Below are 121896 nucleotides of genomic sequence, written 5' to 3' on the forward strand. Positions count from 1 at the left end.
TCAGCTATATGATATCGTTTTCTGATTTTAATAAAATTAAAAGCGTAATTCAGATTTGTACAAAAGAAATGCAAAAATATATTTCGATTTTTCAAATGGGAGTTTTATGATATAGTCGTCCTATTTTGATCAAATTTAAACGAGTTTCCATAATAAAAGACCATCACTAAAACTCGAAAAACTATGAAAAAAAATAATAGAAAAACTGCAAAGTTATAAATTTTTTTAATTTTTTTACGATTTTTCCCGTGGTAGCAATATGATATAGTCGTCCGATCCGGCTCGATCCGTTATATACTTCGTGCAATAGATAGAACACTTTTGGGAAAGTTTCACGCAAATATTACATGGCTAGATCGACACTCCTAGTCATGCTGACCAAGAATACATATCCTTTATAGGGTCCGAAAAGCTTGCTTCACTGGGTTGCAAACCGACTGAAAATATAACACCCTCTGAGTGGGTATAACAATTTTATATTATGAAAAATAAAACATTTTAATTCAAGTACAAGATCAAATGATCTGGGATATGGCCAATTTCCATATTCAAAAGCACTTAAGGAGCAAAAACCGAAATCCAAAGCCCTATGTTCGAACAAAAATAACAGCAGCAACGATTGCAACAACAGCAGAAGGGCAATAAAAACACTTGACACGCTGGCAGGAAAGAGCTGGCGAGCAGCCACCCCCCATTTGTATCTGTGTATCTGATGGATACGCTTTCCCTGCCAGTGCTCAGTGCGTGGGCTTTGTTTATGTTTGCTTGGCTTTGCGTTTTGCCGCCTCACCGACTGCGGACTATGGCCCGGAATCAGGGTCCCGCCCCTGTCTTCTCGCCTGCATCTCCACCTCCCCGCCGCCTTCGCAGTTACTTTTATCTGCGTGGCGAATTAGAATGTTGTCAAATTGTTATTCTTTTGTTGCGATGCGGATTCATTCTCATTCATTCGATTCGCCTCAGGCCGTCGCGGTTTTCACTTGCCGTCGTACCCCTTTCCTTTCCCTGCAACCCCTGTTCTCTGCGCCTGCGTCGATTTGCACACGCGGAATGTCGCCGGAGTTCCCCGATTCCGAATTCGATTCCGATTCCGAGTCCCATTTCTCCGGCCCGCTGTGTGTTTTCTGTTTTGTCATGCTCCATTTAGCCGAGTGTGGACCGAACAGATGTTCTATTTAAACGCACATTATTATTATTTCATTTCGACAGGCGATAGACTCCGAGGATGTGTATTTTGCGTCGTGCACCACGCGAAAGTTTCGAATTCCATTTTCCGTTGCTGCAGCTGCCACAGAGTTGAAGGGATTCTGAGTTAGGGGCTAAATGGGTATTAAATGTAACTATTAAAAACTGGATTATTGGACTACTTCGAGATCTTTAAGCCCTAAGATTTTTATGAAAAAAAAACTTCTTCGTACATATATAATTATAAGCCAAGTAGTCATTATATTACAGTCGTTAAATTAAATTATTAAATTATTTGCAAAAATCTCAATTTTTAATTTCTAATTTATTTTTTTAGATAAAAAAGTATCTTTTGAAAGATGGGTAATAAAAGTTTGATAATAGTGGTATGAAAGAAGAAGTTCAATAATAAGTTTTCTATGTTTTTGTTGATTTTGAAGATAAGCGGCCAATCAAACAGTATTAAAATCGGAATCATCTCACTTCGAGATTGAAAATCTTGTCGGGTGGCTGCTCCTGTCCAGGGGCGTGCCAGCGTCAACCCTGAGCGCCGGCGCCGTATCCGCACACGATTAGTATCTGTGTCCGTGGCCATCATCGCTGGCCAAAGATTTCGGGGTGACGATGGCGGATGATGACGCGTTGATGTCAAATGCGGAACGCGGCTCATGAGAGGGGAAGGATTCGTTGATTAGGGTGAATTAATGGTCATGTAAGGTGGATTATGCGATTGAATACGAAAATAATTACATTTGAAATTCGATATGCTGCCAACTGGCACACATACGAGGTCATTCCTGTGTGTGAGGCTGTACAGGTGTATACCCCTTCCCTTTTTGTGGGTGATTGATGATGTGGCAAACGCTTTGCTCAGATTTTACTAAACGATCTTACAAATAGAGGGAAGGTTATGCACCAAAAAGTTTAAATTATTTACAAATTAACGATTGGCAATAAGGTGACAAGCTTCAAAAAACTTCAACTATGGCAAGAGAAAAGCATGATTTCGTCATATTGAATACATATATTATATTAACATTAACTTTTATTTTAAAGAGAGACAATTAAAAGTTTATGCCCATATTCTGAATTTAACAAAACAAAAGCGGAGGTGATCCTTTCAATATATTTTCTTTAAACAGTGTCTGGTTGGAATTTTTGAAATGTCGAATACCTTATTTTTGTCACTTCAAAAACGATTTTGTTTTAAATATACAATTTATTTGATACTAAATAGTATCTCCTTAGCACAAGATATTGGAGATTTTTTCACCTCATTGAGATCTAAATATTTGTTTATTGATAAACATTACATGTGAAATTCTTTCTTTAAAAAAAATTTTAATTAAATGCATTTACAACTGCATTATTTTACAATAGATTTATCCATTTGCGTTTTTGCTTGCCTTCAATTAAAAGTTTTTTTTTAATTTGTACTTTTGTGTTGCAGATGCCTCGCTAGCGTTTAGCATAAGCAGACTGGTAAAGACTGAGCAACTGACGGCGATGGCGGCGGCGGCCGTTGCCCTGAAGCCGCCGACTCCCTTGGAGGACAACAACAACTCACTCTCGATGCTGAGCAAAAACCAGCAGATGCATCAGCAGCACCTCCCACAGCAGCAGCAGCAGCAGCAGCAACATCCGCTGCAGCGCTCCAAGCCGGCCTTCATCAGCGCCAGCGAGAAGCTGCGCCGCCAGTCGCGATCCCGCTCCAGGTCGAGATCCCGCAGTCCCTGCTCCTCGCAAATCGACATGGAGGATGCGGAGTCGCACCACTCGCACCGCTCCCTGCATTCCCGGTCGCGGTCCCGCTCGAGATCCCAATCCCGATCCCGCTCGCACTCGAGCAGCTCGTCCGTGGAACTGGAGGTGGACTCGCCACCCGGCAGTCCGCGTATCAGCTCGCCCAGTGGCGCCTCCGCTTCCGCCTCCGAACTGCTGATCACCGCCAATGGCGGTGGGCGCAGCATAGGGTCCAAGAAGTCGGACCTCTTCTCCGTTTCCGCCCTGCTCCGCCGGGATGAGCCCCCCAGAGACGCACCCCCCGCAGCCCGCCCCTCGGACACCTGACCCCCAGTGCCCTGGCCATGCCCTTCAATCCGCTGGAGGCGATGCGCCAGGGCTATCCGCCCAACTACGAAGCGGCCATGTTCCAGCGGCCACTCTTCTCCCCCGCCCTGCCCTTCTTCGCCGCCGTCGCCTTCCACCAGGGTCAGCAGCAGCAGCAGCAACAGCAACAACAGCAATCCGGCCTGGGAGCAAGGTAAGTTGTGTGGATTCCCTGGACCAGGGAAGCTCAAAACTAAAATGACCCCAAGAATCATGGATAATGACATAGTGACACCCAAAAGTGCATATTGATAGTTTCGAAAATATCAATCGGTCACTACAATAGTTTTAAATAGGGTCACATTGGCACCTAAGTAGGGGCACATTGTAACGATTTTTTTTTTGTTTTATTTTGGATAAGCGATTTTTTTTTTAATTTAATTTGGATAAGTGAATAGACTTTGAACTTATACTTGATCAGATTATTTTAAGAAACAAACAATGAAAAAGTCCAAACTTATTAAAAAAAAAGTGATAATTAAGAACTTTTTTAAAAAGTAAATCAATTAGTCGATAACTCATAATAAAGTAAAACATAAAAACCAACTAAATTTTTGTTTACGTGCTTGAAGTTTGCGCTTTTTCTTTACCGTATTAGCTCCATTTAAGACCCAGAGACTTGCAGCTCGGGACCCATTTTAATTAACTCGCCTCAATTAAATGTGTTTCCGCAGCTACCACCCGGATTCGCAGGAAAATCTCTTCCGACTGCGGAATCTGATGGTGCCACTCCAATCCGCCGGCCAGACCAACTCCTCAGCGGCCGTCGGCGTGGGCGTGGGCGTTGGCGTGGGCGTGCCACCCAGCGGCGGCCACCTGGGACTGCCCCACTCGCCGCATCTGCACCACTTCCACCACATGGCCGCCAAGTGGCCGGGCCTGCACCAATTCAGCGACCTGTACTCGTGCATGAAGTGCGAGAAGATGTTCTCCACGCCCCACGGCCTCGAGGTCCACTCCCGCCGGACGCACCACGGCAAGAAGCCCTACGCCTGCGAGCTGTGCAACAAGACCTTCGGCCACGAGGTCAGCCTCAGCCAGCACAGGTATGTGTAGAATGCCACCGCGGGGGATGTGGGGATCTGTGTTGGCAAATGCATGCCTCCACTTAAAGCTTTCGGGTGAACTATGGTAACAGGCGAAGCCTTAAATAATAATTTAGCCTAAATTTTACTTACTTTGTAAAATATTTTTTACACATTCATATACCTCAATTCGTATGTTATTTGCTAAAAAAAACATATATAGGATTAAAGATATCTGAACACTCTAAGGCCTTGCCCAGTTTTTCGATTTTTACTGCGCCTGTGGCGCTATAATTCCCAACTGATTCTATCTACATACGTATAATGGTAGCCCCTTTGATTTCATCTCTTGTGATCCAGATCGGTAGAACATGGCATTTACTAAGCCGACACTTGGACAACGAATTAGAAAGGTCGCAAAAATAAGCCAATCTGTTAAAATATTGGGCTTATAAGCTTTAGCTATATTTATTTCCCCGAGTGTAATGAGTGGTCTTCCGGGCTGGGACAAGAGCGGACACTTTGCATTACTTAATTTAGCCGAAATGGCTGGATTTCAGCCTGACCAAATGTTTGCCTTTGTGGCTGTAGTTAAAACACGTCCACTTCCGCCTTTGGGGACTTACCGGACCTTAATTACGGCGAACGCCCTTTGCTGGGACCCCACTAATCCTCTCCCCCACCCCCCCTCTTCATTCCAGGGCGGTGCACAACGTGGAGAAGGTGTTCGAGTGCAAGCAGTGCGGCAAGCGCTTCAAGCGCTCCAGCACTCTGTCCACCCACCTGCTCATCCACAGCGACACGCGGCCTTATCCCTGCAACTACTGCGGCAAGCGGTTCCACCAAAAGAGCGACATGAAGAAGCACACCTACATTCACACAGGTAAGCAGTAGTTCGACTGTGCATATTTTTGTAATGTGTGTAGGGGGTGAAAAGCAGTCAGAAAAAAGTTTGTAACAAAAATTAAATAAAAACAAAAACTAAAATATTATTTATGTATCCTGAAGATAAAACAAAAGCTAAAGGCTAACATGAATCACAGACTTTCTGGGGTGGCCATGCCAAATACTAACCCAAAACAAGCAGAACTTTAAAGAATTTCGCCATAACACAAACGCAGTTTATGGGATCATGGGTGTGGAGTGTGGCGTGGGAGGGGGGTTCGGAGGGCAGGAAGCGTCGCCATTAAAGCACTGAACGAACCACCCCGAAAGCCACAGTCGCCAGTTGCAATTACAGTTGCCATCAGCAGAACCAGATATAGCCAAACCAAATCTCGGGGGGGCGGCAAAAAGGGGGGTTCGAAAAAAATGGAGCAGACGACAGCTGAAAGAGCATCCAGCTTGCTCTCTGAAAATTGCAAGGGAGAAAGAGCAAAGAGAGAGAGAGAGCGAATAGTGATAAGAATCTGAAGGAATCTATATACTGGAAGGCCTGCAGGCAGCTCACAGATACTAATCCCAAGCACACGCACACACACTTACAGGAGGTGTGCGAGAGAGTGAGAGCAGCCACGAGAGATAGAGAGAGAGAGAGAGGCGGGCTGAGAAATCACAGCCGACCAATGAAAAATTTAGTCAAGAGATTTTGATTTTCTGTTTTATACGCGCGCACTCACACGAATAACAAATACGAGGCGCACACATCGACACCGTGCAGTGGTATAGGTGCACTGCACACACACCCCCGGAAAACCGAAAACGAAACGGAACTGAAACGCCATTGCGAAACAGTGCGAAAGGAACTGCGAAAGGGGAGAAGGCCGTTGGGTGGGGCCGACCCATTAGCATCGATTTCAAGTTCTTGATGGCTACGTGAAAATTTCGAATCTCAAATACGATTTATTCTAGTTTAAAACGTCACACACAGTGAATCCTTTGCAGTACAGTAAAGGCTCAGAAGAGTGAACTTCGTATCTGTTCCTTAATGTAAACAATTAAACTGCCTACAAGTTAGGAAACCACATATTTACCTTTCTCAAGATAACAAACCTTGTTAAACTTAGCTCCATTAGTTTTCAAATTACCAAAGATCATTTTTGTTTCCGTTGGCTTCAAACCGCCTTAACTTCATTTATCAATTTAAAAAGAACTCGTATTGTTAGATATAAAACTGAAATATTTTATTTATTAAGTTGAAATAAATTTGCAAGGAACAATCTTTATTGAGATGGTAATTTAATTTTCTTAGTCGAATGAAATGTGATTAATTAACTGATTTTGTGCATACCGCCTTTGTATCATTCCCTTTTAAAACCATACCTTAAAACATATACATGCTTATATCATGCTAGGAGTTGCTAGATAATCGAGTGAAAGATATTAACTAGACTGAACCAGACAAGTTAAAATCTGAACTCTGAACAAAAAAAATATAGCGAAACCCCCAGATTTTAAATTTCGTTCCCTTATTTATTGCCACATTGCTGAATCAAATTTCATTACTTTATACACACATTGGATCATTAACCTTAAAAAGCGAAATTCCTGTTCGGCTGGAAATCAGTTTACAAATAGCAAGGATAATAACCTCTAATAAGCAGACTTTCCTCGCTGATGCGTCTGGTGAAATCAGTGAAAGAAAAATCAGCACCCCAGCAAACACACACAGACAGAGAGAGAACGAGAAATATTCCAGACATTTTTATCTTTTGCCGTCTTCGATTTAGGACGTGTGCCCCCTCCAAGGTGCCGAAAAACATCTCCTACTCCCTCAGCCAAAGGCACATGTGGCTATGTAGCCCCAACATTTCAAGATTTCCCATCCAAGTGTTTCTGTTTTTTTCTTGCGTTCTGCTCGGTTCGTTTTGCTTTCCTTACGACTTATCCTTAATTTTCTTCCTTTTGCCGAGACGTGCTCCGTCCCAGACAGCAGATTTTTCCTCTTTCCATCTGATGTGATTTTCCTGAACAATTTCTTCGGTTTTTTCCATTCGGTTTATTTCTGCATTTCCGTATTTACTTTTTGGCGAAATGTTTTATATGCTAAGTCCGTGTTTGTGTTTTTTTTGTGTTTCCTTTTTATTTCTTTGCCTCAGATTTTCGTTTTCGTCAATTTATGCGCTATAAAAAGACGAGAAAAAAACCTTTTTTGGATTTTTTTATTTATTCATCACTTTTGTTTTCCATTCCAATGTGAAATCTTTGTGTGTGTCTGAGGTGCAAAAGGTGTTTTGGGTAAACAAAATCAATAATTTAAGCTAAAGGAAAGCTTTTAAAGTTCCTTTGGTTCTCTCAGGCTTAAATACCTGAAAGTTAAACAAACAATAAGACTAAATTATTTTATTTTGGTAAAGATCTATTTCGATACAAAAAAATGGTAGTTAATTTTTTACAATTTCGTCAAAGAAAAAAATAAAACAGTTTATTTCTCTCACAGTGCTTAGAAGTATTTTCATATGTTCTATTCAGCAAAGAACCCTTTTCAGCCTTCTTTCGACCATCTGCAAGTTTTCATCAAATCATTTCCCAAATCAAACTCAAGCAATTTCCCCGTCCGTATTGCCGTCGCTCCACAGGGCGTATGCGTGATTTGATTCCCAGTGCTTAGCGCAAATTGCCCAGCCACCAAATATGTTGCGGACGTGCTAAATTAGGAAGTGAGTTCAGAGTACGACTCTGGGAGAAAACTAAAGCTTAAAATATTAGAAGACTAAAAGAAAGCCATTCAAAAGGCAGCCAAGATTTAAAAGTATTTCCACAATGTGCTGCAATAAAAATCTTTCGAAAAAAAACGCAAGCAAAGAAACCTGGCCATGGTACATAACTATCGTATACAAGGCTGTAGTTACCCCACTCTTCATTCCGAATCGCCGTCGGCCGACGGGATTTTTCTATTTTCTTATTTTTACTTTTTTTTTGGTCTTGTTAGTGCCGTTGGGTCGTTTTGGCCGTGATAAATAATAAAAGCTGCTCTATAATCTCTGCGACTACGTGACGTTATTTGTGCCGATAGTGCACGAACGTGCCCCGAGCCGTCGACTCAGTACGAGGAACCAAGGAACCCTCCAGATTCTGCATCCAAGCATGCTCGGTGAGGCCATCTGAGAGCCTGCTCTGGCCTGACTGCTCAATTTTACTGTTGCTCGACCTTCCACTTTACCAGCCACCCAGCCACCCAGCCACCCTGCCACCCATTCACCCAGTCCTTCAGCTCAAGGAAAAGGAATCCTCGTGCCCCGGGAACTGAAAGTTGAATCAGAGCACATCCCTACGGTCGAATGTTTCACAATCACGTCGCTGCAATTCCATTATATGCAACGAAGCTGTCTTCCGTTTCGTTTCGCTGGCATCCCTCTCTTTCGCCCACCGCATGGCCGTCTCTTTCACTCCTTTTCTATGTACCCGAGTCTCTGTTTACTTTATATACACTTTCCCAACTCTCGGTAGGGAGCTACAGAGTCTGGTCCTCTCAAGTTAGCATGTTGTCGTCGTTATTTTGTTGCCGTCGCCCCATGTATATGCGTGTGTGTGAGTGTGGGGTGCAAGTGTGCGTGTGTAGTACATAAAATATAGCCCAACAAGTCTATGGCACTATCTCCAAACAACAGAGGGCTACAGATAAGGGCAGCTATACGTATGAGTTTGTTGCCAGTATGGGCACCAGAAAAATATAGCTACGGGAATAAACATAATCACAAGTCAAACAACGAGAACTATGAATTAAAATAATTTTAAAGTTTGTACCATCGGCAATGCAATTACAAATTCGTCTATTTAATAAAACAAAAGACCTAAAATTCATTTTTATATTCACACAAACATAAGACCAAGGTTATCACCGACATCTGTAATTAGAGATTAAATACCGTCTGCTCTAAGCTTTCGAAATTAAAATCGTATTTTCTGCATTTCCATCGACATTTTCTGAGATTTCATTATATCATGCGAAATTTTCATGACGTTTCTGGCTCCAGAAAAATCGTTACGAACGCAGCGTTTCTCTCAAATCTCTAATGAAAAATTCAACAGCATGAAAATGAGCAATAAATGGGGTATAAAGCTCAGAACTGGGGGAAGCCCTGAAACAAGAACAAAAACCCCACAAAATGGCTTTAAAAATGTTATCAGCGCAGAGGAAAATTTCGGCTTTAAGTGCGAGCACAACCACAGAACATCACACTGATGAACCGAAAAGTTTAAATTTAAAAAACTCCACCACTCCTTCTGATGGTGAGTGTGGGCGGTGAATGAGCTCCTGCCTGCGGTCTGCGGAGATGACTTACATGGAGTCTTGGGGTCGAAATTGGACGGTTGGGGAATGCTTCTGTCTGGCGACGACACGCTTTTTTCTGGGGGTTGACGCTCGAGATGCGATGTGTGTGCATCAAGGGGAGGAATATTTTGGCTCATTTTTGTTAAAATGGCGCACACTGGTTGGAAATCCTGATGGACAGCAGTAAATTCAAGCTCAGCTCTGGAAAACCCTAAGGGCTCAAGAAAAGTGGATTAGAAGCTAATGCATAATTCGGAGAATACGAAAATGATGTGTTGTTTTTTAAATGAACGAAAAAGAAAAAGTTAGAAGCAACGAAAATAAATTACTTTCAGAGCACCCAAATAACCAAATAATCTAAGTTTTTATAGACTTATGAATATGATCTTCTAAATCCAGTTCCTTTATTAGTAATTAAAATTAATTCCACTTATAAAAATATAATTTGAACTCTTATTTTATGGCAATTTTAAACTACTTTTAAACGGTTACACTCTGCAGATCTGTCATATCGATCATATCTAAAATGTATCATTACTATTGAATAGGATACATGAATAAGCAGAACATTTTTTTTTTGTGGTAAAACTCAGCTTTTTTAGCCATTCAAAATTACTTTTAACCGATTAAAATAGTTTTAGTTGTCAAAACAGGTTCAAAATATTTTTAAAGATAACTTTATTTTGACTTGTTACTAGAATGTTTTGTTTCACTTATTAAAAGAGGCTAACTCTTGTTTAAACTGATACTTCGAACGCTCATTTTTGTTCTTTGTAAATAAATATCAATAAATATCAAATATTGACTGCTGGTTGACCGAACCCAACTTACACCTTCTACCCATCTATCGTTGCAGGTGAGAAGCCGCACAAGTGCCAGGTGTGCGGCAAGGCCTTCAGCCAGAGCTCCAACCTGATCACGCACTCCCGCAAGCACACCGGCTACAAGCCCTTCTCCTGCAAGCTGTGCCACAAGGCCTTCCAGCGGAAGGTGGACCTGCGGCGGCACAAGGAGACGCAGCACACGGACCTGCGCGTCCACCTGGGCAAGGTGGACTTCATGTCGGCGGCGGCGGCGGCGGCAGCGGTGGCCTCTGCGGAGCTGGGTGCGGCAGTGCCGACCGGAGGAGTGGGGGGAGGGCCTGCGGGGAGCCAGGGGGCCAGTGCGGTCAACCAGGCCCCGAACGGGGGTGCTCCGATGGGCACACTCAACTGCCAGAAGGTGTCCCTGCTGGCATAACATCGGGGCCAGACCGAAATCCAAACCCAAATCAACCGCAACCATTGTGCAATAGACGGAATAGGAAGTGAACAGCTTCGCCAGGCATTTGCCCTGGCTTGAAACCAAACTCCAAAGAGAAAAGATTAAAACAATTTAAATAATTTTAAGCCAGCCAGATAAAGAAATGTTTCCAATGTTGCCAAAAAATAAAATAGCAAAGAAAAGCTAAAATCAATTAAAGCAAGCACTATAGTCAGTCTCAAGTCCTCATTAAAATGTAATCGTGTTGCCATCTTAAGAACATACCAAAGCTATTCCAGATCAAAAAAGGTGTTTACACGTTGCCCCTTTGTAATGTCAGTTTGAATTGCTGTGGCTCGAAAGCCAGTAAAAATCAAAATCAAGTTAAGAAATTCCATCAATATGAACTGTGCGTGTCGTACTCCGTAAAATGTAACAAATTAAATGCAAATGCAAGGAATCCAAAATATAAAACAAAACAAGCGTGAAAGATGTTCCAAGTTTTCGCTTCTAGATAGTTGTGAAATTTTAACTAAATCGCTGTATTATGCAACTATTTTGATATTATATCATTCCAATGAATTTAGTCTAATTAATGAATTTTTTAACTTATTTATACATATTATGTGTATGTATGTAAAAACCGCTAAACAAATATATGAATTTTCATTTTAATGTTTAACAAAATAATGTATGTAATATTAAAATAACAATTACGAAGACAAAAACTAATCTACATTCTAAGTATTTTTATGTTTCCAAAATAAATTGAATTTATTAAGCAAATATGAAAGACCGGTTATTTCTTAGGGGTAAAATAAAAGGTGTATCTCACAAAAAGGAAAATATTTTACATACTGGTTTCAAAGGACTCAATATAATTTGAAAGCCAATAAGGTGCCAATACCCACCCCTTTTTTGGCATTCACAAGACAAATATAAAAGGCAATTGCCTTTCATTCTGTGTTGACTGACATACAGAAATATTAAAAAATCATACTTTCGTCCATGAGAATTATAAACAGGAATATTCAAAGGCATATGATTAAATCATGAGTGGGTGAAGCCCACTTGAATTTGTTTCCTATTCCCCAACGTGTCCAGCCGCAAATATCAAATATCACGTACGAGACAAGGGTAAGCCATCAAGCCACCTTGCTATCATTTTGCAACCAGCTCCAATGCCATTTACCATCTTCATCTTGGAGCTGTGTCTCAGCCAAATTTGACAATAAAAAATATATAAACTTTCGACGGTGGATTGGCGAACACATCCCCATATCTCCGCCTCCTAGAAATGGACTATTCCCAAGTCTGCAATTTGCACAGCGTCAAATTGTCTACTTTGCAAATGGAGTTGAACTGTAGCCAAACCAATTTCATCAATAAGAAATATTTCTGTCTACCTCATATAAAAAAGTATGTTATTTTTCGATGCTCCGGTCTTTTCGCATATGACAATTTCTATTGGGATAAATAAAAAGGTCGAGTACGTGAACATCACGCTGCTTGTGGTTGCGGGGAAATTTAAAATGAAATTGTTCAGAAGATGTGAAGAATAAAAATATTGAAGCATCAACGATAAAATAGAGCCTATTTCGTGATATTTTATTTTATAGAAATTACTCAAAATGTTTTTATTTAAATATACTTACTTAAGTACAGAGGTTTCGAGTTATAGAATACAGTAATGTGTGCTTAAACACTCTTTCGCCAATAAAAATAGCTCGAACTATATAGACTTTTAGTTTTGTTTAGTTTAGTTCGAGCCATGGAAATAATATAATACATAAAAAGTTGCGTTTTTAAATGGCTATAAACAAAAAATTGGTGGTTATTTTTAAAATATTTTTTTTTATTGATTAGCACCAACCTTGCGGATTATTTGTGGAAGACCACTTCACTCACATTCGATCCTTAATGACCTCAATGGCGAGTTTAATCTCGTGGATGGATGGTTGACATTGGATGCATTGGCTTTCCAAGGTTTTCGCAGTGTTAATATTTAACTTTAAAGCGAAACTTTTTCGTGGGCCACCCTGTATAAAATTATTTAATAGGCATTGGTGATGATCCTGATCAAGAATTTATATATAGGGTCGGTAATGCCTCCTTTCCGGGTGTAACATAATTTTCAACATAGACAGGGGTGTAGAAATTCCCACGAATGGTCAAATTCATTTGTAAACATATTTGATGTTGTAACTTTGCACATTTGCAACATTATTGAGCCACAAATAAAAATGAAAATAAAATTGAGTGGGAGAATTTTCCAAACTGAGAAGTCATATGTTAATTTATGCAATGATCGATAACATCCTGCGATTTAATCAACAAACGTTTATGCCGCCCGCAACAAAAGCAAAGCCCCAAGATCAAATGACCCAGGGCATGTCGTCGACCGAGGCGTTGGTGATCATAAACCATTGATCAATCAATCTTAAACGATCTGAAAAAGTCACAAAATCAGCAACTTCCGTCCAGAGGCACGAGTTGAGCGAGTGGATTCGAAGCGAACGCAATGCCATAGAATAGTACGGCGCTGATCTTTGCATTATTGATTGAGCTGGGTTTTTATGATTGCGTAAAACAAAAAGCAAAAGTTATGGAGTCACAATGCGGGTTCTTTGAACGAATTAAACGCAATTAGCTGAAGGTACTTCCACTCCACGATGGGCGGGAAATGGTTCCGTCAGGATCTCTTTTTTTTCAAAAATGTCTGGGTTTTTGAAGTCATTCCACAAGACCAACGCACAACCATCTGCGTTCCAATGAGTTACTCGACTCAAGGCGATCTTAATGCGAATTTATTGCCGCCATCATTATTGCTACTGCGTTGAGACACGAAAATCATTTGGGGCGATGACTAAAGACTTTTCAACAGCTTTGCACCCTTTCGTGTATCTCCGATTCCGAATATGCTGGCCTTTGTTTCGTTGCGGATGAACACTTAAGCGTCGGGTAAGACAATGGATCTTAATTGCTCTTTATTTCTGGATAAAGAACTATTAAATTACTCAAAACGTCTGCTCAAGGTGGGAAAACCTTGGTAATTTTAGAGGAATGAACAAAAAGAAAGGAAGCAAAAAGATTATATACCTTGCAGCTATTGCTAAAATAATATATTCTTTATAAACATTTAACTTTTTCCGATTTGAATAAGACTAAAAGCGCACTTCTGAATTATTAACCCATTACTATATTCAAAATAAAGTAAAAAATGGAGAAATTAACATTTTTTCTATTTTTTTTAATATTTCCTATCTGATATAGTCGTGCAATTTTAATTAAGAACTATAAAAATTAAAATAGCAATGATTTCAATAAAATTAACTGTAAAATTATCTGGATTTCTTTTGTTTTCAACTTTGTATAATCTAATCTAATAAAATAGTCAGTCATGGCAAGTTTTGGACAAAAACAACAACAATTACAAACATTTGAAGATGAGGGGCGACAGCACTACTATTATTTTGGACGCAGATGTATATATAAAAGTACTACTTGAATAAATACTACTGGGTATAGGTTATATACAGTTTAGTATGAATTTATATTGAATTTTTGTATATTATAATAGTATAAATTCTAAACTGAAAATTTTGGGTGTACTACCTGCAACAGAAAGACAATTTTTGGAAATGTTTAATGCAAATAGCTTGCGTAGAACAGACGGACATGGTGATCAAGAATATATATAGTTTATAAGGTCGTAAATGTCTCCTTCTCTGCATTTCAAACTTCTGAATAAAATTACAATACCCTCTGCATGGGTATAACAATGAAGAGAAAAATATCAAAGTCAGTTTAAAATTATTAAAATAAATACATAGGTTCAAAACTAATTGTAAATTATTGTAAATGTTGGTAATTATATTTTCTAGTTTACCCTTTATCTTTTTTTTAAAGAACGCAGCTTTTAACGATAGCATAACAGGAAAATATAAATGAGAACCATTTTAAATTTCATTTGAGATTTATGCCGTGACAAATAAGATTCATTTCACAAATTTATTAAAAACGGACAGCCACTCTGAGGCCCTTACTTTACCAGGTGCTGACTTAACTATTACTTATTGCCTAAAATCAAAATGATTTAACTGCCTTTAGGCCTTCACTTAAGGCCCCAACCTCATGAGTTGACCTCTCATTGAAGTGCCCCTGACAATCCATTTCATTTGCCCCCCAACTGCCTCAGCTGGTCATCTTGGTGGCGAAACATTCCCTTCCCAGCCGGACACTTAATGGCAATTGCATTTTTATTACACAAACAGACGACGAAATGTTTATTAATGGCCCAAACCCGAACACACAGGGCCACCGGAATCATCGCATGACAATCGACAGTCGACTGCCAAATGCCAAATGCAGTTAAATCGATTCCGCCTCCGATTGCCGTAACTGCAGCGCTAACTAAGTGTAACACTATAACTGCAAATGTTGTTACAACGCACAGCAGTGGGCACCTGCTGACAATTTCAAGTGCAGGCGGGCAAAAGAACAACAACAGGCACAACTGGAGTGATTTTCCAGGGGCTGTTGAATGTTGAATGTCGAATGCTCAATCCTTAATCCTCGGTGCTCAATCCTCCCTGTTGATTTCGCTTTAGCGCCAGGCGAGGAAACCGCAATTGTAATTCACGGATGCGCAACATCGGGCAGCTTCCCAAACTAATCGCTCGCTCAGCGGGATCGGGTGGTGGCTGATTCCCCGGGTGGTTGCTTCTGCACTGCGAAAAAAAAGTGGTATTAAGCACTTTACTTTCGGCATTTATAAAAAATAACGCAATCATGTTTATACATAAGGGACATATCATTAAGGCACACAACGACTTCAATTTTAAATCGCATTTAATTATTATATGTTCAACAAATAAGCTTTAAAGTAGCATTTCGTTTATTACATTGTCACTCTACTAAGCTTGGTTTAGCTTGATTTTTTTAATACATCTTTAACAAGAAAAAAATCAAACTTCGGCAAGCCGAACTTTTTATACCCTGCTGTTGCACAAATTAAATATCCGTGAGAACATTGAAAATTCCATTTATACGCATATTTGATTGCAAATATTAAAGCTATGATGATTTTCAGCTGAATTGTTCGATCGTTCCGATGGCTCCGGTTTGAATCAAATTAAAAGTGTTGATCTGAACAATTTAAAATTTTACTATGTCCAAAATAATTATTAAAAGAAATTCAAAAATAGATAAGTTTATTTATTATTTTTATACCCTTGCAGAGGGTATTATAATTTCAGTCAGAAGTTTGCAACGCAGTAAAGGAGACATCTCCGACCCTATAAAGTATATATATTCTTGATCAGCATCACTAGGCGAGTCGATCTAGCCATGTCCGTCTGTCCGTCTGTCCGTCTGTCCGTCTGTCCGTCTGTCCGTCCGTTTATATGCAAACTAGTCTCTCACTTTTAAAGCTATCTGCATGAAACTTTCCCAAAAGTTGTCTTTCTATTGCAGGTAGTATATAAGTCGGAACGAGCCGGATCGGACGACTATAGCATATAGCTCCCATAGGAACAATCGGAAAAATAAATGAAAAAAAATTATAACTTTTCTGTTTTTTAATTTTTTGTTTAGTTCTTCGACATATAGCAATGTTTAATTATTTCAGAATTATGGTTTAAATTTTATCAAAATCGGACGTCTATATCATATAGCTCCCATAGAAATAATAAAAATATATAAAATAACTATCTTATAATTGAGCTGCAAATCATCATAGTTTCAATGTTTTTCAGCATATACTCAAGTAAATCATAATTTAAATATTTTCAAAAGTATTTAATTCATGCAATAGCTGCAAGGGTATATGAACTTCGGCTTGCCGAAGTTTGCTTTCTTTCTTGTTTTTTTAGTTTTCCGAATATTTTTTTTATGGAAGCTATATGAAGCTATATATAGTCGTCCGGATTTTGATAAAATGAAATATTTAATCATTAATACATCTCGAATAATGTAAAAAAAAAGACAAACAGCAAAGTTATAATAGTTTTCATTTATTTTCCAATTGTTCCTATTGGAGCTATAGGCTATAGTCGTTCGATCCGGCTCGTTCCGACTTATGTACTACCTGCAATGGAACACAACTTTTGGGAAAGTCACGAAATCACGAAAAAATTGTATTTGTGTACGCACCAAGATTTCTAAGCACTGCCTTAAAATAAATGTTTTTCAATAATGCTGTGTGTTAAATTTTGGCAGTGTACTGCCCCTGCACGCGGCGTTTGTTGCCAATTGAATGTCTCAATTGCTGCAAGGCTGAGTCTGTCCGCTCCTTCCCGCTGTGTGATTATTCAGCGAAGGGAGGCGTCTTGCCTTGACAAAGCCAAACAAAACGCCCCGACCCGAAGCGGAATCCCACCGGACTAATTCGAGTGTAACCCCGTTGATATCCCTCACGCATTCCTCGCACCCTCGACCAACTGAGGAAGGCGCAAAGGCTGAAAATTGAGCATTTTTGGTGTCATAAGTCGGCATTAGGGGTGTTCGGCCTCGATAGTGCAGGAGTTACAAACGCGGAGGTTGTAAAATTTACTTTAAAACCCAAAACAAACCAGGTGTAGCATTGTTAGAAAAGGGGTTTACTTTAATTTAAAAATGATTATACAGGCCAAACGAAGTTTTTTGCAGGCCCAACCGCAAAGATTATGAAAATTAAAATTTCTTACCTTCCTTACTTTAGCCCATCAGCTTTGGTATTTGCAAAATTTTTCATTAAAGAAAGAAATTTTTATTTTTGTGATTATATCTTTAAGAATGGGCAACAGACATAGTGCGCTTATGGGTTTTCTAAATGGCCGTCCTTCCTAAGTTATTAAATAAGTTTTCAGCAGCAAAATTAAAAATAGCGTTAAAAAATTAAATAAAATAATATTTTCTAAAAAAACCATCTGCTTATAACGTTTCTTAAATCTATTATGGATTTAAAAAAATTTGCAAAAGTTTTTCCCAGTGGCGAATCAACCTTTTATTATTTATGTACATTTTATTATAACACATTTTTGAAGTGTTAGTTGCCTTTGCTTTATACTCAAGTGCATATAGTTATAAACCTGTATATTGCTTTAATAACTTTGCCTTCGTTCATGAACTATATTCAAATACGGAAATGCTTCCTTTCACCTGTTACACACCTTTCAACGCTACTCTACGAGTAACGGGTATAAAAATGAGTATGAATTTTCTTGTACATAACATTTGAAGGCAAACGGTAACGAAGAAGACCAATCAGATTTTTTATATGCTAATATTGGTACACCATTTTTTGTTGCTATGTGTTATGAAGAGTTTTAAGCCAAATACCAAACAATTACTAAGCCGATACTTGACCTAAGAAAGTCTAGAAATAAAATAAAAATTGTAGGAATTCGTTTAAAATTAAGCAAAATATTTCTTAGGACTCAATTTTTGCTCCTTTGTAACTTGTTTTGTGAGGGTGAATTGGCTGAATTTAAACTCTCAACTTAAGGGACAATGTTTTAGCCATAAGCTTGCTACGCCTAGATTAAAATTTCGCTAAGAACAAGGCTAGAAGAGTCTAACAGAGATATTAATAACTGAGTTTAAAATCAACCAAAAGCCCCATAACTCATGACCAACGCTTGAGATTATAATTTTAAACACCCTCAAGTTGCCGTGAATACATCACAGCCCACATTCAAGGCCTTAATTAAAAAAAACTAGAAAAGAAAAGTGAATTAATTTAGTATTCCTGATTTATTTGTCTCATGATTTGCCCTGGCTAAGAGCACGATGAGTTATGGCCGCAAATCACGTAGAAGGTATAAACTCCCAGACAAACTATGAATGAACAAGCGAGGGCGGAAAGTCGAGGACAACTGCGAACCTGTTTATTAGTCCTCTAATGCACAATAATACTTAGTGCCAAGGGTAGGAAATTATTCGGGTCCTCTGGGAATGCTTGCCGAGTTGGCTGCCAAATGCGACCTCTGAGCCCTGACTCCGGCCCAACTGCATCTTCTGCCGGATACACTCCGTTGGACTGAATATTGAATTACGGAACACGTCTCGACTTTCGGGCTGGGAAAGGCCCAACTGCCCAACTCCACGCTGAAGTTAATTTGTGCTCTGCTGCCGGAATTGTTGCTGACGTTTTTACATAAAGCGGAGCATAAATCACATTTAGCCAATGCAGAGAGTACAGACAGACGAATCTGAAGCTGAATCACAATCTGATTCGAAATAGGAATCACTATTACCCCAACTCGCCACTTTATTTCGCAGCGATTGAGGCGAAAGTGGTGCAGCAAACACATTGTGAAATTTGAAGCCCTTTATGCGAATGCGATTAGGTGACGAACTTCGAGCTGTGAGCAGCCAATTCTTCCTATTAGCACAAATGGCCACAATTCGGATTTACTGGGTAGTCTTCGACCAAAAAAGCGTAGAATTACAAATGACATTTGGCCGCAAAGCAGCCAGTTACAGCCTTCGACGAAATGTTGAATCCGATTTGGAAAACCTAAATAGACTTTGATTGATTATTAGAAATGCTGTGTGAGTACCTCAAAAACAGATATAACATTTAAATAAATTTTGCATATCAAGTTAAGTAGTTACAACTTGTTTTCCTTTATTAAAAACGTGTACTTTTTTATCATCAAAAACTACTTATTAAATTATTAGCAAAAAAGCAAATCTAGAACTTAATTAGATTTTAGTAGCTAATTTAATATAAAATTTAACAAAGTATTATTAAACGATAAACATAAATTGTTTTCTAATAACGCTGACCTTTTCTGTATATTGATAGTTTGATAAAAAGTAAAAAACATTATTCTAATTTGTCTTCACTGACTTTTCCTTTGATACAATAAACTTCTTTAACAACAAGTATAACTATTTAAGAAAATTTTAAAGAACAGTGCAATGCACTCTATAAGAAACTGTACAATTTTAATTTTAAATATAGTGCTAGGAGTACAACATTAGTTGAATTAGACTTCAAATAACAATTCCAAATCTGTAAAACTAAAACCCCGAACAGCTTTGATAATTTCCCACACTTTAGGATGACATTGCACTTGCCCTTACACATGTTATCCTTTGGCAAATATTGTTGTAGGACTCGTAGATTCATATCCCGAAGCTGAAATCTCGTAAGTTTCGACGGGTTGAACAAGTGCCTTCCATTAACGGCGCTATGCCGGCCAGAAATCAAACAGAGTCATAAAAATTTGACACTCGCAGGGCTTCCCACAATCCGCACGCGTCAAGTGGACTGGGTCCTCAGCCTAGTCCTTTTCCAGTTTTGTGCAATCCGGAATTCGATATTGGTGGGTTTCACTGAAGAACATGGTGGTGCTGGTGCTGCTGCTGGTGGTGGTGTGGCAAAGCTGGTGGCCCTTACAGTGACAAGTGGTATAAACATTATAGAGGGTTCGGCCAGATGGGGTAGATTGACTTGGCCCTAATCAAAGTGCGTGCGCAGGCACGTGTCGTAAAAATGGAGTAACAGGCGAAAGAAATTCCCATGAAATGATTACCAGCAATCTTTTTTTCTAACTATTATTTTGATTAGTTATTATTTTTGAGCAAGTGCATAACGAAGGGGATTTCGAAAGCTAAATACCGAAGAGGTTTGAGACATACGCATTGGGAATTCTGTTTGATGAGGCGGTGGGCAAGACTTTTATCCATCAAAACTTGGGGCATTTACAAAATTGTGCATTGTATAATCTTTCAGTTATCAAAAGAAATGTTTAAGGCCATCCCACCTTCTTCATTATCATCCAACACATAAAATATAAACTCAAATTGGCAAAAAACATGGCCAACCCGAGAACTAATTGAATTCTCCGTCATAATTTGACAAATTTAATTAAAACTATTTTCACTTTAATTTTACGAACTGACATTTGTGGCGATAGGACTTTGAATGCGCCTGCTGAAGTTCGAGTAGAAACTTTTTACATAATTGCTTTAAATTAGTTGTTAGTTTCCATTTCCCCCCGGTCTCCATTTCCCGCTCATCATCAGGCAACCACAAGCCAAACAAATGGAAAGTGCTCTCAAAAGGCTGCAGCAACCAGACGGAAAGTTGTCAACCGAAAACAAACCATTAAGTGGGTCCAAAACACTTTTCGGTTTCTACTCAAATTAGCAAAGGGGTGTGGCCCATTTAGAACTCTCCTTTGGGCTCATCCTGTTCCATTGTCATATTGTCAAGTGTTTATTTTGCTTCGGCTGTGAATCGGCCATAAAGATAAGTGCTGTGGAGTGAGGGATTAGGGTGACAACCCTCTTGGAAACTCGCAATCTAATGAGCTTTAAGACAAAAACTGATTAGAAGTAAGAAAAGATACAGAGATTGAAGTTAAAAACTCTCTTAAAATATTAAAATGCAAAGCATAATTTCAAAATATTTGGATTAACTATGTATTTGCATCATTAGTCTTACTGTTGAATCTGGAGTTCACTATATTAATAGTAGGATTAAATATTTGCATAAATAAATTTGCTGGATTTAAAACTCCCCCATAAGTATATATTTCATCGCATGTAGAATGCAATATAGAACGATTTGGATCGTATAATTAAGTCATATGAAAAATGTTAAAAAAAAATTATAATAGCTGAACACTAAAATAATCGTTGTTTTATATCATATATAAATACACTGCGAGAACTTGCTTTATTTCATATAAACGCTCAAACAAATAGTTAATTTTTACACTTTAAAATAAAAAGAAAAGTCGACTTAAACTTTATTTACAAATACTAACTAGATGTGTGATTTCAAAAATATTTTTAATTTTTTAGAAAATTGATTTAATTGTTTTAGGAAACATACATACGACATATACAATCATGAAAGCTAAGCAAGATAATTTATTTTTGAATTTTTATCTTTTATGCGGTCAAATGTGTAATTTTAATTGGGCTTAAGAATAAGAACAACCTAAAAACCGATGTATATTAAACACTGTTATCCACTATTTAATATACCACCTTAAGCTATTACTACTGCATACCCCCGAAAACTCTTTACCTAAAATGCTAAATCAATTTTAACACAATTGCCCTCCATTAATGTCGAGGATATCCAAAACGCAACATCTTTCCCCACGAACTCACTGGAATCCTTCTAATACCATTAATGGCTTTTCCATAGCGGATAATTACGGGGGTTGTCTGTCTACAATTAGAGTGCTGGAGTTTGCCGTTGGCTTATTCACGCCTTTAAATTTGCATTTACCCCTCGGTTACCACAGGCGCAGACGTATGGCCCGACTCCCACCCCCCTTTGAAAACATTTTGCAGGCAGCCATGTAAATCATGATGCCAGCCAGTTGACGGCAAACAGCATTTGCCCCCATGTGGGCCAAGTCGAAGAGTTGCTCGCCCAGGAAGATTCGTCAGATTCGCATAATTAATTGCAAAGCTTTCGAATGGGAGCTTCCTCCGAGCCAACAACCTTCGCCTGTGGAATTTTGATTGTGTGTCCAAAGGGGCAGGAGGTGGCTCTGCCCCATTGTTGTAGCGATTTGTGAGCGTAATCGGGGTTGGGCTGAAAGGGTTGGAGGGTGGATCACCCATCACCCCATTCCTCTGGCCAACACAACACCTTTGCGCACAATTCCCTGGCATCTGCCTGGGCACACACAAAATTAATTGCTTTTGTCATTATACGGAATCTTGACGACGCCTCGTTTCTAATTTAATGTAGTTCATGGAACGCCGTGCGCTCCTCCGACCATCTATTCACCTGACAGTCGCCAGGTTGTCGTCCCTGCTGTTGATTTGTGATTTATGAAGATTAATTTATTGCTAAATAGTTGTACAAAACTTATTTAACATTGATTTGAAAGGGATTACTGTGAAAGTTTTCAGGGTATGATATTTAAACTTGGTCTAGGATAGACGCAAAGCAATTCGCCATAATATAGTGAGCAAGCAAATAAAGCGAGATGCCTGAGACTATTAAACACTTTCTTAAGTCTTGAGTTTATTAGAAGGTACCAAAAAAAATTGCTATTTAATATTTAATATTTCTAATTTGCATTATTGTTTCTAACTTAATATTTTCGATCCAACAAAAACATTTTTCACTTGTACCGCTTTTAAAATTTCTGTCGAATGCACTTATCTAATATTGAAAAAATTAAAAAAATACCCAACTTTCTTTTAATTAAAAGGTAATAATAAACAAATAAATGATAAGAAGACGCGGCCATTCCTAACAAATTTATTTAGTTTTATATTAATAACTATGATAGGGATTATAATCAGCACTTAAGCTACAAATGGTTTTAATCTTTATAATTTTAATTGCTGGTAACTAAATATATTCGATCCAACAAAAATCTTTTTACAAATTTACCCTTAATATTCCATATCAAGAAACATTTTCTACAATTAAAACCCTTCCATTTATTAAATAACAAAGTAAAGGGCTTTTGCTCTCTGGGCAGTCTTGTTTACATAAACCATGCGTCCACTACACAATCCAATTATCTGGACCCAAGAAACAAACAAAGATCCCAAAGATGGCTTAAGATGGCTTAACAATCCAATTTACACCAGCTGCGGTCCAGTTGAGGTCTTCGGTAATCGATGGAAGATTGTTTCATCCTTGGAACACTTGAGAGAATGGCCAATAAATGCATTTGTTTTAGATGCTGCTCAACTTCTCCAAGTACCTGTCTGGGCCTTGTCAACGAAAATGCAAATTTGTTTGGGCACCCGAAGAGCTGCCTAAGTAGTCCCAGTAAATTGGAAGCAAAACATTAAGAATAATGCCCAGATGCAGAGGCAGACAGAGTGTTGAGTGCATCAATATCAAGAGGCCATGTGCTGGGCACATCTTACATGGCCTGCAATCGCATTGCCTGCGACTTTCAAATAGATTGTTGTTAGGGCACAGATTTCTAATTGTAAGCACAAACATAAATTGCAGCTGGGAAGTGTGGGGAACGACAGAAAATATGATTCTTGGACTGCTCAAATTGAAATCCCATCAGGGAATGCAAACTATAATTTACCAATAAATTATCAAGCCCTTTAAATTCTGGGGACAGTAAAGAGAATTCCCTTTTCTGCTAAACTTTTAGTTGAAAACTAAGCCTCCTTGAGTTGCGTTCTTTGAAGCTGTCATTTTAATTTGTGTTACACAATTAAGTGAAAGGATTTTGCCAAAAGGCAGAGCCCCTTTAGCCTTAACACTTTCTTAACAATTTCAGATTGGCCCACGTAACATTCCAAGAAAAACTTGGGAAACGTCTTAGGTGGTCTAATTGTCTTGTTTTATGTGACTTGAACTTCTCCCCTAAGGTGCTTTTTCTTTTTTACTTTGGGAAAATGTAAGTATACCTCAAAAAATAAGATGCAATTCCTAACAGATTCCCTTAAGTGATAGCTAGCAATCCCGCAGAATTTCCTTCAGCAACACCCTCTTTAATCAAACGAATTTCTAGTAAGTCCACAAGCCTTAAGTACGATTGAGTACCTTTGTTAATTATAATATCAAAACTTCCATTCTACCAAACAACAGAGGGGACAATCCAAATATTGAGTAAATAAAAACCGAATTCCCGCATTGTTTTTTGTGACGTGTGTCGTTAAGTGTTTTCATTAGTAAATTTATGGAGTATTTACTATTCCAATAATAAAACAGCGGCATTTCGTCTTAATTAAGTGTCTAGATGGCAGCCACTCAAGTAACCCAAGTCACGGCGGTGGAGGCAGACGCAGATATAGACACGTGATCGGGCTCAGACAAAAAACAATGGGAATGCGAATCGAAAATTGGTAAGATAGTGTGACAATCGCTCGGATGTCGCAGGAAAGTCAATAAGGGAAGCACAGGCACCCATCAACCACCATTACCCCCGTCTGCAGGGAGTACCCGAATGGAAACAAACAATGGCAATACAAATATTGTACTGATGACTTAATTGATTGAATGGATAAAAAAGAGGAGAGGTTCCACCACCATAATATTATATCTATGGGAACATTGGCCTGGCCGGGGAGTGTGTGACCCTAAGGAGGTGTTAAGGTGCGATCCTTTGGGGCGTTAATCGGTCCGCCAAGCAAACAATCATCCGATGGGAAACTCAAAGCCGGCAAAATGATGTAACCATCCTCGATTTAGCGATTATGATATCCGGTTACAGGGATCTGCTGGTCGAGGGCCTTTGATAATTAAGTTTAAGTGGTCTAATGCCACGCACTCATATATTTTAAATTATATTTTATATTCTAGTTAACGACTGTTTTTAGGTGGATTCCACTATCCCCTCTTTGGCAAACTAATAACATTTTATATTTAGACTATATTTGAGAACTAATTCATAATTTAGTGTCTGGCAGGAAAGGACGGACAGACGTCTGTCCGTCCGTCTGAACGTATAGGAACAATAGGAAAAAAACAAAAAAAAGTATAACTTTGCTGTTTATCAATTCTTTGCTTCGATATTTAGTGAAATTTTATTATTTTGGAATTATGGTTTAAATTTTATCAAAATCTGACGACTTATTCATATAGTTCCAACAATCGGAATATTACAAAAAAAATATTTTTAATAAAAATGTTAACTTTTCAATTTTTTTTAAATTTTTTGGTCATTGAAATGGTGTAATAATTCATAATTACGCTTTTAATTTTATTAAAATCGGAAAACGATCTCATTTAGCTGGCATAGGAACGATCGAATAATTCAATTAAAAATCATTACAGCTTCCAGTTTGATTAACCATATACGAATATAATTCGAAATTTAGGTGTTATCTGAAGATAAAAACCAATTGGCCTTTCCTGAGTTAAGCAGATTTTAATTTTGGCCTTTTTAAAAAGTTATTATTACTTCATATTTTGCTTAGTGTTATGCACAGGCAATTTCTATAAAGAACAATTCTCGATACCCGCTTTTAAATCTCTTTATCCTCTTTAGGCTACGTAAAAAATGAATTTTTATATTCAAATACAAAATGCAACCACAAAATAAATATTGTGCTAATTGTAAGGGCTTACTGGCAGACAAACTCACGGATGGTAAGTCGACTCAACTGTTAATGCTGATCAAGAAGGTTGTCTGAAATTATGAGACCCTCTTCAAAGGATTAACAAACCAGGAAATACCATTTCAAGTTTGAAAGTTCAATGTACGACTAACATATGTTTTGTTTATATGTGTTCCTATAATTTAATCAACATTAAATATAAAAAACTTAACTTTTCGGTTGGAGAGTCCGAAAACCTCAGAGCCTCACATGATTATTACTATTTAGCCCGCAATTCTCAGTGGGTTCTTATCCAATTAATATTGCCTTTCATCCCATAAGCAAACAGTGTTTATGGAGTCGCATTCAAAGTAGGGCCCGAGTTTTACCAGCAACCACTTCATGGTCCGCAGCATTTGCAGCCACCATAATCAGCGGCGACAACCGAGGGCCATGCATCATCGGTCCGATCCGAGCAACATATGTCCAAATAGAGGCGAGTTTTGGGCAGGACCTCGAGGGCGGAATCACACGCCAAGGGAGGGGTGAGCAAACAACAGTGTGTGATATAGTTTGATCAACCAAATGTGTAAAGGTCACGGAACAAATCGAGGCTCGTTAATAGAGAACAATTAGATTGTCCGTCTTGTTTCACTTTTCACGGGGTTCGGGATCTGTTGGCCAGTTCTAAAGCAGGTGGCGGCGGGGGTGAAGGGGTGAAATGAACTATGTGAGGCACGTTCCGGCTAATATACGAAATGAAAAGTCAAGTTTGAAATCATTTATCTTGTTTTCCATCTGCTAAAGAGAAAAATCGCAAAAAAAAAAAAAAAGACAGAAATTGAGAAAAAATGACAAAGGCACGAGCAGAAATGATGCCGCTAAATGAAATTGGCAAAAGGGCCGCGATGTTTCGAGCATGTTGTGAATGCGAAATGAACCGAGTGACAGTGACACCCCGAAAGTGGTAGGCCACACACAAACACCTCGCTGTCAACCCTTTTTGGCTTGGCTCTTTCGTCATATTATTCAAATTGAAACCTTTTTTCCCTGTACTTTTCGCATTTTTTCCACCGAAACTGAAATAGCTGCCCCATGATTAATTCACACGATTGGGAGTGGGACACTGGGTATCTCTGTTTGGGACCCTTAAACGGCTGACCCATCGCCTTTAACCCTTCTCCACCCTAGACACTTGCTTCTTTGACTAATTGTAGATGCGGAGGTGACAAGAACATGCAACTCGAAATTAAACAATTTCAACAAAAGAAATAAATAAAAAAAAAAAACAAATTAAAAAGGACAAGACAACGGCAAAAAATTTCGATTAAAATAATAGAGTATGCGTATAATGCAATCTGCTAATTGAAAAGAAAAATTAAACCGTTTTAAAATTTGCACATCTGAGTTCTGCCATTTGTCATGTGAAATGCACGTGTACCACTCATAAGGATGGTGGATGGATGGTTTTATTTCGATAGCAAAATCGCAATTGGCAAATCAATCAAATTTTGCAAATTGCCCTTGGATATATTGCAATGTATCAAGTTACTCAAATAGAACAGCTTAATTTTTATTTTTTTAATAAGTTAATAGATTATTGTTGATTGATTGTTTCTACTAAAAAATTGTGTTTTCCAAAATAATCTAATTTTGATAAGTGTATTTTAAGTTGGTTATTGTTTAATCAGCGAAATCTATTTAAAAATTGAAAATATAACACAATTTTCCTCGTAAAACGAAACAATTGGAATAAGAATCGCATTAAATTATGAAATTTTATCCAACAGACTTAACTGCTCCGACTTTTAGCCCACGTCGGGTAATGCGAATACATTAAAATGATAAATGAGTGCGATTATTTCCTTATTACCATCAAATTAATACTGCTCCTCTTGCTCTCTACTTTGGCTTAGTAATCAGTTTGGTTCTTGTTTTCTGTTCGCCGCACCCAGGTAAAAGGGCAGAAAGTACCAACAACCAAACGATTTATTGACTAAAAATGAATTACCACGCAGTGGGCCATCATAAAAACGAACAAACAGTTACCAAAATGTGCTTGAGGTACGGACGTTATAATACCTTGGACACCAATGTGTATGCATTCCTACCTATAAATATAAAAAGAAACACTGTTACTCACTGAAAAGTATTTTCAAGTGAAAAATAAAAATATCTATCTGCTTAGATATAGCTATAAAAATTATGTTTTACATTTAAGTAATTTGTAGAATCTGACCCCAAAAAGTATACAGTTTGTATATTGGGGCAGAGTTTCTGCAATTGTATTGCAGGCGATTTGAGAAAATGTGATAGTTGAGAAAAAGTCTTAGAGCTCATTAAATAGGGGTAACCACTAATGTCTCTTGAAAGATCCATATACCCGGGTAAAGTCCAGGTAGGAAAAATAAAAATATGAAAAACTCACCGCCGAAATCAAACACAATCAACCGAATTGGGTTCCGTTCTAGTCGCAGTTCGGGTTTCCTTGCTTGCACAGCCATTTGAGGTTGTCCGTTTGGTTGGTTAAAAATAATCAGACCGTCTCGTGTTGTCGCAATGACACCCAGCGGCCTCCCACCGCGGTAAACATCGTTTGTCAAATGCTCCGACTGCCAAGGACCCGGCCTGTCCAGCTCCACTTCCATGTCCTCCATCCTAATTCAGCTCCAGTTGCACTTTATCCGGAGGGGTAAGGCTCTCCTTCAGTCAAGGACTTACGTGAGTCGCGGCCGTGCGATAAAATAACCGGTTACAAAATATTTGTTGACATTCCGCGGTAAATTACCATAATTAGTTGATTCGAGCGACCGACCCATGTTTGATCGGGCTGTCAGGGGGCGTTGGACAGCTCGGGGGTTGAGAGGAGTGGGTGTGCGTGCAAGGACACCATGCCAAACAGAGCACTGCCCACTGCTAAAAGGATAATAATTAGAGCATATGTACGGATTGAGTGCAAATATTGACTCGGTCTGCGTTTCCTTGCCCTCCATTTGTCATTATTTCGGCTCGTTGTGGTGCGTAAACTCAAATTAATCAGCCCGATATCAATATCCGTGCAAACATTGTTCCACATAAAACATATGTAGGCATATAAGCGATACATATGTCAAAACCTTATTGACATGGATTTGCTTAAAGGTTTTCCTTTGACGCAACGCATGTGTGCTGTTCACAATATGTTAGGGGTCAAGAAAAGGTAATTGGGGATTTGGATAGGAAATCTTTGAAGAAAGGACAGACAAATAGGTTTACTATCCAAACCTGAAGGGGTTTCATACTTTCATCCTTTTTTTTTAATTTTTTCCTGTGAAAATAATTGCTTTTCATTCTCTAGTTGTAAATTTTTTTCCAAAAAAAAATTGTGGAAGATTATTAATATGCCTTTTATTCATTTAAAAACATAATACAATACATACACAACACATATACTAAACTAGTATATCAACGTTTTCCATGGCACTCCTTGACAAATTTCTTCACCCTTTTGGCCAGCCTACACTAATACTACTTAAAATATTCATCTCAAATAAAATTAATTTAATTGCTTACTATTCTACTTTTTTTAAATTTTATTGTAGTTAAAATTCTTAATTAAGGGGCCTTACCAGTGTAACTATTTTTTTTTTTGCCTAATCGATAGTTTAAAATTGAAATAAACATCCTGTGAAAGCGGCAAGGTTGTGCATAAAATAGTTTTTGAATGGCAGAGTTCTAAAGAGCGACCGCTCGCAGACATGTACCGCTTCACCTGAAACTTTACAATGACCATGTGGCAGAATTAAGAAAGTCATTTTTTAACCCATTTTGTTGATATTTGATGTTTTTTTAGCCAATCATTTTCCCGGAATCATGTTAGCAGTTGGAGTACTTTTTTTTTAACCTCGTGAGCCAGCCAACAGTCTCGTTATTTCTAAATATTTTTGTAAAAACAATAAAAAAAAATAATTTTTGTTAATTTCTTATATAAAAGTACAACATCTCATGTCCTGTGAGAAATTCTTGTCGATCGGGTTAAAACTCTCTGAGATACCGATTATCTCGTTATCGTTGTCAAGGCAGGTCAGAGGTATGTAAAAAACTTTAGACGCGTTTTTTTAAAAACTTCGTTTTTCAAGTCAGTGCGTAACGTTACTATGCATAGGTCCTTGACACAGTAAACACTTGCAGATGAACAAAAGTTTTTATTTGAAAAATTTGTTTTAAATATTTTTACAGGCTACAATGGGCTGATTTATTATTTAAAAATGATATTTTAGACTTTAAAACCTTGTCAAAAATTCAAAATTGCATATTTTTTAATTTAATTTAGTTAATCCGCACAATAAAATCAAATAATAAGTGAATCAAGATGCCACATTTTCGAAAAGACTCCGGTATTATATTGTATATTGATATTAAAAAAAAAAACTAGGGTTCTCTTGCAATATAGGCATTTACCTTGTAAAAACTTGAATATGTATGTTCACACAGAAATTAGAAAAAAAATCTCAAAAATTAGTTTTTTTCAGCCTTGGAAACCATCTTTCCCCCTCAAGTAGCTTTTTCGTAGCATGGATTGACAGTGATAGAAAAATACAAAAAACATTTCTGATTCAGCTGTAATTATCTTTAAAGAACTCTTAATAGTATGAGCATTTATTCCCAAAAATAGGATGACGTATGTTCATACCTAAGAGCAATCAAATTTTCAAAATTGCACAGGCAAATTCAAACACCATAGTTCGACAATGACTAAGTCATTAGTTAACAACCCTCCCATCTTAAAGCAGGCGAAGAACCCACGACATCAGGGCCTGAACCAATGAACAGCAAATTAATCCCAAAGCCACAGCGACAATTAATATGCTACCAAAACCCACGCCCACGAGAGGCGGAGAGCGAAAAAGAGATTAGGAAAGCCAAATGACTTTAAATTAAGCCGATGTGCGTCCGTCGATTTAATTAAAATCAAAACAAAATCTTTGCCTACCGCCACGCCCTTTGTGCCTCCCCCTGTGCCAACAAATTGACAAATAATAAAACCATAAATAATGCAAAACAATAAATGAGCAAATATTCATAAATTATTAACGCAGGAGCTGCTGGCTGACAAAAGGCAGCACAAGCAGCCAAAATATTTTGCCAAAGCATTTAAAAGGACAATGAGGCACGAACCAGATGACAGAATCCGGGGAAGAATAGCAAATCCCCGCAGCAAATAATTGAGCCTCATAAAGGAAATATCATTCATTGATTTTCCCCGGCAACCACAACAGACTCTCGACCTCTCACTTTCCCCCAGCAAGTGGATGAAGTCGTCTGGCGTTTGGAAATGATGATGGGAATGGGAATGTGAATGGGAATGGGAATGGGGTGGCGAACGGTGGATAGGTGGTGGTTCATGGGGCTCCAGTCAGCAGACAATATGGACAGCTAACGAAACTATCCACAGGGCGGTAAAGCAAGACCTTCACATGAATCTCAAATCTATGCCCCGTCATGATTTGCACAAAAAACTTGAGCCGGCAAATTTGTCAGCGGCAGAAAGGACACAGAACTACGAAGGGAAAAGGACAAGGATAAGCTAAGGACGAGTCAGGGAAAACAAATGATAAATTATTGAGGGATTTCTGTTAATTTAATGACCCTGATGATGTCCAAGGCCAGAGTATCTAGACTGCCCATGTCTGATTGGGCCAAAGCCGAAAATTATATTTCTATAGAGTTTGTGCATCGTGCTAGAAATTATTTGGAAATAATATAAATTCGTTGAAATGTTGTGGTCTTATAATAGTAATTGGCATGTCAAATATTTCTAAAAAATGTTCTTTTCACTTTAAATCATTTACGACTTAGACGTCGTTCTTATTTTGCCATCAAGTCAAAATTTTAATGTGAATTTAAAATAGATTTTATATTAAATTATGAATGTGTTACGAGCTTACTCGCAATATAATACAATATATTATAATTTAATATAATATTATATCATATAAAATAATAGATTTAAATAGAACTACTTTAATGTATAAAAATAAACTCTTTCTCAATTGTGTTTTTTCTTATTTATTAATTATAGATTATGGTGTGAATAAATGATTTATCATATGTTAGAAACAGGTTTAACAGCCTTAAACTATATTATTTTTTGGTTAAGCATCAAGGCCATAATAACTGGGCACAGATTTATTAAAAAAAAGGTTATTCTAGTTTTAGTCAAAAATTTGCAAAGCAGTAAATCAGACATTTCCGACCTGTAAGGTATATATATGTTTAACAGCATCACTAGTTTAATTGATATATACATATATCAATATAAAATTTCAAATTTAATTTTTAAATATTAAAATCATCATATTAAGTACAATGCATATTGAATTACAGTATAGAAAAATAAAAGATGTTAGATATTGTGCAAAACGTTGTATTATAAATGGGTCCTATTTAGTAACATGCATTAACAATATATTTAATATGGTTTAAATTACAAATATTTAAGATATTAAAATCTATTCAGAAAATAGTCATTTAAAATAAATATAATAATTTCATATTTCACATGACTAAAAAACGCAATCAAAACGACAAATGTTTTAATTAACATTAATTATTAAAATTAGTTGCATCGAAAAAAAAAAACCAAATCCTTCGTTCCATAAATTCATACTGTCATTCATATTTAAATTTGATCAAAATCGTATCAATACGTTTCGATTTGGAAACAGTTTTGCCAGATTCGCTTTTCCTGTCAAATCAGTTTTTTAAAGACAAAAGGTAGTTTGGGAAGAAGCGCGAATGGGAATGAGGAGCGCCATGCTAAATGAACCAAAGGGCAAAACCTCCCACTGGATTCAATCAATTTAATTTTGGAATTACCATCTAGACTTTTTTAATGTTAGTATTATGTCTGGAACACACATGCAAGATATAATCCAAGCAATGTGAGCTCTTCGTTGAATTTTAAAAATCCAGACAGTTTTACACAAATTCTGAACTACCCAACGCCGCTACCCGTAAATAATGTTTTGTTTAAATGTAATTATGTATAAAGGCGCTACTCAGACTTTCACCGTTATTCAGCTTTATCGCCAAGGGTGTTATTAATTTTCACTTGAAATATTATTGAAATATTTTTAACTATTTAAAACCTTAAAATTAAAATAGAAAACCTCCGGGAAAAAAGGAAGTCGCTTTGAATACGAATCAGTAATGTCCATCATCCGTAAATTAGCGAATACTTCAACCAGCGCCGCCACCCTTCAATTTAGCAAGTTCTCACTCCTGACCAATGTTGCCACCTTTTTCGATTGCGCACCAAGCAGTAACAATCGACGACAAAAGTTCTGATGCCCTGTCAAACATCGATGACAGCGATTTTGGCATCGATGTTCTCCCACCCCTAGCACTAAACGAAAAACAAGCAACCGATGCCGAAAGCATAACAATTCGAATACTCTAAAATCGCCAAGATGAGCGCCTACTACCGGCGAGCGGCGCTGCGCAACAAGAGCCCCAGTCGGGGATCTCTCGACGCGGAGATGAACGAGTCTGGATACACATCCTTCCGGGCGCCTCATAATTCCACTGCGGAGACGCCATTTTTGTTGGAGGACACGGAGGGCGAGAACTGTCGCAATGCGTCGAACACCTCGACGTTGATCCGGGGACTGTCCTCACCAGGTGGCCACCAGGAGCAGGACCTGCACTGGGGCAAGCTGTATCCCAGGTCCCAGCCGTCGAATCAGCGCTCCGTGGAGGAGGAGCCCTTTTCCATGACGCCCCGTCTGCTGGAGGTACACAGTCTGCCAAAGCGGCGCAAAAAGCATTTCCAGCCACCGCACAGCAGTCCCAAGAAGTCCAAGAAGCTGCTCTTTCCGCAGCTGGAACAACCGCCGGCCAAGAACCGATTTTACGGCGGCGTGGAGCAGTTGGACATCGTGGCCAAGCTGGCACAGAAACAACCTGCCCTGGAGTGCATACTGCGCCATGTTAGCGCCCACACGCTGGACGTGATGACACAGGTGTCGCTGGCTTGGAGGCAGGCCGTCTATCGCAGCCAGCGGGACTTTGAGCGCCTGCAAAACCACCGGCTCAAGCTGAGCCTGACCAAAGAGAATCCAAACGTGCCCAAGCGGCGCAGCCATGTGCCCAAGGCAAACCAAACAGTGCCATTGCAGACCTCGAACCACAGCAGTCTAGCCAACAGTGCCGCCTCTCTAATGGACTCCGGGAACTCAAGCTTCCATCTGATGGAGGCGGATGCCGGAAGGGTTCTGCGCGAGCAGACGCAGCGCGTCAAGTGCCCGCGATGCGGACGTGGTAGTCGGGTCTTCATCAGCGAGGTGGCCAAGAGTGGCGACTCGGCGCTGTCCCAAACGCTTCCCATTGGACGCCACAACAGCACATTCCTCAGCGCCGGTGTGCCACCTTTGAAGCGCTTCTTGTCCCTGGACCTCGACGAGATCAATACCCCACCGCAAGCACCGGCTTACAACTTCGCCGAATGCACCAGTGTCGTTTGCCAGTTCCGGTTCTGCATTAACTGCCTCTGCAAGTCGCATCCCGGCGAGCGCTGCCTGGTCACCGAACTGGACACGCCCTCCAAGCTAATGATGCCACGAGAGCGGCTCACGCCGCCGCAACGTGCCCAGAACCGCGATCCCAAGATAAGAAGGAAGAACTCGCTCAAGCGGCTCTGCTTTTAGTTTAAGCATAGGCTTTTAATTGCGTTTAGTATTCGATTTGTCCAAATCTCATTAATTCCGTATTATGTTCACTGCACAATGTTCCATTTTGTCATCACCATACATTCTCATAATTGTTTTTAAATCGTACACTGTAAGGTTTTCCGGAAATCTATACCTCTGCGAGATTAAGTATTTTTATCATATTCGAAATATAAACATTTTTATAATAAGAGCTTTAACGACAAGAGTTTTACTTTTTCAAATACTTTTTATCTTTCTATGAATTTAACAGTAAACTGTCAATATTTTTAGAAGTTAAAACTGTTTTTAAACTAGGAAACCTATAGAATGTTTTGATTTAAAAAAATTTAAGTTTAAAAAACAAGTGAGAAAAAAATATTTCTTATTTTATAAAAAATCTTAAAAATCTTTCTTTACGGATATATGCGGAAAAGATAAGCATAATTGACTGCAACTTACAGATTAGCTTTTCCACCGGAAATTGACGATATAATGACGTTTCTTTTATATTTTTTCTAGTATAAAGTGGGCATAAAAATTGGATTATTTAGCCGCTACATAGAGAAGATCTTATTGACCTAAACATAATTTAAATATAAAAAAGTTTAATCAGCTGAACATTAATGTTTAAGGTATTTTTAGATATCCAAAAAGTTAAACCTTTTTTCTAGTAACTAATAACTATTCGATTTAGAAAATTTTCAATTGATACGATTTGTGGGCTTGGCCAAATTTTGAAATAAAACTGCGCTGCGTAGGCATAACGAAAAACTGCATGTTAATTTCCCAAATTTGGGATCTCGGCGTTCTTTCGGTTCGATTTTAATGAAATTTAAACCGTAATTCTGAAATATTTTTGATGTTTTCCGTTAGCTGCAAGGGTATATGAACTTCGGTTTGCTTCGTTTCTTGTTTTTTAATTAGTTTCTAATTTGGTACGCTGCTTTGGAATTGTTTAGTTACAAGTCTGATGGTATTGTGCATCTTTCGACCGATTACGAAAGTATTTTTGCTCGGATCAGATTTTAAATATTTAAACAAGTTTCAAACCACGGTGTGTGAATACGCTAATTCATAGATGGGCTATACACCTTTTGTAGTTGGGCTGTTTTAGTGTATTTCGGAATGACCCTTTGGTCACACTGAAGCAAACACGTGTGGAGTGCGGTCGCCGCACATTTGTATTGTTTTTCGTTAAAACTGTGAATTTACTTAAAATAAAGAAAAAGGAAAGCGCAATACCAAGATGAGTACCGCGTTGGCCCAACAGCTGCAGAAATTGGCGGCTCCGCAGTCGTCCATCACGCTAGCGGATGCCCGGAGTCGCGCTTCCGTGCTCTTCAATCCCAAGGAGGCAGCCACCAAGGACCGGCGCACCATCTACGATATCGGGCTAGTGGGGCTGCAGGAGCTGACCGACTTCAACCCGGCCTTCAAGGAGTTCCAGTTGACGCTGTTCGACGAGGCCACCCTGACGCTGGAGCGATCCGTGGAGCTGCCGGAGGTGAACAAGCTGCTCGACGCGGCCATTGGCAAGTTCCTGCGCCTGCTGTCCCCGTATCTCCTGCTGCGCCCCGCCCACATGGCCTTCGAGTGGCTGCTGCGCCGGTTCCAGGTGCACGAGTTCAACCGCAACGAGGTGATGGCCCTGATCCTGCCCTACCACGAGACCATGATCTTCGTCCAGATCCTGCAGACCATGCGACTGCGTCCGGCAGATGCCGACTGGTTCTGGCTGCGCCCACTGCAGCGCCCTGGCGTCCCGCTGGCCAAGACGGCCATCGTCAACAGGGCCGCCAGCAACCCCGCCTTTCTGGGCTTCATCTGCCAGAGCACCCAGAAGGCGGTCAAGGAACTGGGTCCGCGTGCCCACCAACTGCAGGCCCAGATCAACTTCTACGCCACCGTCGTCGTGGGCGCCCTGCAGACGGCGAGGCCGCTGCAGGACTGGCACATCACCAGCATCCTGGAGTCGCTGCTCCGCGGCCTGGTGTCGGACACCATCGATTTCATGGCCGCCGCCTATGTGATCGTCGCCCAGCTGGTTTCCCGCACCAAGCTGAAGAGCAAGGTGTGCAACGCCCTGCTGGAGCGCGTGGCCAACTGTCCGTTCGAGCGTCTGCACAGCGAGTCCTTGCTGCTGCTCGTCTGCATCTATGGCAAGCAGCAGGCCGCTCTGCCGCACTTCAAGCACGAGACCGTCCTCAATCTGGTCGGCCAGAAGTGGCTTATTGCGGCGCTGGCTTCCCTGGCCAAGGGCAACATCGCCATCCAGTCCATCTGCATGCCACTCATGACGGGCGCCGTGGCTGCCATTCGGGAGGAGGACGTCGCCTCCAGCTCGTGCAAATTGTTTTTGGACAACCTGATCTCGGATGTGCCAATGGCCAAGCCGACTGCCCAGCAAATGATCAAGTGAGTACTTTATGATTCCATTTTGGTGTTCAAAGTTTTGTAAAGAAACAATTTTATTATATATTTTTTTAAGAAAGCAATAATAATATAGCTTTGTTGTTACTGTTTAATGGCTTTATTGGCAAAACCAGTACTTTATTTTATATCACTGCTCAGCTTAAAACTCACATTAATCTTTGATTTGTTTTATACCCATACGTTAGCTCGAAAATTTTTTGACAAGTGTTAAAAAAAAAGTTAAAAACATCATCCAAAAGGAAGTTGTGTTGGTTATGTTGCAACCAAAGCTTTGCCATAAATATATACCAAAAATGTTGAGCCCTTTTGGTATAATTCATTTATACCAATTTTTTCAACAACATAACTTAGAAAAGTCATTGTTTATCCCTTTTTCTTTTTGCGAAATCATATATAAACAAGTAAATAAATACAGATTTTAGAAAAGTATATTAAATAAATTTTACTTAAGCTTAGATCTATATAATCTATATTTATATTTTTGAGTTTTATTTTCATTTTTAATAAATGTTTTTTCTGAATTTACTTCATTTTTTAACAAATATTTATTCAAAACTAAATAAAAAATACATTTTGTGTTATTTAATTTAAAATGTATGATTGCGGTCTCTGCAAAAATGAATAGATACGTAAAACAGCGAATAAAATGGTCGATATTATAAATTCTTTTCTGTTGTAACTAACTTATTCTTGTTTTAATTTCAGTTGTTTTCTGGATACTTTTGTGGAGACCGAGAACGAAGTACCTGAGCCAATGGACACAACCACAGACGACAACGACGATACCATCGTTATTGATTCGGATGATGAGGCAGAGGTGGAAAAGACCAGTTTTCAGACCTGGTATAGCACTTACCTGGAAAAGCTGGAGAGGCGTTATCCGGAAGCCTTCGACATGAGCGTTAAGGAGGCCTTGAGGGCCAAATCCACCACAAGCAATCGTCAAAAGGCCTTGAAATTGGCCCTAGGTAAACGAATTAGATAAAAGCTTTCAAGGATTGTTGTTTAACCTATGCTTCCCCTAGGTTTCCGTCTCAACACCTCGGATGAAAAGGCGAAGCACGCCTACGAAAGGCTCTACCACTACAGCGCAGATTGGCGACTGGGCGCTGTTCAGCAGCTGCTCCAAAACCTCAAGTTGGAAAAGAAGCGGGAGCGAAGCGTGAAGTTGCTGCAGGAGTGTCTGCCCGATAGGATCAACGATGACAGTGGTGCTGTGGTGTCGGCTGTCCTCTCGCTGTCCACCGAGGAGCTGGCCGAGATGTTGGGTCCTCTTGCCTTGGCCCAAACCCTGTGCCGCCTGCTAAGTCGCGCTCAGACCAAAAAGGAGCTCGAGTGGAATTCCGTGGTTCCGCTGGCCGTTCGTCACTTAACCTCGACCCCAGTGAGCGACGCGTATGACAAGAATCTAGTGCTATTGGCGCTGATGCCGCTGCTCTTCCCCAGCGAAGCGCTGGCGGAGCACGAGCACGAGGCTCTGCTGATTCTGCTCGGCAGTGACTTTGCTGGCAAAGTTCCCTTCCTGGCCGAACTGAAAGTGAGCAGCGATTTCGACGCTTTCAAGGCTAACGAGCATCGTCAGCACTTCCTGGACGTAATCGCGAGCAGCAGTGAGGAGCTGATCAGTCAGGAGAGGGCGCTGCTGCAGAGCGTTCAGGATCACGGCGGTGAGGCCTACATACAGGAAGCCTCCCAGCTGACACACCTGCTGTTGCTGTTGACCGCCTACGCGAAGCGGGAGTTGCGGCCGGATGAGAGCCTGCACATGCTGGAGAAAATAGAGCTTTACAGTCGGCGAGTTCAGTTCCGTGTGGTCAGGGGCAAGCCGAGTTCGCAAACTTTTGTCCCTCTCCAACTGTATGTAGACTTCCTCTTGACTTTGGTCAAGAACACGAAGTGGACGTCTCTGGCTGCAACGCCCTGGAATCAGTTGACAGATGAACTTCGTCTATGCCTGCGTCTGCTGGAGATACTGTGCGCCCAATTCTTCTCGGATCGGGCAGATCTGCCAGAGCGTCAGGAATGGACTCGAGCCCTGCAGCAGAGCCTGCGGCTGATTCTGCCCGAGGCGCAGGACAGACTGGAGCTGCTGACCAACTTCTACGTCTTCGAGAGCCTGCCGGAAATGTGGCCACGCGACTCGGACTATGCTGTGTTCCGCTTGCATGGCTTTCTGCTGCTGGAGGCGGTGCTCTCCAACCCGAAGTCCCAGCTGAACTGCAGCCTGGTTCACGTGCTGCGTGTGGCCAACGCCTGTAGATCGCCACTGCAAACCCTGCGAGTGCAGGCCATCAACGCGCTGCAGTTGATGGGCAGTCGCAAACTGGTGTCCCATGTGGAGCAGCTGGTGCATTCGCTGCTGCAGCGCAAGAGCGAGTTGAGCATGGATCACGAGCAGTACGCCCTGATACTGTACACCATTCTGGAGCCCGAGAAGGCCACCGTCAAGGAGAAGATGGTGCTGTCCAAGCTGAGAAGGTCTATCCTAGCATTGGTCTGCGATCTCAGCCAGCCAGCCATTTGCACAGCAGCTCTGCTGGCGACCCTCAAGCATGTGAACGATGAGCACTTCCTGACGGAACTGTTGCCACTGGGACTCGACTCCCTCACGAAGATCACTGCGGGCGATGGTAGCCAGCACTTGAAACAGCTGCCCTGGCCGCACAGCGAAATCTACAAGTCGGTGGTGGAAAAGTTCGAGGGACGTGTGGGCCTGAACGTTCTGCTCCGCAAGGATCTGGCTTGGAAGCTGTTCGAGGAGAGTTTCGCCCAGCACGACGCCTACGTCCAGCTGGAGCAAAAGCTCCAGCCCCTGCCCTGCATCCTGCTGAACAGTCTCACCCCGGAGACCTACGACCAAATGCAGGCCAAGCACAAGGTGGCGCTGATCAAGCTGATCGTGTCGGCGGCCACTAATTCGGACAACGACAGCATCTTCCTGGCCAGTCACCGACTGCTAAAGCGTTGCCGTCTGGAATGCCAGCCCCTGGTGCCGATGCTGGCCGAGATGGCCAGCACTGTGGTGCAGAAGCAGCGTCCACAGACTGCCGCCTCCAAGCGACGCACGGCAGCGGCCACCCAACTGGACCTGACCAGCGCCTCCTGGAAGCAGGGCATGACTCTGCTCGAGCTGATGGAGCACAAGAAGCAGCTGGTTGGAGCAGAGCTGCTGATTCCGAAGCTCTTCGAACTGCTGCAATCGTGCCTGACGCTGGAGGAGCACAGTGCCGCCGAGTATCCCAAGCAGCTGATCCTGGCCAACCTGCTGCACTGCTGCCAAACGGCCCAGGCGGCTGGCGTGCAGCTGGTCAAGGCACTGCCCGAGTCCAGCTTCCGCATCGAACTGGTGGTGCAGTGCCTGCGGAATACGCGCAATCCGCAGACCCAGCAGCACGCCCTGCTCTTCCTGACCCACTGTGCCGGCCTGTATCCGCAGCAGGTGCTGCTCAAGATCGTCGAGATCTTCACGTTTGTGGGCTCCACGGTGGCGCGACACGACGACGCCTTCAGCCTGCACATTATCCACAATGTGGTGGAGTCGATCATTCCCATTCTGTTGCTGAAGACCGGACACCGGGAGCTGGTTATACCCGTGCTCAAGGTGTTTGCCGACATCTGCGCCGACGTGCCGGTGCACAGGCGTTTGCCGCTCTACGCCACCCTCTTCCGCGTCCTCGAGCCCAAGGAGCACCTCTGGCAGTTCCTCTGCATTGTGTTCGAGTCGCAAGTGCTCCTGGAGCAAGGCCCCCAAAAGGTATCCTCAGACAAGTCGCGTCTGGACTTTGCCCGCGAACTAACACTGATGTTCGAGGACCCAGCGGTGGGCCTGCAGACGTGCATCCGGCTGCTGGAGTACCTGGCCACGTTGCCGGCCAACAAGAGCGGTCATTCGGGGGTCGGCACCACCGGCTCGTCGGTGCTGTCAACGGAAAAGCAGCTCTTCGATGTGCGGACCCGAACGTTCAAGCAGCTGCGTCACTACAAGTACCTCATCATGGACTTCTTGTCGGGCATCAGCAGCTGCAACGAGTGGCAGGCCAAGATGAAGCGTCCCGATCCCACTGAACTGCTACCGTACTACCAGGACTTCATCCTGCGGACGCTGGCGTATGTGGGCGTGGTCAATGGAGCATTGGAAGCGGCCAGCGAAACACCCGCTCTGGAGAAGTTCTGGCGGGTGCTGGCCAACCATGCCCACGATGTCCTGGACAACGCCATCGGTCTGTTGGCGCCAGAGCACTTCATCAGCGTGATCACCGAGCTGCTGCAGCACGACCACGTCTATGTGCGCATCAAGGTGCTGGAACTGCTGGTGACCAAGCTGGGTCCCACGTCCGATGACTTCCAGCTGTGCGCCGCCGAACACTTTGGCGTGCTCTTTGCGCCGCTGCAGCAGATTATCAACGACGTCCTGGAAGACGGCCCCAGCAGTGGGCAGCAGGCGAAGCTGCAGCAGACCGCGCTGCAAGCCCTGCAGCTTTTGGCCCACCGCCACGGTCGCGAGTTCGTCGAGGAGTGCCGCTCCCTGCTGGCCACTCTCACCAAGATCACCAAGCGGCGGGCCAGTGTGCCCAAGGCCGTCCTGGGCAACGTGGTGCTCACTCTCGTCGAGATCTGCGCCAGTCTCAAGGCCCACGCCCTCGCCCAACTGCCCAAGTTCGCGCCCCAGCTCACGGAGCTTCTGAAGGAGCAGGTTCACCAGATGGCCACGATCAAGCAGGGACCCGACTACGTCTGCTCCACCCTCGTGACAGGTAAGTCCGACAATCCCCACTTGGAATTGCATTCTGTTACTAATGTTTATTTATTTAATTGCTTAATTATTATGAAACCATTAAGTTATTTATTCATTTGACATATTAGCACTACGAATAAAACATTTAATTTAATGTGCTAATCACGAAAAATTCAAATATAATATAAAGTTAAAAAAAAGAATAAAAAGAACTAAATAGGAAACAAAATAGGAAAGAAAATAGGACGTAGTTAAAAATTTTAAGAGGACTTAACTGATAGGGGTACTTAAATTAAATTTATTTAAATCTCATAATCCCCACTTGGAACTATCCTGTTACTGATATTTATTTAAATGCTTAATTATTGTGGAACCAGTAAGTTATTTATTCATTTGACATACTAGCAGAACGAGTAAAACTTATTATTTAATATGCTAATTAGAAAAATTCAAATATAATATCATAAAAATTAATATAAAAGAATAAAATAACTAAATAGGAAACAAATAGTTAACAATTTTAAGGGACTTAACAATCTGTTGATAGGGGTACTTAAATTAAATTTTCTCATTATTATTGTGTCCTATTCGATTAAACGATTGCGTGTCATAAATTAAAAAGCTCTTCTGTGACCTCTGCATATAATACTAATATTTCGTTCGTCTAGAAGTGATAAAAGATAGTTTTTTGCAAAGGTAGTCAGGTTCTTTAGTGTTAGTTATTATAATAATTATTGTATGACAAGTTTTGTAACTTATAAGTTATTACATGTATAAAACTTTATTTTTCTGATAGACAAGGTGTTAACGTCAACTAAATTTACTATTAGGTTGATGATTTTAATAACAAGTAAATAAGTTTTAATTTATTTTTATTTACGACTTACTTTATTCGAATTTATTGCTAGGTTAATTAAGTTAAAATATTTTTGAACGTTAGAGTTTTTAAAAAATGTTTAGTATTTATATATGTATTTTAAAAAAGAAAGACTTTAGTTTTAACTGGTTTTTAATCGCTTTAACAAAATAAGGAAGTAGGTTTCATTGTTAAAGAATAAGTGGTGATCAGAGCTGACAACTTTGTCCTTAAGGTTCTTTAGTAATAATAATTTTTTAATGTTAACGACATTAGGTCATTATTAAATAGCACTTCTGCGTGCACAATAATGTTTTTCATTTATGGCCATATTATTGGGACCTACTATAGCTGCCAGCATCACAATTTCCAAATATTTCGATGTCAAAAACAATAAAGAGGTTATATTATCTAATTATTAATTAATTATCTTTCAGCTTTGCACAAGCTGTTCAAGGCATTGCCGCTCTTCCTGGGACCCTACTTGGTGGACATCATCGCGGGCCTGGCGCGCCTCTCAGTGCAGTTGGACCATCCGCTGCTGCTGCAGGACAAGCGCGCCCAGGCTCTGAAGCTTCGACTTGCGGACGTTTGGACTGCGGTGGCTCAGGGCGTGGAGGTGCGCATCCTTGTGCCCAGCTGCGCCAAGGGCTTTTCCTGCCTGCTGGAGCAGCAAGCCTACGACGAGCTGGGTCATCTGATGCAGCACCTCCTGCTGCAGAGCATCCGGCACAACACAGCGGCGCAACTGCAACCGGTGCAGGATTCTCTAAGCGAGCTGTTTCTCCAGGCGCTGGACTTCCGGCTACTCGTGCGTGGACGCGGCCTGCAAAGGCAACTGGTTTCGGACGTGGAAGCGGCTGTGGCCGAGACCTTCGTGACCTGGATCCTAAAGCTGTCCGAGACGAGCTTTCGACCCATGTACGCCAGGGTCCACAAGTGGGCGTTGGAGAGCAGCTCCAGGGAGACGCGCCTTACCTACTTCCTGCTGACCAACCGGATCGCCGAGGCCCTCAAGTCGCTGTTTGTACTCTTTGCCAGCGAATTTGTCGAAGACTCCTCCCGATTGCTGGCGGAGCACAACTCCCTCCATCCGGAGTTTGAAGCCGGCGAGCCGGAAGATGATGTAGAGCTGTTGACGGCTATATTGAACACCCTGCATCACGTTTTCATGTACTGCAGCGAGGACTTCATCAACGAGCATCGCTTCAACGCACTGATGCCGCCGCTGGTCAACCAGTTGGAGAACGACCTCGTCCTCGGAAGTGAACCTCTGCAGCAGGTGCTCAGCAACAGCATTGCCCAGCTGGCGGTGGCCACCAACGATGTGATGTGGAAGCAGCTGAACAGCCAAGTGCTCCTGAAGACCCGCACCCCCAATCCGGAAGTGAGGATTCTGGCCTTCAGCACCTGCGTGGCCATCGCCCGCAAGCTGGGCGAGAGTTACGCCCCTCTGCTGCCGGAGACTGTTCCCTTCATCGCCGAACTGCTGGAGGACGAGCACCAGCGCGTGGAGAAGAGCACACGCAGCGCGGTGCAGGAGCTGGAGACTATTCTGGGTGAGCCGGTGCAAAAGTACCTTTAAGTAGGCAAAAGCGAACATTTCTGTAACTGAAATGGTAATTACATACTCCCATGTGGACATAAAATAATGTTTTTCAATAAAAAACAAAATATTAAAAAAACCCATTGTCATTTATTTTTATTTTTAATAAAACATTAAGCTTTCACAGTCTTTAAATTGGATGTATATGTGCGTTTGAACGATTTGTACACTTTATAAATCTCGTGGATCAATCTTTATTTTCTGGGTTTCTAAACTTTGGAAATCCCGTGGCTCGCACCACCCCACATAAATTTCGTTGTTTTTTAAAATATTTACTCACATCACAGTTTCTTGCCTTTTATTTTTGGTTATTTTGCCTTTTATTTTCTATTGCTGCTGAAAAAGTTTAAAAACTCTGAAGATCAATTTAAAATTTAAAATCTTTTACAAAAAGGAAGATTATATTTTAAAACCCGGTGGCAATTTTGCAAATAACGTTTAATTAATTTTTGCTTAACTTTTTCAATACGGATCCGGATTTGTTGGGAAAAAAAATGATAAAATGCTTCTCTTTCGTGGTTCTAGCAAAAAAAAACCTTAAATAAAAGGGTTTTTAAGAAAAAACAAGGCCTCCACCAAGTTCTACCTGGCCGCAAATCGCAGACTTATTATATTTTCATTTGATTTTGGAATTTTGGAAAATTAGTGTGCATCTTGGGCTTAAAATATGAAATTGGAAGTCAGAGACAAAGTTCTATGTTGGGCGACTCTTATTTCAATAAATAAAAAAATAAAATACGAATTCTCAATGTGAACTTAAGGTTATAGTTTGTAAACAAAGTAAATAAACATAAAGTCCAATTGTTGGGAAACGCAAATTCCGTTTCACAATGTGGTGTTAAGTTTTTCTTTCTGATAAATTTTTACAGGGTCTGTTTGTCGCAGGACTCGTTTAGAAATTCGAACTGCCAAGCCTTAAAAAAAAAGAATGCGAAATATTCATTATCCTTTTCTATTTTTAGACCGACAAACTTAATCTATATTATTCTTTCTATTAAGAGTTCACCGTCTTATAACCTCTTAAATGACATTGGGAGTGTAAATGTTTTCGAAAAATAAATTTAACTTAATATCAACTTAACATGACATTGAGAAATGGGCTCCAAATGTAATTGATGCGTTAACCCAATTACACAGATAATGTGAAAAGACATAGTTTTTAAACTTATTTATTTCGGAATGCAGGGTCCGCTTAAGCTAGTGTACAATAAGAAAACAATCAACATTATTCTTGGCCCGACTGGAAGTCGGGCGACGTGGCAACTGGACTATGTGTTGTAGGTGTAGGAAATGGTGGGGATGTGGGCGTTGTTGAGCGTGTTGTCGTGCGTCTCCTTGTCTTCGGGGATCTCGGGATCCTCGCGCTCCTCCTCCTCGTCGATGATGCTGATGTCGCGAATGGACGGCCGGTGGCTGCGCCGCCAGCCGCTTAGGTCCTGCGGCTGCTTGGTCTTGGTCAGCAGCTTGGTTCCCGTCACCGAGATCATGATGGCACCGAGCGGAGCGGTCAGCACGATGCTGAACACGCAGATCGTCTGCACGATGTTCGCCCAGTTCTTTTCCTCCTCCGTGGCGTTCTCGCCCAGATGCTTGAGGGCCACCGGACCGAGGGCCGCCTGCACCGTGGCCTTGGCCATCCATGACAGTCCCACGAAGAACTTCTCCTTGGTGTTGAGCCGGTCGCCGAAGGCAATGCCCGCCGTGGTCAGGATGCGCAGTATGGCGCCGGTGAAGATGCAGCCCGCTCCAATGGACACCGTGTGGGAGTCCAGCTCGCGAATCTTCACCGTGGCACCGGTCAGGCCGAACAGAATCGGCTCAAAGATCATCCAGAAGATCTCGAAGGCGGTGGACACCGGGTTGTCCTCCACATCCCAGCCGTCCTTGCACCAGAACAGGTTCGAAACAAAGGCGGAGAAGACGACGGCCAGCGGTCCGGCGCCCTCGAAGCCCAGCTCCTCGCTGCCATAGATGGCCATCAGGCCGCCGGTGAAGAGCAGCAGCGTCCGCAGCGGCACCACATACGCGTCGCCCTTCTCCGGGAAGATGCGGGCCAGCGAGCCCCAGACGACGCCGAAGCCCAGACCGCCCAGGATACAGACCGGCGCCTGGGCGATCTGGTAGGCCAGTCCCTTGTCCGAGAACATCACCGTGCTGATGATGCCGAAAATGGCCACCGACAGGGCATCGTCCACGCCGGCCACGGCCACCACCAGCGTGGGAATGCCCTTGGCCACGCCGTAGCCTTTGGTGCGCAGCCGGAACAGGCAGGGCACCACCACCGCCGGCGACACGGCCGCAATTATGGAGCCCAGCAGGAACGCCCACATCCAGGGCAGGTCGAGGAGGAAGTGCGACATCACGGCCATCACCGCCGCCTCCACGCACCACGGAATGATGCCCAGCTTCAGGATCGTCTTGTACACCTTTTTGAAGGCCTCCGGCTCCATTTCGAGACCAGCTCGAGTCAGGATTATGGTCAGCGCGAACTTGCGTAGGTGGGCCGTCACCTTGGAGAAGTCGCCATCGATATTCGCCCATCCCACATTCTGGTTAAGTAAACATAATCAAAAGAACTTTTAGTTAAGGGTTAGCGTAAGGGATTTTACTTTCGAAAAGTCTATATTTTTGTACCCTTGCAAAAGGTACTATGTTATAATTTCAATCAGAACTTAGGTACGAATCACTAGGAGAGTCTGTCCGTTCGTCTGTCTGTCCATACGTAAAATATAATTTTTTTGTACATTGAGGGTAGTTTCCAGCCACAAAATTACGACATTTTTAGTAGAAAACAACAGTTTAAGCAGTTTAAGTATGAAAAAAATTAACATTGAACGTTTAGGAGAATTTTTGAATAATTTTTATTTTTTTTAATATTGGATAAATTTAAGTCGACTTGAGTGAGAAGGCATGAAATATTTTTTGTGTACATATTTAAAATCTGCGCCTCGATATCAATAGAACAAGAAAGGAAAAACAATTGGGCAAGGTTATATACCTTGCAGCTATGGAACAAATTAGATATTCTTTAAGAAACAACTATATTTCGATTTAAATGCTTACTTGATTAAAAAATTGAAGCTATGATAATTTTGCTTTATTTATTTTTCCTATTGTCCCTAAGAGAGACATATGATATAGTTGCCCGATTTAAATCAAATTAAATCCGTAGTTCTGATTTATTAATCCATTACCATTTTGAAAAACATGTTTAAAAAAATATTAAGACTCTGAAGTTATTGCTTATTTTGTTTTAACTTTTCCAATTTTTTCTATGGCTTGCTCCGACTTATAAATTACCTGCAATAGAAAAACAACTTTTGTAAAAGTTTCAAGCAGACGGCTTTAGAACTGCGAGAATTGTATGCATACAAACGGGCGGATTAAATTTTTTAAGCAATTGTTGTTACTTGGCTAAAATTTTTATTTAACTAATTTAACACTTAGTTAATTCTCACCTGAAAGAGAATGCCCACCAGGAGCATGCCGATTAGTCGCGGTAACGTGGTCAGCGATATCAAATAGCCACCAAAGTTGGCGGCCACAGTGAGAACGACCAGGCCGAACAGCTGTCCGCCAGGGGCAGCTGAATCACCAATGATCACAAAGGCCGTGATCCAGATAAGCACACCTGTAATTCAGGAATTGGATATTAAAGTTGTAAAACTTCCTCGAGAGTTTTAAAAATTTTAATATTAAAGTGGTTACATTTATTGCCATACAACACAAATAGAATGCGTTAAGTGCATATCAAAATAAATACTGAGTTATAAAAGCAACAACCTTTCCGCCATAAATTTTGTAGGTTGGTCATTCTTTAACATGTTTAAAACACTGAGCGATTTGCTTTATTTTATATAGAAAAGTTGATTAATAATAATTTATGTTTTAATTGGGTCAGAGGTGCCTACTTGACTAAGTTATAAACTTCTAAACAAAGTTCGTACAGTAACCCACAAAGTGCATAACATAAGTTTCATTTGTTTATTTGCAAATAAAACACACGTTAAGCACTTCATGTTTTTCACATTCAAAGTATAAAACAATATTATTGTACTAAAAGTTAAGACTTAAAAAGGTCCCAAAAGTCAAATATTTGAGGTTTTGACCGAGATTTTCTTAAAACGGGAAGGTAATGGAAAGTATTCAGTTTTGGATTAGTAATCCGCAGGTAAAATCCCTTTAGAGTCATTTGAGCTTAGTCGTGGGCATTTTTTTTTTGTCGACCAGTGATATAATTCTATATTTTACTTACCAATCAGAATAATAGAAATTAGTCGGGAGACCGTCCTAAACGTGGGACACAGCGGGTAGGGGAATATCTTTTGCCAGAAGGGCGGCTCCCAGGACGACGAGGGCTCCTCGCCGCGGCACTTGAGGCAGAATGTGTACATCCAGGACTCCTCGACGAAGTTGGCCCCGCCATTGCTGTCGCCACCGGAGGTGTGTCCCGTTTGGTGGCCATTGTACTTTGCATTGAGCACGTCCAGCGCATTCTGTCGATAGTTTTCTGTGAAAGAAGTCGGTGGCAATGTTATGAATGAATGAATCAAACTATTCACCTCAATGCGCAAGCACTTGGCTCTCAGTTCACCAGACCACTAGAAAATTATCTCGTCAGCCATCATGGATCTCTAATTAGGTGATAAGTATGGGCCTAATATCGAAGGGGAATGCTTGCTGGCGCTCTCGTCAAAGACAAGACCTACGCAGTAAAATTGGGCATTGGCAAGCCCACTTCCCCCAGTGCGCTAATTGGTTATGTCAACTGGAAAATGAAATAGACGTAGCACCGTAGCACCGTAGCACCGTAGCCCCTGACCAAATAGTCAGTTGAACTTGAGATATTTGCATTTTTCAACTGGTTAATTCACACTGCAATCTGAATGAGACCGTAACAATGGGGTGCTGGCTAATGGGAAACTTCCTATCACAATTTAGAAAACCTTGCGTACTATACTCAAGATAGGTTGAAATCTGGGACAATCGAGCAGTATAAAACGTAAGCTACCTTCAAGATGTTACAATTGTTTTAAAGTATATTTTAATGTACACAACTCAGGTGGGATTTCTTAAAATCTGTTGATAATGTTATAGATTATAATCTGTCACCAGAAGATTTGGCTTTCTTAATTCGGTTTTATTTTTACAATGAAAGGTATCGTTGTAATTCAGGTAACAAATTTATTTTAAGCAATTCCGATCACAATTTAATTTAATTATTATTATTATTATTATATTCTAACGCTACAAGTTAAGGCTTAGTTTTATTACGTTAGTCACTAAAGATTTCAATCAGCATTAAAATAATAATTATTTTCATAAAATATCTAAAACGCTACAACCTGCCCTCAAAAATTGAATTTTGCACGTTTTCAAAAGAATTTTATACATTTTTGCGGCGCCTGTGATAGAGTCTGAAAAAACGTGTCCGTTGCGGTACTAGACAACTGCACGCGTGAGAAGTGAGGCGTTGACAATGTACGCCGCAGAATAAATAACAAATATTTCTGGCATAGCCAAAAGTAACGCAGAAATAATTATTACCGATTGTGTTCTCCACAGATCGCGTTAGAACCCCTTATTTTATGGAAATTTTAAAATCAAACAAAAACACCTCTTAACGAGATAAAACAAGTCGTGACGATCGCACCTTCAATATATAAAATATATCAAAATTAACAAGCATTCGACTTAATAAAAACACTTTATAAATGTTTGCATTCGGACCGCTTTATCCAGGTATTTTGCCTACACAGGCATTTTTTATCTCAGCGTATTTATCTCAGTGTATTTTATAAATGTGGTTTATGTTATACACAAAAAGTTGAGTAATCTCAAGGGTTTTAAAAGTAAAAAAAAAATCGACTCTAACAATTATTAAAAATTTGCAAAAAAAATTAAAACAAAATAAAAAATAAATAATTTTTAAACTATTTTATTTAGTTTATTATTGTTAATTCTTCATGACTATCATTTGACAATATTCTTAGCGATTTCACGCTTATAAAGGTAGTTTTTCAAAATGTCATAGAAAAAAAATTTTTTTTATCGACTTGCCCATTACAAATTATTCCATAATTCTAAGACAAGTCCTTAAAATTTGTTGAAATTGAGCAACAACGTAGAAAACTTTTGTATTTTTTATATATACAAAAAAAAAGTACTTTTGAACGGAGCATCGGATCCAAGCAAATTCGGTGTCATTCGACGCGTATTTTAAGAAAAGTGTTGTATTTTACCAATTCAAGCTCTGGAACTCCACTTAAAATTTTTTTTTACTTTTAGTATGTAATTTTCACCGCATTTTCTTTTTCATTTAGCAATACCGTACAGCAGATTTTCAATTCTGCTGCTGTATAATAGTAGTCTCCTATGCACACGCTCTTGGTGCGCATCGTCACTACCTGTACTGTCGACCATAGTGACGAAAGAAACTCTTTTTAGTGTGGATACCACTTACCATGGCTGTGGGTGGAGGCCCGATCACTGTCGTTGTCGTGGGGCGCCGTATCCTTGAGGATGCTCTTCCTGCGCGCAGGTCCTATATCCGTGTGCGAGTGTGTGGAGGTCTGCGATGGGATTTTCGGAATAGAGGGTATTTTAGGTGAATGCCAAACCGTGTTATCGCCAACACAAGTGCGAAGCGTTTGCTCATATATATTTTCATTAGGAGATTATATGGCCAGTACACGGAAAATCCGATTTTACGATTGCCGATTTATCGCAATCGCCAGCGACTAATGAATTGCTCCGCCCCACTCACCTGTGAAATTTTACGCCTCGGGTTTTGCTCATAGGCGGGATTATCGTAGCCAGCTCCGAGCCCGCCTGTGCCGCCGATCGCCGGCGGATCGGAAATAATGCTGACCCGTCGCTTCGGCTGGCTCTCGATGACTATGGTGCTCTTGTGGTTGCCACTGCCGTTCGAATGGGGCATGGGTACATCGCTGGCCACTGTGGTCGGGGTGGGAGCGATCAGGGTCGTCGGGGTGGTTATGGTCGCTGGGGAACCTCCCAAGGTGGAGTCCTCGCGAGCTCCTGGCTCTCCCGTGGCCGTCATCGTCTTGTGGCTCTGGCGAAACGTAGTTTATGATCAGTTATCTCCATTCGACGGATGGTTTTATGGCCCATTAATGGCCGTTAAGCTTACACTAAACATCGGACGGCGATGCGAATCGGAAGTATACAAATATTTATGAGCGATACGGGAGTTTTACAACTATCTCGTTCGACGTTTAGCGATGAAATAAATTCATTACCACGCGGTGGCAATCCACCAACTGCAGGTGCACACACACACATACACACAAACACACACACACACCTGCTAAGGTACACTGGGCGAAATAGCGAGGCGCTAATTAAAAAGCCAAACAGTTATTTATCAAGTCAATCGGTATATATGCATATAGTCACTTAAAAAGTGGCTGTGACAGTTAATTATTTTTTTCGAAAAAAAAAAAACAAATTTCTCATCTTTCTATATATAAATAATTACCAAATACTTTGACTAGCTGTATTTGATTACATAAACAAATAATGCGTTAAATATAATGTATTAAAATTTTTATTTTTCTATTCATTTTAGACATGGTTACATATGTATAAGTATACATACATAAACTTCTAGTTTAGAGAGGGTGCCTTTGTAATTCACATAGCCGCTTTGATTATACATATGCAAACTTATATTTTTAAAACCACAAATTTTCTTTACCTTTGTTAATAAGTGAATGAATGAATTGAAGCTGGAGTGATTTTAGGGTTCTTAAAATCATACAAAACAATTTTATCTTTGTTAGTTAATTTTCTGACATTTTTTAAAGCAAAATCTTAAATTAAGAATATTTGCAAAAAGTAAAAAAGTAAGTAAATAAGCATTATAATAAGACAACATTTCTAAACAATTTTTTTTCCAGTGTATTTGGGAAGTTGTGAAAACGTAAAGGGTTACGTACATATCAAATAAATATTGTAAAAACTTCTAAAAACCTCAATAAAAATTAACAGCTATTAGCTTTAATTATATCACCCGGACCGAAAGAGACACCTGATATGCGCTCTGTGATATACATAGATATGTACACAAACCTCTTCCTATGAATATGTAAAAAACGGGTCGGTTCTCGCTTTGATGACCAAGAAGTTTTTTAGCGTTTAATTGTGACGCGTTTTATCTAAATAAATTCACGTGAGCTCGGTTTAACTTCTGTCTCTTTTTCGCCCCTTTTTGTTTTTTACCGGCGCGTCGAGACGTCTCGAAATAATGAGGCTGAATTGATTATTTTATACATTTGCGGATTATTTGTTTTTCGGGGCTTTCCGTTGTTTTTGCTATTTTTTGTTTCTGCGGCGAGGAGAACAAAATGTGACATCAAGTCATGCGGTTCGTTAGCTGAAATCAAACAAAGCCACAGGCATGTTGGTTGCCTGGCGAAATGTTGATTTAAAATGTTGCTTTATTCCATTTGCTAATTTCTGGTTCACACAAAAGCTTGCAGCAAATAGCAGGTGACAAAACTGTCTAAAACTGATTTTAAACGATTTAACAATTTGTCAGGGACCAAAAGAAGTCAAGAATCCACGCTATTTAAGTGCGCTGATCTTATTCATAGCAATTACTTCGTCATTAATCAATTTGCAACATGTTGACTTCATTCACGCTCTGATTAGAGCTCTAAATATAGACATAAATGGGAAGAAATAGGGAAGGCAGCAGCCGATATCAGGAAGGTTGGCGACTGAAAATGTCTATTTGCAATCACAACTGCATAATTGGCCAGCCACGCTCAATGTTTTCAATTTTCACCTCTAATTAGCGCCGTTTCAACAAAAGCCTGCTATTGATATGGGCAATTTGCTGTGAATAAATTGTTTTAAACAATATTTATGCTTGGACAGTCACCCCAGGACCCATCAAAATCTTAATCTGGGGCGATGCCTGAAAACCACTTTTTTTTTTTTTGGGGCTCGTGGCTCTAATTGACGCGTGTCTGGTCTCATACAGACCCGAGTTGACAAACTTTTCGACACATCATCATCATTATCATTATCATCATCATCGGAATATCAGTGTCACGTGCTATCATGCGAACAAATGGCGAACAAAGCGTCTTAATTAGCATTCGTGTGTCATCCGTTCGGGTTTTAGGCCTTACAAGCCAATATATCTGTCTATATAGCCGTAAGTGTGCACCAATAAACTAGGGAACACATATATTTACCCTTCTACAGGTCATCTATAGGTTGAATGTCTCTAGGGAGTCCTTTGCTTTACAACTAACTGATGGATTAAAATTTAGATTGGTTTTACTACCTTATAATATGCCAAAATACAATAAATATATCATATTAAATTGATGCGAAAAATTGTTGGCTTCCAAAATAAATAAAGTTAAGATCAATTTTGACAGTATATAAATATTAACTTATTTCACTGTAAGTAAAATGAAATTTCAATTATATTGATATTAACTTATTTAATTAAGTTCTACCGGATCTAATCATTTTCGTAATCATTTAAAACTGCCATCGATTTGTATATTTCATGTTATTATTTTTTTTTAATAAATGCTTTAACATACGAATGTTTTGGTTTTAAAGTTTGGCCTTTCGCTAAACCCTTGCTAACAACTTTTGCATTGAGAGTTACTTTCATCAGATTTGCCGCTTTTTGACCTTGCCGGACATTGCCCCTTCCCCTTACCAAGTCCCAGCCCAAACCCTCCTGCACCCACACCAAAAAGCATTTTGCATTGCCATCGAATGAACAACAACGGGGAATGATTCTACGTGACATGTTTGCCTGATCGAATTGGCCAAGGCATAAGCAAATTCGATGTAGTTAGTTGGCTTGGCTCAGTTGGCTCAGTGGGCTGGAGCGGTCAGTTGGAGAGCCGGAGAACTGGCCAGGGCGCGGATTACTAAGCACGAACACTGGCAAGCCGTTTTGGCCCAAAAGGTTTTCCTCGAACGTCTCGAGCTCCATTGTGCAATGGTCACAGCCAAATGAGGGCCAAAAGCATTTACATTTTACACAGATTTCGAAATTACGTAGGTACTCGAGGGGCGGGCTTAGTTGGCCAAGTTGGAAGGTGGCTTAGTATCAGCTACCGGTGACGCGATTCATTCTCAAACCTGGTCAGACCCCAAACGCATTTGTGTTCTTCGATTTGGCTCTGTTGTTGCTCTTTCGCTATTTTATTAATCTAATCGATTTTTCGGAATGAGCATTGTCTACAAAACTGCTCAATGATAGATAATCAGAAGAGATAATAAGTTTCGCATTCTTACACAATTAATCCCCTAAGCACTTCAGTGGAGGAAGCGTGTAATTTTGAGAACAATTCACTTGAACTACGAGGCATTCAAATGGAGGAAAAATCCGTATTTCTACGGATTGTTATCACGCAGAGTCACATGTGGGCGATCGTCAGATATGATGATATTGGGCACTTGGCTAATCTCCTTGGGATTTTCCGGTTACGATTAGCCATTGTTAATTAACTGCAATAGGCTAAATGGAACAAACACTTGTTGCCATCGATCAATAAAACCCGAAATTTTACTTAACAAAAGTTTAAAATATCCAATCTTAAAAATAACTTGTAGGGATTAATTGTCTTTAGCTGATGTCTTTATATAATTTAGCAGCTTTATATAATAAATTTAAATTTTTTTGAAGTGTCGTTCGTAGGTTTTTTTAAGAAAAGGATGAGATTGTACCTTTCACCATTGTTTTTCCCAGTACAACAAGTTTTCCTTTTACTCAAAGGATACCTTTTAATGTGTGTAACATTTATATCAATCGTGCGGCTATATTTATTAGTTAATGGACGGCAGTGAAATATGCAATATAAGTAAAAATTCAAATTAAATCGTGAGTGTTAGCTTTTTAAATAAAGTCATTATATAAAACTAGTGATTTTTAAAAGTATATATGTTTTTGAAAAACTTAAAGTTTGTGGCTAGATGATCTCTTAAAATCAAAGTTTTTATAAATATAGGAATATTGGTATGTGTTATTCTTCCTGATCACACCAATCATCGCAGTTCAAACTCTTAATTGGGTATCAATAAAACAGAGTTTATTACCACGGATGGGTACAACTGTAAAACTTAAGAATGACGTCAAGGAAGTCGTTCTCCAACTCTCAGTTTCCTTTCAATTGATCAATTAAACTGCCTTTTGTATAGACAGGCACCAAATACGATGTTATTCCACGAGAAGGTTATAGAGAATTCTTTAGAGCACTTTAGAAGTTATCAAGTGCTAGATGGCATCAGTGGAATCTTTTATTGCAGCCGGATTTCGTTGGAGCCATTCGGGGCCAAGCCTTCATAGAGTTATCTTAGGTTGTATATTTGCATTAATTTATGGCAAATATAAAAGACTTTTCAATGATTGATCGTTGCATGTAGAAAATCCGTATAATATTATATGTTCGCGGCTTATCTGACAAACGCAGCCGATAGGAAAGGGCGCTATACGAAAAAAGATTTAGCCATAAAGATGAAATCGAGCTAAAAGGAAAATAAAAATCCACCAAGCTCTTGAGTGAGTCGACCATAAAAATCGAATGGCTATCGTTCGGTGGGCCGATAAGGGAAGGTGAAGGGGTGGGGACTACTCCTTATCGGATCGCCGGATGAGTTAATTGGCTTGTATTGCCCTACTACCCCAACTACCGTGCGGCAAAGTGTGAATTGTGATTGATTCCGAATGCTAAATAAGCAGCCGGATCGGGTCCCCTTTAAAATGGCTTCACGATTGCAATCGGATCGCGAAATATGTGTGATTACTCCACTTACGAGTGTTTCATTAACAGACCCACACCACTCGAATATCAATCAGCCATGAATGTTATTCCTATATGATCGGTTTCGGTTTCATTTTTGATTTCCCCTGCCTTTTATTTGGGATTTCGGCTCAGGTTGTTTATCTCCCTCAATTGCGGGAATTGTTTATTAAAACATTATCAATATCTGTAATCCGCATTCGGTTCCACTTCACTCTGTTCTACACTCGTTTTGTCTGGCTTTGGCCTTTGTCATTAGTCGCGTTGACAACTGCTAATTGTGGTAAGTGTTTATTGGCCCAATTTTCGAGGCATAAGATAAGATTCGGTCTGGGTTTCTCTTTTAATTATGCATGTATTTCCATTACATCTAGTAAGGCCGCCTTATCACAGGTCGCTTTGTGAGACTTCCTCTGTTTATCTAAGCCGCACAAATTGTGGGCTTTAATGATGAGTATTTTGGAGATCTGAACGGACCTTTCCTATATAAAATACTTTATGACACCGTAAAAGTGATTTTTTGGCAAGCGGCTCAGTTTGATCGGGATCGGAAATAAATGTTGTTTTTTAATTAACATATTTGTTCTTTATAAAAGTATAAGAATAATTTTAACTATACAAAGAAACTAACGTTTATAGATTAAACGTAAAACTAATGTAATCAATTTTTAAATAACATAAATAAATTTAAAATAAATAAACAAATTTTATGTGTGCGATTAGTTTTGCTATTTTATAGATCTTTGGATTTTTTAAATTTTCAAACAATTGTTAACACTTTTTTTACTTTCGTTCCATATTCTACTATGGAACATTCATTGGCTTATACATTTCGAACTAAATAAATTTTCTAATTATGATATGCGTACTACGCATATTGATTCCATTCTCATACAAATTATTACGTTTTGGAACTGCTTATATTAACGGCTTAACCCGCTTGGCATGTTCGAAAAATATGATTTTAAATTATGATACAATTGGTAGCACTGCAATTGATTTTCCTCATGCAATAAAATATTATAATGCATTCATTTCAAGTTCATTAAGAAAGCGTTCACATTCGTTCACATTAATTTCGGCCAATATGCAAACGAGTGGCAAAAAGTAAATAATGTGAAATATATGGAACAAATTAATACCAGCTCAAAGTCGAAGACGAGCGTTTTAATCATAAGCGACTGTAATTTGCGTTTGCATTTGTAGCTTTTTTTGCAACTGATATCAAAAAACACGTACTGCCAAAATGTGAAATATCTAAAGTATTTATTTTATTACAGCCACTGAACTTGAGTGGGGGAGTAAGTTCAAACGGCGGGGGAGGGGGGACCTACTTTGTATTCACACGGCGGGCAGGAAATTAGACAACTTGCGTTGATGCCTCAAATCTGTTTGCACTTTTCGTTGTTCACTTTTCCCGGCAGAGTGGGAGTTGTCAATTAATTAAGACTCAGAAGTCGTTCTGTGGAAACTTTTCATTTCATATTCGCACTGCGCGATCCACGGTAACGAAAACTGAGGCGAAGACGATCCGCAACCTGCTTAAACACACGACTAAATCGCTGCAAATTCCTGCAAGCGTTTTATAGGCACACACACGTCCGTCTGCAAACACAATCGAAAGAATTGAATCGAATTGAAACCGCTCTCTCACTCACTCACTAACTCACTCACTCACCCACTTGCTCGTTCTCTCTTTCGATTCCCGAGGAGCGATGTAAGTATTTTCTTTATCTTCTTGAACGATCCACCCACCTGAAAATAAAGGCGGGCTAAAGCCTGCTCTTTGGATATGGCGTAAATCAAGTCGATCGGTAGCCAATTACTAAGGCTACTACATGGCTATATCTCTAACTGACGTCCAATAAAATGGTCAACAAATAATTTCCTGGACGCTTCCCAAGCCACTCGATAATTGTTTTTGGCTATAAATTAAGGCGGTACTTGCGGAATAATCGTACTCGACGAGGTGAAAATATAAAAAAATGTATGCAATAAAAATGATTGATGACCCGAGATAAGGGCTGGTTTTTCTTTAATTAGTCAGTCAATCAATCGAAAATCGAATATTCGTTAGATGGCTTTATGGCCAAGCTAATATACTCCCACCGATATAGTCGCGACTTGATGTTTGCCTATCATTTGATCAACTTTAAAGCGGATTTGGTAATTGAGACACATTGATCCCGCGCAAAAGCAGGTCACTTTGTTAATAGACGGTCTAATTGATTTAACATTGTAGTAATCGGCTGCATTTTAATAACTCTAATAGCGTCCAAATACCTAAATACTCATCCAAATATTTATTTAGATTATTCATTTGGAATAAATAAACAGAAAAAGTTTTCTGTTAAGTTATTTATTGTTTGCATAAAACATAATTTGATGATTTTTGTTTGTTTACCTCGCTCAATTGTTACTGACAAACCAAGATACATCCAAATGTGATAAAAGCACTTGCCGAGCTTTTTCCAAAGACAGAGAATGGTATTCCTTTTGATATCTGCGCCATAAACTGTGTTTATGTCCATAAAGTCTTCAAAGATTTCCATTGCGATTCACTTGGGCAAACTAATTGTGATTAGCGCTATATGAGTACATGATACGAGTTTTTATAGAAAAACAGTGTTATACGAAATGGAAACGGAAATGTGCTGACAATTGATTTTGGTTAAATTGTTCATTGTTATTTTCGGCACGAGAGTACAAACGTAATCTGACTTTACCCGCATTAAGCAATGCCTGCAGAGCATTAAAATTGATTCCACTTTTTGCATTTCATATTTGGTATTTAATATTTATTGCAAATCTGTTTATCTAATTTCCGGCAATATATTTACCTATTTTCTGTCTATCTGCATATTGTTTTCGATCTCATACCGCTTTGCAGCTAGCACAATAAAGGGTCAAAATCAATTGAATTCAAACAGTCCGCAAATTTTGCACAAATGTTTAAACTTTTCGCTTGGAACTTCTCTAATTATTTGAGTGGCAAACGGCAACCGTAAAATGCGTCAGAGCTGGGTCAGGGATTTGTTTGGGGTCTCCATAAATTAGCTTTGGCAAAATTACAAACATTTTCCCCATTAAAACCCGAATCACGGGGCCACACACCCTCGGCGAAGACACATACATATCCGGGATGGCTGGACGGGAATGGAGCAATTTCAATTAAAGCTAATTACAACCCATATCGACTGCCAACAATGTCAAGCATCAAATGCGACGAAGCCACCCAAGAGGAGCCTGCCCGCTTGGTTGGCTGGTTAGTTGGTTGGTTGGATGGAAGCCCGGATAGTGTCATGTCTGGGTCGTGCACTGAGAGAAACTGCGGTGATCCGCTCACAAGGTGTCACTCAATGTCGCTGCGAGTCCTGCCGGTGGGGGGCAGTAAGTCCTGCGCAAGGGGGGGATGCATAAGTAAGTGTTGTTGTCGTTGTCGCCACCAGCCACAGAGGAATGAGGTGGACCTCATTCTTAAGATATATCTCTGGGCGAAGTGCACTACCCATAATTATAGACCAAATAAAAAAACCGAACTGCATTGCACTTCTAACACAAATGATTATTAATAGACAGAAATTAACAGAAACAGCTCCTATTGAGGCAAGAAAGTTGTGAGACTCTCACTTTCAACTTTCAAAATTTAAGAAAAAATTTAATTTTGAAGATTTTACACAGTTTTCAATGAAAAAATTCTGTATAGGTAGTAAAAAAAATTGTATATGGGTAAGAAAAAAATATTTTACCATACGCGCATCTTAATAGGTTAAAATATTTTACTGCAACCCGTCTGGGAAAATTGATTTTTGTAGTTAATAAGGCCTTATATTAAATCGATATTTGTTCATAACTGTGGCTTCAACAAAAAGAATCTTGAGTTTTCTAATTTTGGCTTAAGGGTCCACTCTTGCGGATGTGTGTGGGCGGCTGCTGCTTGAGGGTTCACAAGCTAGTGTCTGAATTTGAGTCACAACCCGTTGCAAATGCTGCCGTTGTTGTCGTGGAATAATTAAAGCAAATTTGCACTTCAGACAGTCGCCGGTGGAAAAACAAGGCAACATCTCAGCCCTCAACGCTGGCGACCCACAACAAGAGCGGAGCTAAATCACCAGACCCAGGTACACTCGAGGAATCCGCCTCTTGAAGGAACAACAAAAACATATAGAAATGACACGTATACTGATCCGACTGAAAAATACCCGGCTTGTTCTTCCTAAAAAAGTGCTGCATTCTTTGGGGCGCAACCAAAATATGTATGTTTGAGACCTAGTATGGTTGAGTCTGTTAAATTTTTTTGCTTTAGCTTGAGTAAACACCCTTTAAAAAATAAAACTGTTTCTTCTCCTTGTTACTTACATGCCACCGAATCTAATATACCCTGTTACTACACAAATACCGGCTATAACAACAACACCATCAGCTGCCACGGCCAACATCAACAAAAAGGGGTGCGCCGACAATAGCAACAACAGCAATGCAGAACAAAACGCCAGTCAGCCGAGAAAGTACGCAAAAAAATGTATATATGTACGTATGTAAGTACGTAAGGCAAGGAAAGAGTACAAGAATATACGTTTATTCTGGTATAATATGGAACAGAGCCAACAACAAAAAAAACCATACCAGTGAGTGACACAGAGCGTTGAAACAGGAGCGTTTCGAGTGTAAAACAAGCTATAGTAATAACTATATAATATTTCTGTATTTTGTGAACTGATAAATTAAATTAAATTAAATATATAATATATATATATAATAGAAAAGTAAATAATTCATTAATAGAAAGTGTTATTTGTTTTGTTGCTAATTTTAAAAGTTGTCTAATAAAGTTTGTGCGTATACGTAACAACGTATACGTAATTTTTGTTGAAAAAAAAGGGAGTACTTAAAAAATTTAACAAGTGTTCTTTAAAATAAAGGTCTCTCTAAGCAATATAAGTTAGCATTAAATAAAAAAGGGTCATTAAAAACAAGAAAGAAAGCAAACTTCGGCAAGCCGAAGTTCATATACCCTTGCAGCTATTACAAGAATTTAACATTTTTGAAAACATTAAAATTATGATTTACTGCGTATATGTTTAAAAACATTGAAGCTATGACGATTTGCAGCTTAATTATTTGATAGCTATTTTATATATTTTTATTATTTCTATGGGAGCTATATGATATAGACGTCCGATTTTGATAAAATATAAACCATAATTCTGAAATATTTAACCATTGCTATATGTCGAAGAACTGAACAAAAAATTAAAAAACAAAAAGTTATAATTTTTTTCATTTATTTTTCCGATTGTTCCTATGGGAGCTATATGCTATAGTCGTCCGATTTTGATATAATTTAAACCGTAAATCGGAAATATTTTACCATTACTAAATGTAGAAGGGCTAAACAAAAAATTAAAAAACAGCAAAGTTATAATTTTTGTTCATTTATTTTTCCGATTGTTCCTATGGGAGCTATATGCTATAGTCGTCCGATCCGGCTCGTTCCGACTTATATACTACCTGCAATAGAAAGACAACTTTTGGGAAAGTTTCATGCAGATAGCTTTAAAACTGAGAGACTAGTTTGCATATAAACGGACGGACAGACGGACAGACGGACAGACGGACAGACGGACAGACTGACAGACGGACAGACGGACGGACAGACGGACATGGCTAGATCGACTCTACTAGTGATGCTGATCAAGAATATATATACTTTATAGGGTCGGAGACGTCTTCTTCACTGCGTTGCAAACTTCTGACTGAAATTATAATACCCTCTGCAAGGGTATAAAAATCCGTTAAGCGTATTTATTTTAAGCCGTTGAATTCATTAGATGGTCATCCGCCAACGCTCGTAGCAAGCACATAAAGATAAGTTAAACTTAAATTAAATATTAAATTAGAACTCTTAAGCATTAAAACAGCACTATTTGAAAAAATTAAATTGAGAATATGATAAAAAAATAATTACCAATGTTTTCAAAACAATTTGAATATTTAATTTAATAGAAAGTGCGATTTAAAAAAAAAATAGTAAATACAAAATGAATCTGAATAAAATGAACAAAATATGGTTTTATTAGGAGATGGAGGGCCCAAATGATTTTTCGAGCCCCATCAGTAACCCAGTTTTCCCCCTCCGCTCCTGTGAAATCGAGAGCGCCACGGAAAGGAGGAAACCGAACGGCGACCGCGATGACGAGCTCGTGCGGATGCTGCCGATGCTGCTGCCGAGGCTCTTCCTGTGGCTTTTCTCACTTGCTGAGCGCAACAAGGACCAAAAAATGCCAGGACAGCAACAACAATGGAGAACAACAATAATAACAACGAATGGTAACAATAAACTGGGCTTGCGCCAAAAACGAAATACGAAATTTGTGGGTAAAAACGAGAACCAGAGCCATTTTCTCACAACGACAGGAACAACAGCAATAACAAAGGAGCAACGAGATGGGAAAACAAAATCACACACACACTCACACAGGCACAAAGAGCGGCTCTCACAGAAAGCTGCTCAAAGTCAAAGTTTCGGGTGTATGCGTGTGTGTTTGTGGGAGAGATTCACCCAAAAAAAGTTTCCAACTTAATATTGAACTGTGAAGCAACATCAGACAAATTGGAGAGCGTCAGTTGTTGTTGCTTTTGATGCTGGTGGTGCTCTCCTCTCTCCTCCTGCACTACACAGAAAGAAACCTTGAATCTTCTGATATTTAACAAAACAGCTGATTTCATAGGTTGATGTCGAACATAACAATAAGATATTAAGAAATACCAACGCTAAACGACAAAAATATATAGAAAAAGTATTTTTGACTGAAGGTGGTGTTTGAAAACGGTCATTTAACCTGTGCCCTAGACATCTCATGTTAGCAAATGTTGAATTCATCTCACCTGCCCTGTGAATTTGATTGACAATTTTTTTGTTTTTCTTTCTTTCTGTGTAGCTGGCGTTGTTGTTGTGGGAGCGAAAATATTTTAACGCAATTAGAGTCGGAGCATCGTCGTTGTCGTTGTGTCAGCATCAGAGCGAGAGCGAACGCGCACGCAGACGGACACGGAGCACGGATAAAACGGCCGAAAGACAAGGAAATCCAGGCAGCACAAGAATAGTAAAAGCCCAAGCGTGATGTGTGAAAAAAGGGCCTCGAAGGTAGTGTAAAAAAGTGTGACCAGCAATGATAAAAACCTGAGCAGACTCAATTAACTGTGAAAGCCTTCTGCACACACACGCACACCCTCGCAGAGTGAGAGTGTAATAGAAAGAGAGCAAGAGAGGTGAAGGTGAAGCTGAAGGAGAAGCGCGAACAATTTGTTGAATACAACGGGATTGCCGCAAAAGAAAAAGCGAAAGTGAAAACCAAAGAAACCCAAACTAAATTTTAATACGCCAAAAACTGAAATAAAACTAAGGAAAATTCCAAGCGTGCCCAAACTCGGACTTACCGAAAAAGAAGGAGAAAATTGGCGGCGCAAAAGTTAAAAGGGACAAAAACGATTAAGCAGCTTGCCAAGGACGAGGACCAACAGCACGAAAGGTGAGCCCAAATAAGTCAGGCAAAAGTAAAAGGCAAAAAAGAAATGTACAGGCAAAGTTGCTCCTAGCGACAACGAAAAAAAAAAATAAAAACGCCCCAAACAGATTTTTCCCTCTTGGAAAGTGACAGTCGTCGACGTCGCCTTGCAACGCCTCAAGAAGCCTCTGCTGACGTCGCAGCCTCCCGTTTTTCTTCTGCTGACGCTTTTCCATTCACCCTGAGCTCAAGAGAGAGCTCTAACACCCACCTCCCACTTCCATTTCCACACCCTTCGCCTTCGCTTCCACCTCTTCCGTCCCCCGTGGTTGTTGGCTTTCTTGTTATTCATAGGCAAACATAGGCAAACAAGCAGAAGCAAAGCAAAGAGCAACCTGCGTGGCTGGGACAACAACAGCAAACATCCAGCAGCGCTGCGAGGGCGGTTTTCAAAATAAAATTAGCCCTATTCGCATAGGGCCCACTTTTCGACATTGGCCACCTTTGGGTTAATGTTAAGCCATCAAACGGCATCGTGGCTCGCCCCGAAAAGTATGCTAAGGCTTCTGTGTGCGTCCCGCGTTAATCCCATCAAAAAGAATTTAAAAGGAACTTTTCAAAACGGACAAAATCAACCGCCACAAATATCAATATGACTGAAATGTCAAAACCCGAATAAAAAACTCTGACCTTAGATAACTTTTTTTATAGAATTTGTTTTCCCAACGACTTTTTTTGTGCCTTAAAAACCAAATAAGCCGAGAAAACTTTGGAATATCATATGGAAATGTGTTTTATTTTGCCCCCAGAACTATTCCGCCTAGGACCTATAAACTTTTAGCCAAGCACCAATATCTTGATATCAAATACAAAATGTTGAAATGACGGCCAGAAAATTATATATATTTTTGTTTAACACTTTTGGCTTGCAAGTGAGTTTTTTGAACATTATCATCTTTCAATTTAAACGAAATACATTTCGTTCGAGCAACCTTTTAGTTGTTTTTGTAATTTGGCCAAAACTAAAGTGTGCCAACCTTTCCCTTTTTATCCAACATCAATCGTTAAAAGGTAAAAAAAAAAATTTAATTTTCAAAGGAATTTAATTTTTATAAAGTTTAAATATTCGGCTTTATAAGCGATTATTTTATGCATCTTAAATTTATTTATTTACATAAAAATTAATATTTATTTCTGTTGAATAAAAATTATTTTTTTTTTAGTTATTAATTTTTTTATTAAGTCTGCCAGTAATGCCCTTGTCTAACTGTATATCAATTACGAATTAATTATTTTAAACTACGATAGTCTTAAGGTTGTCATAAACTTGATATATTAAAGACATTTGTTTGACCTCAATGAAAGACAAGCCTTTTAAAGATAATTGCATAAAATCGTTTAAATTCACTCAATCTGAAGCAGAAGAAAAACAACTTAAGTCAAACGGTTTTAATAGCTTTATTTGGTAGGCTAAGCCTTTTCCAAATTCAACATGCCTAATGGATTAAAGTCTCGTGTATTACATGGAGCTGTGCTCCAGGCAATATCCAGTTTCTTGTTACCATTTGACCTCCCCTCGTTTTCCGACGGCTGGCATTGGCGGCAGTGATAATTCAAGCCCCGCTGACATTTTTGGGTCAAAAAACTAAAATATTTTGTGGTTGCTCTTGCCATACCGTTTAAGTGTGTGCGTAGGTCTGTCTGGCTGGGTTAGACCTTGTGCCGGTGGCTTATAGTCATTATTTCATCCAACCTTCGGAGGACTACCACCACCATCCCATGCCATCCATCACACGCATTGAAGTTTTGTCTGGGGCGCGTCAGTCCGCCTGCCGTTCTGCCAGATTAAAATTGCATCCGGCGCGCCAAACAAAGGACTGTTGACCAATTTCGCTTTAACATAAAACAAGGAAAAATTACCAGCGGTCCTGGCAAAGGTTCAAGCTGGCACACACATACTAAATAGCGACACAAACACGTAAGCACAGGAAGGCAAACAGAAATGAATTCATAGTAAAAGTCTTAATTGAAATTTTTGCTTGAAATGTGTACAGAGGGGATTTTTTTACTGTTCTGCGCCACCTAAAATGAAAGCGATGTGTCCGTGGCGGGACCCGTGTATGTATCATCCATATATGTATGTATATATATGTGCGAGCTGGCTGGCGGCAACTTTGTGTGCCATTCGGACTCGGAATCGGGAGGGGAAAAGGCAGGCGGGGAAAGCAGAAAGTCGTGGCCTGTGGTGTGAACGGATCTGCTGGGCAGAACGGAGTATGTGATTCCCGGGATTGCCAATGGGATAAGGTGGAACTTTGTTCGGCTCTTGGCTTTACCTTTGTATCATATTCTTTTATTTAACTTTGTGTATGTGTTTTGTATTTCTATTAGACTGCCTCCGCTCGCTTTCCAGCCAAGTTAGAGGCAATCAGCTTGGTAAAAGAAATGAGTTAAATGTTTGATTACAAAATTGCATTCTTCACCTTGGAGAATTTCTCTTAATTTAGAATTCTCAATGTGATATCAATGGTTGTGGTTTCGCAGGGAAGGAGTGGCGTCCAGTTAAGCTGAATTTATTAAAGTAAGCAACTGAGTGGAAGTTTAGTTAAGACTATTCTTATAAGGCAAGTAGTTTTAAGGAAGATATATTATGACCTAGACAGTAGAAATTTTTCTGAAAATTCGATAACTTTCAGAGTTTTATTCCAGTTCTTTTATTTTACACTTCTTTTCCGTTCTTCACATTCAAAGTTCGAAAGTTTCGTACGCCATATTTTCCATTTTGTTGTGAATTATTAATGAAATTGCAACAAAGAAAAATTCGTTTGGGCATTTAAATTCTCCTACATACATCAATTACTTTAATTGAGAGAAATTTGGTATCAATTTTGTATTTTAATTGAATAAAAGGTAGTTACATTACGCATTCTGCGCGTTATCCGCCAATGAGTACATTATGCGAAATTATATTTACCTTGTTAAATCAGGATGGAATAATGATTTCAGTACAATTTTTATACTGAAAAAAATCAATTAAGCCAATTTTTTCTTAACGAGTCTGAATCATACATTAGCGAATAATCGGTGTGAATTATCATCAAACAAATAACAAACATACCGAAGTGTGACTTTTCAATAAAATTCTTTCTCAACGATAACAAAATTTAAATTCAATTACACCTTCTGCAAGTTTGCAAACCCTGAATAAATAATAATAAATATTGATCAATTAACGAGTTAAATTCAACATCTCTATTGTTTTACCGAATCAGGTTTATCTGAGCTGCCTATTTCGCAATTAGGTCTTAATAATATATAATTTTTAATTAGGCACCTTGGAACAGTTTGCTTTAAAGCAATTTATATTTGTAAAACATAACAAATAATAGAGATTAAATTTAAAAACTTTGTAATTTAAAATTGTAAGGGACTAAACCAATTTTATTAAAATTAAAAAATTGGAAAGCGCAAAGGGCAAAAAATAGCGAATTTAAACAATTTTTCCATATTAAGTCGGACAAACGAATCCATTTAAGGTATAGGGAAAGTTTACAAACATTCTATTTCTAGTAAAATTAAGTAGAACTTTAGATACATAAAATATAACAAATATAACAAAAATAATCTGTTTAAGAATATAGTTTATCTTATATATGGTACTATTAAAAATTTAAAGTGTCGTTTTCCTTATCAGGTCCAAGTGCATTTGAACAAAAAACTTCCATCTCCTGAGTAAATTGTTTTCTTTAATTTTGTTACCTAGTGTTATAAAACGCTTGAGCCTACAAATTTTAGTATCCATTTACTTTTGTTTTAAAAATATATCTTTTTGAGAGTGGAAAATTAACAAATGGCCCGGAGATTAGAGGACATGAGTAGTAGTGAGAAATCTACAAGGCTATAAACACAAGATTCAACACTTTTAGGGCCCCAGCTTTCACCGCCCATCCTGACCCCGCCCCCAAGTCATTTGATTTGAATGGGGAATGAATCTGAATCGAAATGTGTTGGCTAAAATTTATGTGTCTATTGCCAAAGGATTCTATGCAAAGGGGACACAAAGGAGACACAAGCCAAAGAAGATGAGCCTGGGAATGAGCAGGGAAAGCGGAAGAAACGGGCGGGGGCGGGGGCGGGTGCCACTCCCACTCCCACGCCCTCTAGTTGCTGACAAACACACACACACACACGCGCGTACATACGCAATTACACGCCCACTTTGCTTTATCTTTGTAACTGTTACAAAACTTGGCTTCGTCTTCTTCATCTTCATCTTCTGCAGATTCTTTCTTTTTCTGTCGTTTGGCAGTATGTTGTTATGCCATCTGTGCGTGTGTGCGTGTGTGCTTGTATTTTTGTTTGTTTATCTTGGCCAGAAGCTATATAGCTTATCTATGTGCATGTTTGCTGGTGGCCGTCGGCTGGTGTACACTTTTCCGCACTTATTCCATATTTAAGAGGCAATTTATATTCCCTTTTTTTGCACTCCCAGGCTCACTACCATCTCACTCGGTGCCTCCTTGTCGCCCTATCTCTATCCCTGTCCCTGTCCGTCCGGCGGTCTATTCAGACTGCCATTCAACTTCAGCTACAGTTTCCGCTGCTCTGCTCGCCTTTTTCTGATTCTGTTTCTGATTTAGTCGCCGCCAACACAGCACACAACACAGAAAAAGGCTGAAACGCTATGGTGTGTCGACTATCAGATACCCGGTCATCGAAAGACAAATCAAAAAGAAAACTTTTTAAATAAATTTAATTTTTTTTTTTAATTTTCCTACTTAAAATGTCTTTAATCTTACATACAAATAGATTTCTCTTACATTGTTATACTGTGTACTTTTCCCTATACATAAATCAATAATGTCAGACATATGACGCCAAACAGACTACAAAAAAATTTCATACATTTTGATCTTGTTGGTAGTTATCATTTCCTTAAACCCTATATAAATCCAAAACAACACTACAAAGCTACGAATGTTTAATTATAAAATTAAAGCTGGTCAAGTTTCAATAATTTAATGACATTCGAAAATATTGTCTGGCCAAATTCATTTTAGCCGCAATCGTGTGGAGCAGATATTTGCATACAGTTGCTCCGTTTGTAAAATTATATTTAAGAAAGTTGCACGAAGTTGCTCAAACTGAAAGCCTAGAAGTCCGAAAGTCTTTTTTTTTTTTGTTTTGAAACAGAGCAGTACACTATTTGCGATTAGCCGGTATCGAAAGCTTCTGCCCACTAAGCAGCAAACAGAAGCTAAGCACTGCCACTGCTGATGCCGGGACACCCCCTTTCAGTTTTCCACTTGCTATAACCCCTTCCCTGCGGCTGTCAGTAGCCAATTATCATTTTTCGAAATGAATAAAAACGCTGGCTGCCGACTTTCCTTCCATCCGGATGAATGGTGTGCGTGTGCGTGTGCGTGTGCCACGTAGCCTCCACAGATGCGAGTATTCAAATGGCATTTCCATAACCGCAGTTGCCATGGACTTAGCCATCTCTGTGCACCTTGCGGCTATTGCAGTGGTTCGCAATCCGAATCCGAATCCAAGCCCCAATCCCCAATCCCGTTCCCGCACGGCTTTGCGTAGCTGGCTTTTCCTGCTTTTTTATTGTTTCATAAATTATTCAAACGCAAACATCATCAGCAGGCAGCGGATCAGGATAAAGATGCGGCTCAGCCTCCGGCCTATCTGTGTTTGCCCGATACACGCTGCTCTCCTCATTATCGGAGGCAGACGTTTAAGACAGACTTCTGCACCCACACTCAAATATATCCTCGTATATCCTGCCTCTCTGTATGCGCTTGTTTTTATACCCTATGCGCCGACTGTCCCCCTCAGACAAAGCACACTGGTTAGGAAGTACTATGAATAACTTATAGCCCTACAACATATTAGCCCAACCATTGGAATTGGAACCGCTTGCCACTTAGAGCTTAATGGCATTGCGCAAGAATCTCGTGATATTGAGCAAATTTGCTAATTGGGTTCGAGTTCTTAGAACTCATGTTTACTTTTTAACTACAATTTTTATATAAAAACCGATATTATTCAGGATAACATATACATTAAACTGATTGTTCCTTTTAATACGATTAAATCTCCTAAAACAAATGAACAGTGTTAATATTTTTATCTTTTGTGAACGACATCAAAAAATTGACAAGCATAGAAATGGGAAATATTTACATACCCAAAACTTATACTGGCTTACGTGCCGTATGAGCAATTTTTATGGAAACTTTGAGACACTGCGCAAGAGCTTAAATTTAATTGAAAATTGTTTGGATTAATTAAATTTGTGTTGCACCAAAATCTACTATTTAAAAGGGTGAGAGTATAATTCCTTATAAAAAACCGTTATATTAAACACTTTCAACGTTTCATTCATATGCTAAGCATGTCGTACCAGTTTTTATTTTTTATTTGCACTACATAAATGCGAATTGCATTATTTATTAACACACAAGTTATGTAATATTGCCATAGTTGTGCAAAATGTGGTTTGTTTTGGTAAAGGATTTTATTTATCAAATCAAATACAACTAAGCTCGTCATAAAAGCTTCTCTTAATAAAAATTGTTACTCAAGAGCTTAGTTTAATTTACATTTTAGAATTCATGCAAAGAATATTTCTGAATAATTAATATCGTTTCAGCTTTGCTTTTTTTTAATTTTCCATGACAATTGCCAGTACCAAGGCATGGAAATCGATGACAACAAGCTTGAATTTATGCTTGTTCATTTAAGGTTAAAAGAAATAAATAGCAACCGTTTTTTTAAAAAATGGAATTTTACTTTTCAAATTATTGTCTGGAAGCGGCGAACAAATTGCTTGAACCAGTGTGCAATGATGCGGAAGCAATCGGCAGCATGACCCAGTGTGTTGTGGGCAGTTTGCGTGGGCGTGGGCATGGGCTCGATGGATGATATGCGAGGACTTCGCACTCAGCGAGTCACTTCCATAAATAAAGAAGGCGCTGGGTGGGGAGTGGCAGCTCCAGAGTCGCGCCATCACTTGATAAATAAGTAGTGCACGTAGGCATTCGGCATAATGAAGCGCACGCCCCCAATGCCTCCACTCTGCCTTGAAGAGGCACAGCAATTTGTTTGGCCCATGCGGCGTATACGTAATCACGCATTGATATGCCATTTACTCGGCCGCCGTCAAAAGAAAAAAGAGCCGGATACGGAAAAAGAAGGGCAGCTCGCAGCATCTCTTTTCTGACTGATTTATGCAGTCGATTTTGCAGTTTCAGTTTTACACTCTTTTTATTCGACACTCAACTGCACCTCTTCGGGGTGGTGAGGCACAAATTAAATTTATACTCCCCGGCCATATTTACGAACCACTGCGAACTCTGCCCAAGTCGTTACCGCCTCTGATTACATGTTAATTATCATTGCGTAATGAATTGCCCTTTTGTACTCGCATGTGTTCACCCCCGCCGATTTTACAGCCTACAGGGCCGCATACAAATGTCGGAGGAATATAAAATATTCAGAATGTGGCCTGCGGCACAAAGGCTTCTGCGGTGGCTGGCGCTGAAGCTGAGTGGTTTTCATTTGCGAAATAATTTCCCTATCAATTTCAAAAATAATTATATTTGGTTTTTCCCAAGATAACGCACAAAAACAGTATGCTGTTTCACTTCTTTGTGAAAAAATCGGAATAGGTTCGTTAATTGAAAAACTGGTATTAGCTCTTGAATACCATAATAAAATTTAATTAAATTATTTTTTTATTTTGCGAAACTTTGTTTTAATAATTCATAAAGCAATTTGACAAATGTTTGCTGAAAAACGCATCTATAAAAATTTGTCTTATTTTTGTACAAAAAATCTTTTAAGATTTTTAATAACACTTCTAATAAAATTACCAATTTACTCCAGAAATTAAAACTTAGTTTTGCAAATTTTGCAGTTTTACTCTATTTATGGAGTAAAACTTCTAAGTCTTTTAGTTGAAAATAAGTAAATTATTAAGGGCACTTTAGCCGTTCGAGAATTTACAAAATCCCAACCAAAGCTAATGATTTTAAATATGTTTTAAATTGTATTTAAAGGGACGCATTAAATTGTTGTGGAAAATTAGGCAGAGTATTACAGACGGTACATTCTAAATAGAATTCATACCACACCCACTGAAATAAAAATTCCGACAAATCGTTTGATACCGAAAAGAGTTGGGCTATGTCCTTAAGCGGAGCTCAGCAGGACTTAACCCCTGGAAAAACACAAAAACTCTGTCCTTCCGGAAGGCTTCTAACCAAAAACACACACATCGTAAAGGAGCTCGCTAACATATGGATGCGGGGATAAGCAAGTATGCATACTTGAACCGCTCCCACACCTAGATACATACATAAATACATTAACAATACACACAAACGGGGGATTGTATGGCTGTGCCTGTGTGTGTGCGCAGGCTCAAATTAATTCCATTGGCACCGATTGAAAGTTTTCGCTTCACGGCAGCAATAAATTACGATTGGATATATAAGCTAAGGGGATGTACAGCGCACACATAGCGCACAAAGTGGCGCACACACATATGTTATATGTACGTATATCTGGGCATTAAGTGCATCCTTTTAATTTACATGCTCATTAAGTTACAAACGATACCGATTTCCGCAGCAACACGAAACAAAGTCACTCAAAAGTCGCAAAACAAGAGACCTGCGTCGCATCTGTTCGAACTGAATGATGAATAAACTTGACTAGATCTGAGCATTTGCTTAAAGCCCATTTAATTATACTAAGTACATAGTAAATACGATAAGTGGAGTGCCCCAGCATCGGGAACAGCATCGTCATCGGCAGAGAGTACTTTCATGTTTACATTTAGCCAAGTACCTCGGCTCCTCCCTATGGAAGCCCAGTCCACAAGCAAATGCCTTAATACCCACACTTCAATTTACTACAGTCAAACCTCGGTAGTTCCAAACTCCTTTGAACAATTCTAATTCCTCTTTGATTACAATAAGTACAATTTTTGTATCTATTTTGGTATTTATAAATTCTTTAAAACTAGATCGCAAAATTACAGTTTAAATAATATTCTCAGTTAATTTTGGTATTTCAAAGTGTTAAACTTGGTTCAAGCGAATAATATTTTAAAATACTTGCTTAGATCTCTTAATTTTTGCCGACTCCTACCAACAAACACATATCTAAACTAATTCTTAATGTGCAATTTTGAACTTGTACACTGATAAAGGAATAAAAAGGAATAGTACATAAAATTATCTGACTATTGAATTCGATATTTTTATTTAATTTTTAAAATAAGTACTAAATCATAATATTAAATGCATATTAATTGCACGATTTAATATTAAATGTGGCACATTTCAAATAGTTCTTATTTGATTTTAATGAATTGTATTTAAGTTAAATATTAAATTTTCAGATAGTAAAATCTTTTTCTAAAATAGTCAAATGAAAAGGATAAAAAATAGTTATTATTTTCACAAAGAAAACAACTAAAAAACGCATTGATAAAAGCGAAAAATATTTGAGCTGAGTAAAAAATACTTGAAATAACATAAGTTCTTTACCAGTTTAGCTTTGATAAATCTAACAAATAGAAATGCAATTATCTTTTTCTATTAAATACACTTACTTGATCAACTCAAGGCTTAAATATGTTGCCTGTAAGAATAGGAGTTAAGCAATTAACACTGTTCTTGTGCCAACTATTAACAGTCTCGATCTGGGGCTAGTTGAGTTAAGTTGTGTTGGGTATGTTGAATGTGTTAGCAAGCCTGTTTGCTTCTTGCCGCAGTCATAAATAATTTATGCCTACGTAATTTGGTCAACGTTACTTTAGTCGACTTCGCCGGATGGCCCATTGCCACCCACTGCGACCCCACTATACTGTCTCCATCTCATTCTCAACTTTATCTTTGCCTTCATTCCCATGTTAATCACCTCCTACATGGTGTATATATGTGCACAGTCTTGCATAAATCAGCCTAGAATATGTTTCAATTGACCACAGTCGGCTCATTTGCATTTTGTGTGCAGCTACAACGTCCTTAGGTCATTAGGCGTCAAAGAATCCTAAGGGGGTAGTTATAATTAGAATTGGTACTCGTAGAACAACAGAGCCATGTGTGTTCCACATAATTGATAATTATTTCATTTGACTTCGGGGGACCCTTAATGTATATTAAAGGAGGTGTAAGTCATTAATTTAAAAGTTGTGCCCAGAACGACGCTCATTAGCACAAAATAATTCCTTGAAAACTTATGTGGAATCAGAACAGAAAATAATTTGTACATTTTTGGGTTTCAGATTTACTAGTTTTCATATGCTTAAATTGCCAAAGCTTTTCAATAGAGACAACTTAATTTACTAGGAAAATATTTACAGTTTCATTCGATTACCTTTTTAAACCATGAAGTAAAAGAAATTTGTTTCTGCCCCAGTTATGAAAAAAAGTTTCTACAGAAAATCAAAACTGCGAGAACAAAAAAGGAGGCCTTTTAGGTAATTCCGGAACAAACTAGAATGAACCCGTAAAGTCGAAAATGTGCATTTTCCATACTCACAGATGAATTTGCTGAACCCATTTACATAAAGTAAATTAAAAAGCAATTTCCTCTGGTGCTAAAACAAAAATGAGGCATTTCACAAACTTGTTAACCTTCAGATTTCTGTTCAAACTTTATTTTCGATTTCCGTTCCCCGAAGCCCAAGGGTTGCGACTCTATATGAGTGACTGAAAATGTCGGACACATATTCACTTTCGAATTGCTTTGGCACGCAGATATGGCTATAAATTTATTTGTCAACTTGTTCAAACTTTCTGCCCGGCAATTGTGCAAATAAAATGGTTTTCTAATTATCAAAAAGGAATGGCCTTAACATAAATCTTGGCAGTGGGACTGGGAATGGGGATGGGAATGGGTCAGTAACCAGACAGAAATGGTCACGCTCTGTAAGGCGGATGGAAAGCAAGTTTATTCTACATGCTGTATTGACAAATTTCTTGTAATTTTTGTGGGCCAAAGAAATGCATTTCCGAATGCAATTCGCCAACTCGGCAGATCTTCAATGCGACCAGCAACTTACAAAAAGTAAAAATGGGTGTGCAAAATACATAACAAAGTTTGGAGAAACGAGAGCAAAAACGAGACCCAAAGAGCCATGCCAAGTGCCCAGTACCAGGACCCCCGACGTTCCTCGGACCCGCGGCCTGCCCCTTTCCTGTCTCATTCGGCTGTGGAATCAAGCAGCCATGTAACCTCGTTTATTCTGCAGCATAATGAAAGGGGAAAGTTCTGTGATTTCACCGCCCATGGTTCCGGCAAATGCCATCCAGACCAGAGTGCGTCTACATGTGTACACCTGAAAAATTGCAGTATTCGGTATTAAGTCTGTCATTAAATGCCAATAATCAAATGGACAAAAATGTACAAATTGTTCACTTAAAATAAAAAGAAACAGTCCTTAAGAATTCAACATTTTTGTGTTAAAAGTGGATTTGGCAGCCTTGGACAAAAGCCTTTGCTTTACCTCAGTTTTTCAACAAGAGGACTAATCAAATGTGGGCCGAATATTGTTTTCTATTTATGTGCATTGGTAATGTATACATTCAACGCATTTGTTAAAAGACACAAGTATTTGCGAAGAGAATCTCGTACCAGGTATGGGAAATTCACATCAAAGATTCATTTTTCTTAAGTTGATAGTCGTTATAGGAAATTAAGAATTAAAAACTTATGTTTTGTAAAAGTGGAAAATATTATATTCGTATTGGCTAACCCAAACCTTAATCAATGAAATTACCGAGTAAAAAATGTAACTTCTGTTTGTAAGTACATTCTCAAAATATGAATTTGTTATTTTTACTTTAAGAATGCAAATTATACATTTTTAAGCCCAATTGCAAACCAATTAATTTAATTAGCCCAATAAACCAATCTGTACTGTTTTTGCTGTATACCATTTTTTCTGAGTGGATGTCCCTTTGTGTGAGTGAGAGGTGTAACAACGACGACTGGTTTTAAATGGCATTTCAAATGTTTTGTAGTTCCACATTCTCGGCCTGCCCTGGCGCATGGTTCTCGACTTTTGCCATTTCGAGCAGACGCTTCGTCCTTTTTCTGACAGGACGACCCGCACACACACAAAAACACGGCCGCTCGCAAAAAAGGTCAAACGAGAATTATAATTTAAATGACAAATAAAACAAAAAACAAAAAACACACGCTGAAATAAATAGGGATAAGGGAGCGCAATTACTTTTGGTGCAAAATTGAAAACGCTATAGGTCCTCGGTCCTTTGCGAGTCCTTCTAACTTTGCTGCTAATTATATCGCGTTTTCATGATTACACCAAATGGGTTCATCAAACGATTTGCAAACGAGGGTCTAGTACATTTTGAACGATGAAGATGTGAGGTATGAAAAATTTCTCAAAGAACGACTTTATACAAAGAGGGTAGAGATTTAATTAATAAAATGGCTATTTGACAACAAATAGAAGAACGAATATAGGTACATATACCACTTTTAAGAAATCACAGCACTGACAAATTTCCGAGTCGTTATTTGCATTTTTACTTTAAAGCTAATCATAAATGTACTTTTGCCTAAGCGAACGGCTAAATATCAAGTAATGCTTGCTCTCTAAAACCACTTCGATTTGGTTATTTGATGACCAAATATAAAACTTTCAGCTTTCTCTTTAAAGTTCGCCCAACAGTCTGCAGATTTTTATCAAATTTTCCTTTGTGTGCCTTGGCGCAGAATAAAAGTACAATAACATTTGGTTAGAGCAGAAACGATGCGCCATAAAAACTTAACCGACATAGCTAAGACCCAGTGGAGATGTAGCCCAATCTGTATTTATTTTCATAAATATTTTCCTTTTCGCGTCGCTTTTCCATTGTTTCTCCTTCTCCTTTCCGTCTCGCTCGCTCGCTTAAAGCTTATTTCCTGTGCTTGCTGTGGAAAATCAATTGAATGCCTGAATAAACGAAAGATATTGCTTTGATTTGACTTTTCTTTAGCAATTTCCTTACATTTTTCAGCTGGCTTTTATGGATTTTCTGGTAATGGCGAGGGACGTGAAACACGAGTTTATCAGAGATTCATTTGGGAAACTTATTAAAAAGAGCTCCACTTACAAACCGTCAACCATCATCCTCAGCCTCATCCTCTTCATCATCATCATCATCATCATCATATCGACATCACCCACATTCGCTGTCTCTGGCACATCTCAGCAATTCCAACTGCAGCGCAATTGCCAGCGCCATTGCACAATTGCAATTCCATCGCAATTGTAAAATGCAACAATTTTTAATGCGTCTTGCAACTTTTATTTCCACTTTTAATGCAAAAACTTCACCCAGCAACCGGCATTGACAAGGCGAAGAGAAGCAGCTCCATTTGAGCAAGGGTGTGTGGATTGCCATCTCTCAGGCCAGTTACCCAGTAAAAATGTTCTGACATTGGACCCTCTCAACAAAGGATCTTGTGCGTGACAAGAAAGGGGAAATTTGAAAACCCTAAAGAAATTTCACAGACAAAAGAATTAGTTTAAGGTAGCTTAAATTATGAGAACTAATATTTTAAAGTCAGTTCGTTTATTATTTTTTAAAATTTTCCTTTTTTTTCCCAAAACACTAATTCTTAATTTAAAGTAAAGCACCAAATTAAAAATCCAAGCCAAATACATAGCACATGTTTTGGGGCTCGCAAGCCATCGATTTTGCGCAGCTGGGCAAGAAATATTCGAATCCAGTTGTAGTTTCACAAAGCATAGTCTGCTTTCTTTGCCATCACTTGCTTGGCAGTGGAGTTGAGAAAAAGACGTGAGTAAGTCGGAACGGGAGCGTAACATTTCCTGTTTGCGTTGCCATGATTTCCATGCCAGTTCCTCGCGTTTCCGCCTCAATGCGAATATCCCACATCTGCATGTGTGGCCCCCCTCCGCCCATCTGTGGTGCGAATGAACGCTCGTGATGCCCGGGATAAATGTCTGCGTGACGTGCAGGCACCCCCTTAATTTTTTTTTCACCCCTCCGGGTCGACGCCTTTCATGGAAAAATATGCAATTTTATCGGTCTTTACAGATTTCCCATACACTTGTGTGAAAGAAAATTGAAACGACGTAAAGGGCTAAAGAAAACGCATGGCATGAAAGACATTTGCCAAGCAATGCGAATAAAAGGAAAATGTAAATATTTATCATTCCCGGTATACCAGGAGTAGCAGTAGCCGTACGCTTTCCCAGCTGCCTCAACTTTAAGCGCTTGTATAAATATAAATAATGCTGCTAGGACTGCAGCGAGAATGTCATTTTCAGCTTTTAGTTAATTGAAAAGTGGCAATTTATTTGAAAATCCCATACGACCATGACTCACCGCATTAGCCGTCCCGAAAGCAGAGTCAAATAGAGACACGAGCTATTTTTTCCTTGGAAAACGTGCCGACATTTTGGTTGTCAACACACCCAAACACAGCCGTAAAAGTCCAAGGGCTGAGTTAAGGGGGTTCGGGGTTCGGGGTTCGGGGTTCCGGGCCAATACTCCCGGGTCCGCAGCATAGTTAAACTTTAGTTTTATGGCTGCAATTTAGTGAAATGTATGTTTGCTTAGCTCGGCTCAACCGGAGTCATCTCAACTGAGCTCAACTCGTCTCGTTTCCAGCCCGCCATGCAGTGTGTTTTGGCATTGTTTTATTTTTGCCAATTGTTTAGCTTTATAAAATATACGGATTTAAACAGCTCTGCCCCGGCACGGCAAAGATATATGACCGCTTGTGCGAGCACTCTCATTCCGGCATGCTTTTTCCTGAACCGGCTGAAACCCGCAGAACAAAACAGAGCAGAACAGAACAGAACAGAACCGTCGTAGCATTTGTTAATGAGGCCCACAAGAGCTTAGGAGTCCATAACGTTTGTGTTACTCCGGGTCCGGTAGCATCATTTCCGAGAGCTCTCTGTGTGCTCATGGCGGTTAAGTACATTAAATTAACACCTAAAAGGTTGACAGATTTACACATTTTTATCTTAACCCAAATAAAGCCTCTTCACCCCATTTTGTGAACCCACATTATGGATTAAAATTGTAATGTGGCGAGAGGGCTATGCGTATTCCCATGCAAATGGAGGTATTTCTATGGATTACGTAGAGGAATATGCTTGCTGCTAAAACCTTTTAAGGACGGTACTTGCTAATGGCTTTCGTATTTTTTTTAATAACCTTTTAAGCTTGCTAAAATTTTTAAAGTTGGACTTTTTGGACATTTTTATTCATAATATTTAATATTTATATATTTGAATAAAATAAAAATTTGAATGCGTTGAACTTGATCAAAACGCAATTAAAACGATTTTTTTACTTGTATAAATTCGCTATTGTAAAACAGATTTCAATTGGCATAAGCATTATTAAAATACCTATTGAATCTACCAAAACAGATAACCATCTGTCGTTAAAATTGCCATTCGGGCCGACTCAAACATCAATCACCAGTTTTTTATTTCCCATAAAACACATCCTCTGAACTGGTCCACAGCGCCCCAACACGTTCGCAATCATCCATTGCTTCGGCTTGCACAAAAGTCGCACCACAAGGGTAACAGGGCAACCGGAGGAGCTGAAGGAGCTGGACGAGGAGGTCAAACGGTGCAAAGCGCTTTGCACCTGCACCTGCACCGGTACCAACACCACAATCGTGCCTCGTCCTGAGGTGGCAGCCATAAAGTGGGCGCCAAAGCAGGCAGTGGCATTACCGAACACTCAGAAAAATTTTGAAGACAAATCTCGCCTCTAAATCCTTGTCTTGAAAATGGCCGTTGGCATCAGCATTTTCTTAAAAGTCACCTAAAAACTAATATCTAAAACGATGAGCCGGTTAAAAACGAGATACCTATTAAAAAAAACTGTCTATTTAGGTTTTTAAGGTTGTATAAATAAGTTTAGGTTTGTCATGGCTCATTTTTGGAATTCGATGCATGTTATGGCATACATTATTAGACGTGTATTTATATCAAAAGGCTTATAATACCGTTTATAAGGAAAAATAATTTAATTTATCCAATACCTCTTTTTTTTAAGAATGTTAGTAAATACCAATTAAAAACTTAAAAACCTATTCTCCATGCGAAGTCATATTTTAATTAAGTGATCTTATAAAGTTACTTGCCATGGTTTTGGTAACAATCAATGACCGATCCTCAGAGTGTTTTTTTATAAAAAACAAGAATGACTTAATAGCTATATAATAATAGCTATATAATAATAGCACGATTGTGAACATTTTCTGTCTTCCGATAGATATGACCAAAGCACACACACGGTGTCCAATAGCTAAGGTCTAACATGTCACAAAATGACGTGGGCGTTAGAGTAGGCGTGGCTTTAAAATAAGCTTGCGCCTCTTAGAAATTACTATATTCTGCGGACATTGCTAGCTCGACTAGTATATTGATCCTGACCAAGAATGTATATACTTTATGAGACGCAAACAGTTCCTTCTACCTGTAACATATTTTTTTTAACGATTACAATATACCCGTTTACCCAAAATATTACTCTAAAAACTTACCCTTATAATATTTTAAGAAAAATGTCTTAGGTCTATGATTCTGCGAGTGTATCGAATGGAGGCTGCTGCTCCTATTGCTGCTTTCTGCTTGCCGGTTGCGTTGACCAAGGCTATTTAAGGATGCCACGCTCTGATGCGTGGCGCAGTTAAGACCGGAGCCTGACAGCGTAAAGGTCCTCTGCTCTCCACGGCACCGGGCTGCACTTTGCTCCGCACAGCACTCCGTAAGCTGCAATCTGCAATCAGAAATCTCATAAAAGGAAAACACTGCAATCTGCCCCATTCCATTATCCCCGTCCCTGTCACTGTCCCTGTTCCTGACCCTGGCCACCTGGGCCACCCGTTAGCCACTCAATTGGTTAGCCCGTTGTAGCGCACTTTTGCCGCTTTCGCTAATGCTGTGAATTTGCTTTCTCACATTTGCAGATATTTCCGCAGACGACGCAGGGACGACTGGTGCGCTGAAATTGCGACTCTAGTGGAGCGGAGGCCAACACGTTCAGTGTATAATATTTGAAATCAAAGCGTTAGGGTCCAACCATGACGCCGCTGTACGTGAATCACAAGCTCAACATGCGCACAACGGCTGTCAAGATGAAGCGGAGCCAGCATCCTGTCTCGTCCAGCCCCGATCCATGCCCAAGTCCAAGTCCAACTCAAACTCAAACGCCAAGTCACAGTTCGATTCCCACGCCCGGCAAGTGTCACGGCCAACCGGAAGTGAAAACGGAAACAAAAACGGAAACAGAAAGGGAAACAGAAACGGAAACGGAAGCGGGCCGGGCCAATTGAAGCTGAGAGCAAGGACAGCACAAACTAAGATAATTCAATCGCGTTTTCTACACATTTACGGTTTACTTTGCCTCAGTTCCTTGATGGCTTGCATTAAAACTATCGGCGCTTCAATTGCGCAGCAAACGCTTGCGGAAGTGGAAGCGAATGCGGATCCACAAGATAAAGATAAAAGGCGGGAAGCGGAAACGGAAACGGAAATGGAAGCGGAAGCGGACGCAGGAACAGGAACAAAAGGGGAAGCGGAAGCGGATGCCCGCATCATGGCAACGGGAATTTGCATTATAAGACTGATAACATTAAAGAGATTTCTAAAGAATTCCACAACCGACAAACACAATCAATTTCGCCAGCAATCAGCCACGTCAGCAGCGTTGGCTGGAGCACCCGGCCCACGGCGGAGACACCTCCATTATCCCGTACATCCAACGACCCATCCAGGACACCCGGAGGCATGCACCCTGCTTGTGCTCTTGCTGCTCACCAGCCTGTGGCCGGATGGCTGCGAGTGCCTCCACAACGGCAGCAACACCGTCAAGACCAAATACGGCCTGCTGCGGGGCATTGTGGTCCGCTCCTCGCCGCTAGTGGAGGCCTTCCTTGGCATCCCGTACGCCTCGCCTCCGGTGGGCAGTCTCAGGTGAGTCGAGTCGACTGGAGGTTGCGCCTTGGCGGCGCACAAGATTACGCCTCCCCGGGGTGTCGTCGTGGCAAAGTGAAAACTTTCCGAGCGACGCTGACAGCGTGACACTCACGTAGGCACTGTGCACTGGGATGCCATGATAGCAGTATTAGTTAAGAGAAACCATAATGCAGGGGTGCCCAAAAACCTTTTGGCAGTGCATTTAACAACACAATTTAACAAAAAGAGAGAGTGCTTAAGTCTAGTTCACCGACTTTTAGATACCCGTTACCCAGCCCACAATTTTCAAAATAAATGTTACCTCAGAAAACAATCAGGTTATAGCGAGCAGCACCTATCTTCTGCAGAGCAGCGATAGAGCACACATGAACACTAAAAAAACACACACACACACATTGCAATTTACTCACACAAATTAGTTGCGTTCATTTATTAGTATGCGTGCTTTCCGTTGCGCTCCGTTGCTCTTCATGCTCGAACTCCATTTTTTTAAGATGCAGTGACGTGGTAACAAAACATAATTCCAATTACTTCTAAAATTATAGCTTGATTTTAAAAATGTTTGTTTCTACCGATAGATATGACCGAAACACACACCAAAGCCCAGTAACTACGAACTAACATGTCTCAGACGTACATACGATTTGTGGGCGTTAAAGTGGACGTGACTCCGTTTTGAAATAAACTAGCGCTGCCTAGGAATTCCTTGGATCTGCATGCCAAGTCCCAATTTTTTAGCTTTTATAGTTTCCGCAAATATGTAACAAAATTCATTTGGACTAGCGATGAAAGAAAACATAATGTTATTCTTGTTGGCTTGTCTTATTAGCGACACAAGCTTACCTACCTGACGGCGCTTACATCTTCATATACTGTGAGCCTTAACAACATCAAATGTGTCCTCGATTAGGAAAACCATTTTAAAAAACAATTTTCTATGTGGAAAGCTATTCTGCGCAGAATTCAAAACTATTCATTTGTTTAACAGAGTCAACTCATAGAGGCTAATTCAGCAACAGCTTGTTTTCTCATTAAGAATATACATGTATATTTTCGGATATATAGCTTATGCACTTATGTTAATGAAACTTCTATACAAAATCTTGTAAGTTTACAACATATTTCATCTTGTTGGTTTGTTTATTTCTTTTTTAATTTTTGGGTGAAACAAGCATTCTTGTTAACGTATGAGTATTCAAATACCGCTAAACATATCTACATATGTAATATTCTTTGCATAACCTTAAATTTAAATCCGAAATTTATACTTATATTGAAGAAGGTGTTTTCCCCGTGACTCACGGCCGCAACTCTAGCTTAACCAGAGCCATCGCAATCTGGGCGCCACATGGGGGTCGTCCCAGGCCGAAAGGCTCTCCTCTTTCGGAAAACTTTTTTTCACACAGCGCCGCAGCGCAACTTTATCCGAAGCAATTTTAATAATTATTCTCATGAAATATGTGTGTGTGCCTGTGATGGTGCATAGTGACAGTATGCGGGTCCGGACCTGCAAGTGAGAAGTTAGCGGACCCCGGCATCGGAACTCCCAAAGCATTGTTTGAGGATTTAAAGTTCCGTGGGGACGAGTGAACGTAGCCGCCCGTAATGAAGCCAAAGTGCTACTTCGAATTAATCCACAACTGTGCACTGTATACGTAACAATTAAAAAGTTTTTTTTTTTATTCCGGCAGTTAGTGTGGGGCTACGGTTTTAAAAAACAACCAACTTCCTTGCGGGTATTTCTCTGGAGGTACCAGCCAAGAACCCCAAACCCAATTAAAAAGAAAACAGTCGACGGCCAAGACCTTTTGAGCCGCAAAAGTTCGATAAGCCATTTGCAAACACATTTTGATGGTATTGGGCGACAAACGAGCGCGGAAAGCTGAGCACCGAGTGAAGTTTCCTGGATATTGCAAAAGTTTACCCCACACGGACACTTTCGCACTTATCCTGACACACACACACACACACACGTCGGCACAAAGGAGTGAAGGCTCAGTGTGACATGCACGAACAACAAGTGTGTTTGATGAAGCGATTGGATGAAGTACTTAAAGGGTCCTTCAACAGCTTCACCGCTGCCAGAGAACAACACAGCGCACAACACAGCGCACAACACGGCACAACACAGCACGTTGTTGTTTGCTTAGCCACAATTCATGAAAATTGCTCTTTAATTACTTCCTGTGGCAAAGTGTGACGCCTGCGAAATGAAGTCGTTTATGAATGCGGTTCATTATCATGCAGCAACAGATGCCAGCAATCGACAAACAGAAGTTAATCAAAATCTGGAGCTCCGAAAGAGGGTAATAATAATACGTGATTTTGGGCGGGGCTGACTGATATAATTAATCAAGCGCATCTGTCGCCAATACTTCCAATCAAAAATGCACCATATATATGATAAAGCTGGATTGGCATTGGGGAATCGAAAGAGCAAGGCAAATAATCGAACACAAATCGAATATTGCTGAAAGCTTTCCATAATTTAGATGGTTATTTATATGTTCTACACAGAAGCTTGTTAGCTTACCTGCAAAAGTGCAGCATACTTTTTCGGGCAGCGGGGTAAATTCAAAATTCCGTGTGCGCAGAACAAGAAGAAAACACCGAATAAAACGCTCACTGTTAACACATTTGAAAAAGTTACAAACAAAAATTGTTATATTCGTTTATAAATAGTTTATGGCGTAACTTTTTGCCGAAAAGTATTAATTTTGGCAAGCGAAAGAGGCGGGGCGGTTGTGAGTTACCAAAAACTGGAAACGTGAAAAGCAAACTAACCAAGTCACGTATAGCTGAAAAATTATGCCCGCCGCAAAGCGCGAGCTTTTTGTTTATGCGGTCCATTGTTTGCCTTCTCCCGGATGGCTAAATGGACTGGAGGGAGGGGAGGGGGCTCGAGGGGAATTTCCCAGCCACAGAATTTCCCAGTAACAATCAAAACGCTTCGCGTCAATTATCGTGTCATAAAATCAACATAGTCAAGCCATATTTATCGCTGATGCCTGACTGGCAGGACCTCATCCAATCCGGTACCGTAGTGATCGATGGATTTCAACGCAAAACAATAAAATGCACAATTAATCAAAAGCAGTTTGCAGTTTTGATTGATGGGCGGTACTTAGTTTCTGTGTTTTACGAGCCCAGCGAATCCTTTTGCTTTAATCGCTGCCAAGTTCCACACATCAATGCCGACTATACAGTTGGGGTCCAAATAATAGCTCTGAGGTCATGGAAATATAAGATGCAAACATAACTTTTTCAATTATACTTTTCTTTTAAAATTAATCATTATAAACTTTTAAAAATAACATTTAAACATACCTTTTGTTTTTTTTTAAAGAGATATCCATTTTATCCATAAAGCATTATATATTTTCCTCTCGGTAAATGAAGTAAAATCAGCACGGCAAACAAATAAACGTCGTTACTTTATTTCGGCCGCTGCTGTAAGTCTGTACGGGCACACAGTGCGTATACGTGATGCGATAGTGTTTGGCCCATGTGGCCGAAATGGCATATTTACTTATCGAAACGACCGCTGCCTCCTTTGCAGATTTATGCCCCCCATAACACCATCGACGTGGAAGACGGTTCGCAGCGCGGATCGATTCTCCCCGGTCTGTCCGCAGAACATCCCCATACCGCCCAACGGACCGGAGGCGCTCCTCGAAGTGCCGCGAGCCCGTCTCGCCCAGCTGCGGCGCCTGTTGCCGCTGCTCAAGAACCAATCGGAAGACTGCTTATACCTAAATATCTATGTGCCCTACGAGACGCGCCGCCAGAGACGTGAGTGCCAATTTCGCAACGGATTTTATTGTGTTTCAGAGTCCTGTTTTGAATAATCGACCGTTTTCCTAATGTTGCCGAAGCCATTGATGAACTAGCCAAAATGATTTTTATGCTCAAATATTTTTAACGCTCGCGAATTTATTTTTAAAGAATTACAGGGTCAATATTATGTTTTTAAAAATGTTTACGTATTTTACTTATATATTTAACGGGCTTAGTGATTTGATTAAATAATTGAAAATTGCCAAAAGCCGTATTAATATTATTTTATCTTTGTATATTAATTCTGTGACTGTCTGTATTAAATAGAATATTAAATAATTAATTGATCGCGAGGTAGTATCTTTGCTTTGTATTTAAAAAAGGTTTTGAAGTTTTCAATTCCGTAGTGCATTGCAGTGTACTTAAAATTAACAATTTTTTGGTGCCTGATTAAAATGGACCCTTTTCTTATGTTTTCGAAGCCATTGATGAACTAGCCAAAATTATTTTTATGTTGAAATATTTTTGACTCTCGCATATTTATTTTCAAACAATTTTAAATTTGTTTTTAGATATCAATATTCTGTTTTTAAAAATGTTATCGTATTTAATTTACATACTTAACGGGCTTAGTGATTTGATTAAATAATATAAATAGTATTTTATCTTTGTATAATTATTTGGTGAGCGTCTGTATTAATTAGAATATTAACTAATTAACTGATCATGTGGTAGTTCCGTTGCTTTGTATTTCAAAAAGGTTTTGAAGTTTTCAATTCCGTAGTGCATTGCAGTGTACTTAATTAGCAACTGCAAGCGCAGCGGATTTGGCAACTTTGACGACCTTCATCATCTGCATGTCGAATGTAAAGTAATTATCAACTAATATAAACATACACTAATTAGAGGCACAATATTAATTATCTTTCGTGCAATCTGTCACAGGCAATACCGCTGATGCTGCTGGCGAACCGAAGACCAAATTGTCCACTGTGGTATTCATACATGGCGAATCGTACGACTGGAACTCAGGGAACCCCTACGATGGCTCCGAGTTGGCTGCCCACGGCAACGTCATCGTCGTGACAATCAATTTCCGTCTGGGAATCTTCGGATTCCTGAAGACCGGCGGCAAGGAGAGTGCCCAAGGCAACTTTGGCCTGATGGACCTGGTCGCGGGCCTTCACTGGCTCAAGGAGAACCTACCGGCCTTCGGCGGGGATCCCCAGAGCATCACCCTCCTGGGCTACGGAACTGGAGCTGTGCTGGCCAACATTCTGGTTGTGTCCCCAGTGGCGAGTGGTAGTGTATCCTCCATCTATCTATCTACCCTGACCTCTTCCCAAACATACATAAACATACATACAGCATACAAACATACACATTCTTTTCAAACGTTTTAGATTAAGTAAAACACACACCTTCCGATTTGATACTACTTTGTAAATAATGTTCGATATTAAATAGTTTTAATTTGAAAATGGCTTGTTGTTTTACCAACTCAATTCTAACACTTTGGGCTTGAATAAAAAACGGCAACCAGATTTCAGAATCGATTGATTAATACGTGTTCCTACACATTTTATTTCAGATTTAATACAGCGCACAGTTCTCTTAAGCGGTTCGGCCCTGTCACCCTGGGCCATTCAGAAGAATCCGCTCTTTGTAAAGCGGCGTGTGGCCGAACAGACTGGCTGTCACGGCGACATGTTGTATGACGACCTGGCCCCCTGTCTCCGCACAAAAAGCGTCGCCGAGTTGCTGGCGGTCAAGGTGGATCATCCACGGTAGGTCACATATTTCATCAATTCTGTACAAGAGCAGGCATTAATATTCGATTAATCAAAATAAGCCACTGCATAAAATATATCAATGCCTGTTTAAAACTTCTCAAAGTATTGCTTATTTAAACTTTAGCCTTCAAATAATCTTTTTAAATGGAAGCAAATAAAAGCAGATTTACAAAGCAAGATTTAATTGAAACATAGTTCCAGATCAAGGGTATCATTAAATTATTTAAACCCAAATCGAGAATTGGAAATATTACAAATCCAAAAACTCCGGCAAAAAAGTAGATTATGTATTATTTCCTTAAGTTATAATTAAAGGAAATTACTGATAAAATGATAAATCAGTCGTTGAAACAACAAATTGATTATTTTTTTTAAATTAAAAAAAAAATTATTGAATAATATAAAATAGATAATTTTGAAAAATCGTTTATAAATAATTGTTTACAAATGTTTACTATAAATCATAAAGAAACTAAAAGATCTCCACTTCTTATTGATTTTTTATTTTGTCAGAATGTATTTGGACAAATAACGAATTTTAATTTTTGAAGGGGATTTATAAGCTTTTCAGAAAACTTTAAACTTGTAACTGCCATTTTTTATTTTACAGATTCCTCGTGGGCTTCGCTCCCTTTGTGGATGGCACTGTAATATCGCCCGGCAGCAATCCCATGGGCAGCACCACGTTGCCCTTGGGCTCAGCTATTGTTAGGTAGCTAAATATATACAAAAAAACATATATGTATAAACCGTTTTTGTATAACCACTTGCTTAACGCTTACAGTACTTCAGGAATTGAATATGCAAACTTTCCAAAACGTGACCTCATTTTCTGCCTTACATCTGTGGAGTCCTATTTGGATTTGAGTGCCCAAGACTTGGAATTCGGCTTCAACGAGACGAGACGGGATCGCATCCTGCGCACTTTTGTGCGCAACAACTTCCACTACCATCTGAACGAAATATTTGCCGTTCTGAAGGTGAGTTCAATTTAATTGTGTCCATATTGTGTCGATTTGCATAATTCATTTACCCCAGAACGAGTACACCGACTGGGAAAAGGCGATACGTAATCCGCTTAGCTCCCGCGATGCCGCGCTTCAATTTCTGAGCGATGGCCACACGGCCTCGCCGCTGATTAAGTTGGGCTACATGCACAGTTTGCGAGGGGGCCAGGCCTACTTTCTGCACTTCAAGCATAAAACAATCGAGGAGGAGTACCCACAGGTAGGTAGAGTACACTTAGCCAAAATGTAACTAAGTCCTGTGCCTGCATTCCCCAGAGAACCGGCTCCGTGCGCGGCGAAGATGTGCCCTTTTGGTTGGGTCTGCCCATGTCCCCGCTCTTTCCCCACAACTACACCACTCAGGAGCGTCAAATTGGTCGACTAATGCTGCGATATCTGTCAAACTTTGCCAAAACCGGGTAAGTACAAACCAATTCGTCGATTTTAATGTATAGCTACGGGAAATTAAAAGGGGTTAGAGGTCAGACGTGCCCTTTATTAAATGGAACAAATCATTTTAAACCGCATTTGAATATATATATATATTAATTTTTTTAATTTTAAAAATTACGTTACGATCAACGTTTAACTCTTAGTATTTATTATTTTTTAAATAATAACAGGCTAATATCATTAAATGTATACGTATTTTCATCAGTAATATTATTATATACACTTATAAAAAAATGGAATAGTAAAAGTAAATATCTGATCCGATTAAATATTTAAGGATATATTAATATAATTAATAATGGTATAGGTATTTACATTAGTTTTATTATTATATACACTGATAAAAAATAGAATAGTAAAAGTAAATATCTGATCATTGAATTCAAAATTGTACATTTAATACATACATAAATTAAATATTTAATGATAATAATGAATGAATAAAATAGTTTTACTAATAGTTCCTGTTTGATTAGTCGTATTTTATTTGAGGTTTTCAATGGAAAACTAATTTTTTGTTTGTTTGTTTGTTAGATAGCAAAGTACCTAATGCAATGCTGTGCTGTTGCTTTGAGTTCCACAAACTTTCCGAATGAAAGCAAAGCAAAAGCTTAAAAGAAGTATTGAAAAAAATGTACTGAAGAGAAATTTCTTGCAGCTGCTGTGAAAGCAGTTCATTTAAGTTTTCTTTTGCTTCGTCAGTCAAACAAAAAAATATAAAGCATTGAAAGTATTTTCCAATTTGTATAAGAGCAAGTTTATTAGTCTAGATTTTAAATTCTATTTTAACATCCGACTTAAAAGTTCTGTTCAATAATGTTTATTGTACTCGAAAAAACGTCACATAAAATAGTGTTTTTTAATTTAATTTAATTTAATTTATTTAATATAATATCCCAGCGCTGCAAGCATATGCTTATTTATGCTGCGCTAGTCTCATTGACATCATTTAAATCTAATAAATCTAAATCTAATTTAATAGTATTAAGATTACAAAGTTTAAACTTATGACTTAGATTCTTATTATACATATGGGGGTTCTTTATTTTATTTTATTTTGTTTCATTTTACTTGCATGAAATAGTTTTCCATTAAAAGATAAGGTGTGAACTAAACATCTAAACCATCTTACGCTCAATAAATTTGTTTTTATTTCTTAAACCTTCAGCAATCCCAACCAGTCCACGGCAAAGTCAGCGCTTCCCAGTCCAAACGAGGTCCCAGATGCCGCCCTGCATGAGCAGAAGAAGCGATCCACTGGCCTGACCTACCCCAATCTCAGCGAGGCCCTCAACCTGGCCGTGATCTACAACCAACGGCGCAGCAATGCCATGCACGAGAAGCGGTCCTACATTCGGAGGAGACTGCGGAGCAATGATGCGGCCTTTACCCAACTGGGCATGTCCAGTGAACGGGACGTGGGCAGCTACGACGGCGATGAGCTGCCCTTCTGGGATGCCTACGATGTGGTCAACCAGTTGTACGTGGAACTGGGTGAGTCTTTTTGGCCAATATATGCATGCATATCGCTTTTGACACACATTTGACGTTCAAGGCAACAAGGCCAACGTTCAGAGCCACTATCGCGGTCATAAGCTGTCCATGTGGCTGAACCTCATTCCCCAGCTGCATCGCCATTTCAACATCAATGACCAGTCCATGCGGCATCACCAGTTCCAGGACGACATGAATAACAGGGATCTCTATGAGGGTAAGAGTTTGCTTTCCAGCTCTCCTTTTATTACTCATTAATTTATTTCCCCATTCTTATTTTGAAGGCGTGGTGCGACCACAATTGCAGACGAGGCCCGCGGAAGATGATAACATCATCATCACGCAAAGGAGCAGGACCACCACGCCACCGCCATCCCCAAAGATGACGAGTACAAATGCCACGCAGGCCTTAAATCCCATTGGCAACATTGGAGCAGCCACAACCACTGGTGAGTTGGAAGAAAACTTGGCCAAATATCGACCATCGCATATTTATTGTCAAAACGAATCTATTGCAGAGTGCGGCATCGACGGAGCCATGTCCGTGTCGGAGCTGACCACGACCCAATCGCCGAAGGACAACAGGACCGGGAGCAGTCGCGTGGAGACCCAAAAGGACCTGGCCACCGCCTCCACCGGTATCATTGGCAACCTGGAGCTGCTCCGACGACTGAGTGGCAAGCAGTTCCAGAGCTATACGACCGCTCTAATAGCCACCGTGGCCGTGGGCTGCTTCCTGCTCATTCTCAACGTCCTGATCTTCGCGGGCATTTATCATCAGCGCGAGAAGCGGGCTCGCGATGCGAAGACCAAGGAGGAGCTGCAGGAGGGCGACAACAGCAAGAACTCCAGCATGCTGAAGCTGAACGCCTTGATGGGAGTTGGAGCTGGATCTGGCGCAGGAGGAGCTGGTGTCGCCGGGCCAGGGGATATCGCAGATGCGTATACCTTAACCGGATCCTTGGTGGACGGCAAGGGAGTGGGCGTGGGCGTGGTGTTCGGCGAGTACAGCTGCTACGATGAGAAGACCAAGCAGCTGAAGGAGGAGAAACTGCTGGTGGAACTGCCGCCGTCCACGTCCACTGGCCAGACGTCCCTGATGATGGACACCTGGGGCGCCTGCTCCATGGGCACGTTGGATTTGCTGAAGACCAAGCCGGGGGATCCCATCGAAATGGTCACCTATGGGACCATCGCCCTGCCCACGGTGGTGGAATCCGCACCGGCGATGAGCAGCAAACGAGGATCCTTCGTGGAGACCGCGCTGCAGTTCAACAGTTCGCAGCAATTCGACTACGCAGTCCAGTCCTCGGACCAGATGTCCTTCAAGGCGATAGAGGAGGCTGTCAAGGCGGCAGCGGGGAATGACTCGGAAATCACCCGCGATGATGACATCCCCGAGCCGCCACCCCCACCAAGGTCCTTTCTAGCCGCCCAGCAGCAGCAGCATCAGCAGCAGCAGCAACAGCAGGCGGGCATACTGCGGCAGACAGGGGCGGGCGGAAGTTCGACGACGGGATCGGGGAGTAGCAGCGGCAAGAAACGTGTACATATTCAGGAAATCTCAGTCTAGCAATCATAGCCTTTTTAGAAACCAATTGTGACCCTCTTTTCCCCTTTATTCTAGTTACTTAGGTTGATTTGTCCTTTAAAACTGATGCCTTTACCCGCTTTCGATTACCTCATTTATTAACTCCTAAGTAAATTTCTCTATTCATTCCCACTCACTGCCCACAATTTCTGCCACCCGAAAATCAAAAATAGCATCATTTTTGGGTTTCCTAATCTCCGTGCAAACAAAAATTGTTGTAACTGTATGTATTACGTATGTTTGTACATTATGTAAATGTTCCTTGTAGACGTGATGAAGAAGTTATTGTGTAGGAATATTTTTTCAAGTGTTATTATTGTGTGTATAGTTTATGTTACTTTTTGGTGTACGATTAGAATCTGATATTATTCTATTTGCTTGTTATTTAATAATTAGCGAAATCAAAATAATGTGAAACACTTTTAATGATTTGTAAAAGAAACCCATATATAATATAACTATGATACACGTATTGTATTTAATGTATTGTAAAATATTGACTCTATTTGTATGAAATACATATGTATCACAAACTATTCAAACTCACATTTTAAAAACTGACTTTTTCAGTCCTACAATCATAAAATTGTAGTGGGGATGAAATTGCTATTGTCGTATATAGCTTGGGCCAAAAAAATTTAAATGGTAAAATATTTGGATCTATATCGGCAAAATCATGCGATACCAAACGGTTCACGGAGAATAATGCTTATACAAATATTAATCCAGCTCATTTGCGTTTTTGTAAAAATATAATCAGTACCTGTCATCTTGATGCCCTAATTATTTAGATTTTTACATTTCAACATTATATAATTGTAAATTTGTACTATACAGAGATGGTAACAACGAATGAATTTATATTGTATATATTGGCTCGCTTTTTATTTCATTTTTCAGTTTTTTCGTCTTTGTGGTGGGACTATTTTCACCATTCTTTCGTTTTGTTGAAGATTTCTTTGTGGGTGAATCCTTTTCGGGCGCAAAATCAGGTTCTTTCTTTATTTCAGCTAAAAGGCCATCTAACAGTTCATCGGGGTCTTCGTTCTTAACATCGATCTTCTCCGGTTCGGGGCTTCCAAACTTTATGGATTTATTCTAGGTAAGAAAATAACAGTTAAATTAGTAACAGCAGGTACAATTCATATACATTTTAAAACAATTTTAAAATATATACATTTTAAAACAATTTTAACTTAAGTCAAACTTTTAGTGACAAAGTTATACTTTATCGTTAGGAACGTCTTCTTTTAGAAACTGTTTTGTGTACAAACGGTACTGCGAAATGCGAGGTGGTGCGCATATATCTTTTATAAATTAAGTCCTATCACTCTAATAGCAGCTGCAGAATATGGAATTTAGATTAGCAAATCAGTCTGAGACTGGTAGCAAGAGTGTTGTTTCTGAACTGAGCAAATAAATCTTATAGAAATACGAGCAAATCTATATTAACTATCCTTGCAGAAATGATTCCTTCAAACATCTCTAAAAAAAAAATACATTTTAAGTCATTAAACGCAAGGTATATATTTACATATGTCTGTCAGTTGATTAAAACACAATTTAAGATTTCTAGTACTGATACTAAACACTTTCTGAAAGCAGGAGAAACCTTAGCTCCTACAGAATCTTTGATTTGGATCAGTCACTCAGTCTGGGATTGGTATCAACTGTACAGTCGTTTGTTTTTGAACTGAGCAACAACATCTTAAAGAAACATACGAACCAGTCTATATCGACTATCCTGATAACATTGATTCCTACTAACTTCTGACCAAAAGTGCAAGTATCTCTAAGGGATTTTAAATTCTCAACGTAAAATAAAAGTCTAAAGAAAATGCTAGGCACCTAGCAAAGTTGGCGGGAGTCGATTTAAGATTTCCGCTAAATACACAATATACCATCTAAAAGCATGAGTAACCCACCTTTGGCTCCTCGCCCTCCTCGAGCAGGAGTTCTCCCTCGATGTAGGGCGTCACATTGCCGACGTCAAAGCTCTTTATGCGAAACTTGATCTCCTGGTCCATGGCGATGTCCTCCCGGCTCCGGGTCTTGTTGGTGAAGCGAATGGAGGTGTTGAAGACCCGGTAGATGACGGCGCTGACCGTGCTCTTCGAGATGTGCCGCACCACGCCGCTCAGAATGGCCCCCGCTTCGGGGCGAAAGACGTAGAAGTCCGCATTGATGGCCAGGTGCATGCTGGGATCATCAGCCCGCAGGCCCGCAGTGTTACCCAGCACCTTGATGTTCTGGATGCCCAGGACGATGCCGTTGAGACTGACGTCGTAGAATCCCACCTTGGTGCGGATAAGGTGCTCGTGGAGCGCGTGCTTGAAATCGGCCATGCCATACGGACCCATGGCCAGGTGCATGTCCGTGGTGACGCAATGCACGCAAGACTCCGGGTTGCTGGCATAATTCTCCAGATCCTTAGTCGAAAACTTGATGTATTTCTGTAGTATCCTGGCCATTGCAAGATCTTAAAACAGCCTCTTCGAAACGAATCAACCACATGAGTTGCTTTTAAAGATCTGGCAACCTTGCGAGAGCTGCTGGAGATGGTCAGTGATGCCCGCTTGGCTTTTTCCCGTCAAATCTGAATTAAGCTAAGTTTTGTGAGTTTAGCAAACCCACCCAATTCAAAATCTTAAAATAAAAAAGAAAAATAGTTTTTTATTGAACCCAAAATTGAAGATACTTCACATAAATCACCCTTATATACCCTTATATAAAATTAAATTTTAATGGCGAAATTGTCAACAATTAAACACCCACACAGCACATATTTCGTTGGTATTTTTATAGATATTTTTAAGTATATTTACGCACGCAAGATTTGTACGGTCCCACTGGCTGGAGCATGCTTGTATTGTAGGTGAAAAAAACGGAAGAAAAATAGAGTTTGACTGAAATAAAGGCAGTAATTGAGTTTTAAGCGAAGCGAAAATGGGAGTTCCAGCATTCTTTCGCTGGCTAAGCCGGAAGTATCCGAGCGTGATCATTGAGTGCAACGAGAACAAACAGGTGGACCCGGACACCGGGCGCAATATTTACGAGGACGCCACCCAGCCGAATCCGAATGGCATAGAGTTCGACAATCTCTATCTGGACATGAATGGCATCATTCATCCGTGCACGCATCCGGAGGACAAGCCGGCGCCGAAGAACGAGGACGAGATGATGGTGGCCATCTTCGATTGCATCGACCGCCTGTTCGGCATCGTGCGCCCACGGAAGCTGCTCTACATGGCCATCGATGGGGTGGCACCGCGGGCCAAAATGAACCAGCAGCGTTCGCGCCGCTTCCGGGCGGCCAAGGAGACCACGGAGAAGCGGCTGGAGATCGAGCGGATCCGCGAGGAGCTGCTGAGCCGCGGCTGCAAGCTGCCGCCGGAGAAGGAGAAGGGCGAGCACTTCGACTCGAACTGCATCACGCCGGGCACCCCGTTCATGGACCGGCTGAGCAAGTGCCTGCACTACTACGTCCACGACCGGCTGAACAACAACCCGGCCTGGAAGGGCATCAAGGTGATCCTGTCGGACGCCAATGTGCCCGGCGAGGGCGAGCACAAGATCATGGACTACATCCGCAAGCAGCGCGCCCAGCCGGATCACGATCCCAACACCCAGCACGTCCTCTGCGGGGCCGATGCCGATCTCATCATGCTCGGTCTGGCCACCCACGAGCCGAACTTCACCATCATACGCGAGGAGTTTCTGCCAAACAAGCCGCGTCCTTGCGACATCTGCAATGGGTTTGGCCACGAGATGGACAAGTGCGTGGGCCTGGGTGCCACGGCACCGACGGGTGCCAATTTCAAGCCCGACGTTCCCATTGGGGCGGAGGTGAAGTTCATTTTTGTGCGACTGAGCGTGCTGCGGGAGTACCTGAAGCAGACGCTCGAGATGCCCAATCTCCCCTTCGAGTACAGCTTCGAGCGAGCCCTGGACGACTGGGTGTTCATGTGCTTCTTTGTGGGCAACGATTTCCTGCCCCATCTGCCCAGCCTGGAGATCCGTGAGGGCGCTGTGGACCGGCTGGTCGAGCTGTACAAGAAGTGCGTCTACAAGACGAAGGGCTATCTCACCGACTCGGGCGACGTCAATTTGGACAGGGTGCAGCTGATTATGACGGATCTGGGCAATGCCGAGGACCAGATCTTCAAGAGCCGACAGCGCCGCGAGCAGCAGTTCAAGGCCAGGGATAAGGCGCGAAAGAGACAGGAGAGGAACCAGGACCACAGGGCTCTGGATCAGTCGGCGTTTGGGGCCAGCGCCGTGGGCCCAAATAGCCAGCAAAAGAGCATTGGCAACTACAAGGAGGAAGCCGCTGCCCTTCGGAAGCGGACGAGTGACCAGGCCGACTTGGATGACGACGACGAGGAGGAGGACAACGACGAAGTGCGCTTGTGGGAGGACGGCTTCAAGGACCGCTACTACGAGTCCAAGTTCGATGTGGCGCCAGGAAATCAGCAGTTCCGCTACGCCGTGGCCTTGCAGTACGTCCGGGGTTTGTGCTGGGTGCTGAAGTACTACTATCAGGGCTGTGCCTCCTGGAACTGGTACTTTCCCTACCACTATGCCCCATTTGCATCGGATTTCGTTAACATCCAGGGTCTGTCCACGATGTTCGAAAAGGGCACCAAGCCATTTAATCCGCTGGAGCAGCTGATGGGCGTGTTTCCGGCAGCCAGTAGCTCTCATGTGCCCGAACCGTGGGCCCAGCTCATGTCCAGTCCGGATTCTCCAATCATTGACTTCTATCCAGAGGACTTCAAGATCGATCTGAATGGCAAGAAGTTCGCCTGGCAGGGAGTGGCCCTGCTGCCCTTCGTCGACGAGAAGCGACTCTTCAAGGCCTTGGTGCCCTACTACGATCAACTCACGGGAGAGGAGGTGAAGCGGAACAAACGGGGCGACAATTACCTGTACATCAGCAACCAGAGCACGCACTACAAGAAGGTCAAGAAAATAAGCGAGAAATCTGATGAGAACGTGTGCAAGGCGATATCCTTTGATGGAATGCGCGGCACTTTGGGCAAAACGGAGCTCAACACTGCCATTAGCGGCATTCTGAGGTCGCCCATCTCCGGACTGTCGGACATTTGTGACAACACCACGGTGACAACGACTTTTAAGGATCCGGAATACGATGACGACTTCATTTTCGAGGCGAAGCGGCTGGCCGATGCCGTGGATCCGCCACAGGTGTTGCCCACGGAACAGACGGGACAAAAGCATCGCCCCGTCATCGGATTCAATAGCCATTTGTCCAGGGCCTATGTTCCGGGCAGTGGGCATCGCATGCTGAATGCCGGAATTAGAAACAATCAGGGGGCTGGCGGCAGCTACGGTCAAGGAGGTGGCTACGGCCAGGGAGGGGGAAATCAAGGACAGGGCTATCAGAACAACAGTCGCAACTATAACTACAACTACAATAATAATAATAACTTTAACCAACACCAAGGTGGCGGATACCAGGGCAACTACAACAACCGACAGCAATATGGCCACAATCAGAGATACAACCAGGACAACTCCAATCAACAGCGTAACTTTAACAACTTCAACGGCCCAAGGAATAATAATTACCAGCAACAAGGTGGCAACAGGCAACAAAACCAGAATTATAGAAGATTTTAAGGGTACCATACATACAATTCAATATGTAGCGGGTCTTAAAAGTGTAATCCGAGTTCATTTACAATAAAAAAAATAGCTTTTAAGGAAATTCAAGTTTATTCAATCGAAAAAAAAATTAAATTTAGTTAAAACCATTGCAAACAATCGGTATCCCTTTGGGTCTGTCCAAAATAAAAGCCATTATTGATCCACAATTAATAATTTTTTAAAACAGAACATCCAACATCTAGTCTCAGTGCCTCGATTAAAAAAAATGTCAAATTACAATGATGATGCGTGTGAAAAAACTATTGAAAACTGGAAGACACATAAACTTAGAAGTTACACCCAATGATTGCAATGCATAAAATGGAGATTTAATGTAATTTCAACAAACGTAGACGAATAAAAATATTTGAAAAATGAAATCAATGTTTTTTAAATAGTTAACTGAATAGTTTTGTAGCTGTTTAATTTGTACATATTCAAAATATAAACAAAGAAAAAAACCTAAGATTTTATTAGATACTTAAACCAAAAGAAATTATATACTGATACTAATTTGCCGAAACTATTATTATGTCTTTGCACTTACATGAGAAAGCAAGTCTTGGCAAACCGAAGTTTATATACTCTTGCAGATATTTCAAAAATAAAAATAAAAAAAACGAATTTTTTTTTGATCTTATTCGTGTATGTTTAGTTGTTGACCTTCCGATGAATTTCTATAGCAGCTATATAATAATGTTATCCGATTTTTATAAAATTAAAACCACACTATGTCTTAGAGCTTACTGGTGCAATTTAAAAAACAACAAAGGTTTCTTTTTTAATTGGCAGCTCTATGAAAAAGTCGCCCGATCCGGCACATTTTAATTTATATAATTTCTGCAATAGAAAAAATACTCTTCAGAAAGTTCTATTCAAATCGGTTAAGCAGAACTGAAAGTAACATATAAAATATGCGTAAAAACGTTATTTTCACTTAAATAAAAAAAGGTGCCAACAATTTTTAAGTGAATTAACATTATCAAGTTCGGATCTCTGAAGAATTTTGTTGATTTGAATTTTTAAGTCAGTGTAATAGAGTCACATTTTTTGGAAATTTTAAGTTGATAGCATTTACATAAGCTGCGCGAATGAACAGCATAGTCTCTTACAGCCATTATGATATATTTTGGCTATAGGATATATTCATCCGAACTGATAAAACTCAAGATATCGATCTAAAAACAGAATGAAAAGATTGTATGAGACGAACAGCAAAATAAAACATATTCGACATGATTTCTCCTTCCATAAGAATAATATATAGATTTCCGACAAACTTTATCTGCGTTCACATTTACGTACATAAAACACTTTTACAAGTCCTTAGCTTTGAAGCTAGGCACTCAAACGGTAGAGAACCATTGCTGTGTTTGATTTTAAAATGGTTTTAAATAGTTTGTTTTCTTCATGTTTGTAAAGAAAATTTAATAAAAGACATATTTGGTATAGCATTCGCTATTTTTAACGAATGGAATGTTATATTTTCGATTTCCATTTAACATAATAAATAGTTTAATTTCGAAAACAATACTCAATACAACTATGTGACAATCTTAAAATCTACGGGGTCTTTTCTTAGAACGATCGTGCTTTCTCTGCAAAGAAAAGTTCACTGAGCTTGAAAAATATATATATTATATTACGAATGCTTCTAAATCCATGAGCTTGAAATACACGGGGCTTATGAGGTTCAAGGTTAGTATTAGGCGCAGCGATATCTTTAATATAAATCGATTATATGAATATGCTTAAGAGGTAACACAATGTGAGCTTAGTTCACGTTCGATTCGGAAGAGTTTGGCTATCGGTTCGGTATGAGTTCCGTGCTTATCAGATATTGGTGATTACGTTCTTGTTGCGATCGGATATGCTATCGAACTTGCCATGATTCGAGAATGGCGTGCGCATGCGTCGCGTGAAGGAGCGAAGGCATCGCTGCCCATCCACACTGTCCGGATTGTTGGTCACTGCAAGGAGGTTGACTAAAAAATGAACACAACACATTGTTAGAAATTTGCCATGATAGGATAAGTTGATATAATTTATATTTAAGTAAACAGCTGTCGACAACTGAGCTTTCTAAGCGTTTACAATTTGAATCACATTAATATTTCTTCTTATAACTTTCTACCACATACCCCTTTGCTCGAGTAGTTTAATCTGTTTTTTTGCATCCCTCAGCTTGTTCATTAGTATCTCGTTCTTACGCTTCTCCACGGTCAGCTCTAGACCGAGCTGCAGCTTGCTCTTCGACTCAACGGCGCTCAAAATTCTGAAAACGGAAAGTAGATTCAATTAAATTCTAATTTCAGTTTCAACAAAGAGATAAATAACATGGTCGGTTGCTTAAAAGGTTTTACCTTTTTCTATTAATAATTTAACATTTTATCAACTTACGGATGACTGAATATGGACTGCGATGTGGGTCTCTTTTCGGGATTTAGGTGCATCATCTGGGCTATCAGCTCGTTAAAATCTCGGCTCAAACTCGGCAGCACTGGCACCTCGCCGTCTCGCAGTTTATGCCACAGTGGTCCATTTTTGGGAAGCGGACCTCCGCCGGCGACCTCGAACAACGTGATTCCCAACGAGAAGATGTCGGCCTTGAAGAGATTCGAGTAGTCCTCCTGGAGGATTTCCTTGGGAAGGTAGCGGCAGTCGCCCTCCTCGACATGGGGCTCTTTTACAGATGTCACGTGACCCAGGTCGCCAATCTTGTAGGTCACCAAGTTCTCCGAGTGGCGCAGCTCTTCATACACACTCTCCATGCCGTCGTCGTCTTTGGTTTGATGCGCTTGGACCTCGACCAGCTTGTGTGCATTCGGATTCATTGTGGAGAATATGTTCTCCGGCTTCAGATCCATGTGCACGAGGTCATTGGAATGGATATAACGCAGTCCCTCGATCACATGCATGAGTACAATCTTTAGCTCGGCCTCGCCCAAATAGTGATCCTGGATCCGCGCATGCAAGCTGCCCCCGTCGCAGAACTCGTTCTGGATCAGCATGTGATCGTCCTCCGCCCAGGCGGAGTAGTATCTCACCACATTGTCGTGCTTGCCCAGAACAGCATGGGCCCAAACCTCGTTTAGGGCTCTCTTTCTGCGGGGAAATGAAAGGGTCATGTGATGCCTATATGGGCTTACTGTTAGGAACTCACTCGAAGGAGCTGCCGGCCACTGGCTTCTTGCTCTTCTTGATCGCATAGATGCACCCATCCAGTCGATTGACGCATTGGAACACCACGCCGAACTCGCCTACGCCGATGACGTTAACCTGCATGAACTCCCGTTTGAAGCGACTGATATTCGTGTCGTGCAGGGCCAGCCGCTTGGGAGCCTGGTGGTGGATCTCGCGCAGCGGGTCGCCCGCCTCCTCTGTCGCCTCCTCGTCCCAGGCTTCGCTAAGCAAATACTTTTGCATAGCATTCACATTCAGGTTGAGGTTCTCGCGTCCGAATTGCGTGCGACAACGCTTTTTATTGTGAGCCAGGAGGCCTAAAAGTTCAAAAGATGTGGGATAAGAAGGATAATATAACTTAGTTTCTGGAAAATATTAACTTGGCTGGTTGGGCCTAACAACTTAATAATTTTACATAACATTTACATAAAAAACTTTATTTTATCGAATTATTATCGAATTGGAAGAAAACTAACTAAAGGAAACGAGGTATTATTTTAAAGAATTTATTCTTAATAGAATATTTTAGATTTCCTTTTACTTAAAACTGAGTTCCTGACCGCCACTCAAGATCGTAATTAAGTGCTTTGAACAAATAAATATTTGAACTACTTTAAAGGATAAATAGAGTTTTATATTGCAAGGCGATTTTTTAAGGTTCTGAATTTAGATTTAGGAAAATATAGATATCTTTAGTTGACGGAATCAACTGTCTCCTTCAATGCAGTACTCACTGTCGGGCGTAAAGGGATTCACATTCGCCGTGTCCTGGGCGGGCAAATTGCGGTTGTGCAGGGGCAGGGATCGGGGCCGCTCCAACAGCCGGGTTGCGTTCACTGCCGCCGCCGCGGCTGACAGATGGTTGCTGCACTGCGTCGTGGACTTTTGCAGGATGGTCTTTGGGGTGGCCGGAGTGCTGAACAGACGCAAGGCCCGCACCTTCTGGCACGGAGGCGACATGGACACGTCCTTGCTGTCCGGTTGCTCTGGGGCGGAAAAGAACTTTGGCCGATGCGGAAGGGGATATTGTGGACTGGCTCCTTCGAGCGTGTCCTTGTCAAAGTCGTCGTCGGCAAAGCGCAGCTTGCGCGGATTGAAGAGCTGCGGCGACGGGGAGCGCGACCGCAGCTCGACGCTCGAATCGAGCGAGGTGACGCTCATCTCGTGCTCCGACTGGCGGAATGCCATTGTAGCTGTCCGGCTGCCCGCGGTGCAAGGCGAAACACTTTCCCGTATTTCACAACTTTTTGTAAAAAACCCAGGCCAAAGATGCAACAAATCGAATGCGTTGGGTAAAAAAAATGCAAAACAAAACACAAAACAAAATTGAACTGGAGGAATGCGATAATTTCAGTGTGACCATACCCGAAGCGCCAAGAAATAACAGCCTGAAGAAAGGAATGCGAGTAACTGTATTGCGGTAGTAGTTGTTTTTTTTTTGTGTTAAGTACGATTAGAAAAACAAATTTGCTGAGGAAAATAGGCACAATTAAAAAAAACTGTCAAATCAAATAAATCAAACCGGACAGAAAGGCAGTGCGAACAGTGTGCCCGTAGACAAAAATTGACAAAACACCTCGCAGTGAGTGCAAGTACCTGAAATATACTAACCAGAGATTACCGGATAGGCACATCCAATTCAATCCGTAGGGTTCCCATGTCTCTGATTCAAAAATGATTCTTAAAATTTGTTGTACCATTTTTTTAAGTGTAAATATCGTTATGCCATTTATATTTTTATCACCAGTTCATAAATCAACAGGTAATCACGAAGAGTTATTTTTTTCACGAAAAAAAAAACCGTTGTTATTTTTCTTAAGTCGCGTTGTTGTCTTTAAAAGCAGGAAAAATAGGAACAAAAAACTCTTCATTATTACCTCGAAAAATTCATCAGCTTTAAAATGCACGTACATTTTCTTCGAAAAATTTGCCCACGAACTATGATGTTCACCGCAAAACAAATTTATTTTTCATTATTTTTTTTGATGATTGTTTAATAGTTTCTTTAAACTTTGTCAAATAATACTAAATATGCGTTTAGGCAATCTTTCGAATTTTTTCTGGAGCATGTACTATTTAGAATGTTTTTAAACTTTTTGCATATAATAATGTAACTTCTAATTTTATTTTACAAAAATTTTATTTTATTTTTTTTTTACAAAAATTTTTATTAATAGCGGGACTATTGGCTGTCTGCCGAGGCTCCAAAAATAAGTACTCTAGCTGCTGAATTCAAAAAGATTGTGAAAGCTAAATATAATTCACCAACACTGACCTACGACCTTTAAAAAATATAAGATATCAACAAAATGGCATAGGCTTGAAAAAAGTCATTTTTGGGGTGAAAAATACATACTGATAGTGACACACTGGTACGGAAGTCTACCCAGCATCAATTTAGACCCTGGTTCAACTCTTACATCGAGAAAGAGTTTTTTTTTCAGTACAAGTTTTTTAATTTGAGTTGTATTCCGACCCGAAGGTGTTTTGGCCCTCACATACGTTTTCCATCACTAAGTAATGCACTTTGTATCTGCCATGCATTACAAGCCAATTTTCGCTGCTAGAATTTTTTTTATAATAATGCCAATTTTCGCTGACAATCCTTTTTTTTATAATAATCCCTTATTTCTAATATAATAAACCAATTATCGAAGTATAATCAAATCAATTGAAAAACAGTGAAGTTAATTTTGTTCATATATTTCGGATTGTTCCCATGGGAGCTTATTAAGTCGTCTGATTTTAATGAAACTAAAATCGCAATTCTGAAATATAAAACCATTATCTTAAAGAATGTTTAAGACAAATAACTAAAAAACAGCAAAGTTATAAATTATTATAGATGATATAGTCGTCCGATTCCGCTCATAACTTACAAAAAATATCTGCCCAGTGCGGCGGTATCCAAAATGGAAAGAATCCTAAAAAAAAGACGGAGAAATTTACCAAAACAAAGTTACCAGTCCGAATTACATATGTTTTCCAGCACTGACAACTCAATTTAAATACAGAACTAATTTTTTGGCATTTAATTTATTGATTGAATATTTGTGTATTTTAGTGTTCAGCGCATTTGCTATATAATTCAAACACACATCTCAAGAATCCATACATATGTATTTGTTTAATACTTAACTACGACATCAATGTATGAATAATTATTCTGCACAACTGCAAGACTTAATTATTACGAATATTGAAACGCATCATACAGAGTTTGTTTGGAGGCGAATAATCATGAGTGCTAAGTAGTATAAGTTGAAAAAATGTTTAAAATTGACATGAAAATGGTGGCGATGCTTCGTCTCCTGCGCATTCGAGTATATTTCCAGGGCTAGCAATAAAAATCCAAAGGCAAATGAATTTACATAGCAAACTTGACTAGATCGATAATCTGCGGCTGCCGATCCATTCTTATATCTTATCTTTCTTTCCGTCAAATGATTCTCCGAAGCGCTCTTTCTTCTTTGTTCTGCATGTGCTTACTGTTGTTGTGTTGGAACAAAAGAATACTTAAATATGCATACTCGAGTTCCACTATAAATTAAAACCCTTAACTAATATGGTTCTGGGGACAACTAAACCGTATATGGATACTGCATGAAAAAGTATTTGGGAATCTGTCTTCTTTCACGAGAGGTTTTTGGGAATGAGGAGAGGAGTCCAGTCCAGGGTGGTGCCCCACTTTGCCGGATTCATCGGGGGGTTGCAGCTCAGGCCCTCATCTTAGCACGGGCTTTGTCTGCATCCGTTCGCAGTCGCTAGTCCCTGGACACGGACCGTGAGGCGGACGAGTCTCCGCGACGCCTGGGCGGTGATCCACGGCGCACTGCCGGCGACGCCGATCGAGATCGGGAACGTGACCCCGGCGATCCCCTGACCCGGTCATCATCATCGTCCTCGTACCGCCGCTTTGGCGGCGGTGGTGAATCCACCGCTCCGCTGCCGTTGCGCTCGTGGTCGCTGTACCGCGACGCCGATCCGTTCTCGTCGCGTCCGTTCGAGCGGCCGGAACGGCGGCTCACTGACACGGCGGACCGACTGCGGGAACGGGTGCCGGACTTGGAGCGAGTGCGCCGGCGACGGGATGTGCTGCGAGATCTGCTGAACGAGTTGCTTCTGCAATGGGAAAAAGAGTACAGAGATTGTCATTAGCAATTCGGTAATAAAGGTGAGCAAGTCAAAAAAATGTAGAGGGTCAATGATTTTGTCCGCTTAAAGCTAAGGTTCTCTAAGATCACCCTTCACTTTTTTTTTTATAAAAAGAGAGCGAAAACCTTTTTTCCAATGCAGAATGAATTTTATAAAGCATGCTTAACTGATTATTATTTTCCACCCGTTTCCTATTAACAACACAAAGGTGTTTGCCTAGAAATCATTTAAATCTAAATGAAAAACATAAACAATGTACAAAACTTTATGTCACAGATAGCAAAAATGAATGAAAAATTTCCGGTCATAAAAATAAACATTTTCATGTTTATATGTAGTTTTTATTCATCTCCAAAACTAAAATAGGATATCGACACTGTGCGTATATCTTGCATTTTGAATTTCCTATTTTTTTTGGTAAGAACCCATATTTAAAAATAATATAAAACAAATATTTGTTAACACCTTGCCCATTTTTAATGCCACAACTCTTAAAAAAATCACATTTGTGGAAGCCTTTAAGATACTTTTTCCTACTTAATGCTTTTCGCCCTTTTTTTTGTAGTGCTTGTGGCCGTGCTTCTTGGAGCCCTTCTTGCCGTGCTCCTTCTTTTCCTCGAAGCTCTCCTTGTGCTTGTGCTCCTTCTTGTACTTCTTGTGATCCTCGTCGTGGTGGCCCTTCTTGTAGTGACCGTGGTGTTTCTTGTGGCCCTTCTTCTTGCCGCCCTCGTGCTTTTCGCCCTTCTTGTGCTCGCCGTGCTCCTCAGCATGGTGATGGTGCTCCTTTCCGTACTTCTTGTGATGGCCACCCTTGTGCTCGTCATCGTAGAACTTCTTCTCCTTGATATACTCATCCTTCTTGAACTTTTTGTGGTATTCCAGTTCCTTGTGGCCCTTCTTGTGCTTCTTTTTGTGATGGTGCTTGCCGCCCTTCTTGTGGGCGCCGTGTTCATGCTTCTCACCGTGCTCGTGTTTCTCATCGTAGTGCTTCTTCTTCTTCGATCCCTTGTCGCCGTGGTGGTGTTCGTGATCCTCCAGCTCGTGGTGCTTCTTTTCGTCCTCCTCCCACTCCTTGTGCTCCTTGTGTCCGTGCTCACCCTTGTGCTCCTCTGCACCGAACTTTTTCTTCTCGTACTTGTCGCCACCCTCCTCCTCCTCGGACGACGACGATTCCTTTTTCTTGGCCGCCGCGTAGGTCAGCAGGAGTCCCAGGACCAACAGCAGCTTCAGATGACCATGCATCTCGCATTGTTTTCTTGTTCAACTGGCACCAGTTGCATTCGCTTTTATATAGCACGCCCTGAACCACAAAATGCTCAAAATGCCTGGCTTCGTGATGCAAGCAAACCTCTGGAGCTGACGTAAAAGCTTTCTGCTTCATTGGTCTCCTCACCGCAGTCAATCGAACTTCTTGCAACGCGGAGAGTTACAGATTGGCCTCCAAAGTTAGTAGCTGCTTCTAAGCAATGTTGTAAGGCTTGAAAACAAGAACTGAAGGGCTTATAGCACTTATGCCCAGCCTATTTAAATTTTATACTTTGATGAAGTGCAGATTCGTGTACATAAATTTGTTGCCCAAACATTCTCATTAATTTTGTTAACTAAAAATGTTCTTTTATAAAATAGTTTCTTAATATTTAGTGTTTATTTCATTGTCGATTCATTTACTGAAAGAAAACTACCATGAATTGGCCAATTTTTCGCTTAATTTATCTTTATGCATTTATAAGAAATTATGAAAATAGTTGAAAGTTAATGTTAGCATGCAGACTGCGATCTGAAGATTAAATCCTGATGTAGAATTTGTGGTCGAAAGTTAAGAAGAGAATATCTGTATAAAAAAACAACCACTACATCATAATAATCTTCAAATATATACACACAGATGATTTAGTAACTGTATTGGTGTATTTTGAAATTCCCAAAAATTTTAATAGGTCATTGAATTAATTATGTAAGTGACTGCATTCTTTTATATGTTGAAAACAAACTAATAAAAAGCTCAATCCAAGACTATAAAATTGAGTTACGTTGTTCATCATAATTGTATTTAAATGAATTAGTTTTGTTTACTTTTCTAAAAACCAAAGAAGTTTTTTGAATTTAAGAATGCTGTTAAGTGTGAAGACTTATTATTTTAACAGCTCCAAGGACCGTTTTTTATGTAATTGCTGTGTTTAAAATTGGAAATTTGATCCTGAACGAAGATGAATACGAATTATTTGTCGCCAGCAACTCAATTATTCTATACACCATTTTTTTTTCAAATATTACATTTTATTTCTAATGTACAACAGAAACTTTACTCTTGTTGATAATTGTAAAATCCTATACTTTACAGTAAGGTTACCTAGGATGCTAATCTTAAGACCTAAAACTAGTCAAGAAGAGGAATTACTCCTGGTGCTTGGACTTTTTCTTTTTCTTGGATGGCGTCGGCTCATCCTCGGGCTCAGGAGCAGCAGTCTCCTCCTGCTTTTCCTTCTTCTTCTTTTTCTTCTTCTTTTCGGACTTGACTTCCGCGTCCTCTTCAACCGACTCCTCCTTGACCTCATCCTTGACTTCCTTCTTAACAGGTGTCTGCTCGGACTCGGAGTGCTTGCGTTTCTTGACATTCAAGGTGTTGTCGGCCTCCGGTTGGTAAGTGAACACCTCACTGAAAAATCAATGAATAAATTAGTAAACAGAACAAACGAGAAATGACCTGGTGGTTAACCCAATTTCGCTCAGACAGCCAAGGTTTATCCTCATTGTAATCAGATAATTGCGAAACCTTTTGGGTATCATCACTGGAAATCGGTCAACTCTTATAAAATTCACTGCTATAACCCACCTCTTCGCCTGGTACTTCTCGAACTTTGCCTTCGCCTTGCCGGTGCCCGATAGTTTGCGCAGGTTGCCCTCTTCAAGTAAGCGCAGCCGCGACTCCAACTTCACTTTGTGCGCCGCACCCAGCTCAAATGTGGCCTCCTCGCCGAAGGCATCCACTCGAGTGGCCAGCGACGCCTTGGCCGCCAACGAACGCGACATCTTGCCTTTGTTCTTCTGGCTGGCCTGACCCACCAACTGGGCGTGGTAGATCAAACCATACTTGGGCGTATCCTTCTTGGTCTTTAGCGCACGGAAGAGGGCCTTTTCGGCGCCCAGAATTTGCACGGTGGACGAGGGATGCTTGGCCAGGTTGATCAGCGAACCGGCATGGGCAATGAGCCGAGCGCCTACTGTATCGCCCACAAGCACCGTCAAATTTGGTGCCATGGCCATCATTCTAGCCTTCAAGTAGTCGTACAGGTGAATGCGGTAATCGTTGATGGATATGATCTCGTCGCACAGACACTGGATGTTTAGCACATCCTCGTCGGAGATTTCGGTGCCCATCGAGATTTCGGCAGCCTCCTTTACCTTCTCCTCTACATCTTCAGGCAAAATGTCAGACAGATCGCTGGCGGCCATGTTGTCCCTGGTGCCCACTAGCTTAATGGTCTTAACGAAGGCAATGTTGTCGGTGATAATCTTGCCCAACTCGGGAAAGTGCCAACCGTACCACTCGCGGGCGCGCATCATATAATTGTTCAGTTCCTTGTCCAGGTCGTCCAACAAGCACTGGGCCTGCACAATCATGGTGTCGATCTTGTCCGGCGAGAACTTGAGCTTGTAGCGCGACAGGGAGTGGGCGAGACCCAGGGCCATGGCGGTCATTTCGCGTTTGGGTAGACCGCCGAGCAGACTGTCCGCCTGCTGACGGATGCAGCGCATCAGCTCTTGAACGCCTGTGTTGCAGACGCACTGCACCGACAGTTTTTCCTTGATGGCGGTGCCCAATTTGGCATCGGCGACCAAAAGTGAGGACTGTACGTCGTCGACAAGTAGTTTTTTAAGGGTCTTTTTCAGCGGTTTGGCCACCTTGCCCTCCACAGCCGCCGTGGCTGCGGCCAGCGCCTCTGTGGTGTCGTTGAATTTCTCAAAGTGCTTCAGTTTGAGCAGTTTGTTGGCCTTCTCCGGAGTCTCAAACTCAAGGTACAGATTGTCCACCTGCTCCAGCTTTTTCTCGTCTAGCAGCTTGAAAATTGCGTAGCCCGCCGGCGTTTCGTAGAGCACAAACATCGCGTCACACTCTGCTCATTTAGTTTTAGTTATAAATTAATTAAAAACCAGTGAAACTCTCGGCAGCCAGCAGCAACTTAACCTTCTTTTCCGTGTGCCGCGTGTGAAAGAAAAAATCCAAAGTGAAGCGCAAGCACGTGTGCGAGCGTTCTGCGGCGTTGCCACTCGGTTAGCGCTTAACAGCACTGCAGATAATTCACCACGAACCGTAAAGCGGGAATACGAATTGAACACGTTATAAGTCTGTAAACAGCAGACTATTTGACACCCTTCTTGAATATTTCTGAGATTTACAGTTTTCTCTTTATCACAGAATTTATATTTTATTTATTAAATCATGTTATATGTTTATATTGTATCCATCTTCTGACTGCTTTTTACTCACATCATTCATGTTAAGAAAGTATTATTTTTAAATTGGACAAAAGAGTTTGCAACCAAATTTTTCAATCCAAATAATTTAGATATTGAGTGAATACATTTAAAATCCAAAATAAGTTCCCGAAATCTGAACAGTTAACAATTAATGTTACCTTGTCAATACCGAACAGATATACCCTGCGTTGAATATAAGGTATAATATACATTGGCAAGCACGTGTGTGTGCTGTTATTGTACATCCGTCTCACTGCCCTTAACAGCACACTCCACGAGAAACAGCACGCTGTTAAGTTAAACATACGCCAGGGTTGCAGGCGCCTAACGGGCGGTTTTTCACCACAAATGCGGGTCAAAAGTTTCACCACAGACCAAACAAATTCAACATTTTTGCATGGGCATACATACACACGTTTGTATGTATGTATGCGGATCCCTCGCCATGTTAAAAAATAATCGTTTTTTGGCAATGAATGAAAAATGGAAATGGCGAATGCAAAATGCACTTACCTGCGTCGCTGCCTGGCCTTGCGTTCGCGGCAGTGGCGTGCGAAGTGCCCGCGTCCACCGCACTCATAGCACTTATCGTCACCACGACCGCCGCCACCTCCTCGGTCGCGTCCTCCTGGTCCTCCGCCTCCGGGACCACCACCCCCGCCTCCTCCACCACCGGATCTTGCGTACTTCCCAGTGGACAACTCTACCCGGGCACGACGTCCACAGACCGTACGTCCATCCAAGCCGCGCACCGCATCCGCCGCATCACGGGCACTTTCGAACTCCACGAAGGCGAAGCCCGGCGGATTGCGGGCAATCCAGACGCTGCGCAGACTGCCGTACGCCCCAAACACATATTCCAGATCGTTTTTGCGAGCATTGTTGCCCAGATCGCCCACGTACACCTTCCTATCGCTCGGATGGCGCGACATTTCTGTTTATTTCGCTTTTCTCTGGGCTGTGTTAATGTGGCAGTAGCAGCAGCAGCGCAGAAAAAATCGATGATGGGACAGATTCGCTTGCCACCACCTTCCTGAGAAGCTCGATCGGCTAGACGCGCACTGGCAAATGTTTTTAATCACTTAGCACGGCCGGCAACTGCGAATTTGTATGTTTATTTTCTATTTAATGCAGCGCAAAACTCATTTTACCGGGTAGCAAACAGAGTGACCGTGGGTGGACCGTTAATAAAAACCTGAGTACTCTGCAAAAATATACCAAAAACTATGCTTAGCCGTCGTGAACGGTCCTCCAATAACAGGAAGGGCTGGCAGCGCCTGCATGCAGGGTCGGCAAAAACTCAGTATTACCATCGATCCCGTTTTTGGAAAGATATCTTTTAAAATTATTTATTTTGTTTTTTAAAAGCAGGTCAATTAATAAAAACTAACTAATTATTTGTATATATTGGCTGTTAAGAATTGAAAAACATAAAAAATATTCCATTAGTTTAAATCCGTCGCAGTCTCTTTATCAAAACTGTTTTATTATTTTTACAAAATAATATATATTTACTCTTCTTGATTTTAAATATGTTTTACATTTCTAGTATATTTCAGTAATAACGACTATTTTGTAGTACATTTTCAGATACCTTTGGTATTTTTTTCTGGCGAGTGGCGGTCACACAGCATTAAACGTGGCGGCGATTTATCATATAAGTTAGGTTATAATATCGTATGCATCAAAATCATACAATTATTTATAAGCTAGTTTTTTAAGGAAAAAACACTTAAATTTAGTGAATTTGCAGTGCGAAATCTTTAAAAAACCACAGACGAACACTTGGCACAAACGGTAAGAATGGAAAGCGACTGAAAATCGCCTTTACATAACAATTACGGTGCTTTAACAAAATGCCTGCCCAGCTTTTCCCTTCCAAAAAAAAACGCCTGAATACTTGACGCAGCTGCCATCGCTCGCCGTGCGGTTGTGTTTGTGTGGGTAATATTCGTTAGACTTGCTTTTTTGCTCTTTAATTTTTCGGCTTGCGGAGGCCTGTGCAGTTTTCATCGCTTTTCGGTGCCACTTTCGGCACTCTATTTCCACCCATCAAAGTGGAAAATTTCATATTTTTCTACATACATACGAAAAAATGCTATGTATAACACCACACCAACGCACACGCACACCATCGCCGGACGCTCGGCGGCCATTCTCGTACACACACGCTCGCACGCGCACACGTACGGCCAACTCATGCACTCACACAGTGCCAGCAGATTGCGGTGCAAAATACAAAAATCGTGCGAAAATTGTAAAATTGCGTAGTAGAAATCTTGGTTAAACTTGCTAACATTTCTCGGAATGTATTTAAGCTGAAATGTTAAAAGTGGATTTGATGTAACCTGTGTGTTTTGTGATTTGGTGACTTTCCTGTTATAATACGTTTTGTAGAAAAAAAAGAGTAAAAATAAAGTAAAATGTGTTCCCTTTTTTAAGAATCGAGAGTGTAAAAGATTTCTTAACATTTCTTTGTTGTAGCATTTTTTTTCATCAGGCACGTCTTCCATTTTGTTTTTTTTTCTTCGTTGCCTCTGCCGTGGTGAATTTCCCACACACTCTCGGTGCGATTCATTCAGTTCAGTCGTGATTACTCCGCCAGAAAAAAAACTAACTTCATACTTCAGGAAAACTTAAAAGAACTGTTGTGTTGTCTTTCGACGGAATTAATATTTATTTGAGGGCATTGCTTTTTGGTACGTTTGCTTTTCGGTTTCCATTCGCTTTCACGTCACACATGGCGTTGCCACATTATTTTATTCATTTCAATGGGCAAAATGTCTGCGAGCGAAATACGAGTAGACCAAACTGGGTTTATTTGGCAATTAAGACCGTTAAAGTTCACACTATGATGGCGTTATCATCAAAAATTAAAAAATATTTGTGAAAATGTGTTTACTTAGTCTACATCTGGCTACAGCCTGGAATCCCTTGGCAAATGGCGCGCAAATGTGGTGAACCGGCGACAGCTCTCTTTTCACCTTGGAAATAAGTTCGTTGTTCTCATTGATAGGCGACATGTGTGTGTGTTAGTGAGGCTGGGGACTTTGTTACAACAACAAATCCGCTCGTGACACAGCGAAAAGAAAACAATGCTTTCACATAGCCGTGTAAAAGCAAGTGAAAAAAGAAGATAATAGGGAGCAAGAGGAGCAAACCAGCGAGCAAACTTGTGAACGTGTACAAAAGCAGTTAGACGGCACACATACCCGTACTAAGGAATGTCTTCAGCTGCGTTTGTTTCTGTATGTGTGAGTGTGTACCGGCCGGTTGCTTCTGCCGCTTTTTCTCTTTTGCTGCCTACCTGCGCCTTTCATAATTACCTATTCTTACTATTTGGCTCTCTTTCGTTGCGTGCGTATGTGTTTTTGTCATCTGGTAGTTTCTACCCAAGATCTTTACATGAAATAAAAGTGTTATGATATGATATGGATTTGCATATTGTGCCAGCATATCAATTTGGTATAAAAATTCGAAATGGCCAACAGTAATAGAAAATTTGGAAAATAAAGTTTGCTAGGTGGAAAAACAATAAAAATGGGACAAATTTGGAATTTGAAACGACTTAAAATCAAGGAACCAATAAAGAGAAAAAAATCTTTAATTCAGATACATAGTTAAATTAACAAATGTATGTTTTAAATTAAATAAATAATCAGAATATAAATTTAGGTTTGTTATCTTAATGATTTTTTTTTTCTGTGTAGCGATTTGATTAACCAGATTTCTTTTATTTCATCTCTGTCTCTTTCCATGCGCCTGCAACAACAACATCAATAATGTTACGATAGAAAGTTACGTGTGAACGTCGTGGCTTTTGTTTAATTGTTTTGAAGGGAAAGAACTTTGGCAACGTTGAAACCAATCTAAGATACATACAAAACCACAAAAACACCAGCAACAGTGTAAAAATTCAAAAAGTGATCCCCAAAAAAAGCTACCAACCGAACACAAGTTAATTTCTTTGCACCCCGTGTTAATAAAAAAGCGGCAAGATTACGTCAATTATAGAGAATCTACCCGGCGCTATAGCTCACAACCACAACCAGAACAACATCATGGAGGAAGACGAGAGGGGCAAACTGTTTGTGGGCGGCTTGTCCTGGGAGACGACGCAGGAGAATCTGTCTCGCTACTTCTGCCGCTTCGGAGACATCATCGACTGCGTGGTTATGAAGAACAACGAGAGCGGCAGGTCGCGAGGCTTTGGCTTTGTGACCTTTGCCGATCCCACCAATGTAAACCACGTGCTGCAGAACGGACCGCACACGCTAGACGGCCGCACCATCGACCCCAAGCCGTGCAATCCGCGTACGCTGCAGAAACCCAAGAAAGGCGGTGGCTACAAGGTCTTCCTGGGCGGCCTGCCCTCGAACGTCACTGAGACCGATCTGCGCACCTTCTTCGGACGCTACGGCAAGGTCACCGAGGTGGTCATCATGTACGACCAGGAGAAGAAGAAGTCTCGCGGCTTTGGTTTCCTCTCTTTCGAGGAAGAGTCCTCCGTGGAACACGTGACTAACGAGCGGTACATCAATTTGAATGGCAAGCAGGTGGGTGATCGCCAGGATAAATTACTAAAACTGTGTTTTTATTTGTAAAATCGTTTTATTATTCTAAATTTGGCTATCAACTTGAGTTTTATCAAAGATCTGTATACATATATATATATACTAGATTTTAACTTACTCGTTAAAGTGTATCTTACTCGTTCAAGTGTAACTTACTCGCTCTGTTCAAAAGCTGGGAACTTTCGAAGCAGAGCTAGCAAATAACAGTGGACCGCTTTTTAATCTCCAAAAATAAGTCTCACTTTAGGACCTTCAGCAGAGATTAGCCAGATATAATTTGCACTGTTTTCTGCATAGCGTTGAGACACTCCAAAGCCGATGACGCCGTTTTTGCAAAACTGCTTAACATTTATTTTAATGTCATTAGCTTCATTCTGACGAACGCTCCTTACTTCCTAATGCGAACAATTTACAGTTTTTTGACAACATTAACCATAGTCGCCACACTCAAAATAAATAGTATAATATATATACCCAAACTATTTTTTTTTATATACAAGTGGTATTTCTGGTGATCATGGATCCATATAACAAAAAAAAAAAAAACTTGTAACCTTCACTTTTTGTTATTAATTTTGAGCAAATGAGATGGCAGAATAAGGCAAGGGAAAGGTCCTTAGAGCTGAATATTTTAATTATTGTTCATCTACTGATTCTTAATATGTGAGCGTTAAATTCAAATTAATTATTGAAAATATGTCAAATTAGTAGCTCATTCGACAACACTCGACCGAGAACCAAAATGTTAACAATTGAAGTGTTCTGTTCAGAACGAAATCAAACGAGAAATATTTTTTCGGTTATGATCGGGCATAGACCTTAAAAGGAAAAACGGTCAACTGTTATTTGCGAGCTCTTTTTCCAAGTCAAATTTTATATGCCGACAGATCAGGTTCAAAACGGTTCAAATGGGAACTTTTAGCTGTTTTTATTAAAATGTTCGAAACAAATTGTTTATCGTTTTCGCCACAACCCTTTGAAAACCCGATGACTATATCTTAAAGCTGACATGACATTTTTGTTCGCTTTCTAAATTTATTTGTTTTTATGTATACAACAATTAAAACTGAAGACCCATTAACTTTAATGAAAACGAACCCTTCTTAACTAGCTTTTTTTTGTAAAAATCTAAATTAGTTTTGTCTTCTTCATGAGTAGTTTTACACTTATTTGAAGTTGGTTGATCCAGTAGTTTTACACAACATGTATTTAATATATAATAATGACATCATCTAGCATAGCTATAAAACTTAGGCTTGCGAAGCTAACTTTCTTTCGCGTTTAATTTTCGTACAAATTTTGATATGATTGATCTGTTATAGCCTTTTCCCTCCCTAATGAAATACAAAATCTATTAATGCATTATATATTTTGCATTTCTTCCATCCACTTTTTATAGTGGTTAATTGGTTGATCTCTTTTAGTTCTTTGTTAATAAAGATAATATAAAGATAAATATAAACAACGGGCTATCAGACAAAACAAATATAGATCCATTATTCTTTTAGTTAACAGATTTACTTTAGTCTTAAGAATAGAAATTAATTAATTTTATATGGAGCGAAATTATTAATCGCCATTATTAATTCGCTCCTCAGGTCGAGATCAAGAAGGCCGAGCCTCGTGACGGATCTGGTGGTCAGAACTCCAACAACAGCACGGTGGGCGGAGCCTATGGCAAGCTGGGCAACGAGTGCAGCCACTGGGGACCGCACCATGCTCCCATCAACATGATGCAGGGCCAGAACGGCCAGATGGGCGGACCGCCGCTGAACATGCCTATTGGAGCGCCGAACATGATGCCTGGCTATCAGGGCTGGGGTACATCGCCGCAGCAGCAGCAGTACGGCTATGGCAACAGCGGTCCGGGATCGTACCAAGGCTGGGGAGCTCCGCCAGGACCCCAGGGACCGCCACCGCAGTGGTCAAACTACGCTGGACCGCAGCAAACGCAGGGCTACGGCGGCTATGACATGTACAACTCGACGTCGACCGGAGCTCCTTCGGGACCTTCGGGTGGTGGCAGCTGGAATTCGTGGAACATGCCACCCAACTCTGCCGGACCGACTGGGGCACCAGGAGCCGGAGCGGGCACCGCCACAGACATGTACTCGCGAGCCCAGACCTGGGCAGCGGGCGGTCCCTCAACCACCGGACCCGTGGGCGGCATGCCGCGAACTGGACCCGGAAACTCGGCATCCAAGTCCGGATCTGAGTATGACTACGGCGGCTATGGTTCCGGCTATGACTACGACTACAGCAACTACGTGAAGCAGGAGGGCGCCTCCAACTATGGAGCCGGACCGCGGTCAGCGTATGGCAACGATAGCTCCACGCAGCCACCCTATGCAACCTCGCAGGCTGTCTAAGCAGGTGGATCGTGAGGAGGAGGAGGAGTAGCAGGCGGAGCGAGCATGTCGTCGTCGGCGTCGTCCTCGGCGAATGATGAAGAAGACAGAAAAGATGGTGGTAATTGTAAGCTAAAGCGTCGTCTGTTCGTTTTTATTTCAGATCAGATCAGTTGTTGAAATTAATATTTAAAACTCTTGTACAACTATTATTTAAAGCGAAGCAAATTTAACACGAGAATACCTAGCGACAAGTCAGATTAATAGATATACATGTATGTCCTATAGCAGCGAGTATGTAAAATTCATAGGCAAAACATCAGCACTCACTCACATTCAGACAAGAGAACATTATTTCTTTCATGCGCCTCATAAACACCACACAACACACACCACAAACATTCTCCTGTATCCCCCACACTCACAAACCAAACAGCCAGAATCAACTAACAAGAACTTCCCAACCAACTAAAACCCGTAGATACATCTGATACATGGCATTAACAAACAAAATAGAAATGTGAAGATTTAAACGTAATGATTTACAAGTATAAAGTTTAGCTAATTAGACACAAGAAGATCAAGAATAGAGTGCGAAATACCAACACAAAGAAAATAAGAACTTTTAATTTTATTTAAAGAGTAAACAAGTAAAAGATCCCCTTAATAACTAAAATTAGTAAATACAAATTCGAAATTGTACATTTTAAAGCAAAAACACGTCGGTCTCCGATCGGCTTTCGCCACCGCCCGATTTCTATATCGGGCGACAAGGTTTAAGTTAGGGTTTGAGAAGGAACTGGCTGCAGATATGTAGTCGATTCCGAGAGCTCTGTGCTTGCCTTAGCTTTTGTGACTCATTGACGTGGTTAAAGATATGGCGGCATATCTTCGATTTTGAACCCAGACAATTGCCAAATCTAATCGACAATTGTTTTATCGTCTAATGGGTCGCTAGATGAGAGAGTGTGGTGGCGAGAAAGGGCGGTACTGACATGGGAAAGATACGTTACAAAATTAAAAATTTACCATTTAAAGTAAACAAAACAAAAACTAGCTAAAAGTTAAACTACATATATAAAGAAACCTAATTAATAAGCGTACGAGGTCGTTTACATCTAAGCGAAAGTTGAACTTGAAACTAGAATTATATAGTGCGTTGGATTTATTATTTAGTTAAAGCGAAGTGAAGAAGCCAAGCAGCAGCAGCATGATAATGATGATTGATTATAATGGATATGGAAATCAACAAAACACACTCTTAACCAATATACATAAAAACTATATACATACATACTTATATACAATATATATATATATATATATATGACGAGTATATATAGAAAGGAAACAAAAAAGGAAAAAAGAGTAAAAAAAGAGCAAAAGGAAACGTAAATTTAAAGCTACAGTTAATGAAAGTAAAAAGTACAGAGTAAAAAAAAAGGGAGGCAGGCAGAGAGAATAGGACAAGTTAAACAAGTTACAAAATACGATGCTTAGAGTTGCGTTGCACATTTTTTTTCAAATTTTCATCGTTTGCCAAGCAGACAACAACAACAGCAGGAACAACAACAACCAACGACAACAGCCAGCTAAAAGTGTGCACTACAAAAACATCAGTCAACAACAACACCATCAACACGCACACCTACTCACACTTAACCCCATTTAATACCAACAACAAGAACAGAAGCAAGACACAGAGAGAAAAGAGGAGGGTATAAGGAAAAGAATGAGGAAAAGGAAGAGAAGAACTTTAATTGATTATGAACATAACATATATATATCTTTAATTACTTATACATATTTACTCTTAACTACTTTGCACGCTCACTTAAACGAGCGCGCACTGTGTGTAAAGCAAGATGAAAGTAAACTATTTTAATGATGATTATATGATTGCGATTTTACAATTTATTATTACAAAACAAAATGATGAAAAAAACAACAAAAACAAAATGAGAAACATACATATTATATGCTAATACATTTACCATACACATATATTATAAAATATGAAGTAATTTTTTCTATTAAAATACCATACACTAATTTTTAATTTGTTTATTTACAACAAATCGATTTACAATACATACATTTAATTACAATATACGATACAAATACTTTACTTTATTTTTCGGTGATTTATTGCTTAGTGTTCTTCGTATAATTTGTACTCTACTACTACAAAACAAATCCTACAGATATAAATTCCTAATTTAATTTCGTTTAAATTACAAATACATATGCTTACATTTTATAACTAATTATACAATTTTTAAAAAATCAACACAACAAAAGCAAAAAATGCTAAAACAATGATCAAGTAAACGAGTAAAGTAAACGTGTGAAAAACGTTTCGATTTTTGACAAAAAAAAAAACAAAATCTATGAAAATTTATTGAATTTTAATCTTTTTCTTTTAACTGTATCGTTTTGTATCGGTGTGCGTGCCTGAGTCTGATTGTATGTGTCTGTTTTTTTGTTCGTGTTGTGGAAGAGGTCACACCGAGGTCAGAGAGTGGGCGGCAATGTGAAGAGGCAAGACGCGCGAAGGGGTCGAATGACCAGCTGATCGATCACCTTTCGAGTTTAAAGTATGTGGAGGGAAGTGCTACTGACTTTGGTCATTTTTGACTACAGGTCAGCACTTCCAGTAAAATCGGCTGCAGCAAACAACAACACCATCCTGAAATTGCTATGGGGTGCATCCAGAAAAAAGAGAAAAAAAAAACAACAGCCGTTTGAAGTAATGTTAAAAAAATGGTCAACAAATCAACCTGATGTAATTTAATAAGATCAATCATTTTATTTACCGGTGGTTTATATAGCTGGATATGATTTCTGTTTTGATTATGAAACCTATTTGCAGATAAGAAATTTGAAATAATTAACATGTACTAAGTGAATGGTAAAGTAAAATTATGAACTAATTCGAGCGATTAAAAATTTTTAGAAGACAAAACACACTGACTGTTAATTGTAAAACAATTTCATTTTAACCTTTTCTTTTAATACAAAAAATATTTTTTTAATTAACCTAAACGTAAAAGCTATTCAAAATAAACTACATACAATATATGTGCATCGTAAACGTAATAAACAAAAAAAAAATATATTGAATAAACCTACTATATACAACTATATATATTATATACATATTAATTATAACATATAACGATTTAACAGTAAAATAAATTTAAATATTGTATTAAACAAAGTGTTGCACTTTCAAGCTAAAACAGAGATGAAAATAAGAAAGTTTAAAATTAAGTGTAAATGTTTGTCAGCACACTCACACACTCACAAAAGTACACTTAAAAAAATTGTTGCAGACAAAGTCCAATTGCAACAGAGGTGAACAAACTTGAAATCCAGACATCCGGAGAATTCACATTCACATTGGAGCACCAGAGAAGCAGAACAACCAAAATCAGATTGTTTCGTTTGTTTTCTGTTCACATTTGATGTCATTTTGTGTATATGACTTTTGTTCCTCCATTATTGTTGGTTTACGTATTGGCCAATTAATGACGGGATGACAAAATCGAGATGATTGACTGTTATCGAGACTTGTGTATCGGTTTGATTTCGACAGCTTATCGAACATTTCCTTTGCCTTTTTTCTGTTGCATTATTTTTTATCAGATTGGTTTCGGCTTTTCGACGTTTTGAATGAAGATCTCTTCATAGGAACCACGGATAATACAATAATGTAAGGGTTATATTATTTAACATACTAATAAGCTAACATACGAACGATGCGCCAAAATGCAAATAAAAATCACTGAAAAGATTGCGTTTTTGTATACATTGTATAGCTCTACGTACGTATTTGCATAAAAAATAGCTCTAGGAGAAGGTAGAAATGAACTAGATACTTATCAAAACATTCGATCTATAATTCTTATTATTAAGTTTCCTCGAATTTGTTTAAGAATCGGAAATTTCGACTGGTACCCATAGTGTTAAGATAAGAACATTTATTAAAGAAACACACAAACTCGGTACGCTCAGATCATTTTCTAACTACCCCAGAAGGCTAGAATTTTAAATGTGTTTTGTCCCATATCCCCAAGATCTGTCCCGCTTTTCTAATCCCCAAATATGAGAGTTGTTTTTATGAAATGAAATACTCTAAGCGATTAAAGACTAGAATGATTTGAAATAAGATGAGATTTAACAGATATCTAAGCTAAATTCCTAAGACAAAACGATTCCACCTAAGACACCTTTTTGTAACGAATAAATTTATATCGGACAAGACGGAGGTAGAGAACAACCAAATATTTAAACGAAATCAATAAGATAAAGGATCAACAGGAAAGATTACATACTACATATGTATGTATGTGGGTGGCATGTTTTGTATCTGTATTTAAATTTAATACTTTTGTATGATTTCCTTTATAAATATCAATAAAAGTTTCCCAATGATTGGGTAGGAAGACATAAGTATTCGGTTAAGAGAAGTTGAATATCAAAGCAAGTTGAATGATAATTGTTAATGCCTGCAAGTTAATTAGTTAGTCGTCATCACAGTCATCCGTTTTGAAGCCCGACTTTAGTTTATTCTTAAAAAAAATTTGAAACGAGGTATGTATGTATATGGTAATTTTAAAATGTAACAAATGCAAAGAACAGTGAACAAAAAACAATTTGTATGTAGTTAATAATAATAATAATAATAAATACCAAATAGACAAAAATAAGGAAAAACAGAAAAAAAGAGGAAAACTATGCAAAGTAACCAAAATAAAACAAAACGCAAAAAAAAAACAAAATTGAGACTGTAAACGAAAGGCAACATAATGGAGCAGTTCAAGGCGAGTCGATGTTGAACAGAAAAAAGGCTAAAACACAAAACTATAGAACTCGTAACTCGAACAAATCACTGATGAATAGGCTACCAACATAAGTTCGTATAAGGTTTTTGTTCACACTAAAATTGTACTCAAATTAAATTTTTTAGTTTTTGTCTTAGCCAATTTTGTACATTATGAGAAGTAGATTTTATTTTTCCCAATTTTTCGTTAATAAAAGACAAAAACAACTGAATATAAATTACAATGTCAGCAACATAACAAAACACAGGTTGCATGGTACTAAAAATAATGAAACCGAATCATGATGATGAGATTTAAGCGTTTGTAAGCCAAAAAGAAAACCTTCAATGAATTTGAATTTTTTACCAACAGAAACTAAGGAAACTGGAATCTTAAACTGATACTGAAACTGTTAGTTGTACGAACGTACGTCTAACCCAGAGACACATAGAAACCTCCTAAAACTGCATATAAATATATAGGACTTACTTGTAAACCAGATTGTAACGATTTTAGGCATATAAGTGTTGCGCCTTGGGTTTGTAAGGGAAACGAAAACTTGACGAGAAACTGGAGAGAAATCTACGTTTTGTCATTTTCCAAGCATTCATTTTAAAATAATTTCCTAGACTTTTCTATACGTACTTTTAGATGGAGATAGACATGGAGGAAATAGGAGTTTAACATAAGCATTTGAAGGCAGCTGGGCGAACGTGGTACAGTGCTTAAGAATTGACATTCAGGTCAGGATTAAACTTAACTAACATACATAGATACAAGGACATCAACAAAGGAAAATATTGAGAGTAACAAGGAAAACTTAAAATACATATAGAGTTGCAAGATTTTAGTTTACGGTAAACTTAAAGAAATTTTTTACAATGTATTTATACATACCTAAATTTAAATTTTAAATTAATTCTTTAATGTAATACGAACACAGTGCCTAAGTAATATCAAAACAAAAATCGAAAAAATAAAAAGGAAATAAGGATTAAAAACATACAAAACGAGAATAAGAGCCGCAAGTGAGGACATTGTTACTAATAAATGCTAAAAACTTAATCGATCAACTTTTAAAACAACAGAAAAGCATTCAAGCGACTAAAATTCACAACTTAAATAAGCCAGTAAACGAACATTTGCACA

General features: G+C 40.0%; 11 protein-coding genes and 1 non-coding gene across 16 annotated transcripts in view; 6 read left to right on the forward strand and 6 right to left on the reverse strand.

Moving 5' to 3' along the window:
• LOC108135259 (zinc finger protein sens) overlaps nucleotides 1-11562 on the forward strand; it is a 20250-nt gene extending 8688 nt beyond the window's left edge. The window contains 5 exon segments of the mRNA XM_017255927.2: nucleotides 2636-3214; nucleotides 3217-3448; nucleotides 3969-4340; nucleotides 5021-5202; nucleotides 10391-11562. Coding sequence (XP_017111416.2) covers nucleotides 2636-3214; nucleotides 3217-3448; nucleotides 3969-4340; nucleotides 5021-5202; nucleotides 10391-10773 — 1748 coding nt within the window. The 3' untranslated portion in view covers nucleotides 10774-11562.
• Nucleotides 11563-33119: 21557 nt separating this feature from the next.
• On the forward strand, nucleotides 33120-34666 carry LOC108135296. The gene has a single exon (XM_017255980.2). The coding sequence runs from the start codon at nucleotides 33210-33212 to the stop codon at nucleotides 34443-34445; it is 1236 nt and encodes a 411-aa protein (XP_017111469.1). The 5' UTR covers nucleotides 33120-33209; the 3' UTR covers nucleotides 34446-34666.
• Nucleotides 34667-35599: 933 nt separating this feature from the next.
• LOC108135233 (HEAT repeat-containing protein 1 homolog) lies at nucleotides 35600-44146 on the forward strand. The gene is made up of 4 exons (XM_017255892.1): nucleotides 35600-36863; nucleotides 37587-37849; nucleotides 37907-41635; nucleotides 42910-44146. Exons 1-4 carry the CDS (start codon nucleotides 35695-35697, stop codon nucleotides 44055-44057), a joined length of 6309 nt encoding a protein of 2102 aa, XP_017111381.1. The 5' UTR covers nucleotides 35600-35694; the 3' UTR covers nucleotides 44058-44146.
• Nucleotides 44147-45231: 1085 nt separating this feature from the next.
• LOC108135274 (sodium/hydrogen exchanger 9B1) lies at nucleotides 45232-57429 on the reverse strand. 2 transcript variants are annotated; one of them, XM_017255954.2, is made up of 6 exons: nucleotides 57214-57429; nucleotides 50845-51153; nucleotides 50542-50650; nucleotides 48334-48588; nucleotides 47537-47709; nucleotides 45232-46627 (listed from the first exon to the last, which is right to left on the reverse strand). In XM_017255954.2, exons 2-6 carry the CDS (start codon nucleotides 51139-51141, stop codon nucleotides 45347-45349), a joined length of 2115 nt encoding a protein of 704 aa, XP_017111443.1. In that variant the 5' UTR covers nucleotides 51142-51153; nucleotides 57214-57429; the 3' UTR covers nucleotides 45232-45346. The 2 variants fall into 2 exon arrangements, with proteins under 2 accessions (XP_017111443.1, XP_017111442.1); XM_017255953.2 differs by lacking the exon at nucleotides 57214-57429 and adding an exon at nucleotides 51232-51329.
• A 5476-nt stretch (nucleotides 57430-62905) lies between these two features.
• LOC108135235 lies at nucleotides 62906-92112 on the forward strand. Its single transcript, XM_017255897.2, has 13 exons — nucleotides 62906-63411; nucleotides 80389-81394; nucleotides 84957-85189; nucleotides 86120-86476; nucleotides 86766-86961; nucleotides 87578-87679; nucleotides 87752-87947; nucleotides 88006-88194; nucleotides 88251-88393; nucleotides 89596-89921; nucleotides 89983-90138; nucleotides 90206-90370; nucleotides 90440-92112. Exons 2-13 carry the CDS (start codon nucleotides 80598-80600, stop codon nucleotides 91492-91494), a joined length of 3915 nt encoding a protein of 1304 aa, XP_017111386.1. The 5' UTR covers nucleotides 62906-63411; nucleotides 80389-80597; the 3' UTR covers nucleotides 91495-92112.
• A 257-nt stretch (nucleotides 92113-92369) lies between these two features.
• On the reverse strand, nucleotides 92370-94053 carry LOC108135236 (DNA-directed RNA polymerase I subunit RPA43). The gene is made up of 2 exons (XM_017255898.2): nucleotides 93438-94053; nucleotides 92370-92610 (listed from the first exon to the last, which is right to left on the reverse strand). The coding sequence occupies exons 1-2, from the start codon at nucleotides 93981-93983 to the stop codon at nucleotides 92371-92373; spliced, it is 786 nt and encodes a 261-aa protein (XP_017111387.1). The 5' UTR covers nucleotides 93984-94053; the 3' UTR covers nucleotide 92370.
• Nucleotides 94054-94356: 303 nt separating this feature from the next.
• Nucleotides 94357-97562, forward strand: LOC108135265 (5'-3' exoribonuclease 2 homolog). Its single transcript, XM_017255939.2, has one exon. The coding sequence runs from the start codon at nucleotides 94459-94461 to the stop codon at nucleotides 97153-97155; it is 2697 nt and encodes an 898-aa protein (XP_017111428.1). The 5' UTR covers nucleotides 94357-94458; the 3' UTR covers nucleotides 97156-97562.
• Nucleotides 97563-98624: 1062 nt separating this feature from the next.
• LOC108135291 (wee1-like protein kinase) lies at nucleotides 98625-101912 on the reverse strand. Of its 2 annotated transcripts, XM_017255976.2 has the most exons (6): nucleotides 101731-101912; nucleotides 101100-101608; nucleotides 100346-100682; nucleotides 99583-100287; nucleotides 99324-99457; nucleotides 98625-99167 (listed from the first exon to the last, which is right to left on the reverse strand). In XM_017255976.2, the coding sequence occupies exons 2-6, from the start codon at nucleotides 101551-101553 to the stop codon at nucleotides 99016-99018; spliced, it is 1782 nt and encodes a 593-aa protein (XP_017111465.1). In that variant the 5' UTR covers nucleotides 101554-101608; nucleotides 101731-101912; the 3' UTR covers nucleotides 98625-99015. The 2 variants fall into 2 exon arrangements, with proteins under 2 accessions (XP_017111465.1, XP_017111464.1); XM_017255975.2 differs by lacking the exon at nucleotides 101731-101912 and having other exon boundaries at nucleotides 101100-101721.
• A 1554-nt stretch (nucleotides 101913-103466) lies between these two features.
• LOC108135243 (probable splicing factor, arginine/serine-rich 6) lies at nucleotides 103467-110189 on the reverse strand. Its single transcript, XM_017255906.2, has 2 exons — nucleotides 109513-110189; nucleotides 103467-104487 (listed from the first exon to the last, which is right to left on the reverse strand). The coding sequence occupies exons 1-2, from the start codon at nucleotides 109929-109931 to the stop codon at nucleotides 104130-104132; spliced, it is 777 nt and encodes a 258-aa protein (XP_017111395.1). The 5' UTR covers nucleotides 109932-110189; the 3' UTR covers nucleotides 103467-104129.
• On the reverse strand, nucleotides 106776-108761 carry LOC108135242 (nucleolar protein 58). Its single transcript, XM_017255904.2, has 2 exons — nucleotides 107354-108761; nucleotides 106776-107176 (listed from the first exon to the last, which is right to left on the reverse strand). The coding sequence occupies exons 1-2, from the start codon at nucleotides 108622-108624 to the stop codon at nucleotides 106915-106917; spliced, it is 1533 nt and encodes a 510-aa protein (XP_017111393.1). The 5' UTR covers nucleotides 108625-108761; the 3' UTR covers nucleotides 106776-106914.
• LOC121467445 lies at nucleotides 107243-107315 on the reverse strand. The gene has a single exon (XR_005977502.1). It is a non-coding gene; the product is annotated as a small nucleolar RNA SNORD53/SNORD92 (small nucleolar RNA).
• A 445-nt stretch (nucleotides 110190-110634) lies between the features above and the next one.
• LOC108135229 (heterogeneous nuclear ribonucleoprotein 27C) lies at nucleotides 110635-117973 on the forward strand. Of its 3 annotated transcripts, none has more exons than XM_017255881.2 (3): nucleotides 110635-110796; nucleotides 112794-113555; nucleotides 115172-117973. In XM_017255881.2, the coding sequence occupies exons 2-3, from the start codon at nucleotides 113061-113063 to the stop codon at nucleotides 115940-115942; spliced, it is 1266 nt and encodes a 421-aa protein (XP_017111370.1). In that variant the 5' UTR covers nucleotides 110635-110796; nucleotides 112794-113060; the 3' UTR covers nucleotides 115943-117973. The 3 variants fall into 3 exon arrangements, with proteins under 3 accessions (XP_017111370.1, XP_017111371.1, XP_041564680.1); XM_017255882.2 differs by having other exon boundaries at nucleotides 112798-113555; XM_041708746.1 differs by lacking the exon at nucleotides 110635-110796 and adding an exon at nucleotides 111584-111698.
• Nucleotides 117974-121896: the final 3923 nt, after the last annotated feature.

The sequence above is a fragment of the Drosophila elegans genome, unplaced genomic scaffold, assembly GCF_018152505.1.
Source record: "Drosophila elegans isolate 14027-0461.03 unplaced genomic scaffold, ASM1815250v1 contig_397, whole genome shotgun sequence".
Lineage (NCBI taxonomy): Eukaryota > Metazoa > Arthropoda > Insecta > Diptera > Drosophilidae > Drosophila > Drosophila elegans.

Excerpts from the sequence above, each read along its gene's own strand:
- LOC108135291 (XM_017255976.2), bottom strand. The coding sequence starts at position 101,553 with ATGGCATTCCGCCAGTCGGAGCACGAGATGAGCGTCACCTCGCTCGAT. Across the intron at positions 99,458-99,582 it reads CAGTCCATATTCAGTCATCC|AATTTTGAGCGCCGTTGAGT; the intron begins GTAAGTTGATAA and ends TTCCGTTTTCAG. Across the intron at positions 99,168-99,323 it reads TAAACTACTCGAGCAAAGGG|TCAACCTCCTTGCAGTGACC; the intron begins GTATGTGGTAGA and ends TTCATTTTTTAG.
- LOC108135274 (XM_017255953.2), bottom strand. Across the intron at positions 50,651-50,844 it reads CGAGGCGTAAAATTTCACAG|ACCTCCACACACTCGCACAC; the intron begins GTGAGTGGGGCG and ends ATCCCATCGCAG. Across the intron at positions 46,628-47,536 it reads TGGTGGGCATTCTCTTTCAG|AATGTGGGATGGGCGAATAT; the intron begins GTGAGAATTAAC and ends TTACTTAACCAG.
- LOC108135265 (XM_017255939.2), top strand. The coding sequence starts at position 94,459 with ATGGGAGTTCCAGCATTCTTTCGCTGGCTAAGCCGGAAGTATCCGAGC.
- LOC108135229 (XM_017255881.2), top strand. The coding sequence starts at position 113,061 with ATGGAGGAAGACGAGAGGGGCAAACTGTTTGTGGGCGGCTTGTCCTGG. Across the intron at positions 113,556-115,171 it reads TCAATTTGAATGGCAAGCAG|GTCGAGATCAAGAAGGCCGA; the intron begins GTGGGTGATCGC and ends TTCGCTCCTCAG.
- LOC108135243 (XM_017255906.2), bottom strand. The coding sequence starts at position 109,931 with ATGTCGCGCCATCCGAGCGATAGGAAGGTGTACGTGGGCGATCTGGGC. Across the intron at positions 104,488-109,512 it reads AAGGCCAGGCAGCGACGCAG|AAGCAACTCGTTCAGCAGAT; the intron begins GTAAGTGCATTT and ends TTCCCATTGCAG.
- LOC108135242 (XM_017255904.2), bottom strand. The coding sequence starts at position 108,624 with ATGTTTGTGCTCTACGAAACGCCGGCGGGCTACGCAATTTTCAAGCTG. Across the intron at positions 107,177-107,353 it reads GAGAAGTACCAGGCGAAGAG|TGAGGTGTTCACTTACCAAC; the intron begins GTGGGTTATAGC and ends TTGATTTTTCAG.
- LOC108135233 (XM_017255892.1), top strand. The coding sequence starts at position 35,695 with ATGAGTACCGCGTTGGCCCAACAGCTGCAGAAATTGGCGGCTCCGCAG. Across the intron at positions 36,864-37,586 it reads ACTGCCCAGCAAATGATCAA|TTGTTTTCTGGATACTTTTG; the intron begins GTGAGTACTTTA and ends TTTTAATTTCAG. Across the intron at positions 37,850-37,906 it reads GGCCTTGAAATTGGCCCTAG|GTTTCCGTCTCAACACCTCG; the intron begins GTAAACGAATTA and ends TGCTTCCCCTAG.
- LOC108135235 (XM_017255897.2), top strand. The coding sequence starts at position 80,598 with ATGCCCAAGTCCAAGTCCAACTCAAACTCAAACGCCAAGTCACAGTTC. Across the intron at positions 86,962-87,577 it reads GTCAAGGTGGATCATCCACG|ATTCCTCGTGGGCTTCGCTC; the intron begins GTAGGTCACATA and ends TTTATTTTACAG. Across the intron at positions 87,948-88,005 it reads AAATATTTGCCGTTCTGAAG|AACGAGTACACCGACTGGGA; the intron begins GTGAGTTCAATT and ends CATTTACCCCAG.
- LOC108135236 (XM_017255898.2), bottom strand. The coding sequence starts at position 93,983 with ATGGCCAGGATACTACAGAAATACATCAAGTTTTCGACTAAGGATCTG. Across the intron at positions 92,611-93,437 it reads AGGAGGGCGAGGAGCCAAAG|AATAAATCCATAAAGTTTGG; the intron begins GTGGGTTACTCA and ends TTTCTTACCTAG.
- LOC108135296 (XM_017255980.2), top strand. The coding sequence starts at position 33,210 with ATGAGCGCCTACTACCGGCGAGCGGCGCTGCGCAACAAGAGCCCCAGT.